The sequence below is a fragment of the Macrotis lagotis genome, chromosome 2, assembly GCF_037893015.1.
Source record: "Macrotis lagotis isolate mMagLag1 chromosome 2, bilby.v1.9.chrom.fasta, whole genome shotgun sequence".
In the NCBI taxonomy this organism is placed as follows: domain Eukaryota; kingdom Metazoa; phylum Chordata; class Mammalia; order Peramelemorphia; family Peramelidae; genus Macrotis; species Macrotis lagotis.
Window position 1 is genome coordinate 203,975,884 of NC_133659.1, and position 143,632 is coordinate 204,119,515.

Here is a 143,632-nt window from a genome sequence, read left to right on the forward strand (position 1 = left end):
CTTAGTTTTTTCTCTGATCTCTTTGGAAGACAGGTCTAAGTAGTTGTATCTTGGGTTCAAATGCCCGAGTTAATAGCTTTTGTGATTGCTTTCAAGAGTGGTGGCACTAGTTCATAACTTCAACAGTGAATCAATATGCCTGTTATCCCACAGTACTTGCAACAATTGCCATTTTCTATCATTATCTTTGTTGGTTGAATAGAAGGGAGGTTCATTCTAAGAGTTCAATTTGCAACTTCTCTAGTGATATGGGGGATTTTTTTAATATAGTTGTAGTTGTGGATAGTTTGATTTTGTTTTCCTTTGACAATTGTCTGTTTATAGTTTTTGACCATTTGTTTACTGGGGAATTCTTAAAAAATTTCTATATCCCAATCAACTCCCCAGCTCTAAATACATAATTTGTTCCATTGATTGAATTTTCTATATTTTTAGCCAGGACCAAACTACTTGGATGATTATTTTTTTCTTTTTTAATTTTTGCAAAGCAGTGGGGGAGGGGGTGTTAAGTGACTTGCCCAGGGTCACACAGCTAGGTAATTATTAAGTGTCTGAGGTTGAATTTGAACTCAGATCCTCCTGACTGCAGGGCTGGTGCTCAATTCACTGTGCCACTTAGCTGCCCCTGGATGATTATTTCTTTGTAATAGTGTGTGAAATCTGGTACTGTTAAACCTCTTTTCTTTCCATTTTACCCCATTATCTCTCTTTACAATATTTTTAAGGCAAACATTTGTTGAATATTCAATAATGGACATTATTTTTATTAACCAACCTAGAGAAATTAAAACTTAACTAAACTTAAATTTCAAAGATTAAAAACAAATGTAAAAAATAAAACAAAAATATCAATTTTTTTGAGTCATAAGTGTGTGCCTGGCCAACCTGGCACATCTATGTCATATATCCTTAAAGGCTGACATGAATTTTCTCATTGACATCTAGTGAAGAGGATTTCCACAGTGGGAATCTGAACAGTAAACAAAAGGTTTTCAAAGCTGGAAAACAAACGAACTGGTCATTGTTCAAACCCAGAATGCCCAGGAATCACTTTTACTACTGAACTTCTTTAGTCTGGTCATAGGTTCATACATTTAGAGTTGAAAGGGACCAAAGAAGTCCCTTTTTTCCCAGGCAGTTTTAATGATTGGATTTGTTTCTATTATTATTATTTTTTAAAATTTTCAGTTCAATTCAGCAATTACTAAACATCTATATGTGCAAAAGTAGTTTACCAAGCCTTGGGAATACAAATACAAAAGTGAAACAGACTGACCTCAAGGAGTTTCCATTTTATTCTGCAAACACATGTACATAGATAGGTAAATATAAAACACAGAGAGAAATATATTAAATAATTTCATGAGAGAGAAAGACTACAACTATTGAGGCTGAGGGAGGTAAGGTAAAAAGGATCAGGAATGATCTCCTTACATTGGTGCCTTTTGTTTTATGGGCAGGTGAAAATGGAAAGAGCATTGGACTTTCAGTCAGAAAGATCCAAGTTCAAATCCTGCCTCAGAGTTAAGTTGTATGACCTCTCTCTGCCTCAGTTTCCTCTCTGTAAAAAAGAACATAATAGCATCTATCTTCTAGGGTTGTTGTGAGATGAAATATTTGTAAAATGCCACATGAATGATAGCTATTATTATTTTTGCACCACATTCTCCTTGAACTTTTTCTTGTAACAAAAAAAAACCCCAAGAAAAATCTACCGACAAACCTACCATGTTGGCATGCAACATTAAATATTGATAGTCTCTTGCCTCACTGCCAAGAGGAAATACATTTCAATATCTGGGTTCTGAGGATGGAGATCTTCAGTTCCTTTTCATCGATAGTATTCCAGTTATTTTATTTTCTCTCAGTTTCTACATGTCTTCCAAACTTTCTCTGATTTCCTATAATTTCTCAAAGCACAATAGTTTTCCATTACATTCCTAGAGTGCAATTTGTTCAGTCATTCCTCAGTCAATGGGCAACCACTTCGTATCTATCTGAAGTTTTGCTAATTTGTCTCTATTTTCACTCCTGTCTGTGGGTATCTACTGAGGCACTCCTGGGAAAGTACCTAAAATTCCTGAGTGATAACAACATAGATTTTTCTATGCTCCCTTTTCTGACCCTTCTCTGATAATTTCAGGGGGCAAAAAAGAATTCTACAATAAAAATATATTTTTGCTAATTATCTCTCCCATTAGATTGAACTTCTTGAAATCAGGTGCTTTTCTTTCTCTCTTTCTTTCTCTTTCTTTCTTTCTTTCTTTCTTTCTTTCTTTCTTTCTCTTTTTGCCTTTCTTTGTAACTTCAGTACTTAGCACAATATGGAGCCAAAGTAGGAACTTATTATACTTGTTGATGGTCTTAGGGCAGAGGTGGTGAACCTTTTTTCTGCCAAGGGCCATTTGGTTATTTATAACATTCATAGGCTTTATTTGGTTAACTATTTAATTAATTCACCCCTAAAAAAGCTATTAGATTTATTGAATTTGCTGGGGGTTTTGACCCTGATCTAGGGGGAGATCCTGAGAAGGGAATCACAGAGGTGATGAATTGATGGCTCTCTGATGCCTTTGGCAGTATAAATCTATGTAGGGATGGAGTTAACACTCCTTAAGTGAAGTCAGCTGTCTGGTGAGTGGGATTCTTCCTTTCCTGGTTACTAAAGCCATCTGATGTGAACTTCCTCAACTACACTTGTCTCAAAATCTGCTCTCTTCTTGAGGGAAGAAATGTAACCTGGACATAAGAACCTTCTGTGTTGAAAATTTCAGCTGGTTTCTGATTTCACCTTCCAGTCCAGAATTTGAACAAGAAGCTCGGACCTCCCTGTTAGGACAGAAGGGAATCTAGAATAAACAAACCTTAATCCAGACCTTCCCTTGTCATCTGACCTTTTATCTTTCTCTTTAGCTTTATAGAATCCCCAGTTCCTGCAGTGGATTGCCTCTTCCCCATCTGTCTGTTGAAATCTTTTCTTTCCTTTTAAGGCCCAACTCAAGTTCTGCCTATAAAGTCTTCTCCTCAGATTCCTTATAGCACTTTGTATGGACCACTTCTTTGTATCAACTTAATTTGCATTATATTGACATGGTTGTAAACTTCTTGAAGGCAAGGATACTTATTTCTTTCTCCCCCCTCCCCGAAAAGCAATGGGGTGACTTGCCCAAGGTCACACAGCAAGGTAATTATTAAGTGTCTGAGACCAGATTTGAACTTAGGCCCTCCTGACTCCAAGGCCGGTGCTCTATCCACCTAGCTGTCCCTAGCTGCCTTCTTCATTGCATCCTTGGTCTCTAGCACAATGCCCTTCAGTAATAGTTGTTGAATACTCATGTTGATGATACTTTGGGCTCCCAATATCTCAAACTCAACTCCTAGCTTTATTTCATAGCCACCCTCCAGCAGAATTCAATCTAATTTAATAAGCATTTATTAACCTAATTGTTCTTATAAGGCAATATGTTAGGCACTGAGGATACAGAGACAAGTCCTGCCCCCAAGGAGCTTACATTCTACTGAGCAGGAGGGGAGAAATAACACAATTTACAAAGAAAGGAAAAAAAAAATTTTGGTGGAGAGCACTGAACTGGAGAGACCAAGGGAAAATTTAGATATGCTATAAAGAGGGAGAGGTGAGATGTAGGAAGTGCATCTTCATGGGGGGGTCAGTCAGGAGATAGAATGCAGTCCACAGGGGCCACTAGCAGGTCAGCCCAGCTGTAAAGGGCCTCATAGGGTGGAGAGTAAGAGGGATCGAATCTAAAAATATAGGCTGGATCCAAACTGGGAAGGGATTTAAATGCCAAGCACAAGAATTCCTATGTTATTCATTTTTAATACATAAGCATGAGGAGCTGCTGCTGAAGCTTCAAGAACAAGCTTGCTGTTTGAGTTGGACCTGTCTTTCAGGAATGTCAATTTGGCAGCTGTACATCATCAGGTAGTTTGGGAAGAGGATGGGGGACTAGAGCAGGACAGTCAGTGAAGGAAACTTACTCTCACACTGATGAGCAGGGAGTGATGAGGGCTTGAACCAGGGTGGTGGCTTATGGGGGAGAAAGAAAGGAATCTGATGCAAGAGATGTGGAGGCAGAATCAACAGAATCTGGCAGCTGATTGTTAACAGGGAGTGAAGGGAGCAAAGAGGCAAGAATGGTTGCAAACTTGGGCTATGAAAGAACGGTGGTTTCCTCAACACAACTAGGGAAGGTATTTTGTTGATGATGAGTCCGAGTTGCCCATGGGACATCCAGTTTGGAATGTAGGTAGTTGAAGATCCAAAGCCGCACCTTAGAACTCCCCTAGGAACTCTGAAATTCCCATCTCCCCCTGACCTCTCAAATCATCTCTTCCATACCCTCTTGCTGCCCTCAGCTGTCCCCCCATCCTGACTTCTCTTCCCTACGATCCTCCCTATTTTCCCTGTTCATCACCCCTGTTCTGGCTTCAATAGCCTCCCTACCCACTCTTGACCTCTTGGTCAATTATTTCAACAATGTACTTTTATCCACCCTTGAAACTCTTCCTCTCTTCCATCCACTATACAAAATCTCCTGGCCTGCTCCAGGCAGGGCTGACAAACACTGCTAGGGGATAATGAAAGTGGGTTAATTGAATCTACAACACATCCATGCCTTTCAGATGGGGGTTCACTGCCACATCTCCATCCTTAGTCTCTAAAGCCTTTCCCATACCAATGGCACCCAACTTTTTAGCTTCCCTTCTACAACCCTTTTCTCTTATTCTTTATAGATGACCCGACTCCTATCAGAGATCATGTGAACTCCCTCCACTCCTTAGTGTCCAAATCTGTTCTGATTCACTCACTGCTTTCATTTGTCAATTTTTAGCAATTTTCTTATTTCATCTCATGTCTTTGATTTCCTCATTCTACAGATCGTTCCCTGAATTCTGTTATACCCTTAGGCCACTGGCAAACAGCTACAAAGAGATAGCTATACTAAACACCTCTGCTTTTCTAGAATTTGGCAAGACACTTCCCCAACTCACTCCTCAGACTACCCCCTCCAGGTTTTAAACCCGTCATGCTTGGCACCATCATTCATTCTCTTGCCCTACCTGCCTTCCCAACATCCAACAAGTTAGCCAAGTCCAGTATAGTCTATCCCAATATATCCTTTTATATTGCTCTTTTCCTTTTCCATCACTACCTCCCTTAAATCAAGTTGGGATTTACTGTTTCATGCCTTCTATACGTATCAAGTTTTTTTTAAATGGTCTCTCCCCAAAGGTTACAATATACTGCTGCCAGAAAATCTTAACGTATAGCTTTGAGTACATAAACCCTCTCACACATTTAACTCATAGCCTAATGTGTGTTATAATTGACTCATCTTTCCCATTAGATTATGAATCCCTTGAGGGCAGGGTCCCACTTCTATTTGTCTCTGTATCCCCGCCAGTGTCTGGCACTGGTTATTAAATACTCAATTGTTGAAGGAGGTGGGTGAACAATCTACAAGGTCTTTAATTCTGTGCCCCTCCTGGGGCCTGGCTAGGTTGGGCAGCAGCACAGTTGATTCTCAAGAGCTAGACTCTTGTCAAGAAGTCTAATAGTGGGAATCATGTGGGTAAATTTGAGAAGCAGAAGACACTCCCTTATTAGTTGTCTCTGGTACATGTATATGGGGACGGTGTCTGGATTTCAGGTTTGGTCTGAGTGCTTCCTGGGCAAATAAGATACATAAATGGAGCCAAATAGGCTTACAGGGGCTTCTGAATTCCCTGAGTGGAATCTGAGTCAGTTGCTTAATGAAGCACATAATCCCTTAGGTTGGGCTCAGAGGAAGACACTGACTGTTTTTTAGATCTGATCTCAATTAGCAAAGCCCTAAGTCACAGGCAATGGTATCTACAAGATATCACCCAAATCTAATGAATTAACAAGAATGCAACTCAAGCTAAGACAGTTGACAAGGTTTCATGCTTATTATAAATCCTGTGAATTCTTTCTTCAACAAGACTTGTGGGCAGTGCCTTTTTGTACTGAACCGAAGCACCACATATAATAGTGGTCTACACATAAATTAGCTCAACTGGCCTTCAGACAAGGTAGCAGTGGAATGATGAGTCAAGTCACCCAAGGCAAGGCAGAAAGGGGTGCTCAGCTGCATCAGTTCTTCAAGAGATTTCCCGGCTAGGCTGGTACATGCCAAGTATGCATGGAGGCTAGATGATGGGGTAAGAATGATGGGAACAAGGCTCTGGTCCTCAGTCCTGCATAAAACCTGCTTCAGGAAGGTACCCAGGCCTTAAGTGGGGCTCTCTACATCATGGGAATGATACTGTTCTTCACAAAGTAGCTTCCTTCGCTTGACACTCAAGTCTTCCCCTCAAAGTGCAAAGTTTAGTTACCAGAGAGAAAAATAAAAATAAAAGATTTTCCTTTGGGATTAGGCTGGGAAACCCAGTTTTAAAAAGGGAACAGCTCTAGAGGTTGCTGTGGGGCAGAGATAACATGGGGAGAGGAAGGGTGGGGCGGCTGGGAATTCTCATATGAGATACTTTTATGTAAACAATGAACAACTACTCCACCACAGCGGAGGTGATTCATCTCCCCAGCTACTTTAGAACCTGAAAGGCCAGGAGCACACTGGGTACTGACAGGCTTGGCAGAGCACTATCAGCAATGGGGAATTGTACCATACCAGCCCCACCTCTCCAAATTATACCTGACCTGTCAGTGATAGCTTTGACCAACAATTAGGAAGCCTAACTTACTATGAGCTTGAGCTTAGTCAGGTGAGGACCTCCATATCCCCACAGGAAGGGGGGGGGGAATGGAAATGCCAGGAATTGATACCTTGACAGTTCAATGTTCAGGGTATTTGGATCTGTGCTATTCTTTCCTCCCTATCTTATACCTATCAATTACTAGAGCTGGTAATAAGGTCAGAGGTTGCTTCAGTTGTGTCTATAGCAAGTTTCATGGCCACTCTTCTTCCTGGCAGCACTTTGGACTCAGCTTCCCCCTTCATCCTGAGGCCCTACATGACACCCCCCACCACACGTGCACACACACACACACGCACACACGCACATGCACACACACACATGCTATCCCCTATATCATCAAAGACTCCAGGGCAAAATTTCACATTTGTTTAAAGACTGAGCCTGTAAAACAAGAAACTATCTGGGATGCTGGACTATATTGATATAGCACTTTTAATAGAGCAATGGATGCCAAATTAACTTGGCTGCAAGCAGTCTGTACTGCCCTGATCAGCAACAAGAGTCTTTCTGTTTGTCTGGGCAACAAATTCTCTCACTAGGACTAAAAAGAGAATGTTTTGTCAGGGTTGGCAAGACAGAAACCTGTCCCTTTGTTGATGGGAAGTTCTTTGGAAAGTCTCAGTCCAGTGACTGCACAGGTTGCTATGTCCAAGGAGGCATTCCACATCTTGGGGTCATGGTCTTGGCAAGATCCTGGAGTTGCATTTCCTGTCCTTCAACAAGAAGTATGTCCAACCATGTCCCAGGTCCATCACTGCTTGGCTTTCTTCACGATGGTGCCTACAGCTGAGATGACTGTGGTCTTGGAACCACTAGCACTAGTTGTTACTGTGACAACAGCTGGCAAAGTAGCTGTAGTGGTAAGGATGGTAGGCTGGGCTATCGTTGTCACTGGGATGGCAGAATCCCACTTACTCTTTCTCTTCTGAGCATCTAGATGAAAAGTCAAAGAGAAATGTTTAATCACATTATACACAAAAATCAATACTCCTTTCTTTGCAGGTGATTCTCCAATCCAGAAAAACTTTACTTTCTTTCTCCAGCCATAGGCTGTGTGCTTCATTGATGTCACCTACACTGTGAGGCTGTTTCAAATACAAGTTCCCAAGATTACCTGGGGACCAAGGTGACTTGGTGCCTTTAATAAGCCACTCCATAGGAAGGGAGTCTTATTTTTTTTTGTTTAGGTTTTTTGCAAGGGAAATGGGGTTAAGTGGCTCGCCCAAGGCCACACAGCTAGGTAATTATTAAGTGTCTGAGACCGGATTTGAACCCAGGTACTCCTGACTCCAAGGTCGGTGCTTTATCCACTGCGCCACCTAGCCGCCCCGATAGGGAGGGAGTCTTAAAGAAACACAATGTCTTAGAAAATTCAAGGAAAGTTACTTGTTACCTGTAGCTGCAGTGCTGGCTGTGGTGGTTGTAGTGGCAGCGGCATTGGTTGTGGTGCCCTTCTTGGTGCCTGTCACAAATTCAATCTAAAAAGGGAAAGGGAGGAAGAATGAGAGATGTAGGAAGTTATCTGTTCATGTCCTCTTGTAATCCATCTGCTCCCAGGGGACAAGATTTTGGAATTGTGTAATAAAGGAGACAGTGATAATTAGCTCTGGTTTGACTGGCAATGTTTGGCTGGGGGCAGGGAGTGATGTCTAAGGATATCAATAGTTTCAGTCCTAAGGGTTTTTTTTTTAACTAGGTTTAAAAAAACTTCCAGAATAGAGGCCTCTATAGTGATATATTTACACAAATCCCAGACTTCCCTCCCGCACTGCCCCACCTCACATGCCCAGAACCATTTGGCCAGGCCCCTCCTCCTCACACCCAGGAGGAGGTGGTGCCTGCACAGGGGAAGGACAGCTCCGGTCACCTCCCCAGGCGCTGCAGACACGTCCCTGCAATAAGCCTGAGGTTTGAAGGGGGAGGAGGGAGAGAGAGAGAAGGGAAATTCAATCAAGTGTTAAGAAAGAGAAAATCAGATTATTCCCCAACACCAGTCCCCACATGCCTGGCCCAAAACAGTGCCTGAAGAAGTATTCTAGCAAGGCTAGGAGCCACAGCCCCTTTGCCCTAGGGATTGGAAGGAGGCCCACTGGGGCTGGAGGCATCACTACTGATAGCATAGGAGGGGTCAGGCCCAATCAAAGGCAAGAGGGGGTTGATGACCCTCATTGTCCCTCTCTCTTCCTTCAAGACAGAAAGTGGCCTCATAGGAGATAATATTCAAGAACTTAATAATCCCTCACTCAGCCTTAGATGCCCAACATATAGAGAGCTGCTGAGGGTGGCTTAAAACAAGGGATCAACTAACCCAACTGGGGAGTAGAAAGGAGTATTGAAGTGGGAGAGGTGAGGGCAAAATTTTTAGTTTAGCTAACTGAAGAAGACTTAAAAGTTCAGAGGCAGGTGGGTTCTAAATACCATGGGAGGGAAATGTTCTAAGGATAAAGTTAACTAGGGACCTGAAAGTTGTACATATTGAAGGAAAGGATAAAGTATCAAGTTAACAGATGACAGAGAAGGGGAAAAAATAGGAAAGGCAGGGCCAAGTATGCAAAGGATGGAAGTTCAGCAAACACTGTTCAGCCTCAGAGCAGGACTAAATTAACTAACTACATAATTAGATGATAGAAATATCTTCTTGGGGGGGGGGGAAAGAAATGGTATTCCCCAGGCCAAGATCTTGGAAGTTGGGGGGAACCTCTCCTTCCTTAAGCACGAGTACCCGGTACTTCAATTATCCACCTTTTCTATCACCAAGTCTCCATGGTTTCTGTCACTTACTTTTGTTCTCTCCTTTTTGGCCTTTTCTAATTTGTCCATTTCAATCTTCTGTGCTTTGGCTACAAAGAGAAAACAAACTATCAAAAAAGAAGTTCCCCTTTGAGGTAAAGCCTACCTTCTTTCAGGCTCCTTCCAGAGGTTTATAAAACAATGAATGTTTCATTACAAAAGGAGGAAGTCAATCATGAAGGCCCCTATATTTCTTTTTTTTAATTAAAAAAATTTTTTTTTAGGATTTTGCAAGGCAAATGGGGTTAAGTGGCTTGCCCAAGGCCACATTGCTAAATAATTATTAAGTGCCTGAGGCCGGATTTGAACTCAGGTACTCCTGACTCCAGGGCAGGTGCTCTATCCACTGCGCCACCTAGCTGCCCCAAAATTTCTCATGTTCTATCCCCATTGGCTTAAAAAGATTTTCTCCTATTTGGCCATTTTACATTTCTCCTAGAGTACCTCCCTATTTGATAAGAATTACTCAGAAAAAATGAAATCAGGTTTACAGAATGGTCTAGATTATAGACTAACATTTTATTATATATCACAATGAATATAAAAATACATTCAAAACTTAAATATTAAAGGTCATATACCATGACAAAATTAGAAGAAAAACAGATCAGGTATCAATCATAACTACAGCTAGGAGAATAGTGGGGTTTTTTTTTGTTTGTTTTTTGCATGGCAGTGGGGTTAAGTGGCTTGCCCCAGGCTACAAAGCTAGGTAATTATTAAGTGTCTGAGGCCGGATTTGAACTCAGGTACTCCTGACTCCAGGGCCTGTGTTCTATCCACTATGCCACCTAACCGCCCCAGAGTAATTCTTAACCAAATGGGTCAGCAGTAACTACGAATAATTAATCATAGCAATAAAAAAGTTAGTATTTGGAAAGCACCTTACTTATATTAACTCTAAAATCTTCCAACAACACTAGAAGACAAATACAATATTATCCTCACTTTATAGATAAGAAAACTGAGACAGAGAACAATCTGACAAGGGTCTGATATCCAAGACATATAAATAATATAAATAGATTAAAAGTGATTCCAACGGATAAGAGATCAAAGAATTTGAATAGTTCTCAAAAAAAAGAATTACAAACTCCTGGAAACATATGAAAGACTGCTCTAAATCAATAATAAGAAAAATGAAAATCAAAACCTTGAGGTTTCACTTCCTACTTAACAATCAGTCAAAGATGAGAAAAGATTGGAACTATCGACTGCTGAAGGGCTGGAGGAAAGCCAGCCATGCTCACTTCTTGAAGCCCACACTATTGGTGGGAGCTGTGAAATGGTCCAACTATCCTGGAGAACAATATGGAATTCATGCTAACAAAAGAAAGGGAGGAAGCACCTCCTAGGTACCAAACATTTTGCTATGTACTTTACAAATATTTGATTTTTACAAAAAAGCCAGGGGTGGGTGTAGGAGCTATTATAAAACCTATTTCATAGTTGAGAAAATAGAAGCACATAGAAATTAAATGATTTGCTCAAGTGTCTGAGGCAAATATGAACTTAGGTCTTCCTGACTCCAAGTTCAGTGTTTTTATCCACTGTGAAACCTAGGTAATATCTAGCTATTTTATGTCTAAAAATATCTACACCCCTTGACCTAATGATCCTCCAGCTAGGATACCTACATACTCTAATGATGTCAATGCTAAAAAGAAAGGTCCCAGATAAACTTTCACTAATTCCCCAAAAACATCCCCTGAAAGTACCTAGAGCCTCATAGTAGGAATCCTCAGACCATCCATGGGGGTCAAACATATCCTGAAAAAGAAAGAGTTAAACTTCTAATCAGTTAGTTCTCAAGCTAGTATATTTTTCACTAGGGATATGAATTAGGAACCAAGTACATTTCCCCACTGAGTTTGGGTTTAAAATTCTCTGAGACAATTATCTGTCTCTTGATTTTTGGATGAGCATTGGTATTCAGTAGTCAATTCATGACTATCAGTATAATTCCCTATGGGATATGATCTCTTATGGACAGGATTCTTTATGAGTCTAAACTTGATTTTTTTGTTTTTCTGTCATTTTTCAATTTTGTCCCTTTGAGGAACCTCATTTGGGGGTTTCTGGGCAAAGATACTGGAGTGGTTTACCATTTCTTCCTTCAGCTTATCTAACAAAAGAGGAAACTAATTCAAACGGTTAAGAGACCTGCCCAGGGTCACAAAGCTACTAAGTGTCAGAGATCAGATTCAAACTCAGGAAGATGAATCTTCCCGACTCTAGGCTCAGCACTCTTATCCACTGTGCCACTTAACTGCCCCCAAGTCCGATTAGTTTGTTGTAATGAAAGCAGATACATTCAGCTTTGGCATCTTTTTAAAATCAAATCTTTAGATTTGGACAATTTACATGAGCAGTAAGAAGTAAAGACTTTATATGGTCTGGGACAGAATACAATTTTGAGGAGGAGTTCTCTACGCTGCAAAATTATATTTGAAGACCTTTACCCTTACCTTGGGATAATTGGTGCCAAGTTCATCAATTGAACAGTACTGGATAAGCTTCTCGTAGATGCTGAAACAAAGATGCCACATAAAATTGATCTGAATACCCATCATGATAAGTAAAATTTCAACAGGTCATCCAGAACCAATCTCTTCTAATTTGGGGGGTTTGTGACACCAACTCAGCAAAACTCAACCAATATATTCTTTTAAAGTTTTCTAAAGAAAAATTTCAACAACAAAATCCACCAATTTGAAAAGTCATCTCTCACCCTTTCTAGTCATCCCAAATTTTATGATAGGAATGATAAGACTACTGTTTGGGAGTAGGAAGAGGCAGTCTGAACAAGTCTAGTATCAAGTTGGTAAGTTAGACCTTCATGTTTTAATCATTTGTCTATGTCTCTGACCTCCAAACTGAGGAATTGGGTTGGAGCAACTATACACTCAAGGTAGATCTCTGATATAACTATATTATGTTCCATCATAGATATTATTTATATGACCAAATGGATAGAAGTGAGGCCCAGATACATCTCTGATTCAAAAAAAGCAATACCCATTCACCTGTTCACAGAAGAAGAGACCTCAGAGAAGAGGTAGTTCAACTTCCTCATTTTAGAGATGGGCAAACTAAGGCCTAAAGAGGGGCAATAATTGTTCAAGGCCACAATGCTAAACTGAATAGAACAAGGATTAGAATCTAGTTCTCCTGACTCCTGGTCCAAGGTTTTCTTTTGTGCTATCAACATACTGGCTTAATCTTTTTCATTAGTGGTACAATAAGATTTTTGATTGATTTTAAATCCTTCAAAGATAGGTACTGTATCAGTCCATCTGTAAGGTTTCCTAAAGAAGTAACACATGCATTTTGGTGCTTAACATAAGATTAATAACTGTGACTAATTTGGAGTTAAGCTGGGATCTGAGCTGGGCTCCTTACAGTTTCTCCATCATTAACTGGGTTATATAAGACAACTTGATCCATTCTCTTTCTAGGCCAGAAGTAAAAACCTGAGCTGATTCTCTAGGCACCAAGGGAACCTACCTGGGATTCCGAAATTCCTTCTTCCTCTGGATAATGTAGTTCATATCCATCCCTTCTTTTATTTTCCGCTCATATAATTTCTGTATCTTGTCCTACAGAAAAGGTACAAGAACTGTCTTGACATATAATTACCATTTCAATTACACTTGTGGTCAAGGAGGCAGGGAGTAGAAAAGTCATATAAATAAAATTCACAGAACCATTTAAGGCAAAATTTTCACCCATATCCCAAACCTTTTGCCAGAAGTTCTTGCTAGAAAAGAGACAGATTAGTTTGGTTGTATCTTTAATTTTTCCAGAAGATCTTCTACTCTGAGTACTAAAGAGCCCTGAAATGGTCAAAGTCAGAAAAACTGAGGCTTGGAGAACCTGCAAATTGATTAACCACTTCATAAAACATCAAAGCTTCTGTTTTTTTTCTCTGAAAAAAATCCAGATCTTAATTGAAAGAACAGGACCAAACCCTTCACTAAACCCTTCAGTCATTTACTGAATGGCTGGAGTGTGGCCTATAGATGCCCAACCCAAGACAGCTTAAACATTTCCCACTGTAGGAGATATGCCTACAGCTTCTAGTTTAGGCTCTAGACACTTCTAAAGTGGCTTGCAGGAGGGTTCTCAGTGGTGGCAGGTAACTTCTTAGACAAGGGTCATACACTCATCTCTTGTCAAGGCTTTCCTACAGTACATTGGTCAGGGACTTTGTTAGAATAATGAAAAGACAATATGGTAGGGTACCTGGCTGGCATGCTACTATCATCAGCAATATTTTCTTTAGGGGAAGCACACTCAGCACATACATTTTCAGTCAATGTATCAGTCTTGTCCAGTGCCAGGAGTACTAAGAAATTCAATTCTGGGATAAGGTCATGGGGCAGAAAAACCTACTAAAGAATGTAATGCCTGGGAGAAACTAAACAGCCAAATCTTGATTAGGATGAATAAGGAATCCCTTGAAGTGGCTGCATGCATTCAGATGCATACTATTCCAAGTCATAATTGAGTAATGTATGGTAATTGGTTCCAGTCCAATGGATATAACTCTACACAAGTTTCTAGAGGATGAAAACATTTAAGTTGGTTACTACCTCTCAGGAAGAAGCAGTGGGTAAGTATAAAGATAGATAACTGGATAAGTAAGATCCCTATTGGGAACAGGATAGCAATGTTTCATGTGCCTTTTTGAAAGGGGATAGTCTATTATAATGGTAGTAGTGGGAGAAGCTAAGAGTGATAAACTGCTTTCTGAATATGTTTTCTTAAAAAAATGTGCTTTCAGGGGCAGCTAGGTGAGGCAATGGATAGAGCACTGGCCCTGGACTCAGGAGTACCTGAGTTCAAATGTGGCCTCAGACAATAATTACCTAGCTGTGTGGCCTTGGGCAAGCCACTTAACCCCATCTGCCTTGCAAAAACCTTAAAAAAAAAGTGCTTTCTTAAAGAGTCAATTTCTCTTCAAAGAGAAGACTATAATCTGATCAAAGGTAAAACTCATTTTCCACAGAGGACATCTCTGTTTTGGGTCACTGGGATTGTGCCAATTCAGCTGAAATAAAACATTCACTAGGTCATGGATTTCACTATTAAGACAGACTGGAAAGAAAAAAGGAAATGATTGGCTAGAAGATCAAACTGCTTGGCAGTCTCTCTGCCTGACAGATTGCTAGGGTTTTTAACTACATGCTGTGGCTTGTCTGGCTTGCTGGGACAGAGGGAGCCTCCATCCTGTGGCATTGTGGGTAGAAGGCCTACTCAGCATGGGGTGGAGCCTTCAGGGAATGGAGAAAAAAACAACCCTATTTTCTGAATGCCCAGCCCTGCCTCAGGCCCCTCACAGGCTGCTTCATTCCTCAGCCTCAGATCCTATAAGTCACTCTTTGTCAGGACAACAGCATTCATTTTCAGTACAAAGATGGTTAGAGGTGCCTAGTGGAAGCTATGAATTACAGTCCACAGTTGGCTCTAGAGCTAATCACTAATTTGTACTGCTTTACTTATCATAGGATCATAAATGAGAACTAGGAGGGACCTTAAAGGTCATTAAGACCAACCTCTTCATTTATGAAATGAGGAAATGGAGGAAAAAAGGTTAAATGAGTTACCCAGGGTCACCCAAGTAGTGACCAACTAAGGTCGGATTTTTTTTTAAATTTTCTCTACCACTTTTTTTTTCAGTTTTTGCAAAACAATGGGGTTAAGTGACTTCCCCAAGGTCCCACAGTAATTATTAAGTGTCTGAGGTCAAATTTGAATTCAGGCCCTCCTGTCTCCAGGGAGGGTGCTCTATCCACTGTGCCCACCTAGCTGTCCCTAAGGATAGTTTCAAAGCCAGATTTTAAAGATCCCTTACTTCTACTCAGTCACTTAAGGGGGTGGGGGAGAGAGAGAGAGAGAGAATGTGTGTGTGTGTGTGTGTGTGTGTGTGTGTGTGTGTGTGTATGTGACATAAAACAAACTGCTCCTACCTGGAGGTGATTCGAGCATCTGCCAGGTGGCTCTGGGGGGATTTTAATCTCATCAGGAGACATGTTCCTCACTCTCTCAGAGAAGGAAGCTATAGAGAAAACAGAGGCAACATAATAGTCTCCTTGCTCCCCAAATTGGAATTTAAATGCTTAGAAAGGTACAACCATATATTACCACCATAGCCCAGGACATTTTTCTAGGGTACTTGCATTTGTCAAAGAGAATTTCAACAAGCCAAAAAAATACTTAATAACTAGGATTCCTGCTTCATCTTCTAGAACACAAAAATCTGAACTAAAGACAATAACCATTTCTCCCCAGGGGTTGTAGGCTCCCCCATCCCTTCATAGTCATTAAGTACTGCAATGACTTCAGTCCTGGTCTGAATGTCTTAGACAATGGGGTATTTGTAGCAGGAATCTGTCCATGTTCAAAAACATCCTCTAATGAAAAGGATGATATACAGTTCAAATAAGAGGAGGGCAGAGTGGGCTAAGAAGGAAGGGCAACTCAGGACTCTGTTCTTTGCTTGGAGGGGGGATTTGAGGAGACCCTCATATCTATACAAGAGCATATCTGTGGTAGGAGTGGGAGCCTGCTGGATGCCTGCAGTGAGTCTTGAACTCAAAATTGTGGCTTAGGTCACTCCTCTGGCCCCTAAGTTGGGTTAATATTTTCTTAGGAGATAAAGTGCTTTGATCTCTCTCCTTACAGTTCAACTGTTACACTAAAGAATACATTGTTAAACTCATGAACCTGGAGTTTGGGTCTGCTATATCCTGGTTCCAACTGACCTATCCAACTCACATTATCTTCCTTCCCTGATTGCAGCCAGGCTCAACCAGCTGAACTGAGACCCTACATTCCTTGTCAGGAGCTTCGAGTTTGCCAAGCCGTCACCTCCTTGACAATGTGCTTCTCTCTTCATCTCTGACTCTCAGAATTTCTATTTTTCTTCAAGGCTCAGTTTAGGCACCACCTCCTCCATGAAGTCTTGCCTGACCCTTCCAGATGTTAGTGATATCTCCCATGTGAGGGAACTTGTATTTACTTATCTGAACAAATATTAAAATCTCCAAAGTCATAGGTAATCCCCTTAAGGGTAGAAATTTTTTAAATTTTGACTATTTCCAGTATGAAGCATTACATCTTGTACATAGTGATAATTTTGCTGAATGCTAACAAATCTGAGACTTAAGATCAAGAGGATTCTGGTTTTTAGTTATTAGATTTAGGTATCAGCGTAACTACACACCAAGAGCACAGTAGGACCCCCCACGCACATTCTCTCTCTCTCAAAAATCATCATGGGCAACAGTAAAGCCTGACAAAGTTAAAGAGCATTTTTAGGACTCCTATTGTAGACAGAAGAAATTAAATCTGAATGTGAGCTGGCCTCAAATTTCATGAACATCAGCAACAAAAGCAAAGACAAGGCAATAAAAACATTAAACTATGCTTATCAGTCATTAAACCCTATCAGAGACAGCAGTACAAGACCTTATACAAAGGTAAGAAAAGTTTTATATAAATGCAAAAATATTTATAGCGACATTTTTTTTGTTAGAAGAGAACTAGGAAAAAAAAAGGAAGAGAACTAGAAAGAAAGTGATGGGTAACCTGGGGAATGGCTGAACAAACTGTGATATATAAATGTAATAGAATACTATTACACCATTAAGAATTAATGATCATGAAGAATTCAGAGAAATATGCATTAATCAATACTTACTGAACCAAAGATAACCATAATTTATATAAAAGAGGAAGGGAACAAGCAACTATTTTTTTTAAGGTTTTTTTTTTGCAAGGCAAATGGGGTTAAGTGGCTTGCCCAAGGCCACACAGCTAGGTAATTATTAAGTGTCTGAGACCGGATTTGAACTCAGGTACTCCTGACTACAGGGCCGGTGCTTTATCCACTACGCCACCTAGCTGCCCCTCAGGAACAAGCAACTATTAAGTGCTTATGGTGTGCCAGGCAGTGTGCTAAGTACTTTAAAAATATTACCTCATTTGATTCTCACAGCAACCCTGGGAGGAAGGCCCTTCCTTCTTACAGTTGAGGAAACTGAGGCAGTCAGTGATGAAGTGATTTGTTCAAACTCTTCCAGTTACTTCCAGCTAGGAAGTATCTGAGGCTAAATTTGAATTCGGATGTTCCTGACCTCAGGCCCAGGACCCTATCCACTGTGCCACCTAGGTATAATGATGGAAAGGAAAACATCACTGAGACTCCAGGATTCTGACAATGATTGTATGCCCAATCACTGTCTCAGAGGATTTGACTGTGAAGTGTGCCTCCGCCTTTATGGCTGGAGTGAAGGAATAAGGTTAATCTGTTTTCTTCTTCATTGTATCTATTATAAGAAAAAGCTTTATGAGGCAGAAGACTTGCAGAAGGAATAAGGTTAATCTGTTTTCTTCATTGCACCTATAAGAAAAAGGGAGGGAAAGTATAATAAAAATATTTTGAAAATATATTTCCTGACTTCTCCCAGAGGCAGAGGCAGACAGAGGTAAGTATCCATTGCAAAAGAAATGAATAGAAAAAATTTTTAAATTGGAATTAAGTGGTTTGTGTCCAGAATATCCAACTCCCAAGAAACAAGTGTTCATCATCTCATACTTGGGCCAGGAGAAGCAAAAAAAAAAAAAAAAAAAAAAAAAAAAAAAGATATGAAAATATTTTAAGAACTCCTGGGCTCTGATCATTTTTTTCAAATGATGGACTACAGATGTATATAGATACACAAGTTTTCTAGTTTGCTAGTTTAAGAGACTAATCTAATTTCCTTTTTTTTTATTGGTTTACTAAACTGAAGGTTCAAGAAAATGCTTTAGTTTACCTAGATTTTAGCACAATGTATGACAAAGGTTCTCATACCATTCTTGTGAGAGGGAAAAAAAAAAGGGGGGAGAGATTGTGCATTCGACAATAGTAAAGTACGGTATATTTGGAAACTGGTGGTCTACTGAAGAAGCATGTGGTACTCTGACAAAGGAATCTCCCTCCTGATGACTAAATATGAGTGTTGACCAGAGTGGATGGCAAGACAATGTGCTGTCTTCCTAGCAGGTAGGAGGCACATCCTGTGATTTAGGAGAAAAGACAAGCTCTTTACCTCCAAAGGCAGGGTCACAGTCAGAAACTCCTCATGGTGCCGGCTGTCTGTCAAAAAGCCTCTCTGAGAGAAGCTATGTTTATGCAGGGATTGGAAAGTCTGTCATCAGCATGATTCACCTTCTTGAGCAAATCTCATACTGAACATATATCGATAGTTGCCAAGTATCTGTGTGAGGGTGATAACCTATTAGGGAAAGCTTGTCAGATGGGTTCATGTTTCCTGCAGGTTGTAAGTGTGTGTCTTAGGTGGTAAAAGATCCATGCTGAGCAATGAAAGGTAACATCCAGAGCAACTACTCTAAGCACCATGTGTGAAAATGAGGAGGGATCCATTTTACTTGCTGTCTGGGAGATTTTGAGAACATAAAGAATAACTGTGCCAATAATTAGTATAGCACAAGGTCCCAGGTCTAGATGTCAGTTATCTTGTCTGGATTCTGGCTTGTCCAATTTTGTCTGGTGCTGCCACAGCAACTGCAGACTGTAGTCAAAATTCAGCAAATGTAGCAGTTTTTTTGGGATGAATGAATAGTTTGATTAAATAGTTAAATAATTTTAATAATCTGATTAAATATAGCAGGCGAATGATGTTATAAATATCCAAATGGTCCAATACAGAAAAAAGGTTCCCCATCCCTACATTAATGCCTAGACTACCAACATTACCAACATACATAGGGTTGTGCTTTTCAATCTTAGGTAAGTATTATTGGAGTGACATCCAAGAATTTTTGAAGAGCTGGGTAAAATGGACAAAGGAGATGACAATCAGGTCACTTAGCAATAAGAATCAGAAATTTTTCCCACTTTTTTCTCCACCTAAGACCATTAGAGATTATATAGAAAAGGATTAATGGACATTGCTGTAAGTTATTTCACTGGTAAAGGGTTGTGAAGTTGGGAGAGAAAATTGAGAATTTCAAATCACCTCTCTCTCTCTCTCTCTCTCACACACACACACACACAAAGATACACAGACAAACTCTTCCACCCCCTCTAGATTCTAAAGGCCACTAGTTTCTTAGCTGGCCCTCACTCTGCATTCCCCTGCCCACAATGTCAACTGCTTTGTCTTTATAATACTGTTTTCTATCAATAGAATCTAGACTTTGGTGAACACTGGCCTTTATAAGGACTTGAATGAATCAGAACTTTTGTAGTAGAGATGAACAAAAATTAGAGTTAGGCAGAAACATAGAACCCTTTCTAAAATGTCTTCCCTAATTCAATGGGTCTAAGCTAGTCAAAATTCTCAACTATATCTTTATGGAATCCCATCTCTAGCCCTTTCTTTCTCTCCATTCCCCCTTTTCCTTTTTTCCCTCCCTCCCTTCCTCCTTCTCAATCTCTGTTCTTGCTAGGTCAGAGTTTGTAGAGGGCTTTATTCAGAGAGAAGAGGGATTTAGGATTCCACATAGAAGCCCAAATAGCAAAGCTGGTTTGATTTAATCCATAAATTTGAAGCCTATAGGTTCAGAATGAATTAACTCTGAACTTGTGATCACAGAACACAAAATAATACAGCAATTCTGTTGGGAGCAGGGGTTTGCTTTAACTAATAAGGCAGGTGACATATCCAGAAGTCAGAAAAGGTAAGAAGATTGAAGAACAGTATTTACCAGAGTCCTCTCCATGTGGATAGGCTAAGATCCACCCCCACTCAAAACTCCCCAAGCTATCTTGAACCTGATCAGTTTAGAGGTTTAGGGTTGAAGCCACTGACACAGCTCTAGTCACCTAAAGGAATCAAAATGGCATACCCACAAGGAGTCAGTGACTCTTTGACATGGGGATGCCATGCAGTCAACCAAACATGAGAGTTGTATTTATCTGAACCAATGTTATATGTTTTCTGAATATTTTTTCCATGTTAGGCCTAAATATCTCCTTCTGTTAACTGTAATCCACAAGTGCATCTTTTAATTCCAACCCTAAACTTGAACTCTCAAGTTTCCATCAAGCCCACACTTTGGTGAAGACAAGATTGGAGCAAAACATCATCATGGGGGGCGGCTAGGTGGCGCAGTGGATAAAGCACCGGCCCTGGAGTCAGGAGTACCTGGGTTCAAATCGGGTCTCAGACACCTAATAATTACCTAGCTGTGTGGCCTTGGGCAAGCCACTTAACCCCATTTGCCTTGCAAAAAAAACCCTAAAAAAAAATCATCATGCTATAGTAGGGAAAAGATTATGTAGATATAGAGAATGGGGTGATTAGATGGCCAGCTATGGTACTGTGGAATACTGTGGCAAGAGACCTTTTTTTTTTTTTGCAAGGCAAATGGGGTTAAGTGGCTTGCCCAAGGCCACACAGCTAGGTAATTAATAAGTGTCTGAGACCGGATTTGAACCCAGTTACTCCTGACTCCAGGGCCGGTGCTTTATCCCCTGCGCCACCTAGCCGCCCCTAAGAGACCTTTTTTTGTGGAGAGTCAATGGAACAGAAAAAAGACTCCCAATGATCTGAAGCAATTAGTTCAGTGGATACTACTAAAGAGGTTGATGTGGAAGATAAAGAAAATATCAGGTTGAACATTTCTTTGTTAATGTTAACAGTCTAAGAGAAGGGGCAGCTAGGTGGCGCAGGGGATAGAGCACCGGCCTTGGAGTCAGGAGGACCTAAGTTCAAATCCGACTTTAGACACTTAATAATTGCCTAGCTGTATGACCTTGGGCAAGTCACTTATCCCCATTGCCTTAAATAAAATAAAACAAAAGAAAAATATAAAACAATGGTTTTAGAGAAGCTAGATATCTGGCAAAAGGTAAAACAAAGTGGCCCAAAGCACTCAACAACTAAAGTTTTAAGGACTCTGCTATGAAGGCATAGGGGCAGCTGATGAACTTAATGAAATGAAAGAGAGGTAGGAACCAAGAGGCTATGGACAGAAAGAAAAGATGCAGAGGAAAATTTTTTACTTTTAAGGACAAAAAGGAGAGAATGGGAATGGAAATAAAGATGAGAATGGGAATCTATCCCTGTAATAATATAGCCTTGGGATTTCTTTATTGCTACATTTATAGGGAGACTGAAAGTAGGTGTTCTTTTATCACCATAAAACTAGGGAAATTGCAGGAGAATTTAAAACAACAAGCTGAAGTGTTATTGGAATAAGGGTTTTTTGGGGATATGGTCCAATGGAGCTAAGCTGGAGAGTCTCTCTGTAAGTTCTATGACCTGGGGATAAGTTGGCTATTTCTGCACATTTGGGCTCTTAATGCCAACCATAGACCTATCATAAATGGTCCTCAGTCTGTTCCCAAAAGACAAAATGGCCCACATTCCCCTTCTCAGGGGAAGAGGTTCAGTTCTCTTCAACAGTAACTTTGTCATCATGTCCACCAATACCAAATATCTCACTTCCCAGAAGTTTTATCTGCTAAGAATAAATGTCAACTTAGGAAGAGGAGGACTTTGGTCCCAAAATTAATCAGCTGACAAGGATAGATTACTTTTGAACAGCATTCTTCTTTGACTCTTCCTTATTTCATTGTAAATGCAATTATCAAAGCATTTGCCTAGACTGAGAGCCCTGATCATCATGAGAAAAGTGCTCAGTTATTGCTAAATTGGCAGTCCAATATCATTAGGACCCACTCCCCTTCCCATATGAGACTGGGGATCAAGAAGTAATATTGTTGGGAGTAGACAAGGGAAAGGCAAAACTATGCATAACTATGGCATATGTGTATTGCCACAGAAGAGGAATCCCTTAGCTAACTTGGTGATCACTCCAAGTTCCTGGATGAAGTAAGGCTCTAACTCCCCCTGTAAAAGGAGGCACCCTCTTGGCAGAGGCTTCTAAAAAGGCACTACCCTCCCTTCAATTACATTCTCTACATTCAACTAAGGAAGAAGGATTTCCTGGCTACTGAGCCACATAGAGAAGCCCAGGTTGGTGGTACAGGGAAAGTCTTCTTCATCAATACTGGCACCGTGATAAGTAGCAAAGAAAAAGGTACCCAATGACAAGAATTCTTAACTATGACAGAAATGTCATCATCATATGTGCTATATAACCCTGATGTTTCTAGTGCTGCTACCTGGCTGTTTGCTAATTGTCACAACTTTACATTGGGACCCACTGTGAACAATGAAGATCTGGTACCACATGAATCAAATTTAGAACTTGGTCCTTTTGAAGGGAGAAGGCAAAGCCTGGAATTTCTGGTCTTTATTTCCCTAATACTTACTCACTCCTTTAGTGAATGAAAAGTGAATGTATTTTTATGGTTTGTTTTTTTTTAAGGTTTTTGCAAGGCAAACGGGGTTTAAGTGGCTTGCCCAAGGCCACACAGCTAGGTAATTATTAAGTGTCTGAGACTGGATTTGAACCCAGGTACTCCTGACTCCAAGGCCAGTGCTTTATCCACTATGCCACCTAGCTGCCCCTTTATGTTGTTTTAACACTTGAATTAAATTCCTCTTCTAATGCTATTTAGACTAGGGGGATTTTTATATTTCTGAGATTAGAGTTGTCTAGTGATAACTCTTAAAACCATTTAAGTGGCAGAAGATCCTTTGGAAGACTGTTAGGATCTTACTACTGAAGGATGTGATGTGGAAGGAGCAAAATACGCATGTGCCACTAATGTAGCTTTCCAATTTCCAACAGGTATAAAAGGAGTCAAAGATATCTGATAACTCAATACACACAAATTATCATATTCCCACACTGCTGACTAGATGTATTTTTTTCTGAGGAGATGAGATAGGCTGTCTTTAGAAGAACCAGGGCTACATCTTGAAATCTTTCCCATAGTATGGCTAGGTAAATCTCCTTTTGTTAATTGTTAGATGTCTAATTTAGTTCTAATCTTGAATCTGAGTAGGGCACAGCAGTTCCAAGAAAGGGTTTTTTTTATACTTTTTTTTAAGGCTTTTGTAAGGCAAATGGGGTTAAGTGGCTTACCCAAGGCCACACAGCTAGGTAATTATTAAGTGTCTAAGGTCAGACTTGAACTCAGGTACTCTTAACTCCAAGGCTGGTGCTCTATCGACTGAACCACCTAGCTGCCCCCCAAGAAAGGTTTTGATAGAACATCAGTATGTTTCTCTGTAGAAAGTTGGATTTACACAATGGGAAAAACCTTTATTTAGTATAGCTCTTAGAAGGTTCATGGCTAAACTAGTGTCTTAGGATTTTTGAAGGTCCTAAGAAAACAAATGTTTAGGACATGCACTAGACAATGTGGACTTAGTATGTTCCTACATATTTGACTCTGGTTCTCTGGACATCCAATAGAATGTTTCCTCCACTCACAATAGGATTTCTGATTGGAAGGCTATCTGACATTTGCCCCTTTATGGCTGGGAAAAGGGGTCACATGCTTACCCTTTGAACAACTGCCAGTATATAAGACTAGAGATGATGGAAAAGGCAATAAGAAGAGTCTAAGTTGAGTTTTTGACCCAAGAAACAAGGGGAAATTGAAGCAAAGAGAGGTTAAATGAGGTCCTGATTTCCCCTCCTGACAGAACTGGCAACTAACCAAAGGCTGACAAACTGTTCCATGAAAACAACATTAAAAGGAGAATTGTTCCTTTCATGTCTTACACATCCTATAAAATTCCAAGTGGAAGGAGAGTTTTAAGAAGCTGGATACAAAACTTATCTCGTTGTAGCTGCTTAAGATAGAGTAGGAAATATTTCTCAAAATTTCTCAATATTTCTCTGCTCATCATCACCATAATATTCCTTAAATCCCCAGAATACATATAATAGAAATACATACCAACCAGCTCCTGGGGATCTCGCTTTTCCAGTTCTGAAAACTCCTGCAAGAGAGAGAAACAAAGACAAAAGGAAGTTAAGATTTGGGGCTGACATTTCCTCTTTATACCTATATTAGTGCTCACTGCTTTAGCACAACACTTTCTAAGAAAAAAAAGGAAAGTGAGAAATACTATGTGGACACTTACGGTGAAAACACCAAGCTGCTTGGTGTGTTCAAGGCTCATGTCCTAACAATTATTCCAGTGCTCTTTCTCCTTCACCTCCTAGTTTGGATAACAAAGTATTGCTCTGGCCTGTTTAACATCATGTTTCCAGCAATGATACATACAAACCAGTGTCATGGAGAAACAAGTTGAATAAGCCTTTCATGACTAATGAAACCGATTTCATTCTCATCAGTTTTTTCCCCCCTGGGCTTTTGGGGTGACCTGCCTAGACTTTTGTCACCCTATATAAGGCATGTCACTTCACTGCAGCTGGAGTCTTGTGAGCCTGTTCAAGACCACCATTATTACAGTTACTAGAGGCATTAGGATGTTAGGAAGACAAATAATTTTGTACCAAGAAAATAGTAATACATCTAAAAACAAAAACTGCTCCAAAATGGAGTTTTAAAAAAATGTATCAAAATGAATTCTCAATCCTAAAGAAGTTTTGATAGGAAAAAAAACAGAGTATGTCCTAAGCTATATCATCAAAACCTGGCATGTTTCTGATAGTGAAAAGTCAGTCCATCCCTTTTCTTTATTGGCATGTTTTCTTATCTGCAAGATGAAAAGTATAAATTGCATAACTAGGCTGCTGCTCTACATCCATTTAAGATACAATGACTACAGGGATACAAAGTGCACCCCAAAATGCTAACAAACAGAATGGTGGAAACAGATCCCACAGAAAATCTCTGGTCTTTCCTTTTCTCCCTTTCTCTTGTTGGTGGAGGGTTGTGATAAGAAAGCAGTTATAGAACTACAGAGACGGTCTTCAAGAGGAATCTGCAGCACAACTAGGGAGAGATAAATTAGGTTCCAGTTTGGCAGAATAACAGTATGTCAATACATGCTTCGAATCTCAGGCAGCCACCAAAATCCCTCTCCAAATCATGATTATATCACTGAGACAACACCATCTGTATCTTACTCCTTTCCCCAAACCCCTCCTCAAGATTCTAAGACAATCCAAAATTTCCTAGGTCCTCAAACACTGCCACTATTCATCCAACCTGAAAAGGACACAATCTTCATGCCTGACTGCTTAGCAACAAGACCTTTGTAGCCATATTCCCAGTGTTAGTCAGGTGGGCAAATAAAGAACTCTTACTGGGCTGAGATAGGGAAAGATTGGAAAGCTGCTATGCCAAGTTCAGGCTGGCATCATAAACCAGCTGCTTCACCAAATGCACCAGTCTCTCTGGGGACCCAACAACAATCTCTTTGTAGCAAAGAATGATAAAGTTAATGTTGAATGGTCAGTTGGGAGGGAACTGTATGGCTAAAAGACTTCCTTATATATTGTTCTTGAAGACAGTTTTCTTGGTGTTAAATGTGGGAAAACACCATTTAATTGTATTTCCCTGTTCTCATATTTTCTTCTTAGTAATTTGGGGAACAGGATTTATCTTTGTAGGGCAACCAAAGGATAGATCAGTCAACTTCTACTTCCTAAATAGCTTCTACTCACATCTTTTCAAAGGCATCCCACTGAATGAACTAAAAAAGACAGTTACAAAAGTAAAATACCTTAGCACTTTTGCTATAGAACCACGGGTCTATCACCAATATTTATAGAACACCTTAGGATTTTAAAAATATATTATATGCTTTATCTCATTTGCTTCTCAAAACAATTTTGCATTATTATTTCCATTTTATAGACAACAAAAATGAAGTCGTGAGAGATTAAGTAACTAGTCATTCAATTAGTAGCTGAGGCAAGGTTCACTTAAGTCCATTACATCATTGTCCCCGTCTATACACAAGACATTTCCTCAAAGGACTGAGGCTTTGAATAGGAACAGTAGCCAATTCAGCCAATCTGAACCCAATGCAAAATTTGTCAGGATTGCTACTTTAAGAGTTCTTTACTTCAGTGAATCTTTTGTTAGGAGGTAGAAGGGGAGGTGCCACTTTTTGATCTTTGAATCAGAACCTGAAAGTTCCTCCTTTCAAGGAGCTCACAACTAGATTGAGCACTCTGTTTTATGTTAAGATCATGTTGGGGTCTGTTCAGGCTCTGGAGAAAAAGTTTGTAAATTTTACATGTTAGAGGCCATTTCTACAATTTCTAAGATTACCATTATTCTTCCAATCGCTGTACTTGAGTTTAGGGAAGTCCACAACAAAGAGTATCACAAGTAGAGCAGTCTAATTGCACAGAATTCACAGTATCAGTCTCTGCGTTTCATTCTCCAAGCTTTCCTGATACCTAAAGAACCAACTCTATTAGCATCTAGTCTTAGAAACCCCCCCCCCCATAAATGGATTGATTGTATACTGTAATGAATAGAGGAAGGAGTAGGGGAAGAGGAAAGGGGTGTCAAAATAACCTGAAATCGAGGTGGTTCTGTGATTTCAAAGCTATAGCAATGAAAATGAAATGAAGGTTCTTTCACACCCACTTATACTCAAAAATGTTCACAAAATGACAAAGAACCGTTTTCACTACGGTGAGCTAAGTTTCATTCAATGAGAATACAGCGCCTGTTCAGACTTTTTGTTATGGTTCTCAAAAACCAGTCACAAGTGTGATTTCAGTGGAAGGGGATATAGAAGAGCAGGAGGTATAAGGCAAACCACACAATAAAGTATATTTGGAATCTTTAGGAATTTAAAAGAAAACAAATGTCCCTAACTCTTGTAGTCTCTGAACTCTGGCACCAGAAATTAATCCCAAAATAATTACCCATAAAAGTGCTCTTGGTAGTAAGGATGCCATCATTCTTAACTTTCTGTCTAAATTCAAATTCTTGACATTCTATTAGCACAAGTAGTCAATTTCACAAAACTTATCAAAATAGATTTTCACTCATTTTTTAAAAGAAATAGGTAAAGTAGAACAAAGATGCATAGAAAAGTTGGTATGTCATCACTCTGGCCTTTTCTTCTCCACCCTCACCCCAGAGCAATCTTTTGGAATGCACAGCATGACTGTCTCAACTTGTACAAATCCCTGTTTCCAGGTGGATATAATCTGTTGGTCAAAGTAATGAACTTAACCAAGTCCTCTACTCACCAGACTGTCTGCATAAAGGTCTGTGTCAGCTGTGAGGAATGGAATCAACAGCCTAAAGACACTAAATTGCTATCTCTAAGAACTTTAGTTGTCTGTGCCCTTCAGACAGGAAAGCTCAAGAATACATTGCACCATTTGTTAGGGAGACTTAAAACAAGGTTGTCAAGTTGCAAAAGGAAAAGAGACCTTACAGAATGTTGCTAAGTCTTTAAAAAAAGGCATGTTTTATTAGTGTTCTTCATCTTTACCAGGTATTACCTCCCTGCTTCACTCAAAACTGAACTTTCCCTAGTGAAAAAAGAAAAATAAGCATAAACACTGAATACAGTGATTCCACAATGTATAAAATATTCTTCCTAATGGTCCCCTTGCCTTGAGGGAGAATGTGTGCCTCATCCTGTTTTCCAGATCTTTCCTTGATTTCTAAGTCATTCAGAGTTTTAACTCCCTTTAAGTCAACTTTCTATTCATGCTATTGTCCTTAGGTCCACTGTTTTTTCTTGCTTCTGCTTATTTCACATTCTTCAGGTTGTACAAATCTTCTCAAGTCACAGGATTCCTTATAGCTGTCATTTCTTATGGTAGAATATTTTGATATGTTGACATACAATAGTTTCTTCAGCTCTTTCTCAATTAACAGACTCCATTTTGTTTCCAATCTTTGTAACCACAAGAAGTACTGTCATGAGAATTATGGTATGTCTTGGACCTTTGTTTCTATCATGTTGATTTCCAAACTGACAGACCCACATGCTTTATAGTTCCCCCAGGAATCAAATGGATCAGGGCCCCTCTTCCCCCAAACATGCAACACTCATCTTTGTCAGTCCCTGTAGTGTAAGGGGAACTTTCAAATCATTATATTTGAATTTGCATTTCAAATCATTATTGCTGACTCAAAATGGTGGCACTGTGGGTAGAACACTGGGTCTAGAGTAAAGACAGACAAGAGTTCAAATTCAGCCTCAGTCACTTAATAATTCTGTGACCCTGAGCAAGTCATTTAACCTTTATCTGCTTCAGTTGCCTCATCTTTAAAAGGGTGATAAAAATAGTCACCTATCTCCTTAGGGTGGTTGTGAGGAGTAATTAAGATCATATTATGTATGGTGCTTTACAAACAAGTACTGTGTAAATGCTCATTATTACAACTCCTAGATGAGGAAACTTCTTTTACCAATGAAAAACAGAACCTCCTCACTAAGATATTTATATTCTCATAAAGAGATTAAATGACTAGTTCAAGGACACACAGTCAGTACTGTGAGAGGTAATTTGAGAAGTATAGCACTAAATTTGTTTATAAATTTGGGTCAAATTGTGTGATTTTTGTTGCTAGTATGATCGAACTAAGAACAGCAATTATCTCTCCAATTTCTTAAGTCTCCTATTTGTATAAGGAAATATTTTGTGGTTGTGTTATTCTCACATGAAATATTTATTAAGATACATACAAAAGAATGGATTATTATTTATAGTAACATACTTGTTAAATTTCTATTCAAAATATCTGTAAAATACATTTATTTTTATTCTTTTTTTTGCCTTGTTTTCCCTAATGTTACATAAAAATGGTGACTTTTTGGGGGCAATTCATATCATTTTAACTGATGCTTATGGCTTTACTTTTATTATTGTTAGCATTACTGGACATATCAAATTAATAATGGAGTAGTCTCTGCTTTTTAAAAAAAATCTTAGGAGAACTCAGAGTTCACAATCTAAAATCCAATTAAGATATGAAGGGAAAAAAAAAATTACCTCTTTAGTAAAGGGCCAAGGCTGGAGCAGATAGAAAAGGGAGCCAAATAATGCTAAACTGTTAGAAGAAACCAAACTCTGAGGCAATAAACCACTCCCTTCTGCGAGTCAGCACTCTCTCAACTGCCTTTGGCTTCGTTAATACTAACTTAATCACAAAGCTGAACATGCAGCTGCTAAGGCAAGTCAGGCATTCTTCCTCAAGAAAGGGAGGCAATCATCAGACAAGCTAGTGGGGAACTAATGTACTGTTTCAGACTCTAGATCAACTATGGAAGAAGCTTCAGAATATACCAAAAGACAGAGGGTAGGGGATCCATCATCAACAAAAGAAACTGCAAAAGCCAGCATAGAGAGTCCTCTAGAAAATAATCTGAACCCCCCCCCTGAATAAGTTATGACTGGAAAAGAGGAAGGAAATGGAAATAATACAAATCTGTAAAGCTGCATGTTAGCTGGCTATATTTGACCTAAGAAAGATTTACTCAGAAGTATGTGGAACTGACTAGGAAGAATGAACTTTTATTTGCAGCAACAATACTTGCTAAATTCTTCCTGGAACAAAGCCTGCAAAAAATTCTTAACTGGAAAGTCAGGACATAGAAAGCCTCTGGTTTTTGCATACTGCCAAATTCAAATGTCAACTTTTTCTTCTAGCTTTGGGGGTATCAGACACAGAAAAAGCATTTTAAGCAAAGGGCATAAGAATATGGTCTCTTTCTTGGAGAAAGAAAATCATGGTTAGTGTTTCCTGCTCAAAAAGTCCTACCTTCTAAATCTCATCTTTTATTTAAACAGCGCACAGAAGTTGCAGGCACTTATATACATACTTCACATTTTAACATTTACACAGCACTCTGTAAACATTAAAATCCTATATGAATAGCTATTGACTAATCCTATCAGTTTCCAGCTTCAAGTTTAGGACAAAACATTCATCTATCTGCAATGAGTGCTATTAAATCCAAAAAATATTCATTTTTATTCAACTCAATTTGGTTTTAAAAGGCACAGATTCTAACTTTCTGGAAATTAGAGAAATTGAATGGAAATTTCCAATTCAAAACCTTAAGCTTATAAATGGAATATAACTATGAATAAAGTTGAAGTAGCAACCTATAATATTTATTAAATAGCTATGCTATGCCAGACATGGTGCTAAAAGAAAAGTAAAAAACAGTCTCTAATCTTGAGGGGATCACAGACTAATGGGGATGACAACATACTCAGGTTAAACTGGATATATCAACAGAATACAGATTAAATAAATGAAGAAAGGAGAGGATCTTACCAACTATGCTCCTAGGCTCAATGCTTTGTCTTGTCTACTATACCTACTGCTTACACCCTCATTCACCACTAAACTATGACCCCTCGGGGCTCAGGTTCACCCCCAGAACCTGTTGGGTATGTTTACCTCTGGCCTATCTCTTTAAGTGGACCCAAAATGATAAAATAAGATCTTAAAAGTGGATGTAATACCCTTACAAAAATGTCCCATTAGTCCATCATAATAACTGCTTCCAATTTACAGAAATATGACAGAGTATGTACAAAGTAGGAAATAAACCTGTCAGAGGCTGCATTCAATATGAAATCAGAGAATCTAGTTCAGTAAGTTAACAAACAAATGTTAAATCACTGGAATAGAAAGGTCAAAGCCAGTTCTGTTCTCAAGAAGCTAACTAGGGGCAGCTAGGTGGCGCAGTGGATAGAGCACCGGCCCTGGAGTCAGGAGTACCTGAGTTCAAATCCAACCTCAGACACTTAATAATGACCTAGCTGTGTGGCCTTGGGCAAGCCACTTAACCCCACTGCCTTGCAAAAAAAACTTAAAAAAAAAGATGCTAACTAGTTGGGGGAGACAACAGTTAAACAAACCATGTAAAAACAATAGAGTATAAAAAAATTGGGAGATAAACGAGAGGGGAGCACAAGGCAAGGACATGAAGGGAAAGAAGCCTAGCTTAGTTATAAAGCTTGCAAGTTTTTATTACACACATACATACACTGACCTAAGAGAAAGCCCATCAAAAACATATTTCCTTCAGTTGTATCCTGTTGGTCAGTGTTGGAACATTGCCTTTGGCAAACTGCTCTTTAGAGAGAATGGAAACACTCAATTTATCCAAAAAATGGACGGAAGCTGGTGGGGCCAACATGAATATGATCGAATATGCCAGTGCTCTCAGGAAGGTTCCACTAAATCAAGGGCACAGCTCTCCAACCAGGGAACATTTTATGGGAAAGGGTTAATTAGAAAGGTCTGCCAACACAAATCAAGAAAGACTTCAGAATTAGCCTGCTACGTTGAAGAAAAGCAAGTAGGGGAAAAAGGAAATGGTTCATTTCTATCTAAAAAAAATCTTACTAAAACAAAGCAGATATCATTAAACATTGTGTTCTCAGCTACAATGAATATGTTAAAAGCAAGTTTAGTTGTGTGTAAATTGAAAACAAGCAAGAAAACAGTTTCTACCAGGACTCTTTGGGTCTCACTAGTCCAAAGTAATTATAGACATGACTAGGGAAGATTCAAAGATTGTAGTTCCCTGAATTCTACAAAAAGAAAAAGGTCATATCTCATCCTTTCTGTTTTACAATCTGCAACAAAAAGTAAAAAACGAAGCTTTCCTAAAGACAAGCATCTTTTGGTATTTGCTGGTCTCTCACATTAAAGATCTGATCAATATTATAAATGCTACAGTCACTTAAAAAAAAAGGCTTCCACAAGAATGCTACCTACACATCCTCATGGTTGCTATTTCAGAAGGAGTGCCTGGAGTCAGGCAAGGATAAAGCTAACAGCATTATGAGGCTATGCACAGGAAAATCAAGTTTTTGAAAGGCAAACTATCTGCTGCATAATTATTGTGGATTTATTTTTGTGGGGATAAAGATGGGAGAGTAGTACTGAGGAGAAGGTAAAGGCAACTTACAGTGTGTACCCACCTAATTCGCCACAAAAAGATGTTATCTTATTGTGAGTTGCTTCTTTATTTGATGCTTTATATCTTGATTTGTGATATGATGAAAATAAATGTTGAATTTTGTGAGGCAGTAGATAAGTGCCAGGTATTCTGTCCTTCCTTCTATCCCTGACTTAAAATCTGGTCTCAGATATTTATTAGCTGTGGGACCCTTGGCAAATCTTAAGACCCTACTTGCCTTAGATTCTTCATCTGAGCTGGAGAAGGAAAAGACAAACCACTTCAGCATGTTTGCTAAGGGTATTTTCATAACTAAAAACAATTGAATAACAACTTGTTTCAAATTCTCACTTATTACCTGTGTGGCCTTAGTCAAGTCATTTAATCTTTCTGTTGTTTTTGCCTTTGTAACATCTTTCCTGTATGTCAATTCTCTTCTGACACTGCTACCCCTGAGGCCCACATACCTGGATTACTGCAATAGACTGTGGTGGGTCTGCTGGCTTCTCTCCCCACTCTTAGTTCATCTTCAGCTGAGTTGCCATAGCAAACTTTCTAAAAAGGCAGCTATGACCATGTCATCACCTATTCAATAAAGTCCACTGACTTCTCCAAGATCAAATATAAAATTTCTGCTTGGCATTCAAAGTCCCATGAATAACCTGGCACTCTCCTATCTCTCTAGTTTTCTTACACCTATCTCCATCTACTCTATGAACTAGTGCCACTGGCCCCCTGGCTGTTCCTTAAACAAATACTCCATTTTCTGTGTCTGAGCATTTTTCACCGGTTGTCACCCATAACTGGAAATCTCTTCTTTCCCCTCTCTGTCTCCTAATATCCCTGGTTTCCTTCAAGGGTCATCTAAATCCTACCTTTTTCACAAAGTTTTTCCTTTAACCTTATCTCAATGATTTTCTTTAATTTATCCTATATATAATAACTTTTTGATACTTAGTTGCATTGTTTCCTCCATCAAGACTATGAGGTCTTGAGGATAGGGACTGTTTTTTGCCTTTTTTTTTTTGTTTCACCGGCACTCAATAAATCTTGTCGACTGATTGGACCCCATAGCTTCACTCTCTAAGGGTGTTTCCTAGATGATTTCAGTTCATTTCTCTATGACCTTATAGATTCAAATCTATGATCCTTTAACTGGGAATCTAAATGGGTTGCCAGAAAGCTAGAGAAATGTTGAGTCCAAGTGTCCACTAAGCATCACTAGAGCACATTAAAGGACTCCATTAAACTTGCCAGAAGAGGCATATCAGGATCCTAAAGGTCCTGATCAGGGGATTGTGGCCAAGTTCAAAGCTTGTAACAGAAGTGAATAAAGTGCGTATGTGAGGTACAGAAATCAAATGTTGCTGTTTCACCAGACCAGGCAATTCCCCTCAAAAGTATCAACTTCAGAACACCTAAACTTTTGCCCCGTAGCAGAGTTCTGGAAAGAGAAAGCCCAATAAGGAAAAAGGAGGTTGGGCACACCCCAGTGAGCAATCTGTGGTATCTGATCCTGAAAGGGAGGAAGTGTGTTGAGACTTGTCTGTCTGCTCGAGGAAGGAGGACTAGGTGTGTAGCAGCTCTGGCTGCAGTGACAGACACCACCATTTGGGGGATGTGTGCTTTTTCCTAGACCCAAAGGGTTAAGTTTACTTGGCAGAAATTCTAAGCCAGAAGCTGAAGTGAGGGAACCTGTGGGAGTGAAGGTAGAGGGGAATAATTCAGACAGATTCCCCAAATGTGGGAGATTATCATTTGCCAACAATTCAACCAATAAAAATGGGACATGGGGATCAAGAAGAAAGTTAAGTTATCAGTTTATGATGCAACAAAAGCTTGTTTTGAAGGGGGTAGAACAAAGGGACCCAGATTGGATTTCATTACAAAACAGCTAATAGTTGATGCATTGCTTGTCTACCCACTGCCATCTGTCCTCTACCTTTTCATTCCCTGCTCAGATAAAGTTCAGACCCAGGCAGATCTTTGCACAGCACTCTGGCTTTCATTCTTAGATGTCCTGCCACTAACTTAAGGAATTTAGGTGCTTTTTTTAACTTAGCAGGTAACGACCAAGCTCTACAAAAGCTGACATTTATATTATGCTTTAAAAAGTACTTTATATTATTTCATTGGATTCTCATGACCACTTAGGGAGGCAGGTCCTATAAAAGAAGAAATCTCAAAGAATGAAATTCATATCTGTTAAGAGAAGTGCCAATCACTTAATAACTTTATACACACACTAATTATTACTTAAAGTAGGAACGGGGGTAGCTAGGTGGCACAGTGGATAGAGCACCAGCTCTGGAGTCAGGAGGACCTAAGCTCAAATCCAGCTTCAGACACTTAATAATTTCCTAGCGATGTGACCTTGAGCAAGTCACTTAACCTCACTGCCTTAAATAAAATAAGTAGGAATATCTACCACATGCTGCAAATGTACAGCCAGGTATCATGGCTAGTTCATGACTCACAGCAAGAAATTTTAGAGTCAAGCACTGGTGCCATCTCTTTCCTCTGAAGCAAAGAATGCTTTAAAGTGTTCCTTGATTAAAAATTGAAATATCTATTTTCAATCAGTAAACATTTATAAAGTGCTCATTATATACCAGGTATTGGGAATATAAAGGCAAAAGCATGCAAAATACATACATGCAAAATAATGTATATATAAAGTATTTTGTAAAACAAAGAATTATATACATACATACATAGAACACAAAATAATTAAAGCATGTCTGGGGAGGGAGGATAGCGTGATTAGGAAATGAATTGTATAGATAAATCTTATCAAAGAGAAAGTGGAACTACTAAACCCTACATAAAGTTCATAGTCAGCACATACTGATTTAGAAAACCACATGTTAACATTATCTACATTCTATTATATTTTTATTTTGTTAAATATTTTCCAGTTAGATTTTAATTTGGTTCCTTGCATGTTTGGAACCTTTGATATAACTGGTAGTGTTGGGGTTAAGAATTGAAGAAAATAAGGGATTCTCCATGGTAGAGGTAGAGTGAGTACATTCTGTACATTAGGGATAGTCAATCTGGATGTGCAGAGATATATCTGAAAAAGAGCAAGAAGGCTAATTTAGCTAGCCCATAGTGTGAAAAGGGAATGATGTATGAGGCTGAAAAGACAGGCTGTAAGCAATGCCTTGAATAAATCAAACAGAGGAATTTCTATTGATCCTACATGTAAAAAAGAGCACAAAGTTTCTTGAGGGGATTGATATGGGTTAAGACCTGTGCTTAAAGAAAACTTTGTAAACTATATGGAGGATAAATAGAATAAAGAGGGACTAGATGCAGAAAGACCTATTAGGAAACTACTGACAAAGCTCAAATGAGAAGTGATAAGACCTAATAGGATGGTGGTTTAGGGTAAATGAGAGAGGGGCAACAGATTTAACACACTATAGAGGTAGAAACAGCAAGATTTGAAAACTGATTAGAAATATGAGATAAGGGAGAGTGAAAAATTTGAGCATTTTCAGAATAATGAAAACCTTGGAAGAGACTGGAAAGAAATAAAGAAGCTCAAAAGAGGAGTGGTTAATACACTGAGTTCAAAATGTCCATGGGACATCCAGTTTAAAATGTATAAAAAGCACTGGTGATTGAAGATTAGGGCTCAGGAAAGAAACTGGGGTGAGATAATAGAGATTTGGGAATCATTTGAATAAAAGTGACAATAAAACCTATGACAACTAATGAGGTCATCATGCCAAGAACACAGAGAGAAAAGGGGTCCAATACAAAAAAGCACTGGGGGTATGTCCAGAATTAGAGGACAAGTGTTGGATGATGATTCAGGAAAAGAAATGAGAATATATAGGTAGAAGTCAGGTATCAGTAATAACATGAAGACCCAAAGAGAGTATTCAGGAGGAAAGGATGGCCAACAATATAAGTGCTGCAAAAGGTCAAGTGGGATGGGGTTTTAAAAAAGATCATCAGATCTGGCAAATGAAATGATTAGTAACTCTGAAAAGATTCATTTCAGATAAGTGATAAGATTGGAAATCAGTGGGATAAGTGGAGGCAAGGAGTGTAGATACCTTCCTAAGAATTTGACTGTGGAAGCTAAGCATGATAGCCTGAGAGGAAGGTAGGCTCTAAGAAAGGTATTTTGTGTCTTTGGGTTTTTTAAAATGATGGAAGAAATGTTTGTAGAGTCTAGAGAAAGAAAAATGATTGGGAGGGTCACCTTTTAAAGGAGATGAGAAGGAATAATGTTAAGGGAAGGTTATGAGGAGCAAGGAGAAGGAATAATAGAGAAAATATTGTTAGCTCACCCATCAAAATAGAACATTTGGGCTTATCTCTGTGTGGCTGAGATGCAATGAAAAATTTTATCATGGGACTTGAGAAGCAAGCAGAACATCAACATGTGCTAAAATTGGCTACTATAATGGCAGGAGGTGATGGACAGAAGAGAGGAAGTTAAGAGAAGCAAGGTCCTCAAGGATGATCTGGATACTAGAAGACAACAGGAACCATGATGTGGTGACAATGTTAATAGGTGACAAATGTTAATAGGGAACTTCAAAGGAAGAGGCTGCTGAATGATGGCAGCAGAGGAAGATCTTAAAATAGGAGCATGTGTAATGAAGAGTCTAGTCAAAGGGATTCATTGTATGGCCTTTTCCTATACTCCATTTTAGAAATAAAGATTTATGTTATCATTCTGAAGCAGGGCAGAGGGAAATACCACACTGAACTTGAAAGTCATGCCCTTTGGTACAAGAAAGATTGTGTGTGGAAGGCCATCCTTGTGCAACGAGTATGGTCTGAGCCACTCCTTGGGGGCTGCCCCTGTGGCATATGCATTGAAAAATACCCAGAGTCAGTCCAGTCCCAAAGCACTACCCTTGTCTCACACATCATAGAAATACATTTAAAGCAAAGTCCTCTGGAGTGGAGATCTCTTCTTTGAATTACTGACAGAGTGGTGACATTTCTCTCTCAGTTAGAACCACATGCCCTGGCCTATGCCACTGGAGCAATATGGCACCAGTTCCATATGGTCAGATATATATTGATTTAAGCTTTTCTACTCTCATCTCTTGGGATCCCTGACATTTCCTTCTCCCTTCTTTCCTCTAAGTTCTTTCTTAGGTCTAATTGTTTTGTTTTGCAGGCCTATGATGAACTTTGAGGTCTATGAATAAAAATCTGAGCTTTTTTTTTTTAACACCTCTGGGTTCTTCACATAAGAATTTTTATCTTTGAGCTCTTTGGGATATACCGCCCAATTCTGTCATCAGTCCCAACAAGTCAGTAACTCCTTCATGTATATTTTAATCAACCAATTTGAGGACTTGGGAGTCTAAAAAAAGGAAGAGAGATTTTCTTTAGGTAGGATTCCAAGCAAGATAAGGAGTCAAATTTGCAACATGAAGAGGAAAGGAGTAGATTATTGGTTAAACATCAGCCTTAAATTAATAAGGGAAACATTTCAAGAGTTAATGATTCCTCAGTGAGTAATGGCTGAATGGATTTGGAAGGACTGGCCCCAAGACTTAATTATACTAATGGGAAGTCTTTCCTCAACCTTAGCTTAAGAGGGCACCTAGAGAAAGGAACTATGACTATTTTTTCAGTGTCCTCATGTATTATGACTTTCAAAAAATGGAAGATAAAACTCAAAATATTATACATACCTCAAGGAAGGCCAAATAAACTTCCTAGAAAATACTGCATATGTATAAGGATAGTTATAGCAGCTCTCTTCTGGTGGCAAGGAACTGGAGATTGAAGGGATGCCTAGGGGGGTTGAGGAATGGCTGAACAAGTTATGGTTTGTGATTGAGATGAAATGCTGTTCTGTTAAGGGAAATGAATAGGATGCTCTCAGTAAAAAAAGCTATATAAGTAGATGCAATGGAAAATGTACCTTATACAAGATAACAGCAATAATGCAGGATGATCAGCTGTGAATGACCTACCTTTTCTTAGCAAAGCTGTGACCCAAGAGAATTCTAAAGAATGCTATCCATCCTAAAGACAGAGCTGATGGAGTCTGATTACAGACTGAAGCATACTCCTCCCCACACACTTTATTTTGTGTGTGTGTGTGTATGTGTGTGTGTGTGTGTGTGAGTGTGATTATGTTTACAATATGACTATTTTAGTAATGTTTTTCATGGTTACATTTTTAAACTACACCAAGTAACTTACTTTCTCAAAGATGTGGAGTGGGGTGGGAGGAAGGGAGAGAATTTGGAACTTGGTTTTGGAATTAAATGTTGAAAGCTTAGTTTTGCTTGTAGCTAGGGAAAAAAAATTAAAAAAAAGAAATACTGCATTTCTACACCCAAAATGTTCACATTTTAAAGTTGTATATTTCTTTAAGAGATATCAGAATTTTGAATTCCTAGTTATATATTCAGGAGTAGATGGCAACTCCAGAAGCCCACAGGGCAAAAGATAAATATTCCAAGTTCACAAATTCCAAATTCAGAAAGTGAATTATGGTCTTACCTCCTCCACTCTAAAGATACCTGAAACAAAAAGCTTAGATGATGCCTCTGAATAGAAGTAATGAGTCTTTTCTCTTCTGATTAAAGTTTCTGATCAAGGTACATTAAAATGCTCAATTCCATACTGATGTTTAAATAAAAACATGGAGGCCCCATAGTACTTGATAGATACTTTGGAGATTCCTTCCTTGTATATATGGTGAAACTAAAATGGTAAAGCTTATCAGTGCTATGAAATTCCACAAACTTCCAAAAAATCAGTACAATGCCAAGCCACTAGTAGTCTTACTATCTTCACAGCCTCTAATGACATTTTCTAAGTCTGAACCACCTGAACAAAGCAACTTGGAAGGTAGATCTGCTAGGTAAATTTGGAGTTCTGAGCTTTGTACATTGAGAGTCAAGTGCCATGAGGGAGCTTACCCTTTTATTTATTGAATCATCTATCTATCTATCTATCTATCTATCTATCTATCTGTCTGTTTGTCTATCGAGACAAATGGGGTTAAGTGGCTTGCCCAAGGCCACACAGCTAGGTAATTATTAAGTGTCTGAGGCCAGATTTGAACTCAGGTACTCCTGACTCCAGGGCTGGTGCTCTATCCACTGCGCCACCTAGCTACCCCCTTTTATTTATTAATAGGTCTGCAGGAGGTGGGGGCTCCACAGTGTAGAGCACTGCTTGAAACCAATCCATGCATATTACATGTCTTTCCTTTGAGCTTTTGTCTAGGCAGTTCTTCCACCCCTGTATTCCCTCTGTGCTTCTGCTTTAGCTACTTCCCACTTCTGGGAAAATCATTCCATATAACTAGCATGTAATTATGCATGTACATGTTCCAACTCCTATATCCTCCTTCCCTCTCCCACAGAATTCAGACTTATGGAAGAAAGGGTCTTGACATGTGTAGTACCTCTATCTCAATGCCATATACACAGTAGGAGCTTAATAAATGCTTCTTGAATTACATTTAATATGTGTGAACTATTTTCTCCTTTATTTTCTCTCTTGAATAAAAAGGAAAATAATCAGATTTATAGGCTTCTCATTAGACTATCCAATTATGCTTTTTTACACAATGGCATAAACTTCCCCAGATATACTATTCTGTCTTTACAGAGCCAGCTCCTAGGAAGAGCTTTCATTTCTTAGTGTCTCAAGTGTGAAATCTCTCCATTGAGGCCTGATCCTCCCACACTCTCTTAAAGTCCATTCCTTTTTGTATGGTTCTGGCCATCAATCCATCTATTTGTTTTCAAAGGAAGGGAACGTCAAGGACAATAAATGAATGGAAATATCTTTAGTTAAAGTGGCAATAAAGAAAAAAATGAACATGGGAAAATGTTACAGGTCAACCAAGGTAAAACATGGACACTGAGAATGCAGTCCAGAAAGAGAGAACAACAAGGGCTCAGGAACTGGAAACATCAAACATCAAACAAGCTATCAGGCCATAGTGTTATTTTTGAATTGAGAATTAGGAGTGAGAACCTCCATCTCTGATTTAGAGATTCTAGGAGAGGACTACTGGAATACAATAGTGCCTCTTGCTATTGAGCAAATCAAGAACACCTAGAGGATATAACCTCGGAAGATATGGACAAGAGACCAGGTTGGAGAGCATTATAACTAAGCTAGTGAATGGAATGGCTTCATGGATCTCTCAATTCAGGCTTTCAGGCTTCTCTTGCTTTTATCTTAACAGCCTGGAAACTTCCCACCAAGTGAGAATCACAAGTTTTTTTTTTTAGTTTTTTTGCAAGGCAAATGGGGTTAAGTGGCTTGCCCAAGGCCACACAGCTAGGTAATTATTAAGTGTCTGAGACTGGATTTGAACCCAGGTACTCCTGACTCCAGGGCCAGTGCTTTATCCACTATGCCACCCAGCCGCCCCCCACAAGTTTTTTCCTAGGGCTCAACCTCATCTTTCATGGAGCCCCCTGCTGGGAAATATGCTATTATCTACTCTAAGAAATTTTCAAATGAGAATGAGGTTTTAGAGATTATCTTAATTAGAAGTGATTCTATAATCATTCTGAATGAAGTAACCAATCCATTGTCCATAGTGTACATGTGGACACAAAATACTGTTCCAGGTTGACTTTATGTACAGCTTTGCTTTTTCTATCTTTCATAACAATCAGAGCTAACATTTATGTAACTTTATAATTTTTTTCTTAGATTTTTGCAAGGCAAATGGGGTTAAGTGGCTTTCCCAAGGCCACACAGCTAGGTAATTATTAAGTGTTTGAGGCAGGATTTGAACTCAGGTACTCCTGACTCCAGGGCCAGTGCTCTATCCACTGCACCACCTAGAGCTTTATAATTTTTTAAACAGCTTCTACATACATAAATTCTTCACTAACACTTCTCTCATAACAATGCTTTGAGGGAGAGTACAGGCATTAAAATATAGGATCAGGAAGTTAGGTAAGTTGTCCATTATTACACAGCTTGTGTTAGAAGCAATATTTGAAATCAGGTCTTCCTAATTCCAAGTACAGAAAGAAAGCAAAAGGTAAATGGTTTTAAGTGAAACTGAAAGCCAATCAAAAAAATTATTTATGAATGTTATATATTTCTTTTAAAGTTAAGTTTTAAAGAAGATCATAGGTAGCATATTTTTTTTAGCACATACTGAAAAGTCAAAGTAGGAAAGTTGCTGCCACCTTGTGAAAGGGAGGCGTAACAACTTTTTTTTTAGGTTTTTGCAAGGCAAATGAGATTAAGTGGTGCCCAAGGCCACACAGCTGGGTAATTATTAAGTGTCTGAAACCGGATTTGAACCCAGGTACTCCTGACTCCAGGGCAGGTGCTTTATCCACTACACCACCTAGCCGCCCCAACAACTCTTACATTTTTTAGGAAGCTAAATTTTATGAGAACTAGAAATAAATAGGATACTTAGGGATGAGCGCCAAACCATTAGGAAAAGGTGATTGTGGTATAAAGGGAGAGAGATAAAGAAAGGGGCTACATGTGCAAGGTAAAGAAACTCCCTTGGTCAATACCAGTCAGCACTTCTGAGCTATGTAGAACAGAGATTTCAAATACAGGGCCTGTGCATGTAGCCTAAGTAAGGCCTGAATCAAATTAAAATGTAATAAAGAAAGACTTAACAAAATAATAAAACACAGATAACACTAGTTTTCTAAGTTAATATATAAGGTGTAATGGCCCCTTTCTATTGAATTTGGTACCACTAACCTAGAGAGTTTTGATGGGGGTTCAGTGATTTCAGGGTCACATGCTAGTATGTGGCTGAGAGATGACTTGAATCAAGCTCTTCTGCTGATTCTCTAACCACTACATCTTTCCAGGGTACAACTAACTCTAAAAAATAGCTAAAGTAACTCCAAATGTTACAAACTAATCATTTGAAAATCTTGAGACAGAAGGAGCTAGGGTTACAATTCTGTCCAAGTTAGCAGAGGTCAAAATCAACCAGGGAATATTGAACAAGGCCACAATGAAGATGTCTCTGGAGCCTAGCAAGTGCTACCTGGACAGAAAAGTCAGAAGTAGCTAGTCCAAGACATGTTCACAATGGTCACAACCAACAATACTATAGATTCTTTGATGCCAGCTCTTTTGGCATCCTTACAGAAAGTACAAAGCCTGTAACCAAATAGAAGAGTTCCATTACAGACACTATTCTGCAAAGATCACCTATGCCCTTAATCCTATGACCAAGCAGGAGAATCTCAGAAACCTGAATTACCCTTACCTTTGCCCTAAATTGCACAGAAACTACTAACTGCCACCAAACAAGGACTACTGTGGGGCTCAGTTCCAGCATACTTCAATGCTATCCCTCACACTTCCAGATATATCTTTTATCTCCAACCTTCCTTCCCCCAGCAAAATTATTCAAGATCTGTGATGAAACAGTGCTCACTTTCCCAGAATCCTGCATAGACTGTATGTTGCAGTCTTGTCAGAGAACCAAGGTTGGAATCCTAATGCTAAACTTCCTATTTGCAACTCTGGGTACAACACAATTATGGATCTCAATTTCCTCCTCTTTTTGGACTAAGTGACCCCTAAGGCCTCTTTTCAGTTCTATCTAAATGATCCCTCTGTTCTTCCCTGTCATCCCCCCTTCCTCAGAAGCCCTTGAAAAATAAAATAAAAATATAAGGAGTAAAGCAGTTTTGTCTTTACTGCATACATTCCATGTTGACTTTTAAGGGTTGCCCTGCCCTAAAACTTTCTTCTAGGCTGATGTCTGAAAAGTAGATAAAAAACAATAGATAAAACCTTGAATTCTACAATTCAGAGATTGTGTTAAATTGCAAATGCCTAGTTGAAACAATACATTGCTTGTAGCTCATTTACCAGAAAATATTATCACCAAATAAATTAATTAATGCTATCAGATCTTCTGCAACTTTTATAAGGAAGAATGGGGGAAGATTCCATGAAAAAAAGTTAAGGGTTAACAATATTTTCCTCTGATAATAATCAAAATGTAATTATGCCTTTAGCAATTTTCAAGTACTTTTTTAAAAAAAGGCTCTTCTCAGAATTTCCCATCTTATTTATCTAGGACATGTTCTATAGTGGCTCCAGATGCTCTGGACCACCATTTATGGGAGCCATCATTATATGTCAATGGGGGAGGGGTGTCATAGCTAAATTAGTTTGGGAAACTGGGGGTAGCTATGATATTACTGAATAGGAAGATGGCTTACCATAAAGAGGAGAAACCAAGGCTTTATGATAGTAGAAGGAATTCTCTTCCTGGGAATACTGTGGTTGAGCCATGTTGGATGAATATTATGGGATGGGGAGCTATTTCTGCCACCCAGGAAGTTGGAGGGGGAAAAAAATCAATATACTAAGCAGATCCCAAAACTGAGCTAGCCCTTTTTTTATGGAGAAAGGTGAATTGATCGATTTTGGTTAGCATAACCCTTCCACTCTGGTTCCCCCCACCTTCCATTTCATCATCTGCAACAAGATTTTACTACTAAAAACTGCCCTTCATATTCAATTTTTTCCTTTGATACTTTGAATGATCTTGTACTTAGGGAATCTAGGTTCCTTCAAGACTCAACATTCCTGACCATACTTCTCCAGTGCTGAATGTACCTTCTCTAGAGCTTTTCAACACTAAGCAGGAAGAGGGGATGCTAATTCCCAGTTTCTCAAGGCCATTTCCAGACCTTTTCCCCTAACTGCCCCCATCCCGCCCCACTTGGCAACTTCTCTTTTGGCTTATTCTGTCTCTCTAAGAATAACTCTGAGATAATAATTCCTAGTTGTTATCTGTCAGTACCCAGGACATTCTCCCTCCCTTACTAAAGAATTTAGCATTTAGATCTCAAACTTCCTTTAGTTCATCAACTCTCATGCTTTATACTGACTCCACCTCAGAACTTCACAGGTCCTATGGCTAGGGAAAGAGTTCACAATCAAACAAGGAACTGAAAGAATCACAAAAGATAATATGGACAATCTTGATTATTTAAAATTGAAAAGATTTTAGTACAAACAAAACTAAAAACGAAAAGAGGTAATGGGGGAAAAAAACTGGCAGAAAAAATTGATAAGGATCTCATTTCCAAGAACTATAAGAACTGATTTCAATGTTTAAGAAACATTCTCTAATTAATAAATGGATAAAGAACATGAATAGGAAGTTTTCTATGGAAGAAATTCAAGTTATCAATAATCATATAAAAATATTCCAAATAACTAGAGGAACATAAATTAAAATAGCTCTTAAGTTCCACTTCACAAACCATCAGATGAAAATGACAAATATTTCAGGAAAATAGGCACACTGATACACAGCTGGGGAGCTGTGAAATGATATGGCTATTATAGAAAGTAATTTGGAACAACAGTGTACCAAAAAAATTACTTAGCCTTTAAGCAACTAGGCCTATCCTCCAAAATTCTTTGCTGTTTAGTGAAAAAGGACTCATAAGGGCAAAAATATTTATAGCAGTTCTTTGTGAAATAGCAAAAAACTGGAAATTTAAGAAAGTACATATTAGTCAGAGAATTCATGAAAAAAATATGGTATATGAATGCAATGGAATACCACTGTGCCATAATGGATGGTTTCAGTGAAACTTGGAAAGACAGAAGGAAAGGAGAACAATTTATACAATCATAAGAACACTATAAAAACAATTTTGAAAACCTTAAAGGTCCACTTATAATTACACAGGTGCCATGTGTCAAGCATGCTGCCATCTCCTGGCTTAGAAGTGATGGGCTCTGCAGTAAATGACTATAGTAATCTACTGTTTGATAAACCCCAAACTCCAGTTTCTGGGGTAAAATTCACTTGGATAAAAACTCCTGAGGGGCTAGGTGGCTCAGGGTATAGAGAACCAGCCCTGGAGTCAGGAGGATCTGAGCTCAAATCCAGCCGCAGAAACTTAATAAATACCTAGCTGTGTAATCTTGGGCAAGTCACCTTAAGCCCATTGACTTGCAAAAACCAAAAACCAAAAGAAAAACTGATGGGAAAACTGAAAGATGATATGGCAGATACTAGGCAAGACTAGCATCTCATACCCTATACCAACATAAGGTTGAAATGGGTGCAGGATTTAGACATAAAGGTAATATTATTAGCCAATCAGGAGAACAAGGAATAGTTTACCTATCAGATCTATGAATCTATTGGTATACTATAAAAAACAAACTGAAAATTTTTTATTAAATTAAAAAGGTTTTGCACAAACAAAACCACTACAATCAAGATTATAAGGAATGTAGTAAGTTTTACAATTGATGTTTCTGACAAAGGACTCATTTCTAAAATATATAGAGAACTGAGTCAAATTTATAAAAAAAAGTCACTGTCCAATTGATAAATGGTCAAAGGATATGGAAAGGCAATTCTCAGATGACTAAATCAAAGTTATCTATAGTCCTGTGAAAAATTGCACTAAATCATTATTGATTAGAGTAATGCAACAAACCACTACAATCAAGATTATAAGGAATGTAGTAAGTAGTTTTACAATTGATGCTTCTGACAAAGGACTCATTTCTAAAATATATAGAGAACTGAGTCAAATTTATTAAAAAAAGTCACTGTCCAATTGATAAATGGTCAAAGGATATGGAAAGGCAATTCTCAGATGACTAAATCAAAGTTATCTATAGTCCTGTGAAAAATTGCTCTAAATCATTATTGATTAGAGTAATGCAACAAACCACTACAATCAAGATTATAAGGAATGTAGTAAGTAGTTTTACAATTGATGCTTCTGACAAAGGATTCATTTCTAAAATATATTGAGAACTGAGTCAAATTTATAAAAAAAAGTCACTGTCCAATTGATAAATGGTCAAAGGATAGAGAAAGGCAATTCTCAGATGACTAAATCAATTCTGTGAAAAACTGCTCTAAATTATTATTAGAGAAATGCAAATTAAAATATCTCTGAGACACACTGGCCAACATGACTAGAAAGGAAAATATTCAGTGTTGGAGGGGATGTAGTGAAGTTGTGAATTGATCCAACCTTTCTGGACAGCAATCTGGAATTAAGTTCAAAGGGCAATAAAAATGTGCATACCCTTTGATCCAACAATGCCACTACTGGGTCTGTATCTGAAGAGATCATGAAAAAGGCTAACAATCCCACATATGCAAAAATACTCATAACAGCTCTTTTTGTAGTGTCAAAGGAAATTAAGAGGATGTTCACACAATTGTCCTATAAGATATCATGACTGGATTTCAGAAAAGCCTAGAAAGACTTGTATGAATCAATGACGTGAATGATCAGAACATTAACACTAACAACAATATGTGGTAGGGCAGCTAGGTGGCATAGCAGATAAAGCACCAGCCCTGGAGTTAGGAGTACCTGGGTTCAAATCCGGTCTCAGACACTTAATTACCTAGCTGTGTGGCCTTGGGCAAGCCACTTAACCCCGTTTGCCTTACAAAAACCTAAAAAACCCCCACTTAACCCCATTTGCCTTACAAAAACCTACCCCCCCAAAACCAATATGTGGTTTACCAATTTACCAAATTACCAATATGTGGTAATGATCAACCTTGATGGATTTGTTCATTTCAACAGTACAATTATCAAAGACAATTTTAAAAGACTTGTGAAGTTTAAATGAAGACCAAAGCTTACTGTCTTCAATTTTTTAAGTCATTTTTTTCTCTCTCTAATGTTTTCCTTCTTCTATTTGGATCTGATTCTTCTCTCACAAGATCAATATAGATCTATACTTATCATGGTTATGTAAAACTCAAAATTCTGCAAAAATAAAAAGATTGGCAAAAACTACCATTGCACATAGTTGGAAAAACAAATTAAAAAAGAAATGGGCTCTGGAGAAGCAAAGGAGAAATGTTTTGGAGATGGTAAATGTAGAATTTGTTTTGTTTGTCTCTGAATATTTTGTTTTTTTTTTCAATGGTGAAGGAAAAGATAAATTTGATTTGTTGAAAAATTTTTTAATAAAAGACTTGACATATCCTTTATCTTATCAAATCATCCATCTTCATTGTTCAGAACTGAAATTTCCCTGAGCACAACCTCCTGGACAGATTATCTCTGAGTTTCACATTTCCTAAACCTATCCTCACATAACCCTGGATCATTTCACTCACCCCATCCTTGTTCTAGCCTCACGTTCCTCCCTTCAAAATCTTTCTCAATCTGTTCCTGATACTTTAATATGTATATAGCTTCCTGATGAAATGTAAGCTCTTTGAGAATAGACTTTGTTTCAATTTTTTTCTTTGTACACTTCTCACCTAGCATAGTGCCTGACACAAAGTCAGCCCTTAATAAGTACTTGTTGATGGAGTTTCATTCTGGAATCACCACTTTCTTAAAGGATATTTCCAAATCCCATAGGCATTTAAGCCCAGACCATGAGTTTTCTCAAGACAGAAGATATTATCTAATTTACTTTTGCATATTCTTATATGCAAAAAAGAAGATACTTCCCAAGACAGGCATGTAAATAATTGTGGAATTGAATTGTCTTCTTTGGATTTTAACTTGTTCTAAAGCCTCCTAGAGAAGGCAGAAGAAGAAATGTTGGCTCTTTTCTTCTTTATTCTATAAACACACTGCCTAGTTTGGCTTAATAGAAAGGAGTATACAAGTCTGCTCTGGTACTTCAGTAACATTTTAAGTAAGTTCATGAATGTTTCTTAGACTTGGGTTCCTCATAAAAGGTGGAGTCTTTAAGAGGGTTCAGCTAGCACCATTATCCTAGATCCTATTAGAGTACTATAAAGCAGGGTTATTTCATTTAACCTTTTATGTATCACAGGACCCTCTAATAGTGTGGGGAAGCATCTGGACCCCTTCTCAGGATAATATTTTTAAATGCATAAAATACCTAATTACAAAGGAAACAAATTACATTGAAATATAATTTTCAAAATTCTTAAAAAACAAGTTATCTGGCCATAAGTTAAGAACTCCTGCTATGAAGGTTAAGCTAGTTTTATAAAAAGTCTTGACCTCTGTTCTCCCATGTTCTGGGAGTTCTGGAAATACTTATCCCTTCCACATTGCTACTTTCCCCATCATAGTTTTGATATATGGCAGGTCAGTATAAAAAAAGCAATTTTAAGAGAATTTTGCAGAAGCTACAGATGACATAACAAAGCAGTCACCACAGAAAAAGTTCAGAGACTCAGTAATGCATAAGAAATATGTAAAATATTGTATAATTTCAATAATGTCTTTTAATATCATAATTTAGATTTCTTCTATGATATGAAGGGAGACACACAAAAAATTTTACACAGACTTTCCCGTACCCCTAATTGCTATGAGCTGGAACAGTTAACTGTACTCTTTTTTTTGATTTGGGAGAGAAAAAAAAAGTTCATCTCCTTGTTGCTCCTTAAGCTGCCTCTAGAGAGAGACCTCTCAGCTAAGGACTTCCCTTTATATGTTGATGAAAAAAATTAAGGTTATTTTCCAGGAATTCTCCCTTCTTCCCTCCTTATTTCATGGTATTCAGACAATTTCTTCCACTATGTCCTCCTTCACTCCAGTACTGGGTGAAGAAATGGTCCTTCTCTTTCCCAAGACCAAACACTCTATGTGAGCCCTTTTAGTATCCCTAGCAGATCACTGTCCCTACTTTATCTTCATTTTCTAATCTTCAACCTCTATCTCTTGATTTCTTCTCTAGGGCTTGTAAATACACTGTCTTCCTCATCCTTAATGCGTGCTTAATTCTACCATCATCAATAGTTATTCTGCATCTCCCTCTTCCCTTTAGTGACTTTAGTCACTTTGAGAAAACTATTCATACTAGGTGTCTCTCCAACTGGATTTCCAACTTCATCATTCAACTGAAACTGCCCTGTACAAAGTTATCAATGATCCTAATTGCTTGATCTAAAGATCACTTTTTTTTTTAGGTTTTTGCAAGGCAAACAGGGTTAAATGGCTTGCCCAAGGTCACATAGCTAGGTAATTATTAAGTGTCTGAGACCGGACTTGAACCCAGGTACTCCTGACTCCAGGGCCGGTGCTTTATCCACGATGTCACCTAGCCGCCCCTAAAGATCACTTCTTAATCCTTATTTTTCCTAATCTCTATAATATTTCAGCTGATCATGTTTTCCTCCTGGATACTCTCCTCTCCCTAGGTTTTTGTGACACTTTTCTTTCCAGTAGTTCTTCTTAAGTCTCCTTTGCTGCATCTTCACCTATGTTATGTCTGCTGACTATGGCTGTTCCCCAAGACTCTGTCCTGGTCCCACTTTTCTTTTTACTCTATAACAGGTAAAGGTTGTAAGACTGGGGTTCTTAATCTGGGGTCTATGGATAGATTTAGAGGGTTTGACAGCTGCAATGGAAAAAAAATTACATCTTTATTTTCACTAACCTCTAAAATTGGACATTTTAAAAATTATGAATGTTTTAAAAACCAACTTTATTATAAAAAAAGGGGTCCATAGGCTTCAGACTATCCAAAGTCCAAGATACTAAATAGTTAAGAATCTGCTACTTTATACTATCTTAGTTAGTGATCTCATCAGCTCCTATCAATTTGATTGTCATCTCTAGGCAGATGATCCTCAGATTTGTATATCCAGCCCCACCACCCTCCCTGTGTTTCAGTCCCATATCACCAACTGTCTTTTTAACAACTTAAAATAAGCATCTTAAGATCAGCATATCTAAATTAGAATGAGTTCTCCTATCCTTCCCCCTCATTTTCCCTGTCCTAAACCTCTCTATTATCATCATCTTCCCTGTAACCCTGTCCCCAAACCTTGATTATTATCCTTAGATTCCTCACTCTTACTTACCCCACATATCTAATTTGTTAATATTTTTTCCCTGTATAACACCTCTCGTATGTTTCCTCTTGGATCATAACAGTCACTAAGTCCAGGCCCTCATCATCTCTCAGCTGGATCATTACGACAGCCTTTTAAGTGGTTTTTCTAACTCAAGCTTCTCCCTACTCCAATTAATTCTCCAATTAGCTGCCAAAACGATTTTCCTAAAATATAGATCATACCAACCTCACCTCTGGGATCCATGAAGGAGGAGTATCTATTAGGTGCCAGGAATTGTGCTAAGTATTTTGCAAATATTATCTTATTTGACACTATTGAGCTCTAGTAATACTTCAAGATAAACTTCTCTCTTACTTTTCTTCCCTCTATTCACTCTACAATAAAGTAATCCTAGCTGCCTTCTTTCTGTTCTTTATATGACATTACATCCAACTCCATACCTTTTCACTGGTTGTCCCATGCACCTCCTATTCCCTCCTCCCCTCTGCTTCAACACCTTCAAGAGGAATCTCTTGTATCAGTAAATCTAGATACCTTGTAATTTACTTGTTGTCTTCCATATGTGACTATGAGCTCTTTTGGGAGAGGGCATATTTTTGCCTTCCTTTGTATTCCAGTTATGAGCTACAGTGCCTGGCCTAGAGGAAACATTTAAATATTTGTTTACTTTATAACAAAAGAATGTTTCTTCTCAGAAGACAAGCCCTTCTGTTAATACTCATAATATCCTTATCTAATAAAGTCAATGAATCACTGCAAGAAAAGCCAAAGAGTTCTTAGGGGAGAAAAGTTTCTAGTACTGGGGATGATTTCAGTGGGAAAAGAAAAAAAAAAACACTCATACTCTGAAGAGAACATTCCACAAGGTAGAATACAGAAGTGGCAACAGCAGGGCTTATACTCTGTATATGGTACAGGAGTGATAAAGGCCTTTGGTTTGTATATCCTCTTTTAGAATTGGGCCAGGAAGCCTATCTGGAAGTTGGGTTATAAAAAAAATCAAGACCACTTTGTAACAAGTAGATACTTCTAAAGATTGTTTTTAAAACTTTAAACCAGCCAACTAACACATTAATTACTAGTGGTGATAAAGGACACCTGATCGACTCCATAGTTTAAAGTTAAATGCTTTTATGAGCTCTACTTTCTGCAGACTTTTCTTTGGTGCCTAAAGTTTTTGACATGGGACATTCAGTCAATGTCAAGTTGCTGAACATAGGATGTACAACCTAGGACTATCATCTTTATAAGGGATCCTAGAAATATGCTCACTGGCAGATAACCTCTTCGTTAACTTTTGCTCTACTACACTGCCATTGGATCATTCTCTCTCTCTAAATTTGTGCTATACAACTCTGATGCAGAAGACAAAGCTGGAAGTCCAAATTGTCTCAAGGTTTACTTTTGGCCCCTAAGTTGAACTAGTGTTCTTACAAAAGTAAACTAATTTTCTCCCAAAGTATAAGTTCTTCTATGGAATACATTAGTGGGGCAAAACAATGCTCAGACACTGAGCCATAATGTTAGTTTTGTTTACATCCAGCCACCCCACCACAGCAAACACCAAATACCTTTAGGTCATCAGTCTCAGGTTTTTCAGTCTCTGAATCGTCATCTTCCTACAAGACAAGAATTTACAGGATTAAGCTTAAAAGAGAGGGCCTGGTAGTTCCCACATGCATAACTAGGGGCTGGAAGCGAGCAGCCCAGCTACCCAGTCTAAGTCTCCCCACCACTATCAGCCCCTCCCCTACTAGATGACCCAAAGCTAAATAAAGAAGAGAAGACAGAAAATAAGAACATCAGTATCTAAAGCCCCACAGAAGTAGTTCAGAGATGTAAGTTCATGTAACCAAAGAAATACTTAAGAGATTCAAAACTATATACACAAAATGAAGAAAAGTAGAAAGATGCTTTGGAAAGGGACTAGACCTGATCCACTAAGTAAAAATTAGCTTTGATTTTTCTAGGAAACTTAAATTATTCCTAATGGTTCAAGAAGCTGTGTAAAATTTTCTCTGTGTCCCAGTTCTTACAAAAATATATTTAACTTGGTCCTACCACATAATTGCAAAATTGTTGTGACACCCACATACAGTTAAATTCCAAAATCTCAATCAACTAAAGAAACAGCAACACAAGACAAAGGAAGTCTGAGGCACAGAATGAATGTTACATGAATAACCAAAGGCAGAACCAAAAAGTTCACGTCCAAATCCTTTGCCTTCTTGTTTAATGAGCACTTTCCTCTCTACATAAGTCCATCACTGATCCAACCTACTTAAGTTAGAGAGGAATCATACAAAAACAATCATGTGGGCAGGACGCTGTTCCAAGCATGTGATAATAACACAAATATAAAGTGACCACTTGTCAGAAATACATCCAAGGGCTCAGCCAGTGATGTAGTTTTCATAGATCAGGAGTAAGAAAAGACTATACACCTCTTGGGTCAGCATAGTTGCTGCTTCAGTTCCTCCCACACACATAGCAAAGAATACCACCAGCTAAATGCTTGAACAAAATCCGCAAGACTTCAACTAACCTTGCTTTCTTCAGTCAGTCACATTTTGAAAAAAATAGACAAAGACAAAAATTCAAGTGGTGAAGCAAATACTACACAAGAGGACTAAACTCTCATTAACATTTGCCAACCATTCTTTAAGATGCCTATAAAGAAAGGGATTTTATTTTACTACAAATAATTAAAAGTCTCCAAGAGCTTTTTCAAATTAAAAAAAATCATGTCTATTGGAAATACATATCCAAATACATTGTTTCCAAATATTCTAAAATGTCCATGTTCAGACCAGAAACTCAAGTGGCTTTTACTGACAAAACAAACAAAAAACTAAGGAGAAACAAAATGAAATTATAAGCAATTGAATTAACAAAATAGCTTTTAGTTAAGCTATTAGTTAAGAATAAAATAGAAAACAACACACAGTACTTTACAACTACAGACAACTCTTGATTATTAGAACAAACAGGAAGAAGGGGAATTTGAAGGAAGAGAATTTGAAGCAGCAAATAATGCAAATTTATTTTTATTTTACTCAGAAATAATTTTTATACTTGTATGTTACTGACTAACATTCTAGCAATTCATATCTGGTGTTGTTCAGTCCTTTAATCGTGTATGACTCTTGTGACCCCATGGACAAGTCCATGGGGTTTTCTTGACAAAGATACTGGAGTCATTTGACATTTATTTCTCCAGTGTGCTCCCACTTGACAGGTGAGGAATTCAGGCAAATAGGGATTAAGTGACTTTCCAGGGTCAAAAATCATAAGTGTCTGAGGTTAGACCTGAACTCAGATCTTCCTAAATTCAGACCCAGTGCTCTATCCACTGCACACTTAACTGCCCCAATTCATATTAGCATCCAAAATGTAGTGTTGTGAATACCCAATTCAGAAGCTTGTACAGTTTTCCCATCCTATTTATGACTTAAGTGCTCTCCTTTTTATATAGGTTTGGGTCAGATAACAGGGGAGGGACTGTTATTTGCTGACTAAGGATAGGTTGATTACTTCTATTCCACAGTCTGATCCTCATTCATCCTGTTAGTCTGGCTCATATTACTGTAGAGTTGTTTTGTATAGCTGATTTGTAGAGGAAATGTCAAACTTTTTTCATTTCCAGTTCTGATTGTGCTCTTCAGGTTCAAAAGAAAGGGTCAAAAAGGTGATGTCAACCAAGTTACTAAGCTGACAATAAGACAATTAAACAGATAAGGCAGCAAATCTAAGTATTTGGAAATAAAATATTTCCCTTCCCAAACAAAAAAAATCATTTATTTATTTATTTGAGGCAATGGGTTAAGAGTGACTTGCCCAAGGTCACACAGCTAGGAAATTATTAAGGGTCTGAGGCTGTATTTGAACTCAGGTACTCCTGACTGCAGGGACAGTATTCTAGCCACTGTGCCACCTAGCTGCCCCCCCTTCCTAGATTTTTAAATTAGAAATTAAATATTAGATTTGAATATAAGGCAATACGACAATGGAAAGAGCACTGGACTTGGGAGTCAGAGAGACCTGGGTTAAAATCCCAACCCTAAAACTCAATAGCTGTATGACCCGAAGAAGTCACAACTTCCTCCAGCCTTAGTCTATTCATCGATAAAATTGGGGCAACTGCTTCATAGATATGTGATAAGGATCAAATGAAATAATTTTTGCAAGCCTTAGAAATTACAAGTCCCTGGGAAAAGAAAGTTAATTAAGAGTTGACTTCAGAGACAGAGTATCATCATGGCAGAAACTAAGACACTACTGGATATGGAATGGATAATATAAACAAGGAAGACTAATCCAAAGTCAATAGTTTCTAGTTAGCTAGACTGAATACAGTGGTTTTGTCTGTCCCATTTCACTTCTCCTCATGACCCACAAATTTGACTAAAAATCAAGCCCAAATGGGAAGTGGGGAGGAAGCTTTAGGAAGCAGTTTAATCATGAGAAAAAGGAAATACTATGGGTTCATCTTAGAAAAGCAATTTTTAGAGAACAGAAGGTGATGGCTTTGGGCAGCTTTGGATTACATAACAAAGTACCTACCGATTGTCTGCTGTTTTCTTCATCCTCTTCCTCATAACCACCTTCATCTCCTTCAAGTCGAGAAAAATCATCATCTCCATAGGCTTCAGATACTAAGCCACCTTTTTCCTCTAACCCAGAGGAAGAAAGAAAAAAATGAATGGGGATGGGGAGAACATAAATATTTCTACCAGTGGTCTGACAGGTTGCAACCATCTCTGCAAGCCAAGGGAAACTAGTACCCGAGTCTCATTGCTAACGACACCATCCTATTAGAAGAAGCTGAAGATAAAGAAGCTTTCTTTAGCTTATAATTTGCATGAGGGAACAAGACTAGTAAAAAGTCAAAAACCACCTTCTAAATTCTGGTTCCTGATGGCCTTTAGGTGTTCTCTAGGCATCAATGGGATAAATTTTAATGACTCATCTGAGCCCCATGTCGCTTTTTTACGGCTCCCATTTTAACATCTGGAGATGGAGTGAAATCATAACGCCCATCATGCTGCCTCTGACTCCGCATGCCTGGGCAAAGCTAGCATCATCCTGTTAAGAGTTCAGCCCCCTCAAGTGTCTGATGGGGAAACTGAGGTCCTGGGAGGATAAATCAACTGCCTTGGGCGCCTCGCTCGCAGTCTCGCAGGGCTTCGGGAAGAGGGCTCGGATCGGCTTCCCGGGCCCCGGTTCCGCGGACGCAGGAGGGAAGGCTCCTCCTCCTCCTTCCCCACCAGCCCCCCGGTCTTCCATTCTCTTTCTTTTCTACCCGGGTGGCGGACTCGGGTCCGAGCTCCGCGCCCCGCCGAGCCTTACCCGCTGCTGTCGCGCTCCCAGCCGCTTCCACTCCAGCCTCACTGTCCGACTCCGGCTCCGAATCCTCCGCGTAAACCGCCAGCGACGAGAGAACGTTCCTCCTGCCAGCCATCTTCCTGCCTCCCGCGCCGGCGCCGGCGCTGCCGAATGACGCCAGACGCCGCCCTCGCTACATCGAGGGAACGCGCGCTCTTTCCTACCGGAAGCCCAACGCCACCTTCACTTCCTCCCTTCCTGACCTTTTTTTTTTGCCCGGGACGAGAAGCCAATCACAAAAGGAAACTCCTTGTTCCCGCCCCCACCATGCCCGTTCCGCCAACCCGACAGCGGCAGCCTTGTGACGCCATCGTCGTGCGACGTTGGGAATCGTGCGTGGCTCTGAGTCAAGCAGCCGGGAGGGCTAGGAGGAGATTGGCTCGTTCGGGATGCCTTTCGGCCGCCGGACTCCCTGGGGCTTCTAGGCTAGCCCTCAGGTGGTGGGCTCGCGGTCTGCGGCTGGGCCCCGCCCACACCGATATCCTGGGCTGGGGGCACACAGTTTAGGGCGCTAGGGAGGGGATGGATGCCCTTAGAAAGCAGGGGAGCAGAAAGTGTCTGGGTGTGCGCGCTTGGGAGGAGACGCCTTTAAGGAGGGGTGCAGGAGGTGCTTTTCGAAAGCAGAGGGGTTAAGGCCTGGGCTCAAAAAGAGTGTGTAGGAATGCCTCTGCCTATGTCTCTATGGGTATGTTTGGTTAAGAGGGGACGCTAGGTTTGGAGGAGGAGAGTGTTAAGGTGCTGGGGGAAAGAGGACTGGGGTCAAAGGTGGGGGGAGAATGCTATGGAATAAAGGGGTCAAGGTTCTGGGGGGCAAGGAGTTGAGAGGAGATAGAGGGAGCTCGGCAGGATGTTAATGGAGGAGGATGTTATAATTAGAAATGTTGTTGAAGGGAAAGGGGGGAGCAGCCAGTTAGAATCTGAGGGATCTCGACATGTAATTCCAAAATCCTGTTCCATGGGTTCCATTCTGCCCTTGTGACAGCTCTTAGCACCATTCTTCCCTTAGTAGGAGTGGGGACTCCCCGAGTGCCAGAGAGAACTCTGAACTAACTCTCCCAGTCCCCTGGGCTGATCACTAAAGACTTGTTTGTTTCTTTGATTTCTTGCTTTGTATTTAGAAAACATGACCTGAGGGAGAAATGTGGTTTGAGTTTTTACCTTTGTGATTGAGTTTTCCTTGGAAGAAATGCTGGTATAGTTGGGGATAGTTATGGCACATGAAAGTACCATAAGGAAGAGGGAAGTGGAATATAACTAAGAAAGGAATTTTCATGCAATCAGCCTATCTTCATTTTTGCCTTAACCTTTGGTCACTCTTCCAAGATGAGTGCCTGTACTCATTCTTCCCTCTCCTTTGGTTCTGAGCAACGCGTCAGGAGCACACTTAAGAAGATCTTTGGGTTTGACTCATTTAAAACCACCTTGCAGGAGAGTGCCACCATGGCAGTAGTTAAAGGTAACATACTACCAACCTTAGTGAAACCCAAACTTTGAAGTTTAGCTAACAGTGCTTCTGCCCTGCAGTGAGCTCTCCTTTCTCTCCCAATTTGACCTCTTTAAGTTTGGAAATCAAATCTTTTATGCACAGATCCTCTTAACATAGGTACTAGATAACATAACCACAACAAGTGACCTGGTTCATATATCTTATAGTAGGATTGCACCCTAAGTGGCCCCCAAAGCAGCTGTTCTTCCACTGTTTGTTTCTGGTTTTATTTTAGTTTTGTAAATTAGGTACCAGAATGACTAGTTTCAGTTATTAATGTCCTAGGTTGCCTCTCAAGCATCATGAGCTATGTTGTCCATAAAGGAAAAGGATAGAATAGTAGTGCTAACTTCTGAAATGATGAATAGTTATTGTGAATCAAATCTTCAAATAAAAGGACCTTACTACATGCAAAGCAGAAGTATTAACGCTGCCACATTTAGAAATAAAAGATGCTATACCAGAAGAGTTATCACAGGCATCCCTGTGCCATCATTGATCACTTGTCTCTTGCCCTACTTTTTTTACTTTAATGGATATTCTATACAAGCACCCACAACCCAACTCATTTGAATTTCTGTTTCAAATTCTGTCAGTATCAAATAGGTTAAGGGGTCACAACCTCAGAGCCTAGGTTTCCTTATCTTATAAGAAGGAAATGCTCAATATTCACAGAGTTGCCTTGAGAAAACTTAACTGTTACTTCCTAATGAGATACAGGATGGAAAGCACTATGTAGACCTTAAAGCAGTTGTATAATTGTCAGCTATTACTATTATTCTTTATGAGAATATTTCAGGTACCAGACTATGGAGTTCTCTGACCCTGTCCTCAAGGAGTTTCCTTTCCCAAAGAGTAAAAAGGGTAAAAATATTTGTTTTTACAGGTGAGAAAGATGTGTTTGTGTGCATGCCCACAGGGGCAGGGAAATCCTTGTGCTACCAGCTTCCTGCTCTGTTGGCAGCAGGGATCACCATTGTGATCTCTCCTCTTATTGCCCTGATTCAGGTGAGACTTGGGGTCATGGAGGAATGAAACAAAAAAGAGAAGATTGTCCATGTAGAAGTTTTGTTTTCCTTTTTTTTGGTTTTCTCCTTGCCTTTGCTGATTTGCTTGTATTGCTCTCTGTTTTAGTGATTATCAGTTTTTAGATCAAGGATTAGAGTACAGTTTGTGTGGCTGCTCTATCATCAAACATAGATTTGTCAAGAAGGTGTCTTTGATGTATTCAATAATATTATGTTTGCTTTTTTCCCCATGGTCTTATTTTTAAACAGGTGAATAAGGAAAAAGGAAAAGAATGCCTGGGGTTGGTTGGGGATAGGGAGATAGGTTGGGGATAGGATTACTCAGGACTCAAAGTAAGGTGACAGGTGTGTCACAGAAAAAAAAAGTTGGGAAACTGACGGGGTCTTGTCTTTATTTGTTTGAGTTTTAAATGTTCACAACTAATTAAAGCAGTTTAGCTTCTATTTTCCTTCTTCAGAAGATTGAAAATGAAACATACCTTTCATCTCTCAACTGAGAAGTGATGGTCTAGACTGTGTGTCCAACCTGCAGCCCTCAAATCTCATTCATGCTGCATTAATAAATTTTATTATTATACTCAATGGTAATATGGATTACATCATAGTCATAAATAATATTAAATTCTATATGAGGCCCTTGACAAGGTTTTTATTGGTAAGGCAGCCCAGAAAAGCTAAAAGATTGGATACCCATAAGAAACAGAACAAGGCATGTATCCCCAAAATGTCTATGTCTTGATCTGTTTTGCTTGTTTTTGTTTGAAAGAAAGTGAAAAATGGCTTCTTAGTACACTGATAGTGATAGACTTAACAAAAAGAGTATCAGTCTGACTCATCTTCCTGGGTTCAAATCTGATCTCAGACACTTACAAGTTGTGTGATCCTGGTCAAGTCATTTAACCCAGTTTGCCTCAGTTTCCTCATCTGTAAAAGAGTTGGAGAAGGAAATGGCAAACCGCTCCATTCTCTTTGCCAAGAAAACTTCCAAGTGGGATCATGAAGAGTCAGTCACAACTGAAAGATGACTGAACTGTTTTATAACTAGTTTATTTTTTTAAGCCATTGTTTGCAATAGAAATTGTTTCTCAAACAATCCTCTTCCACGTATCTTGAAATGACTAGGTTCATGATTAAGTTTACAATGAAAAAAAAAATTCAAAGGAAAAAAAATTCTCTCTCCTACTGGAGAGTTCCTGTTTCCATGTGTGGAGATAGATATGATAGAAGGGTGGCATTATGAGACCATGCTGAACTCTTATGTATAGAACTAAGGGCAGATCCTTTCGTTTTATTTGCCTTAGACTTCGCTCAGCTCACTTTCCAGCATTCTTTAAATTATGTGATAATTTTACACTAAGCTGGGATCTTCTGTGGCTCACTGCTTGGTTTAGGATGCTGGAGGGAGGCATTTCAGTTAGATCTTGAAAAGCCTGAGCTTTTTCTTTCTGTTTACTGATTATCATCATGCTTACCTGCATATGGGATGGAGCATCTGGGATGCCTACCAGTGAAGGGGAAGCCATGTGGCTTTGTACTGTTTCTTCACCCTACTCAGCCAGCCCTTTACCCTTCCTCCAGCCATACTTCCTGGGTTTTTCTCTCATTCTGACCTGGATCACCTTAGAAAGGATATGACACTATAAAAGTAATGTTTTTCTCCCTTTATAGAATGAGTCAAGAGTACAGCCAATTGGGTATGAGTGGTAGGAGGGGAAACTTGTATCTTTTAATAAAGTAGAGGTGTCTTATAAATTGGAAAAATTGATTAGAGCTGGGGAATGCCCTTGGGAATTTATATGATTTATTGTATTCTATGAACAGAATTTGCCTTTCTCTTTATTCAGGACCAGGTGGATCACTTGTTGGCCCTGAAGGTGCGTGTATCCTCTCTGAACTCCAAATTATCTGCTCAGGAGAGAAAGAAAATTCTAACGGACCTGGAGAATGAAAAGCCACAGATCAAGCTCTTATATATCACTCCTGAAATGGCAGCCTCTGCCTCCTTTCAGCCCATTCTGAACTCCCTGGTATCCCGACATCTTCTCTCCTACTTGGTGGTAGATGAGGCTCATTGTGTCTCCCAATGGGGGCATGACTTCCGACCTGATTACCTCCGACTGGGAGCCCTGAGGAAACGAATACCCCATGCCCCTTGTGTGGCTTTGACAGCCACAGCTACTCAGCAAGTTCAGGAGGATGTGGTTGCTGCCCTGAAGTTGCGACAGCCAGTTGCCATCTTCAAGACACCTTGTTTCCGTGCTAACCTCTTTTATGATGTGCAATTCAAGGATCTGCTTGGTGATCCGTATGGAAACCTCAGAGACTTCTGCCTGAAAGCACTTGGGCAGAAAAATGATAAAGGGGTAAATGATTGTTGAGAATAGGATATAGGAAAACTACTAGATCTTTAGGGTGTTACTCAATGCATTACATAAATGGAAATAGGTTTCCTAAGGTCATTTCTCCTGACTAGCTTTCATATCTGGTGGTAGTACTAACTTTTTAAAACTTTAGAGAACGCATGAGTTTTTTTTCCTAAAGTTTTCCTTTATTCTGATTCTTTGTACCCTAGATTTTCCCTTGAAGGATAAAACAAGAAGCTACTGTTGTGGGAGCACTTTGAAAACCTAAATGATAAGGAAGAATGAAATGGTGGGATTAAAAGATTTAGGTTCAACTATTTTTTTTTTCTCTCCTGTTGCTGACCTACTAACGTTGATTCCTTGCTCATATAGATGTGAAGAGATTGTAGGAACATTCAAGAGGAAAAGCCCATGGTGGCCATGGTCATTGTTCTTTTTAATGCTGATTACATACTGGCCTCTTTCTCATATAGGCTTTTCCTGGCTGTGGCATCATATATTGCAGGACACGAGAGGCCTGTGAACAGGTGGCAACAGAGCTTAGCTCCAGGAGTTTAAAGGCCAAGGCTTATCATGCAGGTACAGGGGCCATAGAAACTGATCCTTTGCATTTTTAGAGTCCTCTTGATGGAACTCACTTGGTCCTCCTTGCCTTCTGACTGCAAAGTCATTTTTTATCTCTTTTTGCCTTCAGAAAAAGCAGAGAACCTGAACTTAACACTTCAGAAGGAAGGAACTGGGGCTAAACTGAAGTTTAAAATGAGATTTGTGGCTCTGATTTTCAGGCTCTCCTCTGAGTCCCCTGTCATAGCAGCTGGTTAATATTCAAAATCCTTGGGACACTGTTAGGGGACAAGAATCTCACAAGACACTGAAGAACTTCATGTTCCTTTCATAACTCTCTCTTTTGGTCCTTCTACAGGGCTCAAGACCGAAGACAGGATGTTAGTACAGAGTGAGTGGATGGAGGAGAAAGTTCCTGTCATTGTTGCAACCATCAGTTTCGGGATGGGGGTGGACAAAGCAAATGTCAGGTAGGCGGTTATCCTGACTTAAATAATTGAATGAGTCCTGTGGGACTGTCCAAGGGCTGGTCATGTAGTATCTTACCCAAGGGAACCAACTGGTATTCTTCCTCTAGTGTCAGAGAGGCTGCTCCTTAGTTCAAAGGGGTCTGCTGTTTCCCACAGTGTATTGTGGGGACAACTAGGTGGTACAGTGGATAGAGCACCGACCCTGGAGTCAGGAGGACCTGAGTTCAAATTCAACCTCAGACACTTAATAATTTACTTAGCTGTGTGACTTTAGACCAGTCACCCCATTGCCTTGCAAAAATCCAAAAAAAACCAAAAGAAGTAATGTGTTGTGGTTGAATAAAGAAGGCAGGACTGGGAAGGGATAGAATACTTAGCCCAAAATAAATATACATAGATACTGTGAACCCTCTTAAAGAACTCTTTCCCCTATATGCCACCTTCTCTTTATTGACATTTTTCTACCACCTGACTAGAAAGACAAGCAGTAGTAGATATTGGTGGCATTAAGTAATTGAATAGTACCCTAGATATTTGGGAATAAAGAATTTATTATCTCCTGTTTACTATTTACTGATGACCCAGATGTTAGCCTTCTTAAGTCTACATTTGAAAATAGTTCTTAGTAATTTGACTTTCAGCTATGGACCTAAAAGGCCAAAGGGAATTGCTTTGTTTCCATATGTACCTGATAGGAACAGATACTTATTCCCTCCTTGCCCCAAGACCCTTAACCTTTCTTATGTTATGTACACCCTTTGTCCTGTGCATCAGCCTCAACACTGAGGAGAGAGACTTGCTGTGTTGATAATAATCAGCAAGCTTTATTAACCACTTACTGATCCAAGCATTGTGCTATGTCCTGGGAATACAAAGAAGAAGCAAAAACAGTCCCTGCCCTCAAGGATCTCCTATTCTAATAAGGGAGCTAACACACCAATAACTACACACAGGATTTATATAGTATAAACAGAAAATAGACTTAGAAGGAAGAGGGCTCCTATAGATGATAGCATTGGAGTTGAGTCTTCTTGAGTCCTGAAAGAAATCAGGAAGGAGGACATTCCAGGCATGGGGGATCACAGGCAGTGCAAAAATGCAGAGTGGGGAGAAGGGTTATCATGTATGAAGAATATTTAGTAGGCTGGTTTGTAGGCACTTGGTGGTGCAGTAGATAGAGTACCAGCCCTAGAGTCAGGAGGACCTGAGTTCAAATGCAGGCTAAGATACTTGAACAGTTACTATGTGATCTTGGACAAGTCACTTAACACTGACTGCCTCACATCCAGGGCCACCTCCAGTCATCTCCATTCATGTTTGGCCACTGGACCCAGATGATTCCAGAGGGTAAAAGTGAGGCTGGTGACTTAGCACAGCACCCTCTCACTCAAATCCAATTCACTTGCTTTTTATGGCATCACCTCCCTGATGTCATGGTCTTCTTCGGGAATGAAGGACAAATATCAGTAGGCTATAAAGTTTGTAGGAAAGAATAAAATATAATGCACTGGAAAGATAGGAAGCATGCCAAAAAAGAGCATTTTATATTTTGTGTTAGGAGTCATAGGGAGGCACACAGTCAGGCCTAGAGTTTAGGAAAATAAGGGTAGCAGATGAGTGAAGGGTACATTGAAGTGAGGAGAGAGACTTGAAGCAGGAAGCCTAATCATAAGGCTGGATTACCCCTCTCCTTAGCTCTTTTATTTTTCCATTGACTTTTAACTCTGCTTCCTGCAGATTTGTTGCTCACTGGAATATTGCCAAGTCAATGGCTGGATATTACCAAGAGTCTGGACGAGCTGGGAGGGATGGACAACCTTCCTGGTGCCGACTCTATTACTCCAGGAATGATCGGGATCAAGTCAGCTTTCTGATAAAAAAGGAGATCTCAAAACTGAAGGTGAGGTTTGCACAGCAATTGCTTAAATTTTCTGCCCTTTTCTCGATCTGAGCCTTATTGTCTCTGTCTGTCAGTCTGTCTGACTGTTCTCTTGAAATTCACTTATTTACCAAGGGTCAGTCATTATTTCTGTCAAAACTTTATAAAATCATGATGAAAGGTATTGTTTAAACAAATGATTCCTTTTATTTATTAAAACATTTTCTTTCATGAATTTGTTCGTTAAAAGTCTAAGTAGTTTTTCTTTGCAACAGACATTACTTTTGACCTCTCGAACATTAACAAAAAAGAGAATACTGCTTTCACTACAAAGGTTCTATCTAAAACTTTGTTCTTTCACTCTTTTACACGTAAAAAGGCTGGGGGGGAGAGACTGGGTCTGACTATCCTGCCCAGATTGGAAATGCATGGGTCAAAATCCTTTCTAATTTGCACAGAAGCTCTGACCTTTTCTGCTTCTGATCTGGACTGGTTCACCCATGCTTCTGCAGCCTGATGTGTCCTTCTTATGATAATAAACTGAGCAGCCCTAGCCCACTTAAATAATCTAGAAAAATTAGCATTCCTAGAGATTTACCAATTTCACTCAGAATCACATGACTTTTGACTTTCTCAACAGCCTAATAAGCTTTCTTAACAACAGATTCTTGAGGGGGTACTGGGAAATTATTGATCTACTCTAAAGACCCCAAGGTGAATACTACTTTGTCCAACAGCAAGTTCAACATCCTGCAGCTTTGATAACGTGCCTTGTGCCTTGTGTATAGCTGTTCTTTGTCAGCTCCCCTGTTACAGCCTAAATCAGAGTATTGACTCCATAATTGAGCACAAAGAATTTGTGCTCACTTATGTCTTGAACTGTCTGACTTTGGAATGATATGCATCTAAATTTTCTGACTTATGCCTGACATTGAAAATTATAACTCGGGCAGGTTACAATATTGATCATTCAGGTTAATTTTTTCTCCTCTTCCATCAGCCCAGACAGAAAACTGTTCCTCAAACTATATCCAATTTCAGTAGTATTGTTTAGTTAGTTTGTAATGACTCTGGTTCAGATTTCCTGAAAGGCAATAATCTTATAATTTTACAATTTGATTTTTTGCCTTTTCAGCTGGTTGGTGGTATTGAAGAATTAGTTATGATTCAAGAATGTTCAAGGTGTTCCTTTAGAATCAGCCTCTGATAGGACAGCTAGGTGACTTGGTGAACAGAGGACTGACCCTAGAGCCAAAAGGACTTGAGTTCAAATATAGCTTCAGACACTTGATACTTACTAGCTGTATGACCTTGGACAAGTCACTTTACCCTACTGTCCACAAAACAGACAAAAAGAATCAGCCTCTGATAAGGATTATGTTTCAAAAGCTTTAAAAATTAATTTTTTAGCTCCTTCTATTACAAATTCAAAGAATTAATATTCAACCCTTTAAATGCTTCTCTAAGTTTCTTGAAATATTTCTGCTTAAAAAAGAGAATGGGGTGGCTAGGTGGCACAATGGATAGAGCACTGGCCCTGGAGTCAGTAGTACCTGAGTTCAAATCCAGTCTCAAGACGATTAATAATTACCTAGCTGTGTGGCCTTAGGCAAGCCACTTAACCCCATTGCCTTGCCAAAAAAACCTAAAAAAAAAAAGAATAATTAGAAATAGATAGCATAGAACCCTTATGATTCATTAGATTTGCCTTTTCACTCTGCATCCTACCTTCAGTCCTTTCAGGAGGTGGATTATCAAGTGTACCCTGAAGAGTAGTCTTAGATGATGGAGGTTACACTAACTTGTCTAAGTTGTTAATCTTCAGCTCTCCCATCTAAGCCAAGTAGCTAATTCTCCAGTGTAATATCCAGGTGAGTCACCATTTTCAAGTAGTAGTTTGATAAGGCCTCTTCTAGCAATCTAACCTTTCTCTTTCTGTCTTTGAGTCCTCAGTTTCAGGTTAAAGAGGAGCTCTTAGATTGAGCCTCAAGTTAGCATGGAAGCTTTTAATATAGGCCACTTTCTGTGCAAAGCTCCTAAGAATACAAATACAAGCAAAAATAAAGACCTGATGCTTTTAGGAAAACACAAACCATAAACAGAAGCTGAAAAGCTAGAGAACAAATAATGAAGCTCAGAGAGGAGTGAAAGAGGGAAAATAACTGGCCTGCCATTTCCCTTAAAATGGAGATTCTAGGAGGACCGGCCAATCAGAAGAAAAGTGTAATCTTCTCTGGCACAGTCACTTAATTGAAGGGGATCTCAGAAACTATCTAGTCCAACCAATATCCTGCATCTCAGCTAACAAGTGGACTTATGGCTTTGCCACCACCCCCTGAGCCATCTACATTTCTTAGGTCAAAAATTTGTTTCTAGCTTCCATCCCTTATGCTTGGTTCTGCTTTTCTGCTATCTAGAAGAACATGTCTAATCCCTCTTGTCATGTGATCATTTTGGGGCAGCTAGGTGGCGAAGTTGATAGAGCCCTGGAATCAGGAGAACCTGAGTTCAAATCCAGCCTCAGATACTTAATAATTGCCTAGCTGTGTGACCTTGGTCAAGTCACTTAACCCCATTGTTTTAAATAAAATTTAAAAAATATTATACATACGTATATATGTATATACATATATATATGTATATATATATATATATATATATATATATATATATATATATATATATTTAAAGATAATCTGAGTCAAGAAGACTTAAATCTGGCCTCAGGCACTTAATAGGTGTCTGACCCTTAACAAGTCTCTTAACCCTGTTTGCCTCAGTTCCTCATCTATAAAATGAACTGCAGAAGGAAATGGAAAGCTACTCTAGAATCTCTACAAAGAAAATCCCATGAAACATGACTGAAAAATGACTTAACAGCAAATCTTGTTCTATCTTTTCTATCAATTTTGTCTTCTCTAATTATTCTCATGTTCTTTTTATGGTATGGTCTCCAGGTTCTTCACCGTCCTGGTTCCCATCTCTGAACATTCTACTTTGCAAAATATGGCATAAAAAAACCGAACATACTATTCTAAATAGTACCAAGTGGGGCTGTCACCTCCTGGTTCTGGAAATTAGTCTAAGATCTTATTTCCTTACTCTACTTATCATTATTATGAAATTTCATCTTATTTAGTGAAGCTCTTATTCTCTTCTGTTGAGACCTTTTTAGATCCTGACTGCTTCCAGCATGTTTTTATTCCTTTCTGTTATCTTCAAACTCTTAAGTATACAGTCTTTGCCTTGATAAATGTTGAATAGCAATGCATGGGACAGGTCTCTGGGGTACTCTACTGGAAAGACCTCCCTCCAGGATTTGATATCAGTTAATTTATGGCTATTCTTTGTGTTTGATAATTCAACAAGTTCCAAATTCCCCTATACTATCACTTGACCAAAGTCTCTCTTGCTTGTTCACAAATTAACTTATGAAGTATGTTGTTAGACACCTTTGGTGAAATCTATATTTATAGCATTCCTATGGTTCTACCAGTTTGATGACCCTTTTATTTTTTATTTTTATTTTTGCAAGGCAATGGGGTTAAGTGACTTGCCCAAGGTCACACAGCTAGGTCATTATTAAGTGTATGAGGTCAAATTTGAACTCTGGTCCTCTTGACTCCAGGGCCAGTGCTCTATCCGCTGGGCCACCTAGCCACCCTTGATGACCTTTTTAAAAAAAGACTTCAAGTTAGTCTGGCATGATGGTTTTTGATATAGCCTATGTGGCTCTTGATGATTATGGCTTTCTTTTCTAAACCTGCACAGACTATTCCTTTCATGAGATGTTTCTAGAACTTTGCCAAGAGTCTTAAATTTATGACTTGTAGAGTCTGTTCTCTTCCCTTTCATACAAAAGTTATAGGAAGATTATGGAGTCACTTAATGTCATTGAAATTATTGATAATCAGAGCGGAGCCAAGATGGCGACAAGAGAGGATCCTCTCTTAGGCGCTTTCTTATAAAACTTATAAACTAAGGACTCTAACTAAATTTTCAAGAGACAGAACCCACAGAGGGACCCAGTGAGGCAGTTCTCCTATTCAAGGTAACCTGGAAAAGAGCAGAAAGGCTCTACTCCCCGGGGTCGGAGGGGCAGCCTGCCAGAGGGGTGGTCCACCAGAGCCAAAGAACTTCAACCTCCTGGAGGTAGCCCTAGGGCACTGAGAGCCGTCACTTACAGCAGCGGGGGAGTTTCCTGATCTATGCCCCGGGGAACACTGGGCACAACTTGGGGGAACAGTGGGGGACCTCTGCCAGAGCCAGCACATGAAGCCTAGCCCTCAGGGCACACAGCGAGCAGTGTGGTCATGGCAGCCCAGATCCAGGAACAGAAAGTAGAAGCCAGTAAGCAGGAGCTCCCAGGGTGTGAGTGTGCCAAGCCTAGGGAGGGAGCAGAGAGAGACTGCTGAGCTCTATCCTCTGTCCCTGGAACAGGATGCTGGGGTTCTGACCACATTTAGATTCTGATTGCAGTCTAGGCTCCCCCATAGAACAGCAGGGTCCCCCTCCACCTCAGCCCTGTGGCAGAGGGGGGCGCATATGGTCATTCACAGACCAGGAGGGAGGACAGAGCCTCACAAATTGAGGCCCTTGTGGGAATGTCTCAAAAGCTCAGGAAGCACCCCCAAAACAGGCTAAGGCTGGGAAAATGAGCAAGCAGAGGAAAAAAAGAGGAACACTATTGAGAAATATTTTGCCTGTGAGCCCAAGAAGGATCAAAACACACAGTCTGAAGATGAGGAAGTCCAAGCTCCTGCATCTAAAGACTCCAAGAAAAACAGAAATTGGACTCAGGCTATGACAGAGCTCAAAAAAGACTTTGAAAATCAAATGAGGGAGTTAGAAGAAAAACTGGGAAAAGAAATGAGAGAGATGCAGGAAAAATATGAAAACGAACTCAGCAGCTTAGTCAAGGAAATCCAGAAAAATGCTGAAGAAAATAGCATGCTAAAAACCACCTTAAGTCAAATGGATGAAACAGTTCAAAAAGTTATTAAGGAGAAGAATGCTTTAAAAAGTAGCCTTGGCCAGATGGAAAAAGATAAGGAAACTCTCTGAGGAAAACAAATCCTTCAGACAAAGAATAGAACTCAGGGAGATTCCTGAATTTACGAGAAATCGGGACTCAATACTTCAAAACCAAAAGAATGAAAAATTAGAAGAAAATGTGAAACATCTCATTGAAAAAACAACTGATATGGAAAACAGACTTAGGAAAGATAATTTAAAAATTATTGGAATACCTGAAAGTCATGATCAGGAAAAGAGCCTTGACATCATTTTCAAAGAATTACTACAGGAAAATTGTCCTGATATCCTAGAAGCAGAGGGCAAAATAGAAATGGAGAGAATCCACCGATCCCCCTGAGAAAGAGATCCCAAAAAACCAACCCCCAGGAATATTATAGCCAAGTTCCAGAACTCCCAAGCCAAAGAGAAAATATTACAAGGAGCCAGAAGGACACAATTCAAATTTTGTCGAGCTGCAGTCAGGATCTCACAGGACTTAGCAGCAACTTCATTAAAAGCTCGTAGGGCTTGGAATATAATATACCAGGAGGCAAAAGAGCTTAGAATGCAATTGAGAATCAACTATCCAGCAAAACTTAATGTCCTCTTCCAGGGAAAAAGATGGACTTTCAATGAACCAGGGGAATTTCAAATGTTCCTGTTGGAATGGCCAGAGCTGAACAGAAGGTTTGATCTTCAAATATAGGACTCAGGTGAAGCATAGAGATTAGAGGAGAAGGGGAAAATATGAGGGACTTAATGATGATGATGAACTGCATGTATTCCTGTATAGAAAAATGACACTGATATTATTCATATGAACCTTCTCAATTAATAGAGCAGGTAGAAGGAGCTTTTATAGGTGAAGCACAGGAGAAAGCTGAATTTGAAGATAAAATATGGTGTAAAATTGGAGACAATGGAAAAAAAGGAAATGTAATGGGAGAAAGAAAAAGGAGAGGGGGAATGGGCCAAGATATTTCATATAATAAGATTTTTCTTTATTACCATGAGCTATTGCAATGATATGGAAGGGAGGAAGGCAAGGGGGAATGAGGGAATCTTTGCTCTCATCAGAGGTGGCTAGGAGAGGAAACAGCATATATACACACATACACACACACACACACACACACACACACACACACACACACTCAATGGGGTATAGGCATCTGGAGTAAGAAGGAGGGGTGGACAGGGAGAAGGGGGGGTGATGTGAGTGATGGAGGAGAGGATGGACCACGGCGGGAGACTGGTCAGATATAACACATTTTCTTTTTTACTTCTTGCAAGGGGCTGGGATTGGATGGCCTGTCTGGGACCATAGGGCCAGGTGAATGCTGGGTCTAAGGGGTGGTATTGGGGCTCGGGGCCTCTTGGCCCCTGGGCCAGGGATCTGTCTGCTGCGCCACACAGATACCCTATGGCAGAGTCAGAGTGAAAGAGAGAAAATGTAGTACGTGGTAATGGAGAAATAAGAAAGGAGGGAGTTGTAATCAGCAATGGCAATGGTGGAAAAATATGGAAGTACCTTTTGTGATGGACTTATCATAAAGAATGTGATCCACCCACGACAGAGTTGGTGGTGTTGGAATACAGACCGAAGCACATTTTTTATTATTATTTTTGGGGGGGTTGCAGGGCAAATGGGGCTGGGTGGCCTGCCTGGAGCCACATAGCAGGGTGATCATTGGGTGTCTGAGGCTGGATTTGGACCCGGGTGCTCCTGGCTCAAGGGCCAGTGCTCTGTCAGCCACCCAGCCGCCCCTACTATTATGACTATTTTATTTTATTTTAGGTCTTTTTTTTTCTTTTTTTGGTTTTTGCAGGGCAGTGGGGTTGCATGTCACACAGCTGGGAGATTGTTGGGTGTATGGGGCCAGATGTGGGCTCAGGTGCTCCTGGCTTTAGGGCTGGTGCTCCATCTAACTGCGCCACCTGGCCATACCTACAATTATTACTATTATTTTTTTTATTTTAATTTTAATTTTTTTCTCTCCCCTTTATTGCTCAAGCGAGTCTCTAGTTTTTTGGGGGAGGGGCTATTTTGTTTACTCTTAAACAAGAATATTTTATTAATGTATAAAAACATTATTTGTACAAAATGAGAATAAATATTAAATTAAAAAAGAAATGGTTGATAATCATATTTTATTTCATGATATAAAGTATTAAAGTGAACTAAAACAAATTTACTCTTAAGATTGGTCAGTTTTGTGAAGAATTTTGTCCATTTCTAAGACTGCCTTAATGCTATGTGGGAAAAACACACCAGACTTGGAGTTTGAAAGCTCAAGGCCCATTCCTACCTTATATACCTGCATAGAGCAGGTGAAAAGATGGCTGAATTTGCAGTGGATTTGAAAGAGTTTCTGTTTCAATGACCTTTTATTACTTCTAGGAAAAGAGGGGGAACAAGGACTGTGATAAAGCCAGCATGACAGCCTTTGAGGCCCTGGTGGACTTCTGTGAGAAGCTGGGGTAAGTATCATTTCTTGTTTGCAGTTGAATGAAATGTTGACTTGTGTATTTCTCTCCTCAAGAGCAAATGCTGTTAATGTTAAGAGGTCAGAAAAAAGCAACTTGGTTCCATTTAGTTGGGACTTCTGAAGAAAGCAAATGGAGTTAAGGGACTTCTGCTTCTTTCCAGTTCATCTTTGGGTAGCTTATTCAGTGGAAAAGAGAATACAGCACGGTTAGCTTGATCCCCACAAAACTCAATCTCATGGGAATTGGCCCAGCTTTATGTTAGGGAAAACATCCATATTTTAATTCATTGACTTATCTCTACTTGACACAGTTGTATGTCTGTTATATGATGCTGGGCCACCTTCTGTCTTTATTCAGGGACACCAGCTACTTTGTCATCTTAACCCCTGACTTAGCTCATTTCTTAAGCTGTTCGTAATTAGTTTGGGGAAAATGACTGATACACAGAGAAGCAAATTAACTTTTTCAATTCAAACTAGTTGTCATCTTTTATTGAACACTTTTTTCTTTTTTTAATTGAAATTTTATTTTAGTTTTCCAATTACATGCTATGGTAGTTTTTCAATATTCATCCATTTACAAATTTATGTATTCCCTATTTTTCTACCACCCTTCCTTCCTTTCTTCCTTCCTCCCCATGGTGGTAAATAGTTGGTAAAAGTTATATTTACATATTAGACATACCTTTTTTCAAAAAAACCACCACTATGCTAAGTGCTGAGGGTGATAAGGAAATAAAAAAAAACTTAATTCTTTTTTACTTTTAAAGATCTTAAAATTTAGTCTGAAAGAAGAGATACAAAATTTTCTGGGGGATGGCTCTATTCTATCTGGGGGAGAATTAAGAAGGACTTCATGGAAAATGTTCCATTTGAAGTGGTATGGGAAAGATGGATAGGATTTAAACAGAGGGGAATTGGGAAACAATCAGTTAAATGGTGTGGAAGCTAGAAAGCATGAATTGTATTCTGAGAACAAGGAGTAGGGTTGGTAACGGGAGTAGTGAAAGATAACGGAGATTGGAGTCAGATTGTAGAGGTCCTTGAATACAACAGGCAAAAAAACAGCAAGAGAGTAATGTTGATAAAAACTACTTCTTGGGAAGCTTAATTGGGCAACAGTGATGGGAAGATTGAGCAAAGGAGCCATGGAGACCTGGGAAGCCAGGGTTGAAGGTGACTGCTACTATTGGAACTGACCATGAGTAGTGGCAATGGAATAAAACGGAGGGGAATGATGTCACTTACAGCCACTTACCATCGTGAGGATAGAATGGGACAGAGCCCAAGTGAAGAAGGAGTCTGGGGGGCTGAAGTTCAGCCTGGGTCTGTATAGGGCATTCAGGGGAGAGCAGAAGGCAGGACTGCACTTCGTTTTTAGTACTGTGTTTTAGAAGCTAAAGCTGTTTTTGTGTGAAATTTATGTTTTGAACAATTCCATTGACAGCAGTGTAGAAGGATTGGGGAAAGGAGATGCTGGAAATAAGGCTAAATAAGGGGTTGCTGCAGTATACTTGGAGAAATCATGAGTACCTGGACTAGGCAGACTTGTGGCAATGGGGCTAGAAAGGAGGGGATATTTGTAACTGGTCATTCTAACTCCCCAAGGGGGATTCTTTCCCTCTTCTTCAGTTCCTACCCTATTAACTCTGATCTTCTTTATTTAGAAGTTGGCTCCTAGATTGAAGTAATTTCCTTCTCCATAATTTGACCTGGCTAGGTTATAAGCTACAACCAAGAGGCAGGACTTGTGGGTCGGAGTTCAGTGGCAACTACCCTTGCCCACAGCCAGTGTTGTCCTGTGCTCTCAGTGCCAGGGATTGCAGGGAGCTGCTAAACTGTATCTTTTGAGGTTCTTTGGGAATGGCTCTCATTTCTGCAAAGAGATGAAAGAGCCAAGTTTTCCTGCCAGTTGTCAAACCCACTTTGGGCCTTGGTTGCTGCTTCCTAGAAATAGCTCTAGATGCTTCTCTGAATAAAGGGCAGGACTAAGTTCTCCATAGGGGTCTCCATGTGATATAAGTTCCTTGCCACAAACACAGAGGCCCTACAGAAGGGACTGCCCAGAGAACTTGCATACTTTGTGGAGTTGGGGACACACTGGTCCTGTACTGCCTTTAGCGTATTCCTCTTCTTTTTGCCTCAGTGGGTATGTCTGTCTGTGGACCCTTCTCTCTTTCTACTCCCCATCTCCCACTTGAATACATACCCTTCTCTAACTTCATCTCTTTGATTATCTTTTCTTTTTTTTTTTTAGGTTTTTCAAGGCAAGTGGGGTTAAGTGGCTTTCCCAAGGCCACACAGCTAAGTAATTATTAAGTGTCTGAGGCTGGATTTGAACTCAGGTCCTCCTGACTCCAGGGCCAGTGCTCTATCCACTGTGCCACCTAGCCATCCCCCTTTGAATTTTTTGGCCAACTTATGCCTGAGAGGAAGTTCCTAATTTGAAAAGTACTAAGTCTGTTCTGAAGTTCCAAGGGTCAGAGAGGGAGTTCTCTATCCTGAATAACTTTCTGGAGTTAAGGAACTCCATCCTTGGTTAAACAGTTTACAGAGTTAAAGAAAAAAAATTCTATAACTACCTATATTTCCTAAACAGCTCACTCCAATTTTAAGCTGTAGTTCCTAGACTGCTTCCTAAAAAAAAATCCTTTAAAAAGGGAACTTTTTAGTATGGTAGTTATATGAGAAAATGAATGCTAGGTAGAGCAGGGATACATTAAGCACATTACAAGAGACAATACTCAGAATGAGTATAAATGAATAATAAATTTCTCTTTTATTCTTTTAGCAGGGCATAATTTTTTTAATCTCTTCTTTTAGCTAAGAAGCAAGTAACTTTTTCTTCTATAGGTTTTTGCAAAGCAAATGGAGTTAAGGGACTTGCCCAAGGCTAGGTAATTATTAAGTGTCTGAGGCCAGATTTGAACTCAGGTACTCCTGCCTCCAGGGCCAGTGCTTTATCCACTGTGCCACCTAGCCACCCCTAGAGATATGTTCTTACTGTTTTTATATCACTATTATTTTTAGAGAAATATTGATATCACACTTATTTTTAGACATATTGACTGTGTATATAGATTCTAAATTTATTATTTCTCACCTATTCATGAAAAAATTTCTTATTGAAATTATTGTAATGGGGTGAGGGTCAAGTATTAGCCTTTAAAAATAGTAAACCCAAAATATCTGTTCTCTGAAAAAAAAAAAGAGAATCATTGGATTCTGAACATCTAGAATCAAGAACTAGTTGATGTATGTTAAAAAGTGATGAGGATCTTTCTGCTAGGCTAATCTTCATGATGGATTAGAGTTCTCATAGACTGGAATGGAGACAACTAATGATTTTCTTCTGTTGTTCTCTGATTCTAAGCTACAGAAATAGGATAAAACATTGGTTATTCATGATAGGGCTTTTTATTTGATACCATTGTAATAAACACTATTTAGTTTCCATTTGGGAAACACTTTGAGGATGAAGGACCTGAACTTTCAGCCCTTAATTGAGTTGGGCTACAGGGAATGAGGACCCTGTCATCCTATCTCTGTATTAAGTTTGTGAGTGAAGCTTCCTCAGGAATCTCTGACTGAATAGAAAATTAAACCCTTGGGGCTTGAAGAATTTAAAGGAATTAGTTTTATTTATTTATTTTTTTTACCCACATTCCTGTCAAGATACAGTGTCTTATCCATTAGCTTCTGGGCTCAGCCCTTCAAAATCACTTGCAGAGCTAGGTTAAAACAGGAGGAACATAGCTAGATTGGCAAACTAGAGTAAAAGAATTTGGTGGATATGATGTTTTCCCACTGTTCTTCTCCCCCTTTTTTTGATCTTCCCCACATCTCTGGTTGTGGCACTGAAGAACTTCTAGAAAAGGACACAGGACACTGGAAATTTGTCTCAGAATGTTCTCCATTCTTTTCATCTTGTCCAACCTCCGAAAATGATCTCTGCAATTTTCTGTTATTCTCAATCTCCCAGGACTTTCTGTGGAGGTTATTAATAAGATTTGGCTTTTGGCAGAGGTGATGACTTCCTAGTAGGAAATGTTAAATCAGTTTTCTCTCTAGTCTCTTCTCATCCAAATTAAATGGATTGGGTTCTTTGAGAAATAGGCTTTGGAGACCCACATGGAAAGTAATTGAAAAAAATAGCAAAGAGGAAGAGAATAAGAATTGTGGCATAGAATATGCACATCACCACCAGTGGCCCAAAGCACCAGGGATCATGTAGGACTTGTGATTTGGAGACTTCCTCCATATTCTGGACAAATTCTTCTTGGGAAACTATTTCCATTTCCCTGAAAAAAGAAAGCACTGATGGGTGGGTAAAGAACATGCTTCTGTATCTTTCCTCCTATGCTTCCTTTCTTAATCATTGAGGTATACTGTTGACTTTTTTTGAGTCATGGGACCTGAGAAATGATTCATTCAGCAGGCAGCTATGGAAATATACTGAAAGCAGGGAATATTTGAAAACAGATTATTTCTAGCCTTACCTTTTATTGAACAGAAAATGGCAGTAGAGGCTCTAACCCTAATCCTTTTCCGGAGTCCTTCCTAACTGAAGCCCAAGTGCTCCTTCATTCCCTTCACCCTGTGGCAAATGATTTGGGGATGTGCCTGGGGACAAAAACTAGGGCAATGTCTCCAGAACTGTCTTCTTCAGACTGAGATCTAAAAGCTTCCCAGAAGGGGGTAGAAGGGCAAGTACCTCTGCCATGAAGCCCTTTGAGAAGGGAACTAAGAGTCACAGGACTGGAACCTGGAAAACTGGCTGATTTTATCAGTGAAAATGGAGTTATTGTTACCTAATTCTGTTGTCACTGTTGTGTGTGCTCTGTCTTCCCCAACCCACTCTCCCATGTCAAATTGACATGGTTAGTCTAGCCCCCTAGCCACTGCACAAGTAAACTATCTAGAGCTGTTCTGAGCCATGAGGAAACAAAGTGCTGATATCCCTAGTTGGTGCTCAAAAGAACCAGATCCTGCCAGAGCTTCTCCCCTACATTGTCACCAAGGGGACAAGGCAGGACTGAACAGAGCTGCCTGGCAACAGCAACAATTTCCCTTCAGCCTTCCAAATTCACCCTTCAGATTGCATGGTGCCCTTTTATGATACCTCTCATTTCCCCTCCAAGGTTGTCCTTGATGTTCATTTTAAACAAATCACACCTACATGACATTAGAAGTGAAATGATTTCCCCCAGGGATAACCCGAGTCCTTACCTGATGATGACTGTCTAGGTGATATAAATGACTTACTCTAGAGCACAGGAGAAGCCTGGGGCCAGCTCTACTCAAGCCTTTGAGAATATTGTTTAAGTGATTGGTGAATGATTAACTATAACCCTGACCACTTCCTCCTGTTATTAATTTCTGGGGGGAAGAAAAGATTCTTATCATAACAGAAATCTTATGCCTAGTTTTTCTGAGTGAAACAATGTTTCTCCCCAGCTACCTTTGCTTTCTCCTAGGATAAGTTCCCACATCTCTAATGATGTGATAGAGAAAAATTAGATCAATGTTCTCTTGTCCAGACCAGGAACATCCACTTAGGTTAATGTAGCCTCAAGAACAGTCTTGTGTTACCTCCATCACTAAAGACTATCCATCCCTTGACTAGGATTAGCTGTTGATAAGTTTGCAACTCTTAGTATTTTCTTTTTTGTAGAGAGAAAGATAGACTCAGAGTTACTGCCCTATTCTTGTTCTCTGTGTCCATCTTGCATTTAAAAAAAAATCCAATTGTTTATGGTTAGAAAACAAATAAAATATTAATTAAAAAAATGAGCCACACACACACACACACACACACACATCAAGTTAGGAAGAAAGAGAGAGGGTGAGATAGACAGACACAGAGAGAGATAAGTAGAGAGAGAGGGAGGGAGAGAGCTGTCTTAAGCTTAACACATTGTTAAGAACAAGAATTAAGAAAAAGAATTAACATTAAGAGCAAACTCAAGGTGATGTGGAAGAGTAGAGAATGAACAAGAATTGTTTTTAAGAGTACTTACAAGTGTCTTTATTCATGTGTGTATCTCTCAAAAAAAAATCCATTTACCTACTTTACCAGAATTTAAACAGAAACTGCTAGTTTCAGTGGCTTGAATGTTGACTTAAACCAAGTTCACTTACCTGGGTGCAATTTAAATGAATCTGAGTTCTTTCAGATCCTTGTGAAATTTGACAGCCATCCAGGGTATTGCCATCATGAAAACAAAACAAAGTCTTCCTTTGCCCTTAGGGTAGAGTGGGAGACATCTGCTTGTAACCAAAGTCTTGTGTGGGCAGAACTCTTGCTCCCAGTATTTGGGAAGAGGTGGGCAAGAGCCCTACAAGTTAGACTGGTTTTAGCAGTAGAGCTGATAGGAGACACAGTCCCAGTATTGAGGAAGGACACATGTGTGACAATATTTAGGGTAGTAGCAACATTAGTGAAAATCCAAGATGAGATTAATTCAAACCTCATCATCATCACCACCTTTTTTGTAGAAGATATAATTCCCTCCCTATTTACCTAGCTGTACTGTTTTCTTTCTGAGAAGGAAGGAACTTTTATCCTTTTGAGACCCTCCCATTCATGTGGAGATTATTTTGAGAAAGAGTGTGTATGTTTAGGGCAGGAAGTAGTTGACTTCAATGGAGATAATGAAACTAGGTTCTGGGCCTGTACTTTAAATTTCAGGAATCCTATGATTGGAATGAAATGTGGGGTTTGGGATTAAGAGGCTGAACCTGTATGTATAGTCAGGTGTGGTGAATTTAACAGTTGACTCAGAAAGTACTACTGTGCTCCTCCTTTCAAGTACACAGTTGTTTATAGCATTTATTGCCAAACCCCCTTGGATTCTTGCACTGCTTTTAAATGTTTTTATTGGGTTGGGAGGTAGGGCTGGAAAATATTTGTGTAATAGTTCCTCCCATTGTCTTTAGCCTCAACCTGTCCAACCAGTGCTTGAGAATCAGGAAGTGAAACCAGCAAACAATGCCTGCTCTTCCTGGCCTGGTGAGCATGACTAGGTTCCTAGACTAAATAGAAGCAATGGGGACAAATGAGAGAGAGAGAGAGAGAGAGAGAGAGAGAGAGAGAGAGAGAGAGAGAGAGAGAGAGAGAGAGAGAGAGAGAGATGGGGTTATCTTCATTCTCAGGTAGTCAGCATAGTGACTAAGAGACAAAAGGATCAGAACTAGGAGAATGAGAAATCACAATGAAAATGTTGTTCGTTCCCCTCCTACCATTTGTGGACTACCTTTTCTCCTCCTACCTCTATTCCTGAGTTTATATATCTCTTTCCACCTGAAAGCCCCTAGGAACAGGAACAGAAAATTAGCTGGGGACAGGGACAAAGCAGTGCACTGAATCTTACACTAGTTCTGAAATTGGCTTCTAGGAGCTCAGGCCAGAGTAGGGGGATCAGGAGCAGCAAGAAGCCATCAAAACTTTCCAACATCTCTGAAATTCAGGAAGACTGTTACATTCTTCCTGCATTGTAGATGGGCAGGAGCTCCATAGAAACCCTCACTCTAGGCAAATGCTTTTGAGTTACTCTTTGTCTAGATTCCTTCTCCCAGTGATGTTACATTAACAGATATTTTGTTGCATAGGGAACATTTGGCTTTGACATAGCAGATAACCAAACCAATCTCCCACAAAGTACATTCCCCTGAAAACATTGGAACAAAATCACTCCATGAATAACTATGACTATCATTTTCCACTTTTCCATTTACCATTCATTAATAAAAAAAAATATTTACTTTAATAGTTTGGTGAAAATACTTTCCATTATATTTGACCTGAGTTTTGTTTCCTTTTTACTCTTTAACAGATTTTTTTTCACATTTATCCATTTCAACTTTCTGCCTGGTTCTTCATCAGCTCTTCTCTTGACTACAAGTCATTTCTATTTGGGTGGTCTTCGCGGGCATTTGTATAGAAATAGGATAGACGAGGCGGGCACTAGTCATTCCCTTGGGGCCTATTAGCCTCCTTTTCCCCTTACTAATAAACCAGCCCCCTATTAATAAACTCCAGGGTAACTGGTACCTTAATAGCACTTTTACTTAGGAAAAAAAGCACATTCTAGAGAAAGACTCAATGGACTTTTCTCTTTTACAGGGGTTTCAGGTCATACTAATTATTATAGAGTCTGACTTCTTTGGCACAGATTAGTTTAGGCCTCTTGTGACAGCTGGCTAAGAATGAGATTGTTCTTCTCAAGGGCCTGGGAACAGGCATTCTTCCCTTTTTTTAATGGTAAGACACAACAAAGAAATGGATGAAGACAAGTTTGTTCATAATCTCTGGCACAGTTGGCTTATCTTTGGCATCTCTTGTTTACCAAAAGATTCATCTGAGTCTGCTGGCTTCCCTACTTTTCTCATCAGGCCCCAGTGCCTAGTGCCTAGTCACTTTCTCGGAGCTGGAGTTAGGGCCAGTTACATATATGGCCACAGCCCGGTTTATTTCAGGTTCTCCCAGTAAAACAGATCTTTCCATTTGCACCTTGATTGAATACTGTGCACTGCAGGGTCATGGCTAGCAGCCTTTGGCAGGGTTTGGCAGCCTCCTTTTCTGATTTTCCTCTTATCCTTATTCTGTCTCTCATGACACTGTCATGGGCTGGACCTGAATCTTCCTGCTTCTCTGCTCAGGGCAGCAGCATTGAGTACAGCAGCAACTGCAGGCTATCATCAAGAGCAGCAGCACAGTGCCTGAGGTAGAGGGATAGGGGAGGGAGAAGAGAAAAAGAAATTGACATTAATTGATTTTTCTGAAAGGAGAAGCAGGGAGATTGGCTAAGTCCCATATTATCCCAAAGCATCTGGAAGGAAGTCTACACTTTGGGGAGTTACCTTAGGGCAAGGGAAAGGCAGGGAGTTTGACACTGTCTGGTTCCAGGTTCTTGGAGCCAGACCTGAGTACTACTCCTCATGGGTGGATAGTGTACTGAGCCTAGAGTTAGGAAGACCCAAGTTCAAATCTGCCCTCAGAGGCTTATTGCCTAGTGATGCTAGGCAAGTCACTTCACCTCTATTTGCCTCTGTTTACTCATCTAAAATAGGGATCATAAAAGTGCCTACTTCAAAGAGTTGTTGTGAGGATCAAATGTGATCATATTTCTAAAGTGCTTGGTCCAGGACCAGTAACTGTCTAAAGGTTTATTCCCCACCCCTTTCCTTCTGATTTTTCATTGTAAGTTGGAGAATGTAATCAAGTTAGTTCTAGGTCTGTCCTTTCTTATCCTCCCTGCTACCTCCTTTCCTCCTTCCGCGTATCCCTGACTTCTTAACTTAGAACTGTCTCCCTATTGCTGCTTCTTGACCCAAAGTATCACTCTTCTCCTGCTGTCAGACTGACCACCTTCATCTCTCCTATTGCACTAATTCCATTTTAGAATGTCCAGCCCTTAAAGAAATCCCTTTGTAACTTCCACCTTAATAGAGGATAGAGATTGTGCCACTCTCAGGCTTGTCCATCTGCTCTGCCATTTACTGACTATCAGCTTCCTGATCCCTGGAGGAGATTTGAATACAGAAGAAACCCAGGGATCCCCAACTCACCAATGAAGAGGAGGATGACAGAGAAGGCTATAATCTCAACAGGCTCCGCTTGAGGCAGCTGCTGTAATTTAAGAATGAACTTTTGGCCCATCGAGTGCATCTCCTGCAGGAAATTCTGGGTTGCCATGCTGCACCACGCTTCCCTCTGGTCTGTACTGAGGAAGAGAGAGAGGCTGGAGTGAGTTAACTCAGGGCCTCTGTACCACTTGGGAGCCCTAGAGATCCTGCCTTCTACCCACCCTCCACATTGGACTGCCCCATATCTCACTCACAGAACAAGTTTGTCAGGTCTCAGCCATCCTTTCCCTCCTGGGTCACATGGGGAGTTGATGGGGCACTTATTGCTTGGCCTAGCCCCACCCTAACTGGGAGGTCTAGACCCTTTCTCTCCCCACACTTTTCCCACAAATGATGAAATTCAGCTTTCTATATACAGGTTCACTTGTCCACTTCCAAATGTTTACTTCTAGAGGAAGAATTCCATTCCTACTCCACTATTAAGGCTGAGACTAATGGAATCAGTTGGTAAGGATTAGTATCAGGCTGTGGTGAAGCAGTCTAGAAGTCATCCAAAGTTGTATGTTTGTGACTACAGGTTACAAACTGGACACTGCAGTCATGTTCCTTTGTCTCTGGACACCACTTCTAGGTTTGGCCTTGAGCCTTCACCTAGCAAAACTGTTCCCCTTGGTCCCTTTAGTGGAGTAGGAGTGGAATTCTTTCCCCAGAAGTAAACCATGGGAAATGAACAAGGGAATTTTCTGCACATGGCTCATTGAGTTCCATCATTTGGAAGCAAGGATCCATGATCTTTTAGGCATTCTGTTAGTGTTGAACCTATGGTAAAGGGTGATTTATGATTTAGCCTTTGGGGAAAAAAACAAAACAAAACTCTGGCAGGCCCATGATTCTTTGAGTGCTTGAGTAAAATGACTCTTTCCAACCTTCCAGCAGTTCTCAGCTCTTCTGTTCTCATTGCAAAGAACCCCTTTATCACCTTTCCTTGCTCCTTGTTCTCACAAGGAGAAAGGGATGTCTTTCTGGCTGCCACAGAGAGGTCTTCTATCTTGGAATTGAGGTTTGAATTCCAGTCCTTCAAGCTTCAATTACAGGGGCTGGTCAAACCAGCCCCTGTCTTCCCTTCCTGACTGGTATGAAGGAAAACACCCTAAGATAAATAGCTGCTTAGCCTCTCCCAACCCCTACCAACTAAGACTCATTCTTGTTCATTGTGGCCTCTAGGATCCTGAGGCAATCTCCAGGGCCCAGCCAGAAAGCTGAAGTAAGGTCTGTGGGAAGATATTTTCCTTTGGGAAGGAAGTGTTGTTTTAGAGACCATTACTATCCTTTTGGGAAGTTGGCGACAGAGCTCTGTCTCAATCTAGTACCCTGCTCAGATCCATTACACCAAAGGATGTACTCTAAACCAAGAAGAAGAATAAGCAAGGAGCAGTTGGCAATAGGAGCCAACAAACTAGCTATTTCATTGACCTGTCTCTTATTTCTGCTTGACTCCAACAAGGTTGGAGTATCTCTTTGTAGGATAGTGAGTTCAGTGTGCCTTTTTTGATACGACTCCCTTGGCTTTAGTACCTCATAGTTGATTTTTTTTAGGGTTTTTTTTTTCAAGGAAATGGGGTGAAGTGGCTTGCCCGAAGCCACACAGCTTGGTAATTATTACGTGTCTGAGGCCAGATTTGAACTCGGGTACCCCTGACTCCAGGGCCGGTGCTCTATCCATTGCACTACCTAGCTGCACTCCTCATAGCCGATTAAACCAACTTGGTCTTGTTGTTTGTCTCCAAGAATCTTCATTCTAGAATCCTTGGTTATAAATTAGTTTATAGACTACTGGGTATGATCTAGCTAGGGAGCAAATGCTGACTGCCCACTTTTTCTTATCCCCTATGATAGAACCCTTCCTCATGCTTCCTCTTTCTTGATTGCCATTCCCTAGAGAGGTGATCATTACCCTAGCCTTTGAATATGTCCAAAAATACTTTTAAAAATCTGGTTTTCAGGGGCAGCTAGGAGGTGCGGTGGATAGAGCATTGGCCCTGGAGTCAGGAGTACCCGAGCTCAAAACTGGCCTCAGACACTCAATAATTACCTAGCTGTGTGGCCTTGGGCAAGCCACTTAACCCCATTGCCTTGCAAAAACCTAAAAAAAAAAAAATCTGGTTTTCCATGCCAAGAGAGCTGCCCTGTAGGCTGCACTTTGGGCAATAGGAGTTCTGTATGGACAAAAGCCTACTCTAGAAGGCTTTCCTCTGTGATCAGCATTAACTCGAGAGCTTGAAGACCTAGGGCATACAGGTCCCTTACCTCTTACCTCACTGTACTAGAAGTCCTTCACTTTTTTTTTTTTTAGGTTTTTTTGCAAGGCAAATGGGGTTAAGTGGCTTGCCCAAGGCCACACAGCTAGGTAATTATTGAGTGTCTGAGACCGGATTTGAACCCAGGTACTCCTGACTCCAAGGCCGGTGCTTTATCCACTACGCCACCTAGCCACCCCCTTCACTTTTTTTAATAACAGAGATGAAGAGTGACCTCCCAAATCCTTTTGAGTATGAAACCTTCCCTTCATCCCTCCTGCCACAAGATAGAAGCAGTCCCCCTTTCTCTCTAAAGGCACAAAGTAAGAAGCTCCAAGCAGCCATTGATTAGTGCTGATTAAGGAACTAACCAGCTCGCAGTTAAGTAGAGTAAGTTACCATGGGAATGCTGAAAAACAGTGGGAAATGGTAGCATCCATTATGTCTTAAGAAAGCTGCAGGAATCCAACCAGTGGCCCTCACTTTGTTTTTGGCCTTCCTGAAAGGAAGAGGGCCTTCAAATAGAGGTGTGTGTATGTCTTCGTCTTTCTATCTGTCTGTTCTAGTGTCCTGTCTTTTCTAGCAGTCTATTTAAAGAGCAGTTACTAATGCTGTTGGCCTCTGGTCGTCTAGTGTAAAGAGCAACTGTCAGGTGACTGTCATCTGTGGCATGTGCTCAGACCAGTGTTTCTCAGTGAGCCCCTAAGTATTCCCAGCTGCTAGTACAACTGCCAGAATTAGTTATTTCTGGCTTCTCTCCGTCCCTCCCTTCTTCCCTCCTCCCTTTCTCTGTATTTGTCCTTTGTCCCACTCGTGTCTTGTAGCAATGGAAGAAAGTAAATACAGGACCCCAAAGACTTTTCATTTCTCTTAATTTCTTTTGTCTCAGCATCTTCAAATTCTCTGTACTAATCACAAATACATTTGAGAAAATAGAGTAATAGAGCTAAGTCAATTAAAATGTGAGTTTCTGTGAAGCTGCTGTTCTAGACTCCTGCGTGCCACCTTGAGAAAGTGGCGAGAGCAGTCTCCCTGCCCCTGGCCTTTCCTGTCCTTCAGGTGTCCCCATTCTGCTCAGCTTCCTACAGTCATTCTTTTTTCATTTTCCAGTCTTTTCAAGTGGGAGAAAAGGACCAGTGTTCTTTCAGCTGAAATGGAAAGCAAAGGACAGAGAGACAGCCCCCTTGGGCAGCATCTCTCCCTGGCACAGGGTGTCTTGGGAGAAAACTTGGGGACATCTGGCAAGGCCAGGTTGCTGGCTGCTCTGCCCAACAGCTTTCCTCTTTCTCAGTTTCCTACTCTAAATTTGAGAACTCAAGGCCAAACCCTTCTAAAGACTCTGTGTGTGTGTGTGTGTGTGTGTGTGTGTGTGTGTGTGTGAGAGAGAGAGAGAGAGAGAGAGAGAGAGAGAGAGATTGAGTTCTCTCTGATGTTCCATCATCCTGCTAACCATTATTATTTTTACTGTATGCTGGAATAGTCAGTTTCCTTTACATGCTACCTGATAAGCCTTGAGAGTTGGAAATTGAGAGAGGAGTTCTTATCTGTTCCTACTCATTTGGTCCAGTAGTCTTTCACGATTGGAAAGACAAAATTTCCCCCATTGCTGCTCCTGGAAAGTCTTGAGCAACTTCCTTTCCACAACATTAGAAACCAAGGAGTAATGTCTCTGTCTCTGAGCTAGGCTGTGTGTGTCCCATAGTTCCTAGCATCAGACTTTGACAGCAGAACTGAACTTGGAAAGTCAGAGCCCCTCAAGGAAGATGTGTAGTTAGTGGTTTCCTTGTAGTGGTATCTTGGTGACGAGGCACTCAGGATGGAGAGATAGGGCTTCTTTGTCATTTGCACCCCGTGTCCCTTCCTGTCTGACTTCCTGAAACCCTGGCTGAATGTCTGTTTTCCTTATTGGCCACGTGTTCCCATTGCTGGAGGAGTTTTCTTCTCCGCTACTAATGGAAGAAACCCTGGCTAAACTCACTCCCTCAGCATTGCCAAGAACACTTGGCCTCTTTCTTGGTCTCCACTTTTCCCTAGTTGTTCTGTCCTATTGGAAAACAGCTGTTGCCTTGGAGGAAAAGTAACTGGAGGAAAGATATTTAAGGTTAAGGTAGCTGCATGTGTGTGTACACACCTGTGTGCTTGTATGTGTATCTTTGTGCATGTGTCTGCCTGTATGTATGCATGTGTGTGTGTGTATCTGTCTGCCTGCCTTCATTCCTAGGGCTTGGGGAGGATGCAGTCTTTACTCATTAGGGCCCATAGACAAGAGATTTGCTCCTAGGCTTGGATTCCACTGCATTGTCTGAAAGTACTGCTTCAATGCCTGTACATCACAAGCTGCCCCTATCCTAGAACTTGCATATCCCATCTCCAGGCTGCTCCTGAGGCCCCTTTTCTCCTCCAGCCTTCTTTTGGATGCCTATCACTCCTTATTTGAGTGAAGCCCTTGAGACCCAGTACCAACAGAGATAACCAAATTTATAGTGATTTTCCAAAAGTGAAGGGGGGGAAGTGTGCCCAAGGTGGGACACCCATGATAAGAAAGTAGGCCTGGCAGTAAACCAGAAAAGTTGAGTTTCTCTCAACACTGTGCCTCTAAGGCATTGCAGTGCTGGTTGTGGGGGGAGGGAAGAGACTGTACAGTCCTTTTACTGCCAGAATAAGAGAGGAAGAACAGCTAAAGCAGAGCAGAGATGGCTGCCTAAGGAGTTTGCCTGGTGAATGCCAGCCCTCGAGCCCAAGTCTCACTAGTTGGGAGAGTGAAAGGAAGGGCTCTGATGTGATCAAGGCACCTTGGTCCTTGAGAAAGGAATTTCCTCAGCAATCAAATGGGTTTTTCCATTCCAGATTTTCCCATTGGGTCTGTTTAACAAGTTACTCATCCTGAACTCTCCTAAATATACTTGCAGACATTCTCTATCCCAGTGCATCCTATCTGAGGCTTGCAGAAACTGAGGTGATCAGGACTTGCTCCTGTCTGCAGCTCAACAAAGCATGGTGGCCTGCAGAATGGAAGAATCATTCCTCCCCAGCAGTGCTTCATGCTTTTTACCTTCTCCTACACTAGCACTCAGGATGTTAACCGAAAAAGAGAGAGATCTAAGCCTTGGGAGTTGGAGCCATCAGAAAGACTAGGAGGACTTGAATGATCTGGAGTATCCCTGGAGCACTGATCCTCACCAGACTTTGACTGCCCCCTTTCTGCAGGGCGCCTTGTCACCCTTCCCCCCCAGCCCACATCTCCAACCTCCAGGGAACACCACTGAACTCATGGCCCCATGTTTTCATTGCCTCTACCTGATATGCTTTTGAGGACTGAGAAGCATGCCAGCCCAGCCTTACCCCAGGAGAGTTCCCAGCTCTCGGCTTCGGGCTCCCTTCTGTCGACTGTCTTCACCTCATTCTGCCCTGCTCTGGCTTCTCTCTCCCAGCTCCACTTCCCTCAAGTCCACTCTGAGGAGCTCTTTTCTACTGCTGACAACCAGCTGCTCTCTCTGCCTCGGCTTTTTTGTTGTTGGTTGTCCAGGAGATGTGAAGTTTCAGATTACAGGGGAAGGGGGAGGGAAAGGGGCAGAGCCAGCTGGTGATAGCTACTCCTCCAGCACAGGCATCTCACACTTGCTGGGAACTTGTCTTACAGCTTGGGAAAAATAATTTGGATTTTACATTTCTTTTACTTGGATCTGCAGCCTGTGGTGGGGGGAGAGAAGAAAGGAGAGGGGTGATGAACTATTTCCCTTTTCCTTCACTGTTTCCCATGCCCATTTTGTGATGAGCTGTTCTGGGGTCTGGCAAGGCCTGCCCATTTCGGGATGTTGACTTGAACTGCTTTACTCTGATTAGATCTAGGCAGTTCCTAGAATTCTCTTGCTAAGGACAACCCTAGGGATTTCACCTAACATTGGGGGTAGGGCAAGAAGTGAGCCACTCCAGGCAACTGGCTCTACCTGGGGATGGATTTTAGTTCTCTATCTCTTGCCAAATCCCCTTCTTCCTACCTTTTTTCCCTAGCTTTCCTCCCCCTCCCTGTCAGGCCACTCTTTTAAAAAAAAGTAAAAGAGTTGGGGGTAAGCAGATTGCTCAGACCACCCAGGCTGAATTTGTTTTCTCATTTCTCCAAAGCAGTTTATCCTCACAGATCCCTGGGAAAGACCTCCTTTCAGTCTTTCTGGTCACTAAATTTAAAGATTAAAAGGTATAAGTGAAAATCTGGATTATATAACCTCTACATTTTTATTTTACCTGTAAGATCATTCAAATGGGTAAATAGAACTGTGATAATTGATTGAGAAGGTTCCCCAGTGGGAGAGAAATGGGTAGTTTCCTCAGAAGCTTGACTGGAGACCACAGTTTACCATAGTATATAACCATAATAATGGAAGGATTATTGCCCAGAAGAGACCTTTCTATTTGGTTTTTTTTTTTAATCAGATCAGGCCTAGAATCCTTGTTGGCTTCTCTAGGCTATCAGAGACCTCTTCCTGAAAGATAAAAGCAAAAGAACAGGTTTTTGTGGGTTGTTTTCAAGGTTTAAGCAGGCTAAGGAAATTTCCATCTTATTTGTTGGGGCCCACTGTCCCACATTCCTATCTCTCTGTCCTCATCACCCACTCCCAGTCTCAGGGGTGAGGCCTTTTGAACTGAGTGGATGGAACCTTGACATTTGGCTGTCATACCACTGTGGCAGGCCAAACAGTCCCCAGGGCAAAGAGAGGAATTGAATGTGGCCCCACTCTGCCCAACTGTCAAAGGGGCCCTTTTTCTGAATACAAAACTCCAGTGAGTCAGAGCTCAGTGGTGATGGGCGTGGTGGAGAGCCGCCTTTGTGGAAATTATGCTCAACCCCTAGAGATGAATCTAGGGAGAGCAGCACAGTCATCTCACTGTCCAGAGAATTCTTATATGATGGGGCAGAGAATTCAGTGTATCCTTGTACATAGCAGCAGCCTAGCAGTTCTTTACCTCTTTACCCTTCTTTGTCTTCATCAAAGAAAAATAAATTACTATATTGGCCATGTCCAAAAATATATATTTTTCATTTTCTTGCCAGAGTCTGTCACTCTGTGACAGGAGATAGGTAGAACCTTTCATCATTAGTTCTGTGAAATTGTGGTTTGATCAGAGTTCTGAAATGTTTTAAAGTTGTATGAATTGTTCCCCTAGTTCTGCTCACTTCACTGTACATCAGTTCATAATGCCCCAAATTCTCTTTTTTCGTTTCTTATGGCAAAAATAGAATTCCATTATATTTATATGGCATGATTTCTTCTTCAGTTGATGGGTACTCCATTAGTTTCCATTGCCAATACAAAAAGCTGCAATGAATATTTTTGTCCACGTGGATCCTTTTCCTCTTTCTTTGATCTTCTTGGGGTATAGGCCCAAGAGAGTATCCCTGGGTGAAAGGGTTTGCACTGTTTAGTAACATTTTGGGCAACATTCAGTTGCCTTCCAGAATGTCAGGACCAGTTCCCAGCTCCACCAACAGTGTGTTAATGTTCCTCAACAATAGCTCTTTTTAAAAACAAGAGTATGCATCTCTTTTCCCAAGCCTCTGCGTGTGTTCCAGTTTGGCTTTCTGTTCCTAAGTCAGAATCTGTGGATCCTCTAGAGAAATAGGGCCTTATTCCAGAAATTAAAGAAGCCTCTATCTCTTCCCAGCAGGATAGCCAAGGGGGTTAAGGTCAAGACTGTAGATGGTAAAAAGGTTTTAGAGTCCTTTGGCCTCAGATAGTAAAAGGTTTTAGAAAGAGAGGTAGACCAAGGGTAGAGCTCCCTGTTCCTGTCCATAAAATTTTCTTACATGTCTATAAAGCAATAATACAAACTTCCTAACCCCCCCCTTCAACTGATTGTTTTTGAGCTAATTTGATTCTGGTGCTTTGATATCATAGAGTAGCATATGCAGACCTTGCCCTAGTGGGATGACTTCCTAAAGGGAGTTGCCAGGAATTCAGCCACTGGACTGAAGCTCTTAGAGCCCACATTCCTGAAAAATAAAAGATACAGGTTACCCCGGGCACATATCCTTGTTCCTTAATTCTGGCAGACTCCCAAGCAGGGTTACTTTGAGTTCAGCAAGTCTCTGCACATTGGCACTTGCTTCCAGTTTTCCTCCCTGGGCATTTCATTGAAATAAATGGCCCTTATATGGCATTTTTTTTTACACTACTTTGAATTAGAGTTATTTGTGTGAACAAAATTAAAGCCTTTGCAAGGGCAGGAGTAATGTATCATTAAGCCTTTGCTCCCTCTCATAGTAACTTACATAATTAATATATATTTTTTGAATGTATAAATGACCTTTAAAGAATTTCTCATTGGACGTCACATATGTTTTTTCCTTTTTTTCCTTTTCTTTTTTCCTCTCTTTTCCTTTTTTTTTTTTCTTTTGGCAAATCAATCAGGGTGAAATGACTTGCCCTAGGGTCACACAGTATGTGTAAAATGTCTGAGGCTGAATCTGAACTGAGGTCTTCCTGACTCTAGGGTCAGCACTCCACTGTGATATATCTTTCACAATATGACATTTGATATGCTAAGGTACAGCTCATATTACCCCCTCCCTCCAGGTGCCGCCATGCTGCCATTGCCAGGTACTTTGGGGATGTACCCCCTCCCTGTTCCCAAGGCTGTGACCATTGCAAGAACCCTGGGGCTGTTAGGAAGCATCTGGATGCCTTAGAGAGGATGAGCAGCTGGAGTAAGACACAAATCAGAAGCTCTCGGGGGAACGACTCTGACTCAGAGCTGTATGAGGGTGGCCGGAAGGGACACGATGGCTTTGGCAGGTAAGGAGAATGACTGGCCTGCAGGCAATGGAGGGAGGAGGGGACTGACCTTGTCCACTTTGAGAGAGCTCCCCTTCTTCCTTGTCATTGGTGCCCAGCCAGGGCTCTTCCAACTCTCTTGTTCCTTGCAGTCTCATGTTGCCCTGGGTGGCCAGGGTCTTGGACTTCAGGGGAGCTTGGTGGGGAAACTCTGCCAGATGACCTTGTGGTTAGTGTGAGGAAGGGGAGAAAGTGAGCTGGGGACTCGGGGTCCTCACTCCAGCTTGATATTCAGATACGATGAGGACGCAGGAAGCAATGGAACTGAGGGCTTCGAGGGCAATGATGAAGCCCAAAAACGAGAATGGAACATTTTCTACCGGAATCAGATGAACCTTCGAAAGGTAAAAATTGGGTGTTTGGTGTGGAGAAAGGTCTTGTTTAACTGACTTTTGTCACCCTAAACTGATAGTACAAGTTACTGCCCTGAAATGAAGGAAAGAACATTTTTTTTTTTACTATGTGCCAAGCACTGGAGATGGAAATATTAAAAAAGAGAATATAGTTCCTGCCTTCAAAGAGTTTAGATTCTAATAGAAGAATATGCCTTAAGGAGTACTATTTTAGTTTACAGGGGTGGTGACTGGAGCCATAAAGAAATAGATTGGGCGGCTAGGTGGCGTAGTGGATAAAGCACTGGCCTTGGACTCAGGAGTACCTGGGTTCAAATCCAGTCTCAGACACTTAATAATTACCTAGCTGTGTGGTCTTGGGCAAGCCACTTAACCCCATTGCCTAGCAAAAACCTTAAAAAAAAAATAGATTGACATGCCCTTTACAGTAGCCATGGTAGTATTGATCTGATTCCTAACTGATATGCTTGTGGTTCCTATGTGGCTACCAAGAAGATGGCAAGAGAGGCAAGTGAAGTATGACTGGCTCTCCTGAGAGCCCAGACATATGAGTATTCAAACAATCAGGAATACCTTCCAGAATTGAAAGGATTAAGTCACCTGGGGCATGACCTTCAGCCAGAAGACCTTCTTCAGTTACTAGTTTAGGAACTGCCCAAAGACTTGATTATGTCTTTCTATAGGGTAAAGAACCCAAGAAAGAGGAGTTCATCCCCCCAGGTGGGTGTATGAGTGGCCCCAGAGCTGGGTAAGTAGGGAATTCGGGAGAGCCATGAAGAACCAAGAACCATAGGGCTAGGGTCATGGGCAATGAGGAGAGAATTGTTTCCTCCAGACCCATCCATTCCTTCTCCAGATGATGATTGTCCCCTGAAGGAGGCCTCCAGTAGGAAGATTCCCCGGCTTACCGTGAAGGTAAGGAAATCTATCTGACCTCTGATCCTTCCTGGACTCTCTCCTACCCACCTGCCTAGAGTTGATTGACTTTCCCTTTCCCATGCTTCTTTTGGGTATCAGGCTCGGGAACACTGTTTGAAGATGTTGGAGGAAGCCCTGAGTAACAACCTACAAACAGTTTGCACTGCAGAGAGGTAGGGTTCTTCATCATCATCATCATCATAACCAACTATATTCAGCCTGTAAGAAGATGGGAATAGGAAAGTCAGATGTCCATAAATTTTAAGTCTCTGATATCCAGCGTCTCAAGCATGTTCTCTTCCCAATAAATCATTCACATCAGGGTCAGATCCTCAGCCACCAAATCACCGAGCTGCCTCTACCTCCACCAAGTTGTGACAATGTCTTAAGAAAAGGCTTTCAGCCTTGCCTAAAGTTGATGAACTTGAAAGAGCAAACCCTGAGTGTAAGGGAGTGCAGAGCATCCCCAGACTTCTGGGGGTCCTCCCTGGGATCTCCCCTTCTCACCAGCCCCTGTGAACTGCCCCAGATACCAGAGTCACTTGGCCTATATTCAGAATGTTTGCTGTATCCTCTGTCTTTTTACTGCCCTGGTCTCCACTTGCCTGGAGACTGCACCCATAGAGACTAGACAGATGACAACCCAGTGGTGACCCTTTACAGAGGAAGTTCAAGGACTCGCCATGACCCTCTCCACATAAACACAGGGCTTGACTCGGAGTAGAGTGGAACAGTATAAAGACTTCTCTTGGTCATAGTGCTAGGGTTTATGTTATAAGGGTGCTTGGGAGCTGGCCACACCCCTCCCTGACATATCCACACACTCATGCAATACAGGACTGACCAGCAGGCTCGTGCAGTAGAGCTGGAGTATGAGGCATTCCAAAGTACCAAGATGGCCAATTTGTACAAGGCCAATGTGTTGAAAAAGGTAAGCACTTCAGTGAAAGGAGTGGGGAAAGGAAAGGGAAGAATGTCTGGTTTAACTCTGAGCCTTCCTTCAACCTCCCTGACCCCAGGACAGATGAAGTCCCCCTCCCTCCTACACACACACACACACACACACACACACACACACACACACACACACACACACACGGAAGCCTCTCTCTTTTGATTCTGCTCAGCGGGCATCACCTCTGCCTTGTGAGCACCCAGGGTTGAACAGAGTGCCCATGTTAGACCACTCTTTCCACCAGATGGCATCTTAACAAATCAACTGGTTTTTTTTTTTGTTCCCTTAATTGAAAGAAGAGGATTGAATTGGTTTGTGATATTCTCTGCTCAGCAATAATTTCTTGACTCCAAGGTGGCAGAGATTCACAAAGCCTCCAATGATGGGAAACTCTACCCTTCTGGGGATGATGTGGACCAGAACTGCAGACCCCAAGCTGTACTCCCTGAGGAAGACATCTTACCAGCCTCCCAAATGTATTCAGTGAGTGGTGGGGGAGCAATGGAGGGGCAAAGGGTGCCATGTCTGGTTTTGATGGGCTTCATAGTGCTGAACCAGAAACAGACTTATCCATGGGACCACTCAACATATACTTTACTAACATAGGAAAAATTTTATCCCTTTCTTTTCTCCTGACATCACCCATTTTCAGTTGAGACATCCTGATTTACCTCATTTATCAGCTTCTGAGCTGCCCCTGCCTTTTCCTTGGGACATTCTAACCCTAATTCCTTGGACCCTACTAAATAAAGGTTTCCATCCCTCCAAGAGGTGCTGCCTCCACTTCTGAAATAATGCAGAGCTGCTTTATTTCCCCTTGTCTTCTATACTGTTCTCTTCTCCCCTAAAAGGGGAAAAGTCTGATAAGGCCACTTAGCAAGTTGGCTAGGAACCTGATGGGCAAACTCTCTCATCTTTCTATAGTTCAAATCAAAGCGGAGAGGAGCTGGCTTCCGGACAGGCCCCAAACCCTTCCAGACGGCAGCTGAGCTCTTACAGAGGTCCTTGGCTGAGGAGATGGTGCCACCTATTAGACCAGAAGAAGGAGAGCAGCCTGGCCCAAGAGATACCTCACAGCCTGAAAAGAAGGCAGACTCTCTCCCAGAACAAAGAATTCTTGGAGGAAGTCTTGACAGAAGTGGACCATTGCCTGAAAAGAAAACTAAAAGATCCCCTGAGGACCACCCTGCCATCAAATCTCAGCCTAGCAAGAAGCAGCAGTTGCTGGCTAGGGCAGCAAAGAATTCACAAGAGATAACTCAGTTCTTCTCCCACCGAGGGGCAAAGAGTCCTCCCCCACCTGACCCATTGTCCTCACAAACAATGGACTTCAGTTCCTCTTCTGAAGGGACTCAAGAACCTGAGTTAGCTCTGAGAAAAAGTATAGAGGAGAATAGAGCCCTAAGGCGTTTGTCTACCCTGAGCCAGGCAGAGACCACTGGGGAACTGGAATCAAGGTGAGGAGGCTAAGGACAGCAAAGGCTAGGGGTTAGAGACTTCCAAAAATCAACTAAGAGTAGATTCAGCATCACTCCTAAGGAGGAGTAGAATGAAGGACACTACATGGTGACTAGGCTTGAACTACTTGGGGATCGGTTAGAATGAGAGGGCAACTTTTACCCAGCCCTAAACCAAGGCTGCTAAGGTTTATGGAGGAACTTAAATCTACTTTCTTCTCCTCACCACTTAGCATCAAAGTTATATCTGAGGTCCAGCCCATCCTCCCAGAGGCCACCCAGCCAAGGAAACGGTCCAGATCCCCTCAGGTATCATTCTAGCACTCAGCTCTGCTGCCTAAAGACAGGTTGGGATGGAGAATGGGGAAGGAATCAGCTGCCCCATCCTGATTCTAAGCTAGAAGTTTGTTGGAGGGTCTTTGGTGGGTCTTCTTGAACTCTAGAATTAATTTGAGGCTCCCAAGTTGGTTGTACTTCTGCCCTAGAAATTAGGTCAGGTATAATTCTTAGCTGGTGAGGAAATGGAACTTAAGTTGACAAGTTTACTGTGGTTATGCACAGGTGATTCCAAAGGACCAGACTCAGAAGAGACCTCGATCCACATCCAAACCCTCTATCTTGGTACTACCAGAGGCCAAGGTTAACAACTCTTCCAAAAATGAAGTGAGTTTTGACCAGAGTATAGAGGTCCAAGGCCCTAATCAGCTTGTGGACCCAAGACCAAGGACCCCTGGTGTGTCTCTGAAGGAGGCTGCAGACACTGTAGTCAAGTACCTAACCCCTTTCTATAAGGATGGCAAGTTTGCGTCTAAGGTAGAGTGTATGAACCACTTCCTATCCTAGTACTTTTTCTCTGTGGCCTTTAGTACTTGGGTATTAGGACCAAGAGACATAGGGAGATGGGAAAAGTCAGTTACTGAGGGTAGAACAGCTTCCCCCTGCTAATGGTACTTACTATTATTACCAATATTAACATGGAAGGCAAGGGATACTACACTTCCTTAAGGTCTGCCATTCCCTTATCTACAGAGGAGGAACTGCTAAATAGTTTGGGAAGATGAGGCTTACAGCCTTTCTCTGTCTTTTGATTTTCCAGGAATTATTTAAGGGGTTTGCCCGCCACCTTTCCCACTTGCTGACCCAGAAGACACCTCCATGGGGGAGTGGTGAGTGGCCTGGGCCTGATTTGGGAGGCTAAGGGGAAGCACCTTGAGAGAAGGGATATGGCCTTACTCTTCCACCTATTTGCAGTGAAAGAAGAGGCCCAGAAGTTCATCAAGCAGTTTTTTCAAAGCCGGGTTAGGTGTGAAAGCGAAGGTGACTGGCTGAACCTGCCTCCCCCAGGACAGAGATAACTGATTCTGGGAAGGAGGAGAGGCCGCAATGTTTGCTGAGAGCCCCAGGCCCCTTACTGGTTCATGCCCTGGCAAAAGCCCCTGTGCTTTCACTTCAGTCCTGTGCCAGGCCAACTTAAGAGAGACTGACTCTGTGGCATGAATTCATGGCTTTGGAGAATTGGGGCTGGAATAAGAATGAGAATCCTATCGTATCTATTGCTGCAGCTGTTGTGAATGCCTCCATCCCTCAGGGCCAGGGCTGGATCTTAACCTATACCTTTCTACCTAAGAAGCTAGAAGTCTCATCTTTAGTTGCTGCTTCTTCATTGTGACTGTGCTTTAATTGATTGATTCTCTGAAGAAGGGGCTAGCTCTGAGGGCTTCCTGGAGGAGGAGGAGGAGGAGGAGGATGTCTCCACTTTGCACTTTTTAATGTGTTGGTGCTACTGTCTGATGTGCCCACGCTCCTACCTTCATGCTCTCTACTTCCCTCTGAAGCCATATCTCCCAACTTTACGAATGGGTTGTTGAGACCTTGGGAGCTCTCAGAAGCCATACTTGTCCTGGATCCATCCACTAGGACCAGAATGGCCTATTAATATTTACAAATTGAAATAAAAATCTTTATTCTGACCAGGCGCAACTTTGTTCTTGTTTCTACCACCTTCTTTTATTCATATCAACCAGACACCTTGATTGTATGAGGTTTTATTTTCTCTGCATTTGTTCCCATCAGGCCTGGGACTAGACCTGGTTAGGGATGAGTGGAAAAAACAGGTCCTGCACCATAGTGGCACAAAGAGTCCGGCAGGATCCAGCTGCTTAAGAGGAGCACATGCAGCCCAATTCCTGTCTACAGCTCAGCCCCAGCCTCAAAGGGGATTGTCTTCTTCTCACCCAGGCCTCCCATTCTCTTCTGCCCCAGCTTGAAGTAGGGTTAAGAACACCAGGAAGTGTTAGCTCACCAGCAAGAGAAGATTGCCTGAGGTTAGGGATATGGAGGAGAGGGAAGAGGAGAAAAACGATCCTTGTCTCCCCACCCCCTTCAACTCCGGATGAATTGGACCAGGCTAGGTAGATTTACTATACTCCATTAAGAAGACAATGGTGTGCCGTAATTCCTGGGCCTGTCAGAACAAAGTGTTTGTTAGTGGGGGTTCCCTTCTGAATGAGAATCTGGGCTGTGGGTGAAGATGGATCAGTGATTGGTAGACTACCTTTCATAACAGCAGGATATAACTCAGCAGGCTCTCACCTGTGGCAACTCAAACCAGATGGTCTTGGGGCTGGTAGAAGACCCATAGTTGAGCTCCAACCCTGGGATATCATCCAGGGGACTAAGTTGATGTAATTTCTGTATGTCCTTCAGATTGATAGAATAGCATTGTTCCTGGGGACAACATGGAAGAGTGAGAAACTCACTTTGGGAATGGCATGGCAGGCCAGAGTGGTTCATTAGATCTTTGTGGGGGTCAGGATAGAAAAATGCATTTGACAGGTAAGAATCTAGCAGTAAGGATGAGATGTAAGAGATCAGAGAAAAGATGGGGGTGAGAGGGGAAGGAGAATCACACCCACCTGAGATTTAGTATCCACCAAGATGAGGTGCTGACGGTTCAGGCCCAGTAAGCAGGGGGTGGCTATCTTTGGCTCACTCACCCGCAGTACAATGTACATGGTATAACCAAAAAGAGGAAGTTTTCTCATAGCCTCTGCAGGCAAATGGTAAGGATGAAGGGGTTAACCAACACATCAATGAATTGTCTCAGTATTCAGACACTGATAATACGTGCTCCATCCATTTGCAGAGGAGCTTGAAGATAAAGAGCATAGAAGGAAAAGTACTTGGAAAGAGTTTGTGAGTCAGGAGAAGATCCCTGGGCCTATGCAGTAGGATGGGTAGGGAATATCATTGGGTGGGAAGAGCGAAAGACAAGGAGTTATAGACTATCCTAGGGCTAAGGAAAGGAAAAGGGGAAGAACAGAAATCTATTCATCACTACCATAATCCTGTGACCAGTCCTTTGAAACCCCTACCATTTACTGACCATCCTCACCCAAAGAAGGCAGCTCACCAATAAAACCGATTTGTGCTTCTCTACGACTGGATATCTTGGAAGTCTTCAGCTGTTTCTCCACCAAATTTTTCAAGGTCCTCAGATTCACTTGCTGCTGTAGTGACTGTGGGATGTATTTCAGCAGATTCTGCCTGAGAGACATGTGGGTGTTGAGAATGACCCAGGCTGATCTAAAAGTCTGGACCTAAAAGTGTTGGACAGCATGGGGCAAATGAGGGAAGCTTAAAGGGAAGTGATGGAAAGGATGGACTTGTGGAGTACTGAAGGAGGGGCTGGCATTGGGTATGACACCCCTGATAGAAATAGGCCCAACTTTGGGGCTCATACCTAGAAGACAGATCACTGATCTCTCTGCTCAGGAGCTGCAGGGCCACCAGGGGAGCTAGCAGAGCTTCAACTTGGTGTTGGGTACTAATCAATAGCTTTCCCTGCAAGTAGTCCCGATGTACCTAAGGGAAGAAGGCAGGTGAGGGAGAGCCTGATCCAGGAATGCCTACCCTGATGACTTCCTGGTTCCCCAAATCATCCCTTTACTTCTGCTTCTCTCACCCTTCCCTCTTCTCTGATTCCTACTCATTCCTCATCATCCATTTCCTCCTAGCCCAGGGGGGAGCCGGGGCGGGGGGTGGGGGGGGGGGGGGGGGGCGGGAAGGGGCCTTAGAAATAAATGAACCTGGAGCTGACCTGGCTGTAGTGTGTGCTGATGTAGACTTCATCTTCATAATGCAGTGGGCTTTCCCAGGTGAGTCGGCGGCTATGGAACTCCACAGCACTTTCCCGCACCACATTGTTGAGGTACTCATTGGAGTGCAGAGGCCTCACTAGATTACCTGCCGAAAATAGTCCAGGGATGCTCACAGCCTGTCCTTCCTATCCCAGAGCCCAGGACTTCTGAGAATCCTTTATGTAAATAATGGCAGTTTGCATCTAACAGCTACTACTTCCTTGCTTAAAGCATCTACACAAAGGCAGCCTTTATTTTTTAGGTTTTTGCAAGGCAATGGGGTTCAGTGGCTTGCCCAAGGCCACACAGCTAGGTAATTAAGTGTCTGGGGTGCATTTGAACTCAGGTCCTCCTGACTCCAGGGCTGGTGCTCTATCCACCGCACTACCTAGCTGCCAAAGGTAGCCTTTTGTTGCTCCTTCCATGTTACCTACAGATCTCCCTTGAGAAGGAGTTCAACTGGTCCCAGACTGTGGCCCCAATCTCACCTTTTTCCTTAATGAGGAAGATGGCAAACTCTTGCACCTCCATGGGTTCAGTGATCCCCATCCGACTACACATCTCCTCCAGCACTTCTGTTGTCACCTGGGGTGTGGGTGAGGTCATAAGTGAAGAGGGAAAGGGGCTCCATTCCCCCTAACCTTCCTTGCAAATAGTTTCCTGGGACTTACTGTAAAGGTCTGAATGATTGTCTTATATTCTGTACCTCCAGGCAAATGGAGCAGCAGTGTTCGAGTTGTTTGCCCTTTCTGTCAAGGAAAATTGTAGAGTGAATCTATATATCAAACCTATAGGGACAGTGACTCTAGGCCCCTTCCTCATCCACAGGGGACACTCAAAATAATCTCCCTCCCAGACCAAGTACCAAGAAGGCTTTCATCTCGCCGATGGTGGGCAGGTGCCCACGGCCTCCATATTTGACTGTATGTTGTAATTGTTCTTGGCATTTCTGGGCCAGCTCTGTGTTGAGATGGAGAAGTCAGGAATGAGATCATAAACCAGCTCTTGTCTTCTCCCCACTGAAGATGGCCTTTTCTGACACTATGGTTCCCCCACCCACACTATCATCCTTTACCTTCCACCCTGCAAGGTACCTTGACCAAGGGCAGCATTCTGCAGATACTTAGTGACATAGGGCATCAGGGTGGGTGAGGGGAGGAAGTAACCAGTGAGGAGTGTGAGGAGGTTCCAACCCCGAATGCAGGACTCCCTGAAAGGCAGAAATTGAAGCAGCTTGGATCATCTCTACCTTCCCCCAAACCCTGGCATTTTCCTGTGACCCCACTTCAGCCTTTCTACAACACTCACTCTTGGGGGTTCTCTGTGACCTGTTTGATGAGCTGGCAGTAAATTTCATCCTTCAAATTCTTTTCCCGGCATAGCTATGAGAATAGGAATTTAATTTCCAGAGAGAGTTGAGGACTTGTGTCAGGACAGAAAAGTTGGAAGGGGAGGGTACAGATTCTGGGAATGGGCAGAGGAATATGGAAGTCAAAAAATAGGACAGAGTAATGGTCATGGGCATAGAATTCAATTCAAGGCCTTGGACTTGGGAGAATTCAATGCTCAAGGGCTCTCCTTTGTCTCTGGACTTCCAGCTCCAATACTCACCTTCAGCATCTCAAATGGTATATCCAACTCATCTTTCTTTGCGGGTTGATCACCCATAAATTGCATCACAGCTATGGGGCAAAAATGGGAGACACTAAGTAGACCTAGGTGAGTGTGATGGGGAGAGACTAGGGGGTGGTACTTCAAGTTCTAGACCATATCTGGTCCAGATACGGTAACCCAGTCATGGCAACCCATGCACATTGATAATACTGTGATAGGATGGGAGTTAGGACTCAAAGAAGGAAGGGAAGGACTTCTATTCTGAAACTAGAAAACCAATGTCCCAATATTTGTGATGCTGCCAGCTAATAAGTGCATTTATTTGCTCAAGGTATGTCTATAACAATCACATGTAACTCACCACTGAAGTTCTCCACAGCTAGCTTGTTTGACTCCTCATCAGTTAAGCTGGTAAGAGATTTCTGGATGGGATCCTGAGGATCAGAGTAGTTTGGCAGTGACTATGGGGCAGTAGCCCAGAAAGGTAGACTAAAATCTGAATTTACCTGTCTTCCATGCCATACTGAAAGGAAGATTGCTCCAGAAGACAATAATTTCTCTCTCATCCTTGACCCCTTACCTTGCTATGTTGTACCAGGCTTCTGGCATTATGTTCTGACATCACCATCCAACCTTCCCTAGATTAAAGAGGGAGGATTGCTTTAGTCAAGAAGATTAGGGGATTCCTGGTGGTTAGTCAGGTGAGTAGATGAATTTGGGTAGAGGATCATGACCAACTCACAGAGAAGGGCATAGTGTCCTAATCTGGGAATGGATTCCCTCTAGTTGCTGGATACTTACGAGTTCTGTATTGGCCGGAAGTAGTTCATGGCATACTCCCACATGATGTAAGTGCTGGTACTAGCAGCCAAACGAGAGTTGACATCCAAGAAGACAGAACTGGTCACCTCAGAGTACTCACTGGGTGCCTGGATGTGGGTGTGTTCATGCTGAAGATACAGGAAACCTAGTGTCAACCCAGTCACTGCTGTTGACCTGTTCTGATGGTTGACCACTGGTGGTGGCATCTGAGTTTCCACACACCAGAACCTATTTTTGTCTATGCCGCCATCTTACCTCATAGTATAAGTAGGCAGGTAGGGTGCAACATCAGAAGTCAGTCAAGCCAAAGAAGCTTTTATTGAGCAACTGCCTGGCACCATGCCAGGCTTTGTGGCAGACACAAGAGAAGTTCACTAACAGTTTTCCTGCTCTCAGGGAGCTTACAGTCTAATTGATGAACCAAGACATGTGAAATGGAACATTATGAAACATTCAATAACCAGGGCTCAGCTCCATTTATCTTCTGATAAAGTACTGTTGCATCAGATACAAAGTGCTCAGCTTCATTCCAACCTGTCCTTTACATACATTCACAAATCTCCCTTCCCAACTACAATGTGGTCACTCTGTTACTTGAGGGCAGAGATTACATCTTCAGTTCCTTCCCTATTTTTTGGAGCACTAAACCCTGGCTTCTATATAGAGCAGGAGTGAGTTTAGTTAATCTCAACTAACTTGGAAATGGATGATTTTTTTTTTGTCCCTGGTGGCTCAAGAGATAGAAAAAAAGATTCCTTTTCCCAGGACTACATTTTGTGAATTCAGTCCAAGAAGAAGGGTGGTGTTCAAAGTGCTGGCAAAATTCAGGAATTGCTACTAAGCCTCAGCCTGTCAGTTCCTCCAAGATCCCTCACCTCCATGGCCCGGGTCTGTGAAGACAGTTCTGATTCTCCTCTTGAAACGCTCCTTTGCCACTCATCCCTTTGCTCCTTGCAGAAGGTGGGGTAGTCAGGAACAGCAGCCACTTTCACCATGTCAGAAGGAAAGAGCCCAGATCGACCCCCGATAGAACCAAATTGCCACCCTGAAAATCACAAATGGAAGCAGCGCTAGGGCTATAGCCCAGAGACATCTGATACCAACCCTGAGTTCTTCCCTGAATGCCACCCAACTCACTTGACTGGACAAAAGGCTGGTACCTCCTACAGCAACTCTCCTCCCCTCCATTCCAGTGAACACAGCTAATATACTTCCCTATACTTTATATCAGGCAACTAGGTGGCACAGTGCACAGACTTCCAGACCTGAAGACTCATCTTTCTGAGTTCAAATCTGGTCTCAAATTTGTGCGACCCTAGATAATTCACTTCACCCTTCTTGCCTCAGTTTCCTCATTTGTAAAATGAACTGGAGAAAAGAATGGCAAACCACTCCAGAATCTTTGCCAAGAGAACATCAAAGAGGATCACAAAAGAGACACACACAACTAAAAAAACCAACTTAAAAACAACATACTATGCATCCGGGTACATCATTGTATACCTGGCTCTAGGTTGGCCATGGGCTGCAGCTTAATAATGTCTCCATAGTGGAAGCTCAGGAGGCTTCGGTCATTAGTGACATAGCTCCGTAGTGCAATGACATAATTTGAGTCCTGGAGAAGGAAAAGCAGATGGAGCAAAGGAAAGCATTCTTTGTTTGACTGCTCCCTCAGCCTTGTCCTTTGGTCTTCACCTCCAAGTCTTACAATCTCTCACTTCCTTCAAAACTGAATTTAAGTGTCCTACATGAGGCCTTCCCCTAGTTTGTTGGGTTTTTTTTTTTTTTGGTTTCCCCTAGCTTTTGGTGCTACTCTCCTGAAATGACCTTGTATTTACTTTAAATATGCTTAAATTTTGCATATATTGACCCTTCTTGCCACAAAATGTAAGCCCTTTAAGGGCAGAGAGAGACTGGTCTCATTTATTTTCTGTCTCCTCAGCCAATCAAGACAGAAGCTGTACTAGTCACAAGGGATGTTAAAGAAAGGCAAAAGACAGTCCCTGTTCTCAAGGAGTGCACAGTCTGATGGAGGAGATAATATGCAAACAACTAAGTACAAACAAGCTATATACAAGATAAATTAGAAATAAGCAGAGGCAAGGCACTTCCATTAAGAGCAGCCAGAAAAAGATCCTGGTACACAGGAGGAGTTCTACTTAATACTGACTCTCCTCACCCTCACACCTAACCTATTCCCCATGCTCAGGATCCAGTCATCTAGATTGCTTTCTTCTTTCCTTGTTCAGAACTGTACCATGGAATCACAATAACTGAATTGAAAGATCCCTCAACTAACCATCAGGTCTGTTCCATACCTGAGAAAGTCCCAGCTTCAACCTGTCACACAGGTGACCTCGCAGCTTTTGCTTAAAGACTTCCAATGAAGGGGAACACTAATTGATCCAATCCTATCCTAGACTTTTCCTATCACTTTCCACTCACCATCTCTCTCTGCCTTCCCAGATCAAAACATCCCTCTACAGACATCACTTCCCTTATATGTCTGGCCTTCTCTTCTTAGAATTAAAACTCCTCATGGAGAGAGATTGTCTTCATTTTGTAAGTTTATTCCCATAGTTTAGTAATAGATCAATAAGCATTTTTAAAGCCCCTAAGTATGCCTCATTGCAATTTCCATCCAGGATCCTGCTCTTCAGGATTAGACCCTGAAAACCTAAATATTGAGAGGGTTGGACTAACATAAGCTTCTTAACCTGAATGTCCCTGATTGAATTTCAGGGGGTCCCCTGAACTTGGATGAAAAAAAATGCATCTTTATTTTCATTATCCTCAAATTGAAATTTGATGTTTCCTTGAATTCAATTTAAAAAAAAAAATTTTCCTATGGAGTGGTCTATAAAGCTTTACCAGACTGCAGAAAGAATCCATGATACAATAATTTAAAGAACTTTTGAATTTGATGATACCTAAGGTGCCTCTCAACATTCTTCAAATATTCTAATACTATAACTTATTGAGGATTAGAATGTCCAGTTGTGACATGGTATATAATACACTTTCCCTGGAATAGGACAATCTATTATTTATTGTCCCAGTGGCCTCCACAAGCATTGATCTTACTCCTCCATACCTGTTGTCCACCCTCTCAGTACTCCCACCATCTATAGCTGTTACTCAAACTACCTACAATGACTATTCCTCCCTCTCTTTAACTCCCCCCTCCTCTCTATCCCTGCTTCTTGTCCACTCACTTTTTTGAGCTCATTTAGGAACAACTCCACCATGGTCTTGATGGCCTGGGCTTGAGGTGTGTATAATATTAGTTGCTCATTCTTCAGGGAGAGTTGGAGGATGCCATGACCTTGGGCCTCCACCTCCAGGATTTCTGCAAAACTGTGGACAAATCAGTTGGGAGTAGATGCTATGTTAGAGACACCAACTCAACTTATCTTAAAAAAAGGGAAAGTTCTTAGCATGCCAGTGTTTACTGCCACCTCCCACCCTCCTGACCTGTAGCTGCAGAGGGTCTTGAAGTAATCTGTGCGGAAACTGGTATTGTTCACAATTTTGAGCAGGCGAAGGCCCCGATGAGACACAGCCAGAAGTTGTACGTCACTGCCACTCTCCCCCTGCAGGAGAATCCACAGTCACAGTATTGATAGGAGAATCATGGGGAAGGGAGGGAAAAATTCCCAGGCAGAGTGAAGAGGGGGCCAAGGGAGACACAGGAGACACTACATTCTGCTAAATTAATGAATTATGCTTCTTGAATGCTTATGAAATGTTTCTGTCCTACTAATACATTGTTGGTGGAGCTGTGAACTCATCCAACCTTTCTGGAGAAAAATTTGGGATTATGTTCAAAGGGCAACAAAAATGAGCATACCCTTTGACCCAGCAATACCACTACTGGGTCTATACCTTGAAGAGATCATGAAAAAGGGTAAAAACATCACTTGTACAAAAATATTTATAGCAGCCCTGTTTGTGGTGGCAAAGAATTGGAAATCAAGTAAATGTCCTTCAATTGGGGAATGGCTTAGCAAACTGGTATATGTATGTCATGGAACACTATTGTTATATTAGAAACCAGGAGGGGTGGGAATTCAGGGAAGCCTGGAGAGAGTTTCATGAACTGATGCTGAGTGAGATGAGAACCAGAAAAACACTGTACACCCTAACAGCAATGTGGGGGTGATGATCAACCTTGATGGACTTGCTCATCCCTTCAGTGCAACAACCAGGGACAATTTTGAGCTATTTGCAGTGGAGAATGCCATTGGTATCCAGAGAAAGAATTATGGACTTTGAAGACTATCACCGTCAAATTAGAAAAAAAAATCATTAAATTATAATGTAATTTTACTATCTCATGCTTTATATTTCTTCTTTAAGGATATGATTTCTCTGTCATCACATTCAACTGAGATCAATGTATAACATGTAACCAATATAAATACTAACAGAATGCCTTCTGTGGGAGGTGGGGGGAAGGAAGCAAGAATGGGGGGAAAACTGTAAAACTCAAAATAAATAAAATCTTTCTTTAAAAAAAAGAAAAAAGAAAGAAATGTTTATGTCCTTCTGTATGATGATTCTGTTATTGCCACCAAACTCATGGACTTCTTTCCCGATAACAGGAACTATGTTCTGTCTCCCTTATCTGTCTAGTGGCTTTGTCCCAAAGGCAAGGATTGTATCTACTGTTAGACTGGGAGCTCCCTGAGGGAAGGGACCAAGTCTCTTTCTTCCATTCCACTGCCCTTCCATAATGTCCAGCACATAGGACACTACATTCACCAAGATGATTGACTTTGATGAGTGGAGGACATGGGAAGACATTCCCAGGCACCAAAAAAAATTCTTGGGCAAGTTAGGACTCGAGAAATAACCCTCCAAAACTCCGCATTGTTCCAGATAGGGAGTCCTTTGGGGTTATGTAGGGTTTGTACTGACCGAGACAGAGAAGATTCGAGAGAAGTAATTGGCCCAATTGTCCCGAGCAGCCACCACAATTCTCTTCTTGATACTGTCTTCAGTGATGGAACTGGCATCCGTGCCCACCTGTAACTCCACTGTAGACAAAAGACTCTCTTAGCTTGGCCACTCCTCCCTGCCATCTTCCTTGACAATTCCCTTTCCTCTTTAGGTATCTGCCATATCCCATCCTGATAACCCAAGCTTTTTTAAATCCAAGGATTACTGCTGAATGAAAGGAGAGGTCCTTTCCCAGAGACACCTACAGATATCTCCATCACTATTTTCCTCACCTCCTCCAATATGGCTTTGGCTCCCAATGCATAAAACTCAAGATTTTTCCATCTTTTTGACCACTACTACCAACCCTGGGGTTTCCTAGTCCATATACTTAGGAAGTTCTTCATCTTTTTCCGTTCATCTGGGGTGATTTGGATACAGGACTCAGTGAAGGTATCACATAAGATCTGAGGATGTAGCAAGATGTTATCATTACCATGGTGGCCTCGAGGGAAAGTCAACCTCCCAAGGAATGACCACAGATAGAAATGGCAATAATCCCAGCCTTTGAAAGGATAATACCTTTATTCTCCCATTAATCTGTCTCTTTCTAAGTCTAGATTCCTGTCTCTCTCTGCCCCTCAGTGCTTGTGTGTATGTTTATGAATATCTTTGTGTCTCTCAATGCCTATCTCTCATCTTTGGGTATTCTATGTCTCTGAAGTATTACCAATCACTGATTAATGTAGGTTAGCATGACCTCTTTAAAGTGAAAAAGCTCCTAAGAAAGCTAACTTGAAAAAAAAAAGAAAGCTAATTTGAATTGGTTATATCAGATGATTTCATAATCTACCTCCAATACCTAAATGAAAATAGAAATGTCCATTGACTAGGGATTTTTAAGTGCAATTGAGCAAGAGATGGGAAGGTAAGGAGGGAAGAGAAGGGAGATTCTGGAGGAAGGTACACAAGTGAGTGGGGAGAGCAGATCCAGGGACCAGAGCTGAGATTTTTAATAACCTGGGACAGTATGAAATGACTTGGAGTGTCACGAAGTGGAGAATTACTGAGACAAGCTTTCAAATTTTCCCTTTCAGGGATCTAGCACTCACCTGTTCACAGAGAAGTTTCAAGTAGTAGGGGTGACTGAAGTTCTCCCGGGGGTAGAAAACCTGTGAGAATTATAGAGAGATATGAATGAAAGAATTCTGAGGAATAGTGGAACCATTGTCCAAATGGAAGTGGGAAGGCTCCATTTCTGGCTAACCCCCTCACCACCTATCAATTCTGGAAGACCAGGTCAGGAACATTGGGAACAGGAGACAGGATCAATAATGGAATAGAACAGAAGACCCATTCCTTCCCTACCTCTTTTCTAAGGAAAAGTCTCCAGGAGGCACTGGCATAGGAAAAGGAAACACTGCTTGAGGTATGATGCAACTGGGTCCTGATATGTTTGTCTTCAATGGTCACAACTGGCTCTAGAGGTTAAAAAAAAAGTAACATTTAGGGACTCCCAAACCCTGTGCTTTTCCTTGTTTTTTGTCATTTCAGTCACATCTGACTGTCCAAGACCCAATTGGAGTTTTCTTGGCAAAGATACTGGGGTAGTTTGCCATTCCTTTCCCAGTTCATTTTACTTGAGATGAGAAAACTGAGGCAAAGAGGTGACTTGTCCAGGGTCACAAAATTAGTGTCTGAGATCAAATTAGAATTCAGGAAGATGAGTCTTCCTTACTCCAGGCCCAGCAAACTCTTTCTACTACACCATGGAATTATTAGCACCATCCCAAATCCCATGAAGATCTAGGCAGCACAGTGGATAGAGAGTTGGAGCTGGAGTCAGGAAGACTGAGTTCAAATCTAGTCTCAGTGCTTTCTTGTTTCACTTAATCTCTGTCTACCTTGGTTTCCTCATCTGTAAAATAGGAATTATAATAGCCTCCCAGGGAGGTTATAAGAATTAAAAATTAAATTAAATATTTGTAAAGTACTTTTCAAATCCTAAAACCCTGTGTAAATGCTAACTACCATTATATATATAATTGTTATACTCAATTGCCAAATTCTATCTCTCTTCCACTTTGTTGCTCTCTCATGACCACCGCTTTTATTATCTCCTCTCATGTAGACTGTGGTAATAGCCCCTTGCTTGGTCTCCCTTCTTCTAGCCTCTCTTCTCTCCAGTCCATTTTCCACAAAACTGGCAAAATAGTTTTCCTAAGGTTCAGATCTGATTACATGACACTCCTTATCAATAACCTTCAGTTGCTTCCTTCTACCTTCAGGATACAAAACAAACTCCTTAGAATTTCACATGCTGATCCAAACCAACTATTTCTGCTTCATTTCTCATTTGTCCTTCATCTTTCACTGGGCACTCCACTCATTGTTTGCATAAAATCTTAGGGACTCTTGGCATCTGCATCCGTTTGCTCTATAGCTCTCCGTCCTCATTCCCATTCTCAGAACCTCATCTCTTTCAACATTTAGCTAAGTTATCTCCTCTTCCTTGTAGTCTCACCTGATCTCAGATGTTAGAAATGTTTTTCTCTCTCTTTTTGAATTTCACTAGAGCATTTTATCTTTCCATCACTCCCTGTCTTCTGTGATACACAGCTAGGTATCTAGCTGTGCATACATTGTGTCCCTGGACAGAAGTGAGGAACTTTGTCATTTGTTTATCTGTGTATTTTTATCAATTAGCACTGTGTATTGAAATAAGTATTTGTTATTGAAATAGGTCTTGCATGACTATACCTTATAACCTATGTCAACCTTCTTGCTTTATCAATGGGGGCGGGGAGGGAGGAAGGGAGAGAATTTGAAATTCAGAATTTTGGGAAAAAAGAATATCAAAAATTATTTTCACATGTCATTGGGTGAAAATAAAACATTATTTTTAATAAAAAAAAGAAATGTGTTAAATAAATGAATTGAGATATAAGTGGGGGAATGAGACTCAGAGAATTCAATTGAATTCACTGAGTGCTGAGTTCAAATCTAACTGCAGATCATAACTGGTTTGTATGACCCTGGAAAATAGTTGAACCATTCAATGCTCTGTGAAGATGCTACTTGCATTGCATCAGTAGAGAGAGTACCCTTTAGCAATGAAATCAGAGTTCCAGATACTAAATGTATCTATACAAAATAATACAAGTTAAGTTCAAGAGGGGAAAAAAAAATCACTAATAAGAATGATGAGCCATGTAGTTGGGGGTAGAAAGAGATCAGAAAAAATGTCTCATAGCAGGGAGTACCTGACACGAGTTTGTGGAGGTAAAGGGAAAGGAGAAAGAATTGTTTGATGAGAGTCTCTTTCTCAAGGACCCTCAAAGAGAGAAGAGCTTTAAAGGGAAGACTTCAAAGTCAGCAGTTCTATCCCTGATATGCCTACCTCCACTCCAAATAATGTGGCCCAATCCAATATTTTGACTGCCAAAGCACTCATAATGTTGTTTCTACAAACTTTTTCCCAGGACAAATTAATTACATATGCCTGGATTTCCATTCCTATTATTTTCATCCTTTAAATTCCTGTTCTTAACCCTCTCAAATTCCAGAATATTCTTAGACCTAGAGCAGTTTATTATTCCTTAGATTTTCCCTAATCTCTAATCTCCATTCTTTATATGGTAGATTGGGTAGGGCATTAAATTTGGAATCAGCAAGACTTGGGTTCAAATCCTGCCCCAACTTATTAGTTATGTAATCTTGACAAGCACTTGGCCTGGAGTCAGAATTCAAATCTGACCTCAGAAACAAGATACGTGACCCTGGTTAAGTCACTTAACCTTTTTTGCCTTAGTTTCCTCATCTGTGGCCTCTAAGGTCTCTTCTATCACTAATTTTTTTGGAGGGATAGGGAAGAGAATGGGTCTCCCTGTCTCATTCAGGCTAAAAGTACATTACTTTTATTCCTGAATCCAAACAATGATTACATAAACTTTACCTGATTCCACTTTTACAACTTCCCAATTCTTTTGTCTTTAGTCGACCTGGTGGCCCTCTAGTCCCCAAGATCTCACTATATTGGTTTCAGATTTAGTGTGGCTACCCAATCATCTTTAGCCCCAACTCACACAATCCACCTGCCTCTCCCAATAGCAGGAATTACAGGCATATCCCATTATCTTGGCACAGTTCTAAATTCATAGTCTTAAATCCAGCTAAGCTAGTAATCCATGCCTGAAGCGAATTTAGCTTGTGACACACAAAGTCCACTGTTACAGTCCAGGTCTCCCATATTAAAAAAAAAAAGTCAATGTCAGAGCAATGAGATCTACTCAGTTTCAAATCCCACTTGTTCAAGATGGCTGTCACTTGGGGATGGAAATGAACTTCATTTAGGAACACTTTCTAAATTCAGTTATAAAGCCAAAGAATCAGAAAATCTTAGAGGGAGAAGGGACCTTATAGTTCCTTGAATATCACCTCTTCTAATCCTCCCCACAAAAAGTCATCAGGAACCTGCCTCCTCAGAAACCCAGGATTCAAATAACAACACTAAAAGAGGTAACTAGGAGTGACTAGATTGGGTCTATGGGGGTTTCCTCACCTGAATTGGGTGGGTCTGGATTCTCTGCTGGGGGAAGAGGTGGAGGTGGAGGTGGAGGTGGTGGAGACTGAGGACTTGAGATCACCGATTGAACTGGGGTAAACAAATCCTTCAGGGGTCTCTGTTTCTCTTTGATGGAGTTAGAAGGTGCACAGCGGCTGGAGGACTTGGGTCGAGGTGCAACAGGTGGTGGTAAGCCCTTAGATGCCAGATCTGATGGCTAGGAGCAAATAGAGAAAAATTATTCATGGATCTGTGCCTATTGGAAACCTTTCTTTTCCCTTAGAGGTCCACAACATGCCAAGTCAGTCTAAGGCCACGAATGACTTTAAGATATTTACTCCTCCCCATACACACAGGGCTCCCCAAGAATGGAAAGGAACAGAAAAGGAGTCTGAATTGTAAAACCCAAGATTTCAGGGGCCCAGTCCCTCAGGTTCACCGAAGGAGGAGGACGGTTGCCTCTAAGACCCAGTTTGGCCAAGGCCTCATCCTTGGGGGTAATCTTCTTTATGAAAGGTCTTTGAGGATTCCTGGGGAAGGAACAGGGAAAAAGAGGATGAGTCCTAGGGAGGCCTGCCCACCATCCCTTTGGAAAGTTTTCCTCCAATTCCTGGTAACTTCTGCATCTCTGACCTAGTGGGTTGTATTGGTTCGGGCACTGGTGCAGGACGGCTCTTGTACATCTTGATGATATTGCCAATTTCTTTACTGGGCTCAGCTTTTTGTTTCTGGGCTGGGTCTGATCCTCGTATCACAGTACCTTGTCGCTTTTTTATTTCTGGACCAGGGTCAGTTTTAGCTTTAACTCCTGTTTTGGCTCCATCATCATCTTCATTCTTAGTTTTGTCTCCTCCCTCCTTTTTTTTAAGTGGTTTCTTGACCACAGGGGGAGAGGGACAAGAAGGTGGAGAAGGTACTATGAGAAGTAAGGAGAAAATAATTAGAAGGTTAGTTAATAATGCTGGGGGGGGTAGTCGAATCTCAAATCAAATGAAATATTTTGAAAAAGGCAGCTTGTGCTAGCAATTGGAAGTCCATTACATATAATATCAGGATTTGTTGATTGACCTTTTTTTTTTTCAGGAAGAGGCAATCAGGGTTAAATGATTCACCCAGGATGACCCAGCTTATGTGTCTGAGGCTAGATTTGAACTCAGATTCTTTTGCCACCAGAGCCAGGGTTCTATCTGTTGTGTCACATAGCTACCTCATGTTGATTGATTTTGATAATTTTTCCCCCTTCTTTCTCTTTTGAAAAAATAAAAAAGATGGTTCTTTGAGAAGAGAGAAGAGGAAGGGCACAAGGGGAAATGTAGGCAATATATAAAAGTAAAAGGTTTTATTAAAAATCTAATTTTTAAAAAAGAAATATCCTGCTGTGAAGTAATTTTTCTCCTTATGGATAAAAAAAGGAGAGTTAGACATGTATTATATTTACTTGTGAGTATCTATGAAAAATCTGTAGAGAAGACAAAGAGGAGAAACTTCTTTTCTTGTTAGAAATGAAAAAATTTTTTTTTTTAGGTTTTGGTTTTTTTTGCAAGGTGAATGGGGTTAAGTGGCTTGCCCAAGGCCACACAGTTAGGTAATTATTAAGTGTCTGAAACCAGATTTGAACCCAGGTACTCCTGACTCCAGGACCAGTGCTTTATCCACTATGCCACCTAGCCACCCCTAGAAATGAAAATTTTTATGTTGAGAACAAACATTATAAGAAGAGTTTGTGAAGAGCAGTAAGAATACTAGAATGATTTTCCTGTGATAACTGAAAAAAAAAAGGAGAAAGAAAAAAGGACTAACCTAACATTTCCTGAAAAAGAGTGAATTTAACCTTTTTCTTAAGGAAAAACATGAAGAAGATTCTTAAGAGTTTTGGGAATGAATCAAATGGAAGTGAAATCATCTACTATTACAATATGAGTTTTTGGTGACTGTGATTGTCACAGCTGACATACTGTGTATAAATACCTTTGTCTTTTTTTTTGGTAATTTGCTAATTTCATTTGTTAATAAATCAAATATGAATTTTTTCTAGAAAAGAAAGCTTCTTCAGTTTCTTTAATATCTAATATCTAATGAACTGGGATGAGGGTTCAAGTCAATTGATTAATTAATGTCAAGAAAGCACATATTAAGTGTCTGATAATTCTTGTTGAGCAACTAACTGACAAAGGAGTTGCAATTTTATTAACTAAAAAGATTCCTCTAAAACTTGATGTGATAAAATTAATTATAAGACTGGATTAAGTGACAGACTGAGTGAGGAGTGACATATAGGTAAATAGGATCAATCTACCCCACCTCCCTTGCTATATTAGAATGTCAAAACTTCAGGGGACTTTAAACATTATCTAGTCCAACTCTTTCAGTTTACAGAGAAAGAGCAAGACTCAAAAGTTTTGCAATGAATTAGTCCAATTGTCGGGGCTAGTGCCCAAGATTCCCACTTCTCATAATAGGATTCTTTCTACATCACCCTCACCATTGATTTCCTCCTTCTCCTCATCTTCTTTTTCTTCTTCCTCCTCCTCCTCCTCCTCCTCCTCCTCTTCCTGCTCTATGTCCCCCTGGGGGATGGGCACCTTTGCAGGTGGTTTCATCTTCTTCAATCGAATAGGTTCTTGTCCTACAAGGAGGTACCAGAGTTGACACTATCCCATCTTCTTTGCTTTTTATCCATCATAAGGCTGCCTCCCTCCTTCATCCTCCCCATTGTCACCACAACTGCCTCCATTCCTGCTGATGCTGGCCCTCTCCCTTAATCAAATAGGGGCTCTGCTGCCAAGCCACCATGTCCTGCTGAGCAAGGAAAGAGGACCCAAGCTTTCTTTGCCCTGGCATGATTGGACCAGAATGATAGTTTAGAGAAGTTGCACCATAGTCCCCATCTTAGATTCCACCCTTCCAAATATAAGATAATCTCTACCTATGATGCCATATCTCTTGCCAGGGATCTTTTACCTAAGTTCTGGAAATAATCACGTTTCTGCTGAAAGCTATTGAGTTGCTTCAGTTTCCCCTCAGTCTCTTCTGGAATCTCTACCTGTTGGAAACAAGATAATGACTACCCTCTTCTCCTATGCCCAGACTCTTGCTAGGCCTTGACAGACCTCTGCCATGTTCATTACCCATTCTACTTCAATAGGGAACTTGGACATGCTAACATTTCCTTCTCCCTTATTTTCTCTTTCTTGGCTAATTAATATTTTCCCCCTGCCCCATGCTAAGACCCTAGAATCCTCTGTCCTTCATTCTATCTTGGTACTGCCACCTGCCTGGTGGTAACTCTCACTTATTCCTGTAAGCCTGTACTGTTTTGGGCTACATTGGGGCTCTACCTTGGGAGCAGGTGAACTTTTGCTGACATTAGCAGGTGCCTTGGGAGTATTTTGGACAACAGTTGGACTCTTCTTGGGTTTGGGTACTGGGTTTTGGGTACTTTGAGTACTGGGAATGGGCTGGGATGCAGATGTAGAAGCCTGGGCCAGGCGCTGCTGTTGGGCTTGCTGCTCCAGGGAAAGAGTCAAGGCCTGGGCGGTCATTTGCTGAGCCTAGGAGGGAGGGAAAGGGAAAGTGTAAGCCTGGTGAGAAGAAAAAAAATCTTCTGGGTCTTCCCACCAGATCAGAAAATGAAGCAGAACCCTTTTTCCCACAACCTTGCATCCCTGAGCCTTACCAGCATACGTTCATAGAATAAGAAGTCACTTAGAAGTCATTTACTCTAATACATTCATTATACAGATGAGGGTGAAGTGACTTGCCCATGTTATAGAGATAGTTTCTATTGGAGTCAGAATTTGAGCTTCAGGCCTTTTAACTTCAGAGCCATTGATGTTGCCACTATATCATGCACTGTCCCCATAATTCAGACCATTCCAGCCCTTACCAAGAGCATGGCCTGCTGGTTGATGAAGCTTTGATGCTGTGCGGCAAGTTCTCTAGCACTTGGTATAGAAGGCACCATAGGCTGTGGTGGCATCATTATGCCTGTGAAGCAAATGGGACACATCAATAATACATAAACACAGTATTTTAAGTATCATAAATGACTTTACAATTATCATCTCATCTGATCCTCACAACAATCCTGGCTACCAAATGTTCTGGCTTGTTGCAGATCTTGCTGGGTCAAAGAGCCAACAGCACATCAGAGACTAGGGTCCTGGGGGCAATGGAATGGGATCAGTGCAAGGACTAGGGAAGAAGCATAGGAAACGATAGACAGAGACAACAGGAGTATGGATGGAGGCAGAGAAGAGGGGAGCGAGGACTCAGGGAGTGAGCAGACTCTAGACAACTATACGGGAGTGGATATTTTGGAGATCATTCTCCACACTTGCAGATGAAGAAACTAAAGGAACAGTGAGAGTACACCCCTTACCCAGGATCATCCAGTCAGTTAAACTCAGAGGTGAGTTTCAAACCCAAAATTCCAACTGGTCCTAATCTACACATTCTAACCATTATTGTGATCTCCCTGATAGACATGAGCAATTTGCCAAGCCCATTATCCTCCCTATTCTCCATGGAAGCTGTGACTCCCTGACATCCTCCAACAGGCACACCTATGTTTTGTGACACTTTTTTTTGGATTTTTGAAAGGCAATGGGGTTAAGTGACTTGCCCAAGGTCATACAGCTAAGTAAGTATTACATGTCTGAGGCTGGATTTGAACTCAGATCCTTCTAACTCCTGGACCAGTGCTCTATCCACTGCACCATCTAGCTACCCATCAGAACATCTGTATTCTGATTATCATGCTAGAGAAGACAACAGTCCCATGCTCACTCTGCACACTAGACTTTCCCAATTCTTTCCATTTATACCTGGCATGGCTGGGACCCCACCCACTGAAGGCATTGTTGGCATAAGTGGTACAGGTGCTGGCATCATTGCTCCCATAGCAGGCTGGTAGTTTGGCATCTGCATCATCCCTGGGTACACTGGGTGGAGAGGGAAGGAAAGAAGGCATCTTGTTTCTATGACATAGGTAGATATTTAGGATGTATGTCTATTACACTGTCCCACCTGGGCTGGGGAGGGACAGCCCAGGGAACTGGGGGGCAAAGAGGCCCAGGAAAGAGATGATCAACCCCTCAGGTCTTGACTCTACTCCTTCTCAATTTCCCCAGCAGTCAAGTGGCCTCATATTATGTGACCAAGACCATGATCAGAATTCTCCTGCTAACCTGGGGTCATTTGCATGCTACCACTGGTCCCTGATACTCAAAACCTCAGAAGACTTCAGGGAAAGGGATCAGACAATCCTAGACCTACTGATAAAGACTGAGGCAGACCCTCAGCTCATGGTTCAGTGAGGCAGTTAGAATCTAAGGAAAAACAGCCTCAGAGGGAGCCCCCAATGAATGAGAGTATATCAAGGTGCCAAGGCCTATAACAACTGCTATCACTCCTGCCTTTCCCTGGTCTGAGTGTGCCCAGGGGGATTGGGACAAAGATGCCAGGATCAAGTGCTATTTCTACTCACTCATAGGGTAGCCTCCTGGCTGAGTGCCAATGCCTCCACCACCTTTCATTCGACTACCAAGTGTTCTGGCTTGTTCCAGATCCTGCTGGGTCAAAGAACAACAGCACATCAGAGACCAGGGTCTTTGCATTGGAATGGGACCAGTGCAAGGACTAAGGAAAGGACAGACAGAGACAGCAAGAGGATGAAGGGAGGTAGGGAAGAGAAGGTGGGAGATTCTATCTAAACATACAGCACTCACCTTGGACCCTGATGAGAGCACAGGTTCAAAAAGGTTATCCAGGAAACCATCTAAGCTCTTAGGGCTTTGGGGTATCCTTGCTGGGAAAAGAGTTAACAGGTATTGATTTTTGTTGTTTTTTTTAAAATAAATTTATTTATTTTTCCAATTACATGCAAAGATAGCTTTTACCACTCAATTTTTAGTAAGGTTTTACAATAAGTTTTACATTTTTCTCCCTCCCTTTCCCCCTCCCCTTGACAGTAAGCAACCTGATATAGGCCATACATGTTTAACACAGTTATTAAATACCTCTCCAGATTAGTAATGTTATGAAAGAACAAAAGGGAAAAAAAACCATGAGGGAAAAAACATAAGATAAATTTTAAAAATTGTCTGCTTCCAGACTCCAGAGTTCCTTTTCTAGATGTAGATGGTATTTTCTATCACAAATCCTTTAGAATTGCATTTGATCATTATACTGCTGAGAAGAGTCACGTCCATCATAGTTGATCATCACTCAATGAATTAATAAGTATTGTTAAAACTACTTCTAGACCCAGCATGCTCCCTCTTTAAATTCATTGCCCTCCAGTTCCTATTCTCTAATCAATAACCCCTCTCTTGCTCTGCCTCAAGAAGCTAGTTATAATCCTTACCTGTATAGTTGTTTTGAGGCAGTAATGGAGCAGGACCAGGAGGTGGTGCTGGAGCAGAATGGGGAGCCTGGATTTCTGGTGAGGGGATGTCTTCATAAATCCTATAGGAAACAGTGGTCCAAACAGGAGGGGAAGTTGACTTTCCATACCCATCCCGGGCAAGATGAGTTAGATGGGGCAAGGGGAAGCACTCACATATTATGGGGGGTGATGGGGTAGCTGCCAGGAGCACTGAGGTTCCCCAAGTCCTCAGTCTGTCCAATCAGATCCAGCACATAGTCACAACCAACTAAATCCTGCCAGGAATCTCCAGAGAACAGAGACACAGACCAGCCCCGGATAGGCTGCTCTATGCCCCTATAATAAGGGTAGGAGTAGGAAAGAAAGGAAGAATGTAGATTCATTTGAAGGCTGGGAAAATACTCTGATTCAGCTTCCATCTCCTCCCCCCATCTCACAACAAACATAACAGAACTACTTTCTGTTAAGATTAATAATAGCTCACATTTATAAAGCACTTTAAAGTTTGCAGAACCTTTTTTTATCCTTGTACCAACCCTGGACTGTTGTTGCTATTATTTATATTTTTCAGATAAGGAAAACCAAGACTGGCAGAGATCACATGACTTGCCCAGTATCACAGAACCAGTAAGAATCAGAGATAGTATTTGAACTTAGGTCTTCTTGACTCCATATCTATCACTCCATCTACTGTATCACCTGACTGCTTCTAAGGTTCCCTAGAAATTCTCATGTAGGAATGACTAGAGGATGTTTAGACTACAAACACCCCTCCACTACCACTATCGAACTTTTCTAAATAAATGATGAATATTATACTTCAAGAAGGATAATTCCACTCTTTGAATTTGCCTCTGTCTAATCAGTTCTCCAAACTGTTGCAAAGTGATATTTTTAAAGCACAGATCTAACCATGTCTGTCATTCCTTTGTACAAGAAGCTGAAGTAGCTATTAGGGCTATACCCCAAAGAAACCAAAAGAAAGAGAGGAAAAACTCATTTGGACTTCTCTCTCTCTCTCTCTCTCTCTCTCTCTCTCTCTCTCTCTCTCTCTCTCTCTCTGTGTGTGTGTGTGTGTGTGTGTATACATATACATATATATGCATATGAAATTACTAACATGTCCTGAAGAGTCATCCTTATCTCCTTTTATCCATATTCTTGTCTAGTGAGTTTAAAGTTTAAAGACTCACTCCCAAGGCAAGAGGTGGACTAGGAAGGAAAAAAGTTTGTAAGAAATGGAGAAGAAAAAAATTCAGAGTAGATCCTATGCCAGGTTCCCTCTGCTTTCCCACCTGGTCTGTAGGATCCACCCAGCAAATTCTTCCCCTGTGGTCCAGGATTTAATTTCTGCTGAGTAGTGCTCTTCTGCAGGAATAGAACAACTCAGGGATTAGAAGGTTAGGGGGAGATGGAGTAAAGTGGGAAGTTGGTATGAGAGGTCAACTGTCACCAGGATGAGTTCCATGTAGCCAATGAGTAAGGATCACCTTGGGGAATCAGGGAAAGACTAGGAATATTGGGGACTAATACTTTGTAAAATCAAAGGACAGGAATGAGGAAAGAGAACCCATAGGGACTGGTCCTAATCAAGGGCTGGAAGAGGGGTGAGATAGGAAAGGTCCTAGAAAGGAGAGTTTGACTCTAGAAGTAACTTTGGATGAGAGGATGCTCAGTCCATTTACCACTGAAGGTGAAGACATCAAGAGCCATTCGTCCACATCGCCACCCTGAAATCCACTCTAGCTGAGTGGGTGGGTAGGCACGGGAAATGTTGACTGCTGGCTGGGACTGTTGCAATGCCTCCAAGAGCTTGTGCTGGCACACAGCTGCAATACCCTTTGGAGCATGATCAGACACAAACCTACAAGGAGAGGAAAGAACTTGGGATGGGAGACACTGGCCTCTGAGGAGGCTTGTAAAGAAATGACCCAAGTAGAGCAGGAAGGAATCAGGCTCTGGAAACCATGTCCTTCATGGCTTTGTTCCCTTACACAACCTCTCCCCTTATCCCTATTCTGTTCCCCATATCCTGGAAGCCCCTGTTCTTTCTTTTCCCTGTTTCCCTTTGTCCAGCCTCCCAGAGACCACTTCAGCTTTAACCTACTTAAGCAGTGGCTTCTGAAGGGTCAGTGTTGGGGTAAAGGCACTGAGGAGAATGGCCATGAGTGCCCAGCCTCGATGGCACTGCTGTTCATCTGGGTTGTGCCATAGCTGAGTCACAAGTTGGCAAAAGATCTCATTCCTTAGGGCAGGGTGGCGCTGTCCCTGTTGGGCCAAATATGTACCCAGGGTCTGTTCCTGCCAGGCCTGAAGTGATAGGTCACCCAGGAGCCGTAGCATCTATTGACACAAAGGGACAAGAGGGAAAATTAATGTGGGGATAAAGATAAGGTGCTTCATCTAGAATCAGGAAGACAATGAGTTCAAATCCCACCTCAGATATTTTCTAGCTGTGAAATCTTGGGCCAGTCATTTAACCTCTGTTTGTCTCAATTTCCTCAACTTTATAATGAGGATAATAATAGCACTTACCTCCCAGGGTTGATCTTATTAAGATTAAGTGAGATGATATTTGTAAAAGTACTTAGCACAGGGCCTGAGTAAGTACCATATGAATGTTATTGTTATTAGTTGGGAGAATGGAGGCAGAGATGGAAATGAAAAGATTTAGTGAGGTGCCTAGGAAAGAAAGATTTCAGTTTGCTTCTCTGTGAAATAAGGGTATTTGTAAAGTTATGTCCAGTTCTAAATAGATGATCCTTTGAAGAGGGAATGGGGAAGGTCTTGAGTACTCAGCGGACAAGTAATCCTAGAGATGAGGGGTGGACTGTTGTCAGTCATTTCCATTCCCCACCCCACCGCTGGCTTCTTGACTCTGTGCTATTTTGACCCTCTTTCCTCCTAGACAAGATCACTCACCACTTTATTGATGTCCAGGGCAAGCTGAGGACTTGCTGCATTCAGCCGAGTCAGGGGTGATGTCAGGGGCTGTCCTGGAGTGGGCAAGGTTGACTTCTGAAAAAGAGTATGAATTAGTAGCTGGGTGAAGTGGTTGCTAAAGTGAAAAATGATCTGAGGTGGTTGCCCAGAGCTGGAGAATTATTTCAAAGGGGAAGAATCACATGAAAGAAAAGTGGAGGAAACAAATGTGGGAAAGGAATTTATAATTCAATATGACAAGCATTTATATTATGTTCCAGACAGTTGACCATGACACTGTTAGACACTGGAGACACAGAACTAAAAACCTGCCCTGAAGATGCTTACATTTTACTGGGTAAACATGTACGTGGATAAATTAAAACAAGTTAACAAAAAAATAAGTTTGAGGGTGGAAATAAGAATAATAATTGAGGAGAGCCAGAGTTAGCACTGGAAGTGATTATTGAAGGAATTTGGGGATTCCAGGAAGCAGAGGTGACAAAAGAGGGTGTTGGCAAGCAAGGCAGACAACCAGTGCAGACTTGGAGACAAGAGGTAATGACGTCATGTTGACAGAACAGCAAATAAGCCAGTAGTTGGAATGTACAGAATGTGATGAAACCAATGGAGGCAAGATGATAGCAAGTAGTACCTGGAAGTTTTCAGAGATGAAGCTGGAAAAGGGGAATCTATCAATGTCAGGAGGGAGATCCAGTGTGTCCTGAGCTTTGACCTCTGGGGGGAGAACTTCTGTGATGTTTTCAGCCTTGACATGCTGACGACCTAGGAACATTCCAGAATTGTAAGACCAGGCAGAGGGAATTCCTTGTATCTCCCCCTTCTCCTTTATGCTTTTGCCCATTTCTAGGATCCTTCTCCAGCCCCTCACCACCAACGCAAAATCATTCATTTCAATGACACATCATTGCAAGACAGCTGAGGACAACTCAAAGTGGACAAGGGAGGGGTTCAGACAGGTACAGGGCAGGTGAGAGTCACAACTAAGAGGACAAAGCTTACTTGTATGCTACATAGACAGTGGAAAAAACTATAACCCAGTGTAGGAAATACCCATTCTTCCCATCCGTTCTTTTAAAAAGTATTTTTTAAGTTTTATTTATGCCTTGCTTTTTTTTTTTTTTTTTTTTTTTTTTTTTTAGTTTTTGAAAGGCAGTGGGGTTAAGTGGCTTGCCCAAGGCCACATAGCTAGGTCATTATTAAGTTCTGAGGCCGGATTTGAACTCAGGTACTCCTGACTCCAAGGCCAGTGCTCTATCCACTGTGCCACCTAGCCACCCCAATGCCTTGCTTCTTATAGTTATAGTTGTTTCTCCAACCTACCCCAAACTTGTCAATATGCCTTCCCTTCTAATAAAGGGGAAAAAACTCCAACAAAGTGACTTAGTTGACAATGTATAAACCCAACATATATATATATATATGCATATATATATACATATATATCTCACCTAAATTTCCAATTAAAGAAGGACATTGTATTTAGGACTCACCTTCAGCTGACTTCAGCAGAACAGACAGCTCTGCTGGGATCTCCAGTCGCCCCAGGTCCTGATCAAAAAGATGGGAAGCAAATTATCCAAGGGCTATGACAGAGTGAACTGGGGAGGGAGATAAACCTTACTCTCTTGCTTGTCTAGTGTCAAATGGGTCCCCTTCAAAGTGTAGGAGAGGGACTGCTGAGGAAAGGCTTAACGGGAACACAAAAATTATAGCAACCCCTCCAAGCAAAGCCCTATCCAATGTGTCTGCTTAGAGAGAAAGCAGATAGGATAGTGAAAAGATCAAAAAGGTGTGATACTCTAGGATTTCATCCACTTGGATCCTCAGCATGGTCCCTTTCCCCAGCTGAGCACATCTCAAGAAGCAGAACCCACTAGATGGGCATCTCACGACAATGAGGTCTGGAGAAGACAGTGCCTAATTGGAATATTTTCCCACCTCCACAGACTCGTTGCCACCTACCATTCTTGAATTGGTTGCCCTTGTCTCTTCACTTGGTGATTGACTTTTGTGCCAGCCTGGTCAGGTACTGAGCTGTGAGGAGAAGTAGGGATAGGTAGGTGAGGTGGGAAAAGTGCTAGAGAATCCACCAAAAGCCTTGTTAGACACTTGGGGATGTTCCAGTGGTACTGTAATTAGTCCCTGAAGCCAGGAGAGGAACATCGTTAGGGTCCCTCATCCCAAGAGTCCTTACCTGTTTCCAGCTCTCTGTGTGTTGTGTCTGAGCACCAGAGAGAGGGAAGAAAAATCTATAGGGAGCAAAGTCTAGCTAGGGAGGGGCAATGGGAGGAGAGGGTTAACAACCATGGGCCCTGGACTTTGAGATTCTTTATGGAACATAAGGTGGTATCATCAGGTGTCACCAGGTGAGAGAATAGGAATGGAACTAGGAGGAGTCAAGGGCTACAGGTGTTGAGTGGAAGGGAGAAAAGGAGATGCTTTGCATCAATATACCAATGGGAACATGGAAAAACAAGCTTGTGGGGAAATCTTGGCATATGAGTGAGAATTAGCTGTGCCCTGGAAGAAATTATTCCTAAGAAACACAGCAGAAAGATTTGGCCATCTGAACCTGCTTACCATCTTCCTCCATTCTTTCTAGACCTGGCTTACCTTGTGCCAAGATACCCTGTTTTGGGAAAGATGTGAGGAGGGGCAAGACAAAATGGGCTAGACAGGAAATCAGTCTTTTAATGGCTTACATGCTCTGGGTCCCAGACAGGGCTCACAGGCACTGAACAACCTTTAACATGAATATCTGACTCCTGGCATAGATCTCCTAAGAGCTAGAAGAGATCCCAGAGGGTAATCCTTTTATTATTGAGATGAGGAAACTGAGATCCAGTGAAATTAAGTTATCTAATCATTTGCTTTAACTCTCTCTACAACCCCATCTAAATTGTATTTCCTGATACCTTTGCTGCTTTCAAGACAGAGATATGGCACCTGACAGCATTGTGCCCAGTTGCTTCAGAGTTGCTTTTCACCAGAAATAATCCTTTTTTTTCAGATTTTTTTTTCAAGGCAATGGGGTTAAGTGGTTTACCCAAGGCCACACGGCTAGGTAATTATTAAGTGTCTGAGGTCAGATTTGAACCCAGGTACTCCTGACTCCAAGGCTGGTGCTCTATCCACTGTACCACCTAGCCTCCCCAAAATAATCCTTCTTAAAAGAGATGAAAGATTTTACTCTCTTTATAGTCACTGTGCCCTATCTCTCACTTCAAGAGAATAGGGTGAAAGTAATGCTGAGAGGCACAAGATGTTGTGAGCTGATGGGCCTTAGTTTCTTCTGCCTCCATTAGTATGAAATTTGAGGACCCCCCTCTTTGAGATCAGGCATTTCTCCTAAATTAAGCTTAAAGTTCCAGAACTGGGGCAACATTTGGGGCAAGAAATAGTGGAACCAGTAGAAAATGCAGGCACATATTACCCACCACTGTGCTCTGCTCTGTTCCCATGCTGCCAGCCCCATCCCTGAAGCAATATCTATGGTTGATACAGGGACAGGATGTGAAGAAACAGGTGAGGTCTCAGAGCAGCCTTCCATATTATCACACCCCTACTCCTAGTCCTTTCTCTTTCTGCATTACAGATGGAATTACCAGCTCCTTTGATTAGCCTAAAGAACTGTCCCATAATTCAACTTTCTGCATATCTTAAGATGCATCTTTGCTTCCCCTATGACCTCAAACACATACCTTCAGCTAGGAGATGCGGTAGGTAGAGTGTGGGGCCTAGAGTCAGGAAGACTCATCTTGGTAAGTTCAAATCTGACCTCAGACACTTTCTAGCTGTGTGACCTCAGGAAAATCACTTAACCCTATTTATTTCAGTTTCCTCACCTGTAAAATGAGCTGGAGAAGGAAATGGCTAACCATTGCAATATCTTTTCCAAGAAAACCCCAAATAGGGTCATGAAGAATCAAACAAGGCTGCACAATAACAATTATCTCCATGATTCCAAGATTAGAGGGTAAAGTCAACTTCTAGGATTGCATTCAGCCCAGGTTTATGGGTCATAAGGTGACCCATGACTTGAACCTGATACAAAGAATGAGAATACTGAGATCCCAGGCTCAGAACAGTCTCTTTCCTTGAATTTCTGTAACTCAATGTCTAATCCATCAATGGTTACTTGATTTTATATCATTCTACATTCAATATCATTTTGCATGTTAGTGTAATCTTTTTCAAACTAAATTAGTCATTCTTGGAGCACAGGAACTGTACCCTATACCTTTTTTTTCCTCCTTCAAGGTACCTGACACAGTGATAAGAACAAATAAAAAGATATATACTTGCTCCTTGCCTCATATGTCACCACTTTCAGCAATATAATCTAGAAAGTGCCACATTCTACACATCTGTCCCCAAAAGGGCTATAATTCAAGGATTGGGACTTTTGACAATGAATGGGGACATTTCTTGGTCTTGAGTTCACTCCCATCCCATCCCATCCTATTTCTTTTGTCCTTTAGACCTTGGGAAAATTTCAACTCTCTGTCCATTATTCCTTCCCAGAAGACCACCAGGCTTTTCCAAACTAGTGTCACGTGGAACTGGACAGGAAACACAGAACCTAGATAAAATCTGACTTCAACAATGATATCTCTCATTTCCTGAGTATTCCCTGAATCTAACCAAGGAAGACTGAGAAGAAAAGCAGGCAGGGAAGTTGGGAGGTATGGATGCCCAACTAGCAGAGTTGATGAGCTACATCTTCCATTGTGGTGCCATATGTCCCATGTCAAAGACACTGAGGAACTGGCAGAGTTGGCCAGGTAGAAGGGAGTGGGGTTGGATAAGGGAGATTATAGAGTATTGAGGCAACAAGGGGAAAAGTAGAAAAGGTAATGAGAAACATCATAGTAAAAGACTTGAGAATTCAATTTCTCCCATTCAAAGCAAGAGGTGGGAATAGGAAGAATGAGTCTGGGTGGGATGGAGCCAATACAGCAGAATGAAAGCAAGAAATTCCAGAAGCTCTCCCCCCAGACTACTTTAAACGCCTTTAAATTATGACTAATAAAATTCTAGAGTGACAGAACCCACAAAAAGACTGAGTGAAACAATTTTCTGGTCTAAGACACCAGAAGGGTCTGTTCCAATAGGGTTGGAAAGGCCACAGCACTTCCTGAGTCACTCTGGCCAACAGAGCAAACCATCCAGGGACAGTCCACTGAGTGTCTGGGTCCCTGGGGGTGCCTGGGCAGCAGGAGTGGTTTCCAGACCTCAGCCCAGGGATTGACAAGGACAGCTTGGAGAGTCAATGGGAAAACTCTGCTGCACCAGAGTAAGTGCAGAGCCCAAACCAATGCAGGCCCTGGTGCACCCCCTTCACAGGACTCAGAAGCCACCACCCAGCAGCTACTTCTAGAGCTCTCAGCCCACAGACAGTAAGGGGTTTAGGAGAAACTGTAGAGGTCTCTCTGCAAACTTTGGACCAGGACTTGCTTTGCACATACTCAGATCCAGGTCAAAATCTGGGCCTCCAAACTGCCATAGTGGAGCAGGAACCCTCCTCACAGTTCCAGGGAAGAGGGGAGTGCTTGTGGTCATTCACAAACTAGAGGACAGGCTAGGAGAATAGTCAGAACCTCTCATAAGTCCTTGAAGGAATTAAGGTCCCTGGGAGGGGGTGGGGGGAGGGAGTGTCCCTGCAACTGCAAAAACCCTCAAAAACTTGGGAAAGGGCATATTCCACCCTGGAAATAGAGCACCATCTTAACAAAGAATTAAAATCAAGTCATAGACTGGGAAAATGAGCAAATAGAAGAAGGAAAAGAATCTGATCCTGGCCAATTACTTTGGTCCCATGGAGGATCAAAATGCATGCTCAGAAGATGACAATGTCAAAACTTCTGTATTCAAAGAAAAATAGGAATTGGTCTCAGGCTGTGGAACAGCTCAAAAAAGATTTTGAAAGTCAAGTAAGGGAGGTAGAAGAAAATTTGAGAAGAGAAATGAGAGCAATGAGAGAAAATCATGAAAACCAAATCAGTAGCTTGGTGGGGATACAAAAAATACTGAAAAAGTAACAGGTTAAAAACCAGTTTAGGTCAAATGGAAAAAGCAGTCCAAAAGGTCAATGAGGAGAAAAATGTCTTAAAAAGAACTGACCAGATGGAAAAGGAGACATAAAAAGCTCTCTGAAGAAAATAATTCCTTCAAATGTAGAATGGAACTAAGGGAAGCTGATGACTTTGTGAGAAATCAAGAAACAATAAAACAAAACCAAAAGAATGAAGAACTTGAAGAAAATGTGAAATATCTCATTGGAAAAACAACTGACCTGTAAAATAGATTCAGAAGAGATAATTTAAAAATTATTGGACTACCTGAAAGTCATTACCAGGAAAAGAGCTTAGATTTTATTTTTCAAGAAATTCTTCAGGAATATTGCCCTGAAATCCTAGAAACAAAGGGTAAATTAGTAATTGAGAGAACCCACTGATCACTTCCTGAAAGAGATCCCAAAATAAAAATTTCCAGAAACATTATAGTCAAATTCCCAAACTTCCAAGTCAAGGAGAAAATATTACAAGCAATCAGAAAGAAACAATTTAAATATCATGAAGCTAAAGTCAGAAATACACAGGATTAGCAGTATCTACATTAAAGGCTTGTAGGGCTTGGACTATGATATTCCAGAAGGCAAAAGAGCTTGGATTAGAACCAAGAATCAACTACCCAGAAAAACTTAACATCCACTTTCAGAGGAAAAGATGGATATTCAATGAAAAAGGGTACTTTCAGACTTTCCTGTTGAAAGGATCAGAACTGAACAGAAAGTTTGATGTTCAAGTATGGGACTCAGGTGAAGCATAGAGAGGGTGGAAGAGAAGGGTAAATTATGAGGGATTTAATGATGTTGAACTACTTGTATTTCTGCATGAGAAGATGATATTGATAACTCATATGAACCTTCTCATTTATTAGAACAATTAGAAGGAGCATATATAGACAACACACAGGAGAGAGTTGAATATGAAGGCATAATATATTGTAAAGATGAAGTTAATGGGTGAGAAAGGAATGTACTGGGAGAAAGGGAAAGAAGAGGTAGAATGTGCTAATATATTTCACATAAAAGAAGCAAGAAAATATTTTTGCAATGGAGTGGAAGGGGGGAAGGTGAGGGGGAATGAGCTAGCCTTCATTTTCATCAAAAATGGCTCAGAGAGGAAAAAACATAGACACTCAATAGGGTATAGAAATCTATCTTACCCTAGTAGAAAAAAGAAGAAGAAAGGGATAGGATAAAAGGGACAGCGGGGAGGGGAGATGAGTTACAGGTGATAGAAGAGAGGGAAGATTGTGGGCGAAGTTAGTCACTTACAATACACTTTTGAGGAAAGACAGGTTGAAAGGAGAGAGGGAATAGAATAAATGGGGTTGAGGAGGAATAGAAAGGAGGGAAATACAGTTAGTAACAGCAACTGTGGGAAAAAAATATTGAAGCAACTTCTCTGATGGACTTATGATAAAGAATGCATTCCATTGCAGAAACAGAGCTGATGATATCTGAATACAGAATGAGGCATACTTTTTTTCCCTCTCACTTTATTTTTCTTGAAGTTTCTCTATCTTTGTGGGGGGGGCAGAATTTTATTTACTTTTACAAGACTATTGTAGTAATATGAAAAAAATTAATTAATTAATTGGTTTAAAAAAATGAATGATTCCCCAACACTCACCTGAGAAACCACTATGTAAGATCTCCCATAACTCCTAGGAGGGAGAGGTTGATATTTTTCAATTTATTGAGTCCCCATACCCTAACCTATCCACTAGTTGGCAAGAGGGAAAAGAGGAGTGGGGGATAAGCATATATAGCAAAATTCTGAAATCTGCCTTCCAGGCCCAAGTATGTCTCAGGATCTCAGATGATGCTAGACATCATGGGATGGGGTCAAGTATTCCCAGCTTATCATGAATCAACCCTAGAAATTTTCACACTGACATGGAGCTTTTCACTGTTCCTAAAATGACAGTAGCTTGCAGATTACCTGACAGAGCTGCTCTGTCAGAAATATGTCCAGGAAGGAAGGAGAGTTGGGAGAATAGGATTGGAGGAGGAAAAGCAGCAGGAAGCATGTGATTCTCTAGGTGTTATCAAGGTGACTGATACAAGGCACCTTGAACTAGCTTTGTTTGAACATTTCCACCCTGAAAGAGCCAGATGGATTGCATGTAAATTGATATTATATTACTTGTCTTCTGAGTGGGTGAAGAAGGGGTGGGAAAGAATGAGAGAATTCAGGTCTCAAAATTTTTATTTATTTATTTTTGTTTTTTGCAAGGCAATGGGGTTAAGGGATTTGCTCAAGGTCGCACAGCTAGGTATTTAAGTGTCTGAGATCAAATTTGAACTCAGATACTCCTAATTCCAGGGCCGGTGCTCTATCCACTGTGCCACCTAGACACCCCTCAGATCTCAAAATTTTTAAAAAAGGAATGTTACAAGTGGATAGAGCACCAGACTAGAGTAAGAAGGATTTGAGTTTAAATCTGGCCTCAGACAATAACTAGTGGTGTGTCTCTGGCAAAGTCACTTAACCCCAATAGCCTCAAAAAAAAAAGAATATTAAAAATAAGCAATGAATTTATTTTTTTAAACACTAACTTGTGAACTACCAAGAGATTTTGCATTAAAGATCTAGGGAGAGTATCAATGAACATCATTTGTCTTCTCCTAATTCTTTCCTGATTTGCTTAGGAGTTAGAATTCTCTTGCTCTTAAAATTACACTGTACATTCTTTATATTCACTTGTCTGTGGACGTGTTGCTTCCTCCCCCATAAATTACAGGGTAGAGACTTCTTTTTTGTCTTTGAATCACCATTGCCTTATCACAGTGTGAATACTTAATATTGAATTTAGTACTGAATTAAAGTGAAAAATATATGTTGAGGGGAGAGGGATATGTGGAAGCTGCACATAGAAAGGCAAGTCTTCAAGGTAGCTGTCATGTTTGCTCCAAGAGTAAGTTGATAATGGGCTATTTTCAGTTAGAACGCTTCCCCACCCCCCTGTATCACCGTCCCCAAAACCTGCTTCTATCTCTGTACATACAGTATCTTCCTCCTAACTACAGTCTTTCTGTGTTAGTAACTATTCCCCCAATTTCTAGCTCCTGTTAGGTTGGAGGTTCTTTGAAGGTAGAGACTATTATTACTATTACTATTTTTTTATTAATACTTGCCACTTTTATGGTGCTTTATATACTTTTCTAATTGATTCTAATAACAACCTTACAAAGTAAGTCCCACAGGTATGTTATCCCCATTGGGCAGATGAAGAAACTGAGGCTCTTGTTCAGTCATGTCCAACTCTCGATGATCCCATTTGGAATATTCTTGGAAAAGATACTGGAATGCATTACCATTTTCTTCTTAGTTCTTAATTCATTTTATGTATGATGAAACAGACAAAAAGGGTGAAGCAACTTACCTAGGATCACACTGTTAGTAAGTGTTTGAGGGCAGATTTGAACTCATGAATATGAGTCTTCCAAATTTCAAGCCCAGTTCTCGATCCCCTGCATCACCTAACCAAACATAATCTTAGGCTCAGTGAAGTTAAATGGCTTGTTCATGGTCACTCAACTAACAAATATTAGAGGTAAGATTCAATGTTAATTGATTCCTAGTATAACCACTATACACATTTGTCATTATATCACTACTTTTCTGTCAGAAGGGAGTCAATTTCCCCTTAGACTAGGAATGTCTTAAAGGATGGAGACTGTCTCCCCCTTTTAATATGGAGTTCCCTGAAGATGTAGATTGTATTATGTTTTATCCCACCCTCCACCCGATTAGAATTGTAAACTGTCGGGGAGACTAGGTGGCACAGCAGATAGAGCACTGGCCCTGGAGTCAGGAGTATCTGAGTTCAAATCTGACCTCAGACACTTAATAATTGCCTAGCTGTGTGACCTTGGGCAAGCTGCTTAACCCCATTTACCTTGCAAAAAAAAAAAAGAATTGTAAATTCTCTAGAGCTGGGAACCTACCTTCATCCATATCTTGTCCCCAGAACACAAAATAGACCCCAGCACACCCTAGCTGCTCAGTCTAAGATGTGACTGATGATTCCCAGGTCCAAGGTCTGGGAGGAGTCAGAAGACAGGAAAGAAAAGCTCTTCTCTGCTTATTTCATCCAGCCATGGGTATCCTGTTGTGTTCTGTCTTGATTCACTTATCAGACAACACTGGCTCTCTGGATGGGACTACCTGGGCCTACAAAGACCAGAACTGCTCTTTGTTATCTGGTAAGTGACTGGTCTAGCAGAATACCCAGAGAAGAGAAAGGAGGGGAAGTTAGGACTTGGTGTGGCAGGGGTGATTTCCAAGCTAAAATTGACACATTTGGAGAAAGGGATGGTCTGTTACCTAATAATTATGACTAACCTTTATATGGATCTTTAAGACTTCTATTACAGGAACTGGAGATTGGGCAGAGCCAAGATGGTAGCACAAAGCTAGGAAACTCCCAAAGCTTTTCCTGAAACAACTTTAAATGAAGCCTCCAAATAGATCCTAAAGCAACAATATCCACAAAAAACCAAAGTGAAACAAATTCTCTACTCAAGCTATTGTGAAGGAACATTAATAAAGTTCTGTCTCCTGTAGGTAAAGGGGGATTATAGCTCAACATAGATGGGAGAGTAGAAAAGTCAGTGGAAAGCTCTTGGCTATAGGACAGCCTCAGGTCTAGGCTCAACAAGAACAGCAGTGCAACAGGCCAGCAGTCAAAGTCCCAACCCCAGATCAAAACACAAAGTTTGAGCCCTGAGAATGCTGGTGCAACAGATGGGACTGGGTTGGGCTACCCTAATGTAGGGAAAAAACCGCTAGCAACTGAAACATCACAAGCAAGTGGGTAAATCAGGGACCAGATCCCTGGTCCCAACACAAAAAAGCTTGGGACTGTGGCCCCTTTGCCCTAGGAGTAGAATTCAACTATCAAAATTAGCAAAAAAATCCCCCAAATTCCCCCCAAAAGTGCTAACCACAAAAAAGCTGCTATTGTGATAAGAATAATAAAAACGCCATCTCAGAAGAAGAAAGCTGTTACAAAATACCTATACTTGAAGTCTCAAAGGGGTTATTGAATCAGTCTCAAATTCAGAAAGACCTCTTTGAAGAGCTCAAAAAGGATTTGACAAACTAGAGAAGAGAGGAAGAACAACAACAATGAAGAAAAATATGAGAGGCACGTAGTAGAAAAATTGAAGAAAACAATACCTTTAAAAGTAAAACTGACCAAATGGAAAAAGAAATCAACTTCTTTAAAAATAAAATTAACTAATTGGAAAAGGAAATACAAAAGCTAAGAGAAGAAAACAAAACCCTAAAAATTAGAAGTGGACAAATGGAAATTAATAAATTCATCAAACAAAACCAAAAAGCTGAAAAAATAAAAGAAAATATAAAGTACCTCTTAGGAATAATAACACACCTGGAAAATAGATCCAAAAGAAATAATTTATGAATTATTAGTCTATCTGAAAGCTATGATCAGAAAACAGCCTGGACACAATATCATGCAGGAAATTATCATGGAAAACTGCCTTAATATCCTAGAACAAGAAGATAAAATAGTCCTTGAAAGACTATTGGGTCAGCTAGGTGGTGCAGTAGATAGAGCACTGGCCCTGTAGTCTGAGTTCAAATCCAGCCTCAGACACTTAATAATTACCTAGTTGTGTGGCCTTGGGCAAGCCACTTAACCCCATTTGCCTTGCAAAAACCTTAAAAAAAAAGAGAGAGAGAGAGAGAAAGAAAAGATATTGCCAACATAAGTGAACTTATCCATAATACTTAAAACTTAAAACTTCTTTTGTTGTAATCAATGGCTCCACATATAGATGGTATGGTGCTAGCTGATGGGAACACCTGTGTTTTCTTGGTGTTGTTCGACTAAAATTAGCATAAACAGCAGAGAATTAATCCATACTTTCTTGCATCTCAGCTTCAGAGGCTGCATTGAGTACACAATCATCTGCAAACAGATCATGCACCAACACTCATATGACTTCAAAACTGTGTATATCAATGCTACTCACTATGCTTTCAATCTCCCATGGGGCCAACTGCTACAGTGGGGAAAAGAGCCAAGAGTACAAGGTACTGGACATTGCCTCTCTGCCAAAAACAAGGTAGGTAAGTAGAGAAGAGCCCAACTCTGGGCTCCCTACCCAGATCTTCCAAGGTGATAAGAAGTTATAAGGCATCAGTGGCATTCCCTGAATTCAGAGGCTGGGAAATTCAGCTATATAATGTCTCCTAAAGGGGAGGAGTGGGTCAAAGTCAAAAGTAGTGCCTTATGTTCATGCTTAACTATTTACAAATGAAAACAGGCATCACCACATCACTAGTCTAAACTATGCTCATTTATATGTGGGAGGAAAAAAATCTCATAAGTTTAATATATCACCAAATAAACCTTCCAATATAGCATAGAAGTGCTATTACCAGACAAACATCAGTGAAGTATACTATTTCTAGCATTTTTATTGTACAGTCCTGTGGACTATGCTACTCATGCAGTACACCCAAGAACAATGATGATGCATATACATGGGGACTCATAGGAGATATGAGTTCTACATCAATGCCAACTGCCTAGCACCAATTCACCTCCACCTTTAGTCATCCTGATGTTCACTGTTAGAGTAACTAGGTGACTCATTGGATAGAGTACTGACCGTGGAATCAGGAGAATCTGAGTTCAAAGTCAACTTCAGGCATTTACTAGCTGTGTGACCCTAATTACTTTGCTTTCCAAAAAAACATTCTCTATGATTCTCTAGTAATCACTCTCACTCTCTTCAATCTGTAGGTATTCTCAGCAGCCTGGCAATGGTATAGGTTTTTATCCTCCTGGCCATGGTTCCAGGTTTCTGACATCTAATTCCAGAGTTTTTAATCTTTTTTGTGCCATGGACTCTAGTCTATGGACTGCTTTTCAGAATAATGTTTTTGAATGCATAAAATGCAACAGTATTACAAAAGAAACCAGGTATATTTTTATTTTTTAATGAACAAAAATCCATCATCTCCATCTCCCTACCCCATTGAAAAGAAAAGAAAAACAAAAGCATGTTAATAAATATGTTTCATTAAAAAAAATTGTGCATTGATTGTGTCCAAAAAAAAAAAAGTCTCAATTTAGACATTGAGTCCATGACATGAGTAACCTGTTTCATCCTTGGTCCTCTGTAATCATGGTTTGTTATTGCACTGATCAGAGTTCTAAGTTTTTCAGTTATTTATCTTTACACATTGTACACTGTAACAGCAACATTGTACATCATCTATGAAAGACTTAGTTAGCCCCTCTCAGAAATCCAATGATCCAAAACAATTCCAAAGGGCCTATGATGAAAAATCTTATCCACTCTAGAGAAAGAACCAATGGAGTTTGAATACAGATGGAAGAACATTATTTTCACTTTCTTTGTTTTTTTTATAGTTTTTTTCTCTTTTTTAGTCTGTTTCTTCTTTCACAACACATCTAATATGGAAATGTTTTACATGATTGCATATATATAACTTATATCAAATTGCTTACCACTTTTGGGAAGGGGGGACAAGAATAAGAGGAAGGAAAATTTGTAGCTCAAAACTTTTTAAATAAATGTCAAAAATTGCTTTATATGTAATTGAAAAATACGATTAAAAAGTTATTTGTTTTTACAATGTCTCTGTTATAATATAAATTGTCTGCCTGGTTAACACTGTCCTGGTTAAGCTCCTCCTATTTGTCTGACCATATCTTCTCAGTCTCCTTTGTTAAATCCTTTTTCAGGTCATGTCTGCTAATGATGGCTGTCCATTGGGATTTTGTCCTCCCCATTTCCCTTTCTTTTTTCCCTTTTCCCTCTATACTATTTTTCCTTGATGATCTCATCAGCTTGAATGGATTCAATTATCATATCTTTTCTCAGATTTTCTTATCTACTTTTAACTTCTCTTTTAATTTCCAGGCTCTCCTCTCAAACTGCCTGTTGGATATATTGAACTTGACATCTCATAGACATCTTAAGCTCAATATCTCAAAAACTGAACTCAATTCTCCCCAAGCCCTCTGAGTGGAAATTCAGACTATTCCTATCAAGGGAACCACTGTCTTCAGTCATCCAGACTCACAATCTATTCTCAATTCTTCCCTCTTTTTTCACCCATCTCATCCCATCTGTTGCCAAGTCCTGTCTATTTTACCTTCACACCATCTTTTGCATATATTCCCTTCTTTCTTCTGACTGGTGGAACCTGATGCAGGCTGTCCTCATATCTGTACTATTACAATAGCCTGTTGGTTGGTCTCCTTAACTCAAGTTTCTCCCCACTCTGGTTCATGTTTGATTCAATTGTCAATTTATCTTACTTGACCATGTTTTTGCCTACTCCCACTGCCTTCAGCAAACTCTAGTGGTTCCTTATTACCTCTAGGATCAAATAGAAAATCCTCTATTTGACATTAAAGACCTTCCTACTCCATTTTCAACACACATACATACTTTTCCAGTTCAGTTACTGGAAATAGTTGATCCTCTTATTCCCCAATTAGAAATCCAACTATATTGAAATAGTTATCAAAAGGTTTTTAAAAAATATTTTATTTATGGAGGTGGGGAGCCAAGATGGCAGAATGGAGGCAGGAATTCCCAGAAGCTCTCCCCAGATCACTCCAATGCCTTAAACTTACAACTCTAGAGTGGCAGAACCCATAGAAAAATTGATTAAAACAATTTTTTGGCCCAAGACAACTTGGAAGATATATGGGAAGGATCTGCTCCACTGGGATTGGAAAGGGCTGCAGTGTTGCATGGAATAACTAACTCCAACTTTCCAGGAACAACCCGTGGGGCACCTGGGTCCCTGGGGTTGCTTGGATCTGTGGCAATGGGTTGGTTTCCAGACCTCTCAATCTAGGGCTTGCCAAGAATAACTTGGAAGGTCAGCAGGAAAACCCTGCCACAGCAGAGTGATTGCAGAGCCCAGGCCAATCAAGATTCAGTGCATCCCAGCACAGGAAACAGAAGCAGGCCTGAAGAACCATTCAGCAGCTGCTTCCAGAGAGCTCAGTCCACTGACCGCAAGGGGGTCAGAGGAGACTGTTGAAGATTGTTTGCTATTCATGAATCAGGACTCTGTTGCTTTGTCCATACTCAGATCCAGGTCTCAGTTTGGGGTCCCATGCTCCCATGGCAGGGACCTTCCTCATAGTTCCAAGTCAGAGGGGAGTGCTTGTAATAATCCACAGACCAAACATAGGCCAGGAGAGCAGTCTGAGCCTCTCAAAAGACCTTGAAGGAATAGAGGTCCCTGGGGGGAGGTCTCCAAACCCCTCAGAAACTTGAGAAGTACATTAAATCTGGTCATAGACTGGGAAAATGAGTAAACAACAGAAGAAAAAGAATCTGACCCTAGAAAATTACTTTGGTCCCATGAAGGATCAAAATACATTCTTAGAATATGATAAAGTCAAAGCTTCGGTATTCAAAGCCTTCAAGAAAAACAGGAATTGGTCTCAGGCTATGGAAGAGCTCAAAAAAGATTTTGAAAATCGAGTTAGGGAGGTAGAGGTAAAATTAGGAAGAGAAATGAGAGCAATGCAGGAAAATTATGAAAATCAAGTCAGCAACTTAGTGAAGGAATTACAAAAAATACTGAGGAAAAATGTTAAAAACCAGTTTAGGTCAAATGGAAAAAGCAGTCCATAAGGTCAATGATGAGAAGAATACCTTATAAGGCAGAATTGTCTAGATGGAAAAGGAGATATAAAAAGTTCTCTGAAGAAAATAATTCCTTCAAATGTAGAATGGAACCAAGAAAAGCTGATGACTTTGTGAGAAATCAAGAAACAATAAAACAAAACCAAAAGAGTGAAGAGCTAGAAGAAAATGTGAAATCTTTCATTGGAAAAACAACTGAACCTAAAACAGATCCAGAAGAGATAATTTAAAAATTATTGGGCTAACCTGAAAGTCATGACCAGAAAGAGTCTGGATTTCATTTTTCAAAAAATTCTCCAAGAAAATTGCCCTGATATCCAAGAAGCAGAGGTTAAAACAGAAATTGAGGGAATCTTCTGATCACCTCCTGAAAGAGATCCCAAAATAAAAATTCCCAGGAATATTATAGCCCAATTCTAGAATTCCCAAGTCAAAGAGAAAATATTACCAGTAACCAGGAAGAAGCAATTCAAATATCATGAAGCTAAGGTCAGAAATACACAGGATTTAGCAGCATCTATATTAAGGGCTCATGGGGTTTGGGACATGACATTCTAGAAGGCAAAAGAGCTTGGATTACAAACAAGAATCAACTGCCCAGCAAAACCAAACATCATCTTTCAGGGGAAAAGATGGGAATTCAATGAAGTAGAGGACTTTCAAACTTTCCTGTTGACATAACCAGAGCTTATCAGAAAGTTTGATCTTCAAGTACAGGACTCAAGTGAAGCAAAGAGAGGATGGATGGGAAGGACAAATGATAATGGATTTAATGATGTTGAACTGCTTGTAAAAGAGGCAAGAAAAAGGTTTTGCAATGGAGTGGAATGGGGAGGGGAAGGTGAAGAGTAATGAATGAGCCTTCAATCTCATCAGAAGTGACTCAAAGAGAAAAAACATACACACTCAGTAGGGTATAGAAATCCATCTTATCCTAGAGGAAAAAAAAGATGAAAGGAATGGGAGAAAGGGGACAGGGAGAAGATAAGGGGGGTGCAGGTGACAGAAGAGAGGGAATATTGCAGGAAAGGATTGTCAGATACAACATACTTTTGTGGAGGGACAGGGTGAAAGGAGAGAGAGAACAGAATAGATGGGGGTGGGGAGAAAATGGGGAATGGTAGTTTTTGCCAATCATTTTTTTGGTAAGGTTTTGAATTTTACAATATCTCTCCCTCTTTTCTTTCCCTTTCCCCTCCCCCGGCAGAAAGCAATCTAACATAGGTTCTACATTTATAACCATGCTAAACATAGATCAATATTGATTATGTCATAAGAGAAGAATAAGATACAAACAGAAGAAAGAAAACGTTAGAGGCAAAAAATGACAAAATACATAAGGGAACAATTAAAAATTGAAAATAACAAACTTTGATCTTCATTTAAATTTCACAGTTCCATTTCTGGATATGGATGTTATTTTCCATCACAAGTCTTTTTTTTTTTTTTTTAGGTTTTTTTTGGCAAGGCAAATGGGGTTAAGTGGCTTGCCCAAGGCCACACAGCTAGGTAATTATTAAGTGTCTGAGACTGGATTTGAACCCAGGTACTCTTGACTCCAAGGCCCGTGCTTTATCCACTATGCCACCTAGCCGCCCCCATCACAAGTCTTTTAAAATTGTAAAAGATTTTTTTTAACATTAAAAACAAGTTCCATTTTACCATGGACCTTAGGTTAAAGACTCATGGGTGATTCCTCCTCTCCATTTTGAGGAAGGATTCAAGATCAACTATGCCTTAATCTTTAGTCTAGACTACCATCATGCCTAAGCATGACACTTGCTCCCTACAGGCACTTTTTCTTCCTGGAACTGCCATTTTGGCAAAGGGTCCCAGATCAGCTATTCCTCATCTTCCAGACTTAGTTACCATGTCCCCATCCATATATCTCCTTCCCTCTTCTTCTCTCCCCAATTGGCTCCCATTTAAAGTGATTTCTTCTTCCATTAAGGTGGGAGTGGTAGAGGTAGAAATCATCTTTTCCTTGTTTCCCCAAAGTTTAGTATATTGCCTAGTATATAGTAAGTAATTAAAAATAAATTCTTATTAACTGATTGACTGACTCCTATTCTAGAAGAAGGGATACAAATAACAAAATTGGGCTGAACAGTATGACAAGTAATGCCAGGCCAAATACCTCAGCCCCTTACCACAAAGATGGGAACATAATAAATGTTTGTAATGATTGACCATGAACTTCCCTCACCACCTTGGAGGAAGAGAAACAGAATTAGAGAAACTGAAAGTTTTTAGGGAGCCCAGAGACCACCCAGTGAAAAGGCTTCATCCATCAAAGGCTTCACTATAGGATACCTGACAAGTGGTTAATTAACCAGTTTCTCCTTGAAGATATCCAGAAGGACCCACACATCCCTGGAGACAGCCCATTCCACTTTGGGATAGCTTGAATTATTAGGACATTTTTCTTGACAATAAACCATAAATCAGCCTCTTCCTGTTGTTCCTGGTTCTGTTTTTCTGAGGCCAAAAGAATAAGTCAATCAATAAACATTCATTACACGCTTACTCTGTGTTAAGCACCATGTGCATATACAAGTAGAAAGAGTCCCTAACTGAAGGGAGAAAACAACAATACAAAAAAGAATAGTGGAGAAGATACTATGGGTAAATGCTAGAATCATGATGGAGAAGACCTAAAGTTTTAAAAAAGCAGTTTAGTTGGTGAGAAATGAGGAGCTGATTGTCCTGGGCCCCTTCCTAAAATGGAGGTTTAGTAACTTGCAACTCCATCTTCTAGAGGGTTTCTGAGATAGCAAGATAGTAAGAAAGAGAAGTCTGAAGAAGTTCCAAAGCAATACAACTGGTAGGAGATGGATCCCTAATCCTTCAGATACTTAAGACAGTCATCATGTCCTAAGTTTTATCTTCTCTAAGCTAAATGTGTCCAGTTCTTTCAGTCAATTCACATATGTCATAGACTTAAGGCCCTTCACCATTCTGGTTGCTCTCCTCTGAACTTATCATTGCCCATCTTAAACCATGGAGCCCAGCACTGAACAAAATAACTGTGAGAAATGATGAAAGGGATGGTTTCAGAGAAACCTAGGAAGACCTTATGAACTGATATGGAATGAAGTGAACAGAACCAGAAGAACAATTTATTCAATAATAACAATATTATAAAGACAAACAACTTTGAAAGACTATGAAAAACATAAACTTAACTCAAAACACAATAACCTACCACAATTACAGAGGCACTATTCTAAATAGCAGGGATACAAATGGAACAAATATTCTCATTCCCAGAATGAGGTTGGCAACATCACCTTCTCAGTGTTCTAGTGGTACCTCCAAGGGTTTTGGAGTATGTCTTCTCTATAATAAATACTACCCCTGTTCCATTTAACCATTTAATAAATAGATGTTTATTTCAAAGTTATAGCAAAAACAATGGTTTTTAACAAGGGAAGAAAAAACATAAAAGGGGTAAAATAATAAGAGAAAAAGGAGCTAGAAAATTGGGGGGTTGGGGTGGGTGGTGGGGGCCAGCTTGCTGATTGGAAAGTAGAATTGTCCAGAGAGTAAATTGAATCAGCAGTGAAGTAAGTGCATCTGGGACCCCTCACAAAATAACTATTGGCCATGACCCTACTCTCCTACCTGATCAACCCAACTGGAAACTTGGATTCCACTATCTGAGTCCCCTCACTCTGATAAGAGAGTTTTTTCTTTGTTGTTTTGATTTTTTGCTGGGATCCAGACCTCCACAACACTTCCCAGATGATTCTTTTCCATATCCTCAATGAGTACTTCCCTTCCCCCCCATCCTTTTCCAACATCCATTTATTTGTTGCTGTCCCCTACTAGAAAGCAGACTTCTTGTATTCCCAGTGCTGAGGACAGAGCTGGTATATGGTACGTACTTAATAAATGAGCTCAATCTCTCTGTCTCTGACTCTCTCTATCTCTCTGTCTTCTCCCTGTCTCTCTATCTCTCTGACTGTTTCTCTCTGTCTCTTTCTGTCTGTCTCTCAGTTTTTCTGTTTCTGTCTCTGATCTCTCTCCCTCTTCCCCTCCTCTCTGTTTCTGTCGTTATTTCTCTTTCTCTATCTGCCTCTTTCTCTGTCTCTGTCTCTGTCTCTCTCCCCCTCACCCTGTCTCCTTCCCTCACTTTCTCTGTCTTTCTCTCTGCCTGCCTATCTCTCCTCAAGAACAATATCAAAAACTTTGCTAAAATTTAGGTATTCTACTTTTATAGCCCTCATTCACCAGTTTAGTAATCCCATCAAAAATGAAAATGAGAAAGATAGAGATGAAGTTATTCTAGTATGACTCTGTTCTTGATAACGTAACATTGGATCTTTGTAATGGTTACTCCCCTTTCCAAAGGTTGGCCAGTGATCTCATATTAGTGATATTTTCATTATTTTTTTTCTAGGAGTGTACAGACTCTGTACTCTTCCCTTTTTTTTAAAGCAGAGACTACATTTACCATTCTCCAATTTTGTCTTACCTACCCCCCCACCATCTTCCATGAACTTTCAGATATCATTGATAGTATAGTAGTTCAGCAATAACATCTGTCAGTTCTTTCTGAACCTGGGTGACTTGGATTCATCAAGGGAAGTCTCTTACTCGTTTTGGGTTTGACTCCCCCTGTTATTTTTGTTTTGTCACTTCCTGGGTAAAGGTCATCTTCCTTCTCAAAGAAGACAGAAACAAAGTAAGAGTTGAGAAACTTTTGTTGCTTTTCAATAGTATCTGATTTTTTTGTGACCATTGACTGAGATACCAGCAAATATGCCAGAATAGATACTTGGCAAACCAAGTGTATATGCTATATTGGAGTGGTTTGCCATTTCCTTCTCTAGTTCATTTTCTAGATGAAGAAAGTGAGGCAAGTAGGGTTAAGTGACTTGCCCAGGGTCATACAGTTAGTAAGTATCTGAGACTAGACTTGAACTCAGAAAGATAAGTCTTCTTGACTCCAAGTCTGTTACTCCATCCACTTTTCTACCTAGCTGCCCCAGAGTGTGGCAAAGGTCAAAACCTAGATAGTTCCAAAAGTTGGAGAATCTTTACATATCCTTTAAATTTCCTTGCTCATTGACTTGTACTAGAGATGGTCAGGAAAAGTCTAGGTGGCACAGTTCATAATCAAATTTATTATTTTAATTTTCCATATTTCTAAGAAAAGCAACATAATTTTTTAAAAAGTATCTTTTTTTTACAAAGTCCTATGAGATTACTGCTGACCTATTCTTGAAAAAAGGACATTTCCCAACTAAAAGTCATAAAGAAAGGGAAAAGAAAACTGAAGTCTATCTTTTTGGAGAGACATCCTAGTTTCTTACAATATTCCCTGAGTCAGAGGTTCTCTCTGAACAGGGACTAAAAATTTAACTGGAAGTAACCCCCTCAGTCTTCAAGTGAGAAAACAAGCTGATTTGGCTTGATTCTTGAAGAGCAACACTGGCTCATCAGCTCCAGGAGATTGAGGTCCTTGCCCTCTCCCTCTCTCAGGAAGAGGTCCCTCTACTCTGGACTCTGGCATCCAAGAAGACTGGGAAACTCTGCCCTTTCCCTTTCCCAAAGAAAGTAACAGGGCCCCCTTACTCTGAAGTCACATATACAGGCCAGGTTTAATCACTGACTAATTTAAAGAGGAAAAGAAGTTCAATCTTCCTGTCTTAAAAGGAAAGCTTAGTTTCTACAAAATTTTGTATAGCTCTCTCTATAGAGAATAGGGTTTTTAAATCAACTTCATATCACTCATTCATACTATAGTAAGACTAAACTCTCCCTGATGAAAACTCCTCCATGATTCCTCCAATGCCTAAGGCCATCAGGGTTCCTGTAGCATGAGTGATCTTCCTTTGAAGTTTGGTGAATTTCTTTGCAGTCTTTATTCCAAAGAATACCTGAAATTTTCCCCATTGGATTCCTACTGATGCAAGGGCACACTCCTACTGGAATTCCAAACACAACAAACAGGAAAAATAAGCAGGGAGAAGGAGACATGGATGGCTAAGGTTAAAGCTCTTCTTTTCCCATTTCCTCACATGTAGTTCATTCTTAGTGAAGTGCATCTGGAACTCCACTGTCTCTCCAATTTCTGGAATTCAACTCTTCTCAAATCACTTTACTTGATAATTATTTATGAATTCCTGGAGAGTGGCCATGTTTCTTCATACTGTATCCAAGGAGACTGGGGTACTTTGCCCTTTCCCTTTCCCAAAGAGAGTAAAGGGAACTCCCTACTCTGAACCCACATTTACAGGCCAGGTTTAATCATTGACTAATTTAAAAAAGAAAAGAAGCTCAATCTTCCTGACTTCTTCAGTCTATCTAAACACAGTCTATCAAAACATAAACAAGCACCATTCTAGTTGAAGTGGTGCCCTTAAATACCTAAGAGTGATTAATCAATTAAAATATATTTTTCGCCTAGTTGAAGAAGCAAGGTTAAAATAAGGTTTATGTATATATATATAAATACCTATATACATATATAAACTTTTCCCAAATCTCTTAAACTTAAAATAAATCTCAAGGATACTGTTACATTATTTATTAACAAACATTAAAATATAATAAATAAAAAATGTTATATTATTATGTAATTTTGCTATCTCATACTTTATTTTTGTTCCTTAAGGATATTATTTCTCTGTCATCACATTCAACTGAGATCAATGTATAACATGGAACCAATGTAAACACTAACAGAATGCCTTCTGTGGGGGGTAGGGGAGGGAAGAAAATGGGAAAAATTATAAAACTCAAAAAAAATAAAATCTTTGGGAAAAAAGAAAGTTTTTTATAACTATGACATTACAGGTCTAGTTTAATAAAATACTGCTGTTTTTTAAATAAAATATAATACAATAAATAAAATAGACATAATTATTTACAATATATCAGCTATGAGAAAGATCATAATCAAAATTACCCTTAACCATTAGCCATCAATTCAACTCTAATTTCTCAATACTGGAAACACAGTCTACCCCTTTAGTTCTCTTAGGATACCAATTAGTCTTCTCTCAAGAATTTTCTACATGTTTCTTCATAAGATAGAAGTTGGACCTAGTTCTGTCAGTCCTTTTCTTCACTCCTCAATTCAACAATCACAGTTTATAGTCTTTCCTGAATGTCAATTAAACTATTTCCTCAGCATCATTGTATAATGAGAACTAAATTGTGAATCCAAAATTCCATTTTCTATGGAAATGCATGTTACACATTTTTAATTATTACATCTATGATCTCCTCACTCTTCTTACTCAGAGAATGACCTGATGGTGATTTGAGATAAGGTTAATAGCTATTTGAAGATGACTGGAGGAAAAAACTGAAGGGTAGTGATTTGGTGGTTCCCCACTGGAAAATATACCCACCCTCTGTTGACCTAAAATTAGAATCTTAAAAGAGAAGATAAAATAACATAGCATTTAAGGTCAAAAGTTGAACCCTCAGTAAAAAGGAAGATATCATTTATTGAAAGAATGGTGGGCTGGGTCCAAGCAGACTCCAGTGGGAAGTGGGTATTGGATATAGGAAGCAGGGTAATATGGTTTCTATGGGGACTGGGAGCTTTTGGGGTCTCCATGAAGGATTTGCTTTGTTTGGGAGTTCACCAAGGTGAGATTGAGCATTGTTTGGAGTTTCTGTGGAGGTTAAGGTTCATATTCTTAGGAAAGGATAATCAATGTGGCTCTATTGGGCAACAATGAAACTCAGGTCTGGCTCCAACATTGTAGTCTTTTTGTTTTAATTTTTACAAAGGAGTATTGGGGTCAGAGGTCAGTTCTTCTGGAGTTACTTCTAGCTGAGTGGGAGTGATGATGTCATCAGGTACAATAAAGGATAAAGGATGGAAAATAGAGGATAAAGGATGGAATTATTGTTATCCTTATGCCAAAGTAGCATCATGCATTTGGCCATCTGAGATGATGCAGTTGTTCAATGTTTAGTGGATGAAGGATGTAAGCATAAGAAACAAGGTGTCCAGGATCTGTCTCAGACCTTGAACCTATCACACAAGCGGGTAAGGCAACATTTTTTCTCCTAGATACAGGGAACACCTTCTCTGTCCTGCCAGAATATAAAGGACCCACAAAGAGCTAATTTATTTCAATTATGGGGATTGAGGGACTCACCTCTAATCCTCTAATTACTGTTCTTTAACCTTTCCTATTGGAGTTTCCACTTTTACTCATCCCTTTCTGGAAGTTCCCAACTGTCCTACATCTATATTGGGCAGGGATATACTTTTCCATTTAAAAGTATAGATCTTGGGGCAGCTAGGTGGCATAGTGGATAGAGTACCAGCCCTAGAGTCAGGAGTAGCTGAGTTCAAATCAGGCCTCTTGGGCAAGCCACTTAACCCCATTGCCTTGTAAAAACATAAAACATAAATAAATAAACAAACAAACAAATAAATAAATAAATAGGCCTCCAAGTAAGCCTTTGTTTATGGATAAATACTCCTTTTCTCTGTTCAGTTGGTCATTACCATAATGGCTTTCTTGGTAAATCTCAGAGAATAAAATTTCATATCTAACCTGCACTTTCTATCATTTTCTTTCAACACAATATTTTTAAGATTTACTTTCAAGTTCTCCTGACTCCAGGAACTGCTCTATCCACTGCTCCCCCTTAGCTGCCCCATAAGATCTATACTTTCTGGGAGGGATTTTTTTTTGCAAGGCAAATGGGGTTAAGTGGCTTTCCTAAGGCCACACAGCTAGGTAATTATTAAGTATCTGAGGCTGGATTTGAACTCAGGTACTCCTGACTCTAGGGCTGGTGCTCTATCCACTGCACCACCTAGCTGCCCCACTTTCCTTCATTCTTGAAGAAGACCATGCCATCAGGGAAGATAATGTCATGACAAGGATATGAATAGAATTTGAGTGAGGGGGTGCTGTGCTAATTCATCAACCTCACTTTCTCCTCTGGAGTTATCTGGATTCAATGGCCAGACATGAATCAGGACTACTGGACATAGTCTTCCTACCCACCACTCCCACCATCATAGGCCAGAATAGACTGTTAGTCATGAGGAAAAGTCAGAGTTCATGTCTGAAGAAAGAGGCCCCAATCATCCATTGCATTTAAGTTCCATGAAACTAGGAGTGGAGAAATTAGATGCTTCCATTAGCCTCCTTCAATTCAGCCTGATCAGGAGAGGATTCTAGGAAACTGAGATCTATGTAAATAATTTGAAGGTCAATAGATTCTCTCCTATCCTGCCTGCTGTCCTTCATCATGAGTTTTCTATTGGACATTTCAAATTAGATGGCCTATAGACATCTTAAAGGAAGTATGTCTTAAAATAGATCTC

The 143,632-nt window shown here is 40.7% G+C and overlaps 4 protein-coding genes across 8 annotated transcripts; 1 reads left to right on the forward strand and 3 right to left on the reverse strand.

Moving 5' to 3' along the window:
- Positions 1-7,173: 7,173 nt before the first annotated feature.
- On the reverse strand, positions 7,174-55,623 carry SAP30BP (SAP30 binding protein). The gene is made up of 11 exons (XM_074224566.1): positions 55,426-55,623; positions 54,640-54,749; positions 51,648-51,695; positions 24,386-24,428; positions 15,522-15,610; positions 13,057-13,148; positions 12,018-12,078; positions 11,268-11,319; positions 9,541-9,599; positions 8,153-8,237; positions 7,174-7,692 (listed from the first exon to the last, which is right to left on the reverse strand). The coding sequence occupies exons 1-11, from the start codon at positions 55,535-55,537 to the stop codon at positions 7,511-7,513; spliced, it is 933 nt and encodes a 310-aa protein (XP_074080667.1). The 5' UTR covers positions 55,538-55,623; the 3' UTR covers positions 7,174-7,510.
- Positions 55,624-55,773: 150 nt separating this feature from the next.
- Positions 55,774-95,124, forward strand: RECQL5 (RecQ like helicase 5). Of its 2 annotated transcripts, none has more exons than XM_074224565.1 (20): positions 55,774-55,939; positions 56,776-56,917; positions 57,834-57,955; positions 59,820-60,338; positions 60,812-60,917; positions 61,261-61,372; positions 63,110-63,272; positions 70,669-70,748; positions 89,214-89,432; positions 89,707-89,815; positions 90,508-90,544; positions 90,681-90,739; positions 90,842-90,915; positions 91,580-91,673; positions 92,052-92,180; positions 92,622-93,154; positions 93,388-93,463; positions 93,716-93,817; positions 94,251-94,320; positions 94,406-95,124. In XM_074224565.1, the coding sequence occupies exons 2-20, from the start codon at positions 56,785-56,787 to the stop codon at positions 94,507-94,509; spliced, it is 2,841 nt and encodes a 946-aa protein (XP_074080666.1). In that variant the 5' UTR covers positions 55,774-55,939; positions 56,776-56,784; the 3' UTR covers positions 94,510-95,124. The 2 variants fall into 2 exon arrangements, with proteins under 2 accessions (XP_074080666.1, XP_074080665.1); XM_074224564.1 differs by having other exon boundaries at positions 55,775-55,939; positions 93,716-93,967.
- SMIM5 (small integral membrane protein 5) lies at positions 74,422-86,223 on the reverse strand. 4 transcript variants are annotated; one of them, XM_074224568.1, is made up of 3 exons: positions 85,939-86,223; positions 80,327-80,481; positions 74,422-79,477 (listed from the first exon to the last, which is right to left on the reverse strand). In XM_074224568.1, the coding sequence occupies exons 1-3, from the start codon at positions 85,965-85,967 to the stop codon at positions 79,368-79,370; spliced, it is 294 nt and encodes a 97-aa protein (XP_074080669.1). In that variant the 5' UTR covers positions 85,968-86,223; the 3' UTR covers positions 74,422-79,367. The 4 variants fall into 4 exon arrangements, with proteins under 4 accessions (XP_074080669.1, XP_074080671.1, XP_074080670.1 ...); XM_074224570.1 differs by having other exon boundaries at positions 80,327-80,476; positions 85,984-86,221; XM_074224569.1 differs by having other exon boundaries at positions 85,984-86,217.
- Positions 95,125-95,314: 190 nt separating the features above from the next.
- Positions 95,315-120,533, reverse strand: MYO15B (myosin XVB). Its single transcript, XM_074220970.1, has 42 exons — positions 120,507-120,533; positions 120,059-120,116; positions 119,200-119,330; positions 118,545-118,640; positions 117,730-117,965; positions 117,308-117,486; positions 116,918-116,990; positions 115,797-115,958; positions 115,602-115,702; positions 114,964-115,043; positions 114,723-114,807; positions 114,061-114,177; positions 113,121-113,221; positions 112,554-112,785; positions 112,196-112,285; positions 111,717-111,860; positions 109,868-110,150; positions 109,674-109,764; positions 109,232-109,451; positions 106,039-106,151; positions 105,783-105,842; positions 105,062-105,137; positions 104,650-104,768; positions 103,204-103,322; positions 102,945-103,086; positions 101,233-101,344; positions 100,605-100,774; positions 99,709-99,857; positions 99,488-99,545; positions 99,269-99,341; positions 98,905-98,975; positions 98,602-98,675; positions 98,388-98,503; positions 98,159-98,253; positions 97,965-98,042; positions 97,782-97,878; positions 97,254-97,399; positions 96,897-97,018; positions 96,567-96,700; positions 96,070-96,203; positions 95,747-95,881; positions 95,315-95,618 (listed from the first exon to the last, which is right to left on the reverse strand). Exons 1-42 carry the CDS (start codon positions 120,531-120,533, stop codon positions 95,562-95,564), a joined length of 4,956 nt encoding a protein of 1,651 aa, XP_074077071.1. The 3' UTR covers positions 95,315-95,561.
- Between the last annotated feature and the right edge of the window lie 23,099 nt (positions 120,534-143,632).

What these genes read in the sequence shown, in the direction of transcription:
- RECQL5 (XM_074224564.1), top strand. Translation starts at nt 56,785, where the DNA reads ATGAGTGCCTGTACTCATTCTTCCCTCTCCTTTGGTTCTGAGCAACGC. An exon ending in CTCTTATTGCCCTGATTCAG is followed by an intron (nt 57,956 to 59,819) that starts GTGAGACTTGGG and finishes CTCTTTATTCAG; the next exon opens with GACCAGGTGGATCACTTGTT. An exon ending in CAGCCTCCCAAATGTATTCA is followed by an intron (nt 92,181 to 92,621) that starts GTGAGTGGTGGG and finishes ATCTTTCTATAG; the next exon opens with TTCAAATCAAAGCGGAGAGG.
- SMIM5 (XM_074224567.1), bottom strand. Translation starts at nt 82,913, where the DNA reads ATGAAGGGAAGGTTTCATACTCAAAAGGATTTGGGAG. An exon ending in TACTCAAAAGGATTTGGGAG is followed by an intron (nt 80,477 to 82,876) that starts GTCACTCTTCAT and finishes TCCTCAGTACAG; the next exon opens with ACCAGAGGGAAGCGTGGTGC. An exon ending in TGTCATCCTCCTCTTCATTG is followed by an intron (nt 79,478 to 80,326) that starts GTGAGTTGGGGA and finishes CCTCTACCTCAG; the next exon opens with GCACTGTGCTGCTGCTCTTG.
- MYO15B (XM_074220970.1), bottom strand. Translation starts at nt 120,533, where the DNA reads ATGGTAGGTGGCAACGAGTCTGTGGAG. An exon ending in CACAGACCCGGGCCATGGAG is followed by an intron (nt 99,858 to 100,604) that starts GTGAGGGATCTT and finishes CTGTATCTTCAG; the next exon opens with CATGAACACACCCACATCCA. An exon ending in ATCAGTGATCTGTCTTCTAG is followed by an intron (nt 96,701 to 96,896) that starts GTATGAGCCCCA and finishes CATGTCTCTCAG; the next exon opens with GCAGAATCTGCTGAAATACA.
- SAP30BP (XM_074224566.1), bottom strand. Translation starts at nt 55,537, where the DNA reads ATGGCTGGCAGGAGGAACGTTCTCTCGTCGCTGGCGGTTTACGCGGAG. An exon ending in GATGCTCGAATCACCTCCAG is followed by an intron (nt 13,149 to 15,521) that starts GTAGGAGCAGTT and finishes CCTTTTCTGTAG; the next exon opens with GACAAGATACAGAAATTATA. An exon ending in TTGGCACCAATTATCCCAAG is followed by an intron (nt 11,320 to 12,017) that starts GTAAGGGTAAAG and finishes TTTCTTTTTCAG; the next exon opens with GATATGTTTGACCCCCATGG.